We start from the raw sequence: 144,179 nt of genomic DNA, 5'->3' as shown, positions 1-144,179 counted from the left end.
AAACTCTTTTACATGGTTTTTAAATTTCTCCCGCAAATGGTCACTTGTTGATGCTCTTAAGTCAAATACTTTGATCTTTTGCCTAAGGTATGTTATTTAAGTTCTTAACATTGGATGTGTAATGCTAGTTTGTTTGTGTTGTCATGGATTGAATGTTGTATGGACTAATGTCATCAATGGTTGTTAGTTGGAGTGTAAATATGTTGTATATAATATTCAATGCTTGATTATATGACAGAATATGGACATCCGTCAAATTCGCGGTTGGATGTATAATAGAACCATACCTAGCCAAAGGGAGCATACAAGTGCATTTTTGAATGGACTAAATGAATTGGAGTGATGTGGCGTGATGTGGCTGGCATGAAAAAGGGTAGAATATATGGGTTGGGATTGGAGTCCACTGTTATCAATAAACAATATCATGGCTCATGTTCTTCATCATCTGAATGGGTAAGAAGATCAGAATTTGATCAATTGAGAAACACTATTATGGAGGAGACTCAAAGAATGGTAAAACAAATGATGGAAGAAAGGATGCAACAACCACCAATGCCAACCCCAAATCAAGAGGAGTTAGAAACTGATGAGTCAGAGAATGAGGAGGATCTTGGTGCTTTTCCATGAAAACTTTGTCAAGCTTTGTTTCTATATTTAATGTAATAGACTATGCTTAATGTAATAGTAATCTACTAGACTAGTTTAAGTAGTTCATGGTATACTTTTTGTGATGATTCAGTGATGAATTTATGTGGATATGTTAAGATTGTGTGTTTTGTGATGATTCAATGATGATTATGGTTATATTCATATTTTTAACACTAAAAAAATCTGTCACAAAACTGATTATTTTTGTTAATTTTATATTTATTACCGTCACTGAACTCATCGCTAACTTTTTTAAATCTGTCGCTAATTTCGTCGCTATATTATAGCTGAAACCGTCGCTAATTCCGTCGCTATATTCCGTCGCTAATTCCGTCGCTAATTCCGTCGCTAAATTCCGTCACTAATGCAGTCGCTAAATTCCGTCGCTAATGCAGTCGCTAAATTCTGTCGCTAATTCAGTCGCTAAATTTCGTCGCTACATCGGTTGCTACAAGTCCGTCGCTATATCGGTCGCTGAATCGGTCGCTAAATCGGTCGCAACATTTAGCGACGAGTGAAATACCAACCAGCAAAAATCAGTCGCAAAATCGGTCGCTAACGGTTTTAGCGACCGATTTAGCCCATTTAGCGACCGATTTGGTCCGTCGCTAAATGACTGTTTTCTGGTAGTGTACATGGAGAATGTTGCTGGGGAGAATTCAGACCCGTGATAATTTGCTCAAGAGACATGTCTTAGTTACTGCTGCAGATGCAACGTGTCCTCTGTGCGGTTTGGAGGAGGAGTCTGGTTCACATCTGCTCTTTTCGTGCTCTGTTTCAATGGTGATATGGTATGAATGCCTCAACTGGTTGGGAGTTTATACAGCTCAAGTCCCGGACCCAAGGATTCACTTGCTGCAATTTTCCTCAATTGGGAGGAGCAAAGCCCAAAAGCTAGGTAAAATTTCAATTTGGATGGCAGTGATATGGATAATTTGGCAGTTGCGCAACAAGGTTATTTTTAATGGTGGAGTAGTGGATAAAAATCAAGCTGTAGAACAGATTCAGGTCTCAGTTTGGCAGTGGTTGAGGACACGGCTAGATGGTTTTTCATACTCATGGTATGAGTGGAAATCCAATCCACGTAGCTGTCTGCTATCTATATAATGGATGGGTTGTCATGGGGTTAATTGGTATGTGAAATGGCTTGGTAGGTTCTGTTTGCTAAGGATTTGAGATTGGGATTAATGGTGGGGGATATAAATTCTGGTATTTTCCTATGGAATGGCAAAATGTGAATTTAGCTCTTGTTTCAATTTGAAGGTGCATTGTGTGATCAATTGGTTTTGGACAAAATCAGCTACTGACAAAACAGAGGGTGGACTTCAATATTTGTTCAAGCTGTGGATTTGGGGTTTGGGTTAATTGTAATTTCCTCCTTGGGGTTTCATTTTGATATTATGTAAGAAGAACTCTTTTCCCTTCGCCAGGTTTTCCCAAGGGGGTTTTTCCTGGCAAAATTTTAATGAGGCTTGTTATCTAATGTCTTTCCTCAAGGAGGAGGGGGGGGGGGGTTATTTTGGTGCTTGAGGAGCTGGTTTTTGTTTCTACTGCTCTTTCATGTTGTCTTTTATTTTCTCCTTCTTTATCTGTAACTTTCTGTGTTGGGTTGAAGTACCCCTTGTACTTTATTTCTATATATTCATTTGGCTTACCAAAAAAAAAACTTTATTGAAGGCTAAATCTTAAAGAAGACTTTTTACAAACACTTGGTGTGCATATTTTATATCACTTTTTTTTCAAGCAAAACACAAGCACCACAAATTCAATCTCATATAATCAGACCTATTAAGCAACAAACAAGATAATTGAACCAATAAATTCAATTTTGAACTCATGAAAATTTGAATATCCATAAAAAGTGATACATGAGAAAGTGAATAGCAAAAGGGAAAATTAAAATAGAAAAATTCTAAATGTTGTACCACTTAAGCAAAATCCCTTGTTATTTTTCTATGCTTTGTTTGAGTTGTTTCTTCAATTAAACAAATCCTATTAGACAATGAAATTTTTTTCTCTTTGACCTTTGCCTTGTATTTTTCCTTTCTCTGTGCTTCTGTTTCACGACTTATGTTTCTTTGTTTTTAATTAAATTGTAGTTTCCTCTTGTTTTTAGATTATATACTAGTGTCTTGTGGGACCCACAACATGTGTTATTAAAAGAAAAAAAAGAACAGGTGCTCTATAAACAAGGGGTGACTAAGTATAGGGAAGTGACCCCTATGCTTTATCAAGTGTTGTGTCTAGATAAGGGGTGACTAAATACTGCTTCAATTTTTTTTTTTGAAAATGTTAGGAAGCCAGGGGTGACTAAGCACAGGGAAGTCACCCGTGCTTCCGCCACAGGTTCGACCCAAAAGGTGGTGGAGAATGAAAAGAGATAAAAAAAAAATGTCACCCCTTTGTGGATGGAGATGAGGACCACAAAGAGATGCGCGAAGACAATCCTGATCACCCTGCCTTCGAGTCATGTGGTTGAATGACTTTCTAATACTCCCTCCGTCCCTAATTATAAGCTAAAGTTGTAAAAATCACACTTATTAAGAAAGCCTTAATTGATGCATTGGTTTTCAAAAAAAATGTACAACTTTCTATGTTTACCCCTATTTATGATAACACTTTTTCATCATTGTACTACTAATGGTGGTGCTCCACTACCAATAAATGCAAGGGTGAATATGGAAAGAAATATTAACTTTTGCAAGGTTAGCTTATATTTAGTGACACAAAAAAAATCTCAATGTTAGCTTATAATTAGGGACGGAGGGAGTAATATATATATATATATATATATATATATATATATATATATATATATATATATATATATATATATATATATATATATATAGGGGAATGCTAACTTACTCCCACTTGATTTTGTGAAGGAGTAAGTTAGCACTTAACACCTTTTCATTTTGGACAAAAGCTACCCTCCTCTTCTCACATTTAAAAAAACTTAAGTTCTGGGTTTTTGGTAATTTTGGTTATCCAAATTTTTTTTATTTAATTTTAAAACTTAAAATTCTCTCTCATCATTTAATACCCTTCTCTTTCTTTTTCCTTTTCCTCTCGTTCTCCTGCTTCTTTTCCTTTCTCTTTCTTGGTCCTCTTTTTCAATTAGATTCATTTTGAAGAAGGAAAATAAGCTGGATTTCTTTTTAAATGAAATGATGGAGAAGACTGAATGGAACTGCAGATATGGCTTGAAGAGAGAGAATTGGGAGGGGCTCCTAAATGACGTGAATGGCAAAGGGGCTCCTAAAACCCAAAATTGAATTGTAGAAACAAGAATGAGTAGTGGAAGGAGCCTTTTGGTTCTTGGAGGTAGCAGTTGCAGAGAAATGGGAACCGATTGAAGACAAAGAAAGGTGGAAGAAGGTGATAAATGAGGAGAGAGAAAAATTGAGATTTAAAATTAAATAAGTTTGGTAACCAAAATTACATTGGTAGCCCCACTTTATTGTCTTAAAGAAGAAAGAGAGTTGGAGTTTTTTGTCCAAAATAAAAAGGTGTTAAGTGCTAACTTACTCCTTCACAAAATCAAGTGGGAGTAAGTTAGCATTCCCCATATATATATATATATATATATATATATATATATATGAGATTGTGCATGGTTGAGTGACCTCCTATCCCACGGGCATTAATTGTTCAATTTCTAATCTTAGTCTTTTTAGATAAGCAAAACTTGTATTAAAGGAGGTACAAGGGGTAGCCAAACCCTCAATATAAAAGAACAAAGAAGAATAACAATTACAATAAACAAAACAGGGGAAAAAAGAGCTAAACCAACATAGGAAGCAAAACCAAAAACCAAGGTACGTCTTGCTATCATATCAGCTTCTATCATCCACCGGTCCCGTTCAGATGGTCGAATTCAAAATACAAAATATTATTTTAAAATTGGGACGAGATTTATTCTATAAACGTGAAAATTATAAAGAATATACTCCATAATATTGTGAATAGACAACATATAGTATTAAACCCATAAGTTACTTAGGTGATTAACTTAAACTAACATTAAGTCTTGGCTTGAATGGTAAAAAAACTATTGTTCCCATACTATTGGGTTGTCTCGGATTCATCGGATATTCGATCCACAAATCTAATACCGAACCGATAGTTGATCGGATAGAGTAAAAAAATCCGAACCAAATCGAACCGATGATCAATCCAACCCACCATAATTTTTTTTCATAAGCAAGTTTATTATTGAGAGGAGGCACAAAGGGGCCTCAAAACCTGTACAATGCAGTTCCTAGGTGGGGAAATAGACCCCTAGCATAATTAGAGAGCACTTAGTCTAATCCAACCCTCCATAATGTGTTTAATTTGGTTCGGTTTGATCAGATTTGCGGATCGGACTGTATCCGCTTACACCTCTTGTCTCGTATATGGGTCATAGTACGCCTTATAGAAAATCTCCGGTCAAGATCATCTCATATGAAAATGGTGTCATATTTCCTTATGTTGATTTTTTTTTTTCTCCCTCTTCATATATTTTTTTCATATTGCTCTCTCTTCATATTTATTGATCGATTATGTTAGACTTTGTTCCACAATCCACGTGACTAATTTATGAGGACTTTGTTCCACATGACTTTCTTATGTCACATAAGACTCGAAAATCTGTTATGTAATTCATAAAAAAGCTTTAAAAACCATTTTAGTTAATGTCGTTGGTCAAAGAATTAGGTAGTCCCGACGTCATGTAGTTAATGCGCAAAAAGAAAATAACAAATGCCCAAGAATTGAAGGATCTATTGTATAAACTATAAATAGCTATATATAGTAACACACTGGAAATTGTCCAAACAAAATCCAGAGAAATGATAATGGCGAACCTGCATCTTCATGTCTTTGTCCTCCTAATTAGCATAATCCATTTAACAGTGGAAGGAGATGCATATTGTGCAGACACTATGGGTTACTGCCCTACGACGGAGGATTGCATGCAACGTTGTAAATCGGAGCATGAAATCAATCCATATGGAGATTGTTGGAACAAGTTATGCACCTGTTATTACTATTGTGACCGTCGTACTCCTGTGAAAAAATGCCATATTAATGGCGGTCTCTGCAGCAATATTAATCAATGCAACAAACGTTGTAAGAGGGAGAGCCTGGACGCCAAAGGGGGTTGTGTTCTCTGGTATGGTAAGAGATTGTGCGTCTGTACGTTTGACTGCCCCTTTTAATTTCCTTATTGCAGGTTGTGATAAATAAGTACTAAATGCCATATTATCACTGATTGATATTTCCCCTGGCTTTGAATAAAATATATTCACTTCCTATTTCTGTTAAACTGGTAGTTGTGCTTTGTTATCTCTGTTTTTATATCTAATCATTCATCTTATCTGGACTAACACCCTTGTGCTACTTTTGAATAAAACGGTTTGACTTATCAAAAAACTGAAAAAATTAATACATCTTATTTTCAATTTCTTGATCCTTGTGTTGGGGTGGTAGTGAATGGGACGGAGGCGGGGACAACAGAGAGGTGTGGAAGTTAATCCTCACTCGGCCCGCCTTTGACCCGCGTGATCATCCTAATGATATATATTGTGAGAGATTAATCTCTTAAATATAACGTAGGAGAGGATAATATGCTAAAAAATGATTGAGGATGTGGGTATATATGATAATAATAAATATTATCTTGGCTTTTAAAAAAGAGAGGGCAGCCCACAAACATAAACTTGCGTTCGAATGTCATTCATAGAAGGTACTTGCAAAACCCCTCTTCTTGCACTTAAGCCACTTCTAAGACCGGAACTTCACAAGACACCACCTTGAGAATTTAAAAAAAAAATCTATGTGCTAAGAAGCTCCATATCCAAATGATACACCATAAGTAAATGGGTGGAGGGATGAAAACCTCACACCTTATTAAGTTAAGGGATGAATTTCAATGAAAATCTTATTCAATGTCCAATAACAATAAATCGCTATAGTTAAGAGATAAAAAAACATAATTAACCTAATTTAAAAAAAAGTGACATGATAGTTTTAAGAGGTCACGTGGTCTAAAAAATAGTGGTCACCATTTTACTCCTAATATTTTAACTACTTTAAGCAGGGTTGATAATATGTCAAACAGTCATGAGGGGCCAACGACTTGACCCGTTAAAGATTTGACCTGATTTGACCCATTTGTTTAAAAGACGGAGTCTAGGCTATCAAAATAATTTATTAATTTGGTATTGATATGTTGCCCTATTTAAATATATCATTTTTATCAATAATATAAATAAATATCACATATTATTTTTAATTATTTTTTTTTGAACTCTCAAGATTTTTGTCGAGTCTTGGACAAGAGGAAGACGAGCTTCTATTATGGGGAAGAGGCTAGAAACTAGGTGCTGTTTTTAATTGTTCAAGTGATGAAACCACTCAAGCTCCTTGGGATGTAGTTTGGTTCTCACAGAGTCTATTTAGGGGATTGATGGTTTTAATTTGGTGCTGGCCTGGTTTGAATCTTGATAGGTTTTTTCTCTTATGGGTACCAACTTTTTGATTTATGCTGTTAGATTATTGCGTGTTGATAGTTTAGGCGGTTGAGGAGTTTTTGATGTTTGTACTGATTGTTGTTACTTCTCCTTCATTATCAATATATTCCATTTTGCATTAAAAAAATATTTTTTATAAAAAGGATATACATTTTTCGTTTGTAAAAGAATCTTTTTTTAGAGCAAAGCTTTTATTATCAGATGAGAAAAAAAAAACAAAGAGGATAAGAGTCCCTCCAATAAGTATTACAAAGAGATAAGCTCATTCAAATAAAAAAAAAGTCATTCTCATGAGCAGCTCCTTTTTTTGCCAAACTGTCAACTGGGCCATTTGCTTCCCGAAAAATACGATTCACTTTTAGACAGTTCACCTTTGTTATCCACATATCAATCTGGTTCAGCGCATAGCTCAATTTCCACGGCCTATTGCATCGGTTGTTAACCCACCCAACTGCCAAGGAGGAATCGCTCTCAATAGTTAAGTTCTTGATTAACCTGTTTACACAAAATGGTATATTAGTTCGCTATCCTATTAGTCTACTGACTTGTTAGTCATTTCAGGAGGATATTTTTTGTTAAATATGCTTGTAAATAGGCTAGTTGGCCAGACCATTTAAAAGGTCAGGTCTTAAAATTTATCCTATAATCAGTGGCGGATCTAGGACCTGGGGTTAGGGGGTTCAAATTTTTCAAATGAAATTAAAAGTTTCTTTTTTTGTAAATAAAGTTGTACTATACAGGTACTAGGTATACCTCAACCCATGATAGTTACAAGGAACATGAACAAGAAAAAGAAAAGAGAGGTCCAAGGGACACAGTACAAAGACAAAGGCAACAACAAACAGGAAAATGCAAGGCTTAGGAACGCCTACTTATGAGCCTACCAGCCTTTAACTTCCTATGTCACTACAAAACCCAATAACCTTGTAATCAGAATTGATCCAACTAGCTGCTATCAAAATCACGTCCCTAGCAATCCTCTGAGGCACATAAGGCCAATATCAAGAGTAGGAGAGCCAATGTTTCATAAAGAACTTTAGCTTTTAGAGCCCCAATTAAGTCAGTAGAAGGGTCAACAAAACAGGGCATAATCAGGAGAAAAACTACCACGAAAAGTACCAAAATTCTCATCACAAACCAGCCTAGATGCTGAGTCACAAACCCATAATGTCAGTGCAGAAAAAACTAAGAATAAGTGCAGAAATGAAATTGAAAGTGAACACTAAGCATATATAATTTAACAATTTCCCATGGATAGTGAACACTAAGGACAAAACAAAAATTGCAATTTCCCTCTGATCTCAACACCAAATCAAAATCAAACATCTTGATGAAACTTCTAATTCACTAGTTAAATAAAATTTATCACTAGTTAATTCAACAGAATCAAACTAACAAAGCATACCCCCCGACCCCCACCTTCAAATTCATATTCGCTTCAAAATTGAGCACAAACAGTGTTTGAAAAAACTCTCGTGAAGCTTGATGAAACTAATTGTGCTAGAGAATCAAACAACAGATTCCAAATTTGGGAAAATTTGGGGAAATGGCAAATGGGTACTCACTAAAAATCAAGGGTGCGTGGTGGACTCAATGGACTGGTAACCTACTGGTGGTGTCGTACGTGGTGGTGGCCGGTGGTGCATTGGTGGCTGGTGCGTGTGTGTGTGCTTGACATAGCGAGAGAAAGAGGATGAGGGGTTGAGTAAGAAGTGTGTGTGTGTTTCAGTGAGAGAGAGATGGTCTTTGGTACAAATTAAAATTTTCAAAGGTTAAAAAAAAAATACAGGGGAGCAAGTGGATTTTTTTTTTTCAAGGGGTTTATCTGAACCCCTCAACCTAATGTGGGTCCGCCACTGCCTATAGTAGGCCACATGCCAAATTTGGGTCATAATTTAGCATGTAGACTAGGCTTGGCCTGCACAAAATTTGGCCTGGCTAGATATATTTCACCCTTAGCTTAGTAGATAGCTAGGTTTCATAAGTATTTAATCGATGATTCGATCTTTAGACAGTGTACATGGATAATGATTTTGTTGAGAGACTTGCTTACTGAACATGATCTCAAATAATCAAAAGTATTTGTCTCATAACCGCCGACCGGAAAAACATTTGTGTAACAAAAAAATACTGGGCATCTCCCACAAATCATTAATTTTTCATTCCATTAGCTACATTGAAGGAATTCATTACTATGTTATTTATACATTTTTATCAATAATTATAAAATTATTTAAAATATTACTTATGAATGTTTAATATTTAATATTATAAATTTTTTACTTAATCAATTTTTGGGAATCATAGTTATGTATCTAATTTTTTTTCTTAATTTAAATTATGTATTCAATATTTTTTTGAAATTGTATTTAATAATTAATAGTAATATTATTTTTTTGAAAGTAATAGTAATAGTTAATACTTTGTACTCTCATTTGAATATTTTAAATATTTTTCTCAAATTAATGTTTTTAACTAATGTGGATATGAAATAAATTTCTTCCTTAACGTTTATTTTTTTATAATTAAGTAGGATTTAAATTTAGTGAGTCAATAAAAAATTAATATAAAATATCATTAAATGTATTCACTAAAGCAATAATTCATGAATATTATAGCTAATATATTCTATTTTGAATTATTTTTAAAATACTTTATTAAGTATTATCTCCTAATTTAATTTTAAGGAAATAATCAGATAACAATATAATATTATATATGCAAAACATATTACATAATTTAAATAAATTATTGTTTCCTTTAATTTTTTTCAATTTTTCATTTTTTTAAAATAAAAAATAATCAATTAGAAATTAATGCACTAAAAGAAAACAAAAATAACTGATGCCCAATAATTGATGGATCTATAAATATATATAGCATACACTAGAAATTCAAATCAAATCAAAATCAAAAGAAATTTGATAATGGCGAACCTGCATCTTCATCATGTCCTTGTCCTCCTAATAATATTCCATTTAACAAAGGGAGGAGATGCATGTGCTGAAATTGTGGGTCACTGCGCTACGACGGAGGACTGCCAGCGGGGTTGTGAATCGCGGCATGAACGCAATCCATTTGGAGTTTGTGAGTACAACTTATGCACCTGTTATTACTACTGTGACCCTCAAACAACCCCTAAAAAAAAATGTGTTCTTAATAATGGACTCTGCACCGATCAATGCATTGAAAGTTGTAAATGGGAGGGCCAAGGCGGCATAGGGGTTTGTGCTCCCTGGTATGACAAGAAGTTGTGCCTTTGTCAGTTTGAATGCCCGGCCATACTCAGCTGATGTATAATGTATTAGGTTAAAGTACCTCTTGTACTCAATTTTAATACATATTTCATGACTTTAAAAAAATTGTATGATGTAGTGTTTCAAATACTCTTAAGGTCCTTCTCAAATGTTGTGATAAATAAATAATCACTATTAAAATTTATCATGTGTTTGTACGAGGATATCTTGATCTCAATTTCTTGACCCACGTGTAGTGGGGGTCCCGGGTGGTGGAGAATGGGAATAGAAAAAAAAAATTGCATCCCGCCGCGGGATAAGAGATGGACAATGGAGAGACGTGGAAAATCAATTCTCACCTTGTTTCTTGTTCGCGTGATTGTCATTCTAATGGTATATGTTGTGAGAGATTATATACCGCATGTGGGAGAAGATAAAATATGATTGAGGACGAAGATGATAGTTATGATAAAAAAAAATTTATTTTACTTTGGTTTCTCTTTATATTTCATGAGCGCGTTTAGAAAATAAAATGAAATTTATGTCACTTAAAACCTACATGTCAACTTATGACACATCATCAGTCAAATGGGTAGAGGGATGAAACCTCACACGTTATTAAGTTAAGGGATGAATATCACGAACCAATTAATAGCAATAATACGCTATAGTTCAAGGATAAAAACATATTTAACTCGATTTAAAATTCATTCATATGACATATAAACAAAAGTGACATAATATTTTTAAGTGGACACCAGACTAAGAAGTAGTTCTCACCATTTTACGCTTAATATGTTAACTACTCTAACTAGGGGGGAGGAAATACTTAGGTAGCTAGTCCTCGCCTCAGATTGGCCTGTTAAATTAAAGGTCTATCCTAACTTGGCATATTTATTAAAAAAGTTGGGTTTAGACTATCAAAACAGCCTGTTGGTCTGGAAGTTACATAATATTTTTATTAATAATATAAATAAATAATATATTATTTTTATTAATTTTTTAAAACAGAAAATATACTTTTTAATAGGAATTCCCCTACCTTATCATCATGTTGATCATTATTCTTTCTTGGCTTAATAGCATTTTGGTCCCTCACTTATCATGATTTGACAGTTTTAATTCCTCGAAGAATTTATTAGCCTAATTGCTCCCAGTGAGAGGGGGTTTTTTTGTTTTTGTTTTGAGCTGCTTTTCCGGTTAGTGTCTTTTCCTCTTTTGTTTCTATCTTTTCCTGTATTGGGTTGAAGTACCCCTTGTACTTCATTCAATAAATTTTGGCTTATCTAAAAAAAAACGTTTACTAACTGTTACAGTTTTGGTTTTTCGTCAACTATCATCCAATATGTAACTGTTCTTAATTAAAAAAATCAATTATAAATAAGGCTTGAAGAACAGTTTTATGTTTTATGATTAACAATTTTATTGGTTTCTAGTTTTTTTAATTAATTTTTTAATCAAAAACCAGTTAAATATTTGATGGAAATTGACGGAAAATCAGTTAATTGCCTCATTGCGCCTCCGACCGTTTCTTGCGCTAAGGGCTCAGGGGCAATGGCGGTGGAGGCTTCTCTTCTTCCTTCGAACATGACAAGCTCGCTTGGATCTTCCACTTCTGTTGCAGAGGTTTTGGGTCGTGAGGATCCAGAGACGGAGTTTCTATTGCCGTCTAGCTTTGAGGTGGGCTCTTGCTCTGATTTTGTAGGTGTTTTTGGCCTTGCTGGACCAGTTCAGGCATCAGAGCAAGAAGGTGCAGGTCAAGATAGTGAGGGGGAAGTTCCTTGGGCGGGGGATGACTGTATTGATGAGGATGTTGCTCTTGAGTTCTCCCCTCCGAGGTCCCGACCCCGTGGTTGGCCTTAGAAGAAATTAGCAGCAAAGCGCAACGTGGAAGGATCTCCTCGCAGGCCTAAAGGTCGACCAAGGAAAGATGTTCAGGTGGCAGCTGTGAGTGGCACTCTGTCAGCCGGTCCCCCTTCTCCCACTGTCAGCGGCCTCTATTTCATGCGGGCTAAGAAGATTTACTTCTTGAGTAAACATGCGGGAATGGAATTCCTCGATAGAGAAGAAGCGGCTATTTGTGGTCTGGCGGAGTTCCTTAGAGAAAACGGGCCTATGGGATCGTAGTTGTCTTGCGCCATTCAGTTGGTTGAGAGGCTTTTTGGGTTCTTGTTTTTGGGTTTGGGTTGTTTTGGCTTTTGGTTTTTTGGGGTTTGTGGCGATTGTTTCATGGTGGTGGTTTTGCAAATCCTTTCACTTTATCTTTGCTTTGAGGGGTTGCTTTTCTCTTGTAATTTTTCTTTCGAATATTAATAAATCGCTTGTTCTCTAAAAAAAAAAGAAATTGACGGAAAACCAAAACTGCAACACAATTAGTAAATGTGAGGGACGTACTAAGCTAATAAATATCATGAGGTACTAGAACTACCAAATCGTGATAAGTGGATGACCAAAAATGCGGAATTCCAATTATTCCCTCACGGAATTTCCAAACCTGACCAAGAGAATTTTGCCAAATTGATCCCTTGATTTCAGCGCCTTATCTGCCATAGTAGTTGCCCATCCTCTTTCTTCCCCTGTGGTGCTCTCTCCCCTGCGTTTCTTCCCCTGTTTCATTGTACCTGCTTTTTTTTAGGCTTAATATATCAGAAGGCCCCTGTAATTGTAAAGGGAATCAAATCCAGGGCCTAGAAATTTTTTGCATCAAATTTGGTCCCTAGAATTTTTTTTTTAATTCAATTAAGGCCAAAGTGTGCCAGCTCTCAATTTTATCCCATTCATCATTTCCCCGTGACTTTATTATTATTTTTTAATTTTTTTAAATAATCAGAAAAAAAAAATTTAAAAACTTAATAAATAACCTAATCTAATAATCTAACTAATAAACTAATCTAATAATCTAACCTAATCTAATTATAATAAATCCCTAATTGAACCCTATTCATCCCATCACAAAAGAAAGATCTGACCACCACAAACTTCACCCATCTCTCTCGGCCCTCATCAAAATCACATGTTCCAGTTTCTTCCTCTTCTCACCTTTCTTCCTCTTCTCTCGATCTGGGTTGGGTTGACTCGATCTAGATGTGGTTGGGGGTTGCAGTGGGTGTGGCTGGGTTGGGTTGTGGTGCGTGCCCAGAAATGTTTGTGAGGTGTGTTGTAAGTGCCAGAGAAGGTGTACTGTAGGGAGCAGAGGCATGGTCCATGACGGAGTAAGGGGGTGTTGATTTATAAGTATATTGGCATTTGGAACAATCAATTTTGGCTGCTTATTTTTCCTTGTTGGTATTTGAGTTCCTCGTAAGGTGGTGTCATGTCCAGCAACTGATTGTGAGGCTTGGTAGCTAAGGATTTTTTGGTCTTTTCTTTGGTGAATTGTGCAATGACTCTACTCATGTTTTTCATTTGGGAGATGAAATTTAAGTGATTTGCAGGGATCGTTGGTAGTTGGTTGCAGAGTGCCTTAGTTGGTGGCAGGAAGTAGGGTGCTCGCATGGATGATTTGGCCAGGAAATTGTAGGAACTGGAGGGATTTTTGTTTTGTGTGTCATTCGGGTTTGCTCGATCTTCTCATCTTCATCGTTTCTGGGTTTTTTTGCTCTTGTTTTTGCTGCTTTGAGTTGGGTTTTTTGAGATTGGTTGTTGTTGTTGGTGATGGAGGAGGAAGGAGAGCTTGAGTATTGTCTGGGTATTTTTGGTTTCTTGCTGGAATTTTATTTTTGGTTGTTGTTCTTGGTGATGGAGGAGGAAGGAGAGTTTGGCTTCTTGTTTAAGTTTTTAAATTTTTTTTTTCTGATTATTTAATTGAGTTGGAATTAAAAATAATTTTTAATTATTTTTTAAATTAAAAAATAATAATAAAAGCCACGTGGAAATGATGACTGGGATAAAATTGAGGGCTGGCACACTTTGGCCTTAATTGAATTAAAAAAAAATTTATAGGGACCCAATTTGATGTAAAAAATTTCTAGGCCCTGGATTTGATTCCCTTTACAATTTCAGGGGCCTTCTGATGTATTAAGCCTTTTTTTTATCATCAAAAGTATATATATATATATAATAAATATGGAGTATTATGGGTTACTCCAAACCCAATACATAACAAAACAAGTGACAGGAAAAACCAGAAACAATGGACACCATTGTACCTGTGTATCTGCTACTGCTTTATTGTTTCTTTTTCCTGCTGTATCTATACTCTTGTTATTGGGTGCCACAAGGTGCCTATTTATTTATATATTACATGGCTTATAAAAAAATGACACTTTAATACTTATGTAAAACTTCCTCCATTTTAAATTGGTTGTTATTTTAGTTTTTTCATATATTTTTTTTAAAATGATTATTGTTTTAGAAATCTAAAACTAGTTTTTCATATATTTATTTATATGCTGTATCAGACCAACAATTTTGAAATAGAGAGAGTATGTACATTTTTATTTTACTCTTTGAATTTTATAATTTTTAAATTATCAAATTATTATATGTGGAAATAATTTTTAGATAATTTTTAATTAATATTTAATAAAATTAATATATATGGAAAACGTTTTAACTAAAAAACAAATAAACAGTTTCTATTAAATTCTTTATCAAAAGTCTTTAATGATCAAAGTATAAATATATATCTTGGTCAATATTATTATATGTGGAAATAATTTTTAATTAATATTTAATAAATTTAAACGTTTTAACTAAAAAACAAATAAACAGTTTCTGTTAAATTCTTTATCAAAAGTCTTTAATGATCAAAGTATAAATATATATCTTGGTCAATATTCTAAAATATAACTGAAAAAGTAAATAAAAACTCAATCGATGCCCTACAAGAAGATGGTAGTCAATGTCCAACCATTGATTAATATATAAGTACAAGAAAATTGGCAAATAATTTTTCTCTAATGGCGAACCACCTCTCAAACTATTTTCATTTCCTTGTCCTTGTTATTATCATAGTTCAGTTACTAGTGGAAGGAGATGCTGCCCAAGGTTGTTAGACTCGCGAGTTAACTCGCTGACTCGGTAGACTCGCGAGTCTACATAGGAAAAACGAGTCGACTCGCTACCAGACTCGTTTTCTGGCCTGACTCGGTCTAACTCGGTCTGACTCGGTGACCGAGTCACCGAGTCAAGTTTTTTTTTTTTTTTTTAAGTTAAAAAATTCCAAATTTATTAAAAATCCCTAAAACTAAACCTATTTTCAACCTCTATCGCGTTCCTCTTCCTCCTTTGCGTTAAAAAATCTTGGATGCTCTTATAATTAGATTATATGTTTGTATTTATTCTTCATGTGACAGGGTTATACTTAGTAAATTTTCATTTCTGGTAGACTCGAGTCTCGTCGAGTCTACCTACCCAAAACGAGTCTGCTTAGACTCACGAGTCTGACAACCTTGATGCTGTCTGTTCAGAACTTGTGGGTAGATGCGATTCCAATAAAGATTGTAATGAAGGTTGTAAGTCCCTGCACAACGGCACCGGATTGGGAATTTGTAACTACAATCTCTGCACCTGTGTTTACAATTGTGAGCATCCTCCAACATCAGTAAAAAAATGTCTTGCTGGGAACTTTGGATTATGCGATGCTCAGTGCAATTTCACATGTGCTGGGCAATTCAATCAGGGACAGGGTAAAGGGTTTTGTAGTCTCTGGTATGGTAAGAAATTGTGTATTTGTCAGTATATTGTTGATCACATCACAGATTGTGATAAATAAGGAGTAATAAATTTTTTAGTAACATTACAAGTTTATTTCTAAACGCTTATTCCTAACGTTAATATTTTTATTTGCATTTATCTATAGCTCACTACTTCCTGATCAATTCAGTTTGCAACGTGTATTACTAAACAAATTTATTACATAACGTAAAAAATAATGTTAAAGGTATATTTATCATATTTTAACATTATAATCGATCATGCAGGTCCACCTTAGTTTCAAAATAAAATTCATGTCCACCTCTTTAATTTATGGTTTTGCATGTTTGGAGTTTTTGTTTAAATGGTTTATATATCTTGAGAGGATGAGACCACTTTGAAAGTTTTTAGATCTAATGGGAGGTTGCAAACTTAACATGTCCTTAGCCTTTATATTAATATTTTTTTTCAAGTGAAACTTATTGATAAAAGTAATTCACTATTATGTGGTTTGGTCTTCTTGTGTGGTAGGATGTTTCATGGAGGTTTGGCAAGTTAGGAATCTTCTTATCTCTTTGTATCATAATTGAAAGTTGTTTTTAGAGAGCAAAAGAGTTTATTAATAATCAAAAGAAATGTTTTCCTTATAAGCTAAAATGATATTAAGGTAGCGTTTGGAAATCAAAGAGAACAGAACGGAATAGAACATAATAGAACGGAACGGGACAATAATGTTCTGTGCACTGTGTTTGGTACATACATCACATACAAAACAGGACTGTAATGTTAATTACAAATGTACCCTTATCATGTTCAGTGTTTATTAAGCATGAAAAATAGCAAAACAATGGAACATATTACTTTTTTATGAAAATGAAACATCTGGTTAATATTTTTTTATAGCGATTGATGTTTTTTTGATGGAAGATCAGCAATTGATATTACTAGTGTACATTAGATTGAGTCGTTGAGAAATGGCATCAGACCATTGTTTTCATCCATCGTGTCATCAAACTGGAGATGAATTTGGTTTGATCGATAACGTCCATCTTCAATGTGGGTGTACATGACGATGTGATTAAGAGGAAAAAGTAGAGTGATTGAAATTTATTTTACATGGAACAGAGAGTTCGCAGATGAAGAAAATTGAGATGAATGTAACGGCTGGCAGAAAACTGAAGTGAATAATTGGGGAAGATAAGAGCATAAACCTAGGGGTAGTTTTGTCTGTGTCAATATTTTTTTTCAGTGTCTTGTTCTGTTCTCTTTGGTTCCACCCTTTTTCAGGGAACCAAAGTGTTTTGTTGAATGAGTATTTTGTCCTGTTCCGTTCCTACTTAAACATGTAACAAACATGGAACAGAACCCTCATGTCCCGTTCCGTCCCGTTCCAACATGTCTTCCAAACGCTACCTAAAAGCCAACAAGAAAGATTAATCATATCCCCTCTTTGAGTTTATTAATAATCAAAAGAAATCTTTTTCTTATAAGCTAAAATGATATTAAAAGCCAACAAAAAAGATCAATCCCCTCAAAGAGGAGACGAAGCAAAAGAACTCTCAGAATCCAGCCACAGAAAAGCAATCAACAACCCAACCACTAGAAAAGGCCAATTAATTTAAGTTGTACATATCAAATTAATTATGCTTTATCCTATTGTAGCAAAATAAAAAATAATTTATGCTTCCTAGAGGGATGTATTTATATTTTCGATTCACTAAATAAATTTATTTTTTCAAATGATACCTACCTACATCAGAATTGAAAGTTTGTTTTAGAGAGCAAAATAGTTTATTAATAATCGAAACCAATTTTTTTACAAGCCAAAAAGAAAGATACAATCCCCGAAAGAACTCGTAGAGCCCAGCCACAAAAAAAATCAAGAACCCAACCACTAGAAAAGCCCAACAAGGCTCAAAAGCCAAGACAACCCAAAACCAACAATAAGAGCCCCAAAAGTCACAAAATCAATGGAACGTCACAAGACTGCTATGAACCCACAATCCCCATTTCTCTAAGGTACTCACTGTCGAGGAATGGCTTCTTCCTCACTGTCGAGGAACTCCAAACCCGTATATTTTCCTAAAAACCAAACCCACACAAAGTTAAAACTAAATTACATATAATATAATTTAAATTTTCAAAAATATTTTTTAAATATATTTAGGAATGAACATTGTATCATTATGTATTTTATTCTTTTAATATATATTTAAAATATTTTTTATATATAAAAATATTACTTGATTTGATTTTATCAATTTAAGTTTTTTTCTAATTGACACTTAATTTTAATTATTTCAAATATATTTAATATTTTAAATTATAATTATATATATTGGAGGTTTTTCAATTAATATTTAATATAATTAGTGATACAAATAGTCATTAGTAATTAATTATAATTTTCAGTAATCTAAGGCTGAAGTAAATATTATACTTTCAAGTCAAAAAATGTATTTATTAATTAATATTGACGTAATTTTTTTTAAAAATTGTCATTAATATTTAATTATAATTTTCATTAATGCAAGAATCAAATAAAAACAGATTTTTTCATTTTCATTTTCAAAAAAAATAATAAGAACAGATTTTTATTTCCCATTCACTAAAAAATAAAAACAGATTACTATATATATGGAGAAAATATGGAACAAAATCAAGTAAATGATTTCATTTAATTTCTTTCTGAAAATAGCTTATTAATTAAAAATATGACAATTAATATTAATCAATGCACTAGGAAAAGTCAGGAATTGATTATTCCTCAACCATGGATAATATGTCAAAAAAAAAACCATGGATAAATTAATCTATAAATAACTCATAAAAAGCAAACTAGGTACCCAAATCAAAAGAAAATTGATCCTAAACAATTTCAATCAAATGGCGAAAAACCTCTCAAGCTCTGTTCGTTTTCTTGTTCTGTTAATCAGCATAGTGTGTTTAATGGCGGTAGGAGATTGCATTCGGCACAATTGTTCAAATCTTTTGGGTAAATGCGATACAATTGCAGACTGCACTAAGAGTTGTCAATCCATACACAAAGATGGACTCGGGATGTGTCACTACAACCTTTGCACCTGTTTTTACAATGGTCCACCTCCCCCACCTGCGAAGAAATGTCTTGCTGGTTATCTTGGACTCTATGATGCTAAATGCAATTCATGGTGTTCTGATTATTTAATTAATGGTAAAGGGTTTTCTAAACCGTGGAATGGTAAGGAGTTGTGCATTTGTGAGTATGATGGCTAGCTAGATGATGTACTGTTTCAGATTTTCTTAGTTTCTTTCTCACATGTTGTGATCAAAAGTAATATATTTTACGGGGCAAGCTCAATCGGTTTTAGGTTTTGCTATGTAGTATTAAGAGAATTTGCTCATATTTTTATGTGATGTTTGTACTATCGACCTTTATCTATCTAATAAAAGTTTCTGTTTTCTAATTTTTTTTGAATGTGTTGATCTGAGTAGCAGGAGTTAAAATGTCCGATTTGATTGATTTCTAGATTCGTGTGTTAGGGATAAAATACTATTGTAATGGATCTCTGCCATTATATTCTAATTAAAATATATAAAGAGATTAATTTTTATGCACCGACGGTGTAAAAAGTTTTACACTATCATTCAATCACAATTCACAACCTTCCATTTTCTATTTTTAGATATTCTTAAATTCAAAATTAATTATAAGTTAACAAAATGGAGGGATGTGATTAAATGATGGTGTAAAACTTATTTACACCGTCGGTGCATAGAAATTAATCTCAATCTAAACACTGAGCCCTGTGCTTGTTCTGGTTCCTGAGCTCTCTTTTTGCTCTTGGTTCCCTTGTTGTTTCAATAAAGTTTCTCTTTTCAAAAAAAAAAAAGTAAGAGGAAGCACTGAAAAAAAAGAGTAACTTTTTGTATTGAGAAACTGTACATCGAAAGAGGAAAATCTAATAAAGGACAAGACAATTTTTTTTAATGTTTGACTAACGTTGAAAGTCCCTCCTTAAAATGAATACCGAGAGAAAACCTTAGTAATTGTATACAATAAATTTATGGCTTGTGTAAAAAAAAAATTGGCTCCCTAATTATTTGGGATAACGGATGAGTTACCTATTCAAATGCAACTGCTTTTGTAAGAAAATAAAAACGCTTGAATGAATAAAACGTGCATATGCGTTTTGCCAATAATCATTAAATAGAGAATAAGTCACATAAACGAAATTTCCATTCATTTAATAAAAAATTATTTTCATATTCAAAAAAAAAATTATTTTCAAAAGAAAAAGTCCATCCACTAAAAAAAAACAGGTGAGTTGTGGCGGTTATTTTTGTAATTTCAGCTGTTTAAATCGCCACAATCTAATCTAATGGCGGTTTCCCCAAACCTACTAAGCTTAGCCAATAGTAAAAAAATGCGGTTTACAGTAAACCATTGTTCCATCCACCATAAATCACTTTAGTATAAAGCGGCGGGTTTAACCGTTGTAATATGCAATTTATAACTTTTATGTATTGTATAAAACAACGATTTACACACCGTAATTTACAAATTGTAATTTACAACATTGTATTAAACGGCGGCTTGAACCACCGTAATGCACTCAAGAAACAAATTCTCTTGACAAAGAACATAACACAATGCCAAAGCTAGAAAAAACATTAAAGCAAAAGTGAAACAAGACCTATGCCATTGAAACGGCAATCCTGACAAAAGAACAAAAACAACATAAAAGGAAACAATAAAATACAAAAAGCGCAAGACCACAACCAATCATGCAAAATTCATAGTCCCCTCATGCCTCAACAAAGATCTGAATCGCCTCCTTGTCAGCTCCTGTAAACACAATACCACAAATCTTCTCGGTTAACCACACAAACCTCGTTCACTCAAAACACAATCAGAACCCACACCCTCTAGCTAGGGATGTCTAAAAAACAATTGACAACTCCTTATCCTCTAACCTCCAACATAGAGTTATCTTTATAAAATATTTATACTATTTATACTAAATTTTTGTTTTAACATAAATATTTAACAATAATTAATATTATTTACTAATTTTAATTTATATTTAATAAATATATAAAACTATTTATGTGGAAAGTATTATGAAAGTAAAATAAATAAAAAGTAGGGGGGTAAGCGGGTATGGTTCGATCCGCAAATCCGATTAAAAACCGATCCAAACTGAATATATTATGGTGGGTTGGATTAGATCATCGGTTTGGTTCAGATTTTTCTTACTGCATCTGATCACCATCGGTTCGGGTATTGGATTTAGGGGTTGAAAAACTGAACAATCTGAACCAACCAATCCAAACCGAACCTGATTGATTGGTTCGGACGTTTAAACACCATAAATTCGTATCAATCCGGTCCGATTACACCCCTATTAAAAAGTATTGAAAACCATAATATTATAATCAATGCACTAAAAAAAGACAGTAATTACTGATTAAAGTCCAACCACTTGATGAATGTATTTATAGCACATAAACCCAGATTGGGAATCCCAAATCAAAATAAATACTAATTTCATTTAATTTTGTAACACCCCGATTTCGGTGGCGTCACTTTAGTAACCAAAATAAACTTAATGCGGAAAAACGTGAATATTTTTTTTTTCGATAATAACTAAGACAAGACTGAATTAAATAAAACCCAACAATAACAATAATCATAACTAATATACAATATATAAACAGCCCCCGCTGTAGTAGTAACCTCGTCACGAGTAAACCTCCAGTGACGGAAAGAAAAGTGTAACGCCCGAAGGCAAAAGGTACAATCCACAAGAAAGGTCAAGTGTCCGCAACACTATCCCTCAAAACTGAGAATAAGCTGGCCCATCGGCCTGAAGCAAGACCTCCTAAGTCCAACCAACTCTCTGTGATTCTCGTAAAGAACCACACAAAAAGCTATAGGTGGGAAACTACCCTGTCCCCAAAGAAAACAAATGATGTTCAGAGCTAAGACTCTACTCCTACACTAATCCCATCTCGAGGAGCTCACACCAGCACTAAAACCTACATGCTAGCATGATCGTCGCCCGAATCTGAATCCAGAACGACCTAGTCTATGTACTGAAGGTATGAAAAACGGTAGAAAGGGGGGGTTTGAATAACGTTTTCAGTACAAAACTTCCACCTTAAAGATTTTGGCAAATCTTTCGAGAACTCAAGTGCAAAAGATAAGAGATAAAAAAAAAACACACAAGGATTTTATCCTGGTTCACTTGATAAATCACTCAAGCTACTCCAGTCCACCCGTTAAGGTGATTTCTTCCTTCTTAGAATGAAGGCAATCCACTAATCAGGTAAGAGTTACAACTGCACTTGAAACCTACAAGTGACTAACAATTACACTGACTTAGCTCACACTAAGATTCACTCTCTTAGTCTTCTCTAGGATCCGATCAACCTTGATCTCCTAAAGGAACTACCACTAAGATTCACTCTCTTAGTCTTCTTAAGGATACTGACCTACCCGGTCCCTTAAGGAAAATCAAACAACTGTTTGAGGTTGGTGTTTACAAAGGTTTGCTTCTAAATAAGCTGAGTGTAAACTAAATAAATTACAAGATGAAAGAAAGCTTAGAATATTTTTGAATATGTCTTGCGCGTGTGTATTGCTTCTTGCTAGTTTCTTCTAGCCGCTTCTTTCAATCTTCAGCCTTTATATATACTCCAAGGATTAGGGTTGAGCGTTGCATGGAAAATGCTACCGTTGGAGGGCAGTTCTGGAAAATCCAGCTTCTGCTGTGGCTGAGAACGTTAGGTAGGTCGTCAGGAAGGTACACTTGCTTTTGTACTTGGATAGCGACTTGACCTTTTAACCTAGGAGACTTCTGATCAGAGGAATACTTCATATTGGAACTTGTGAAGCTGGTTGATCAGAGTCAGAGGGAAAGCACAGATCCTCTGACCATTGTATCTTCTGATTCTGAACTCAGAGGGAAGAACATGGCCTTCAGAGTTTCTTGCTTCTGGACTTCAGAGTTTCCACTATTCAGCTTCTGGATCTTCAGAGTCTTCTACACCATCAGAACATCTGAACCTTCAGTGTTTCTTGGTTATCAGAACTTCTGGATCTTCAGAGCTTCTAGCGACTGAGTCCACATCAGAGTTTGTATAGCTTCAGAACTTCTGAAGCTTTTCCACTGTTCATACTGAACATGGTGAATGCGAAAGCGTTGCTTGGGTCACTCTTTATACACAGTGCTTCTGATTTGTGTGAGATTGAGTTGAGGTCAGAGCCTGTAAATAGCACACTCAGAAAAACACGTTAGAGTACCACAATTGTTCATATCAAAAGGTTAACTTGTAATCATCAAAACATAGAGTTGTACTACTAGATCAAAACTTGATCTTACAATCTCCCCCTTTTTGATGATGACAAAACTAAGATTTTTGATGAACAGTTCTTAAACATTAAACTGAATTCACTCAGAGTTTAGAGATATAGAATAATACTTATCCTGATGTGAATAGTTTATCTTGCTCATTCTGAATTCAAGTCACTGCTTGATTCTGAGCTTAGCTCCCCCTGAATCTAATACTTGATGAAAACGTTAGTAAAGTCTAGATTCTGAGCTAAATGGTGTAAGAGTTCAGAGTGAAAAACTTATGACATAGATGAAAAACGAATAATCAGAGCGCATAAGTGATCAGAGTCATGGACAAGGTATCAGAGTCTTGGGTATCAGAGTCAACTTAGAATCACTTCAGAAGAAGTGAAATGTATTCCTTGTATTTGCCCAGTGACACATCTATGGTCATGAAGGTGGAACTCTTAAAATCTCCAAAAGAAAAATAAGTCACACTAACACATCTTACACATCAAAAACTGGGTTTACTCCCCCTTTTTGTCATAAGCAAAAAGCTTGGGGTGTGAAAAACTTAGCTTGAAGTACAAGGTACTCCCCCTTAGAGAAGGTCTAAGTTTAAAGAAAATGAAAACGATGTAAGAATCAGAGTTAGGCGAAAATAAATAGAAGAGTTAATGCAAGGGATGAACGTTTACCACCGGTCAAGTGAGTAAATAGAAGGGTCGGTTACCAAGAAGTTAACCTCGAGAAACTGTAATAGCATTAACTTTCAGAGAGAAAGTGAAGCCTATAAAAAGCGTTGGAGAGAAAGGTAAGCTTCACACCTCGAATAATTTTCAGTAAGAAAAAAATGGCATCATACAGAATGGCATTAGAAGAGCTCAGAAGGAAGGCTTTTGAGGAAGATATGTTCCTCAATATTAGGCATCCCGATGGTACAAAGACCATACAAGAGCTGACGAAGACACTGCTGGAAGAAGATCTTGGTCCAGAGATGGAGAAAAATCTGAAGGAGTTCCTCTGCTTCGTGGAGGAGATTCATGAGCTTTGCCAGCGGGAGCTGAATCTGCTGGAAGAGAAGGAGACTGTGGAAAAGAGACTCAAGACGACAGAAGATAGTCTAGAGAGAGATGAGCTGAGCATCAAACTCGGCAACATAGAGTATACACTGGATCGTCTGGAGAAGGAAAGAGTGGAGCAGCGCCAAGAATGCAGAAGAATGAGGAAGGATCCTCCATTCTAGATGTAGGGAATAATGTATGATGGAAAGAATTATGATGTAAACATAGAACAATTATGAATAAAACGAGTTGAGCAAACATATGTGGCATAAGTATATAGTTATGTATGCATATATAATCACAAACGAACAAAAGAGAATAAATAAATAAAAGGAAACAGAGTTTAACAAAGTTAACGAAAAAGAAGAAAAAGAAGAGATCCTAAAAACTAAGGTTTGTCAGTGCGTCTCAGAAGTTCCATCATCATTTGCTTCAACTCAAACAACATGGATTCATGAGTGTCAAGACGTTGTTCCATGATGTCGAGTCTGGAAGAGCTTGTCTGAGTAGAGCTGGAAGGAACATTCTGAGCAGCTTGAGGTTCTGGAATGGAAGCAGAAGCAGCAGGAGAAAACACAACTGGTGCAAGTCGCTCTGCCTCAGCCTCAGCTTCAAGACGCTCTGCCTCAAGTCTGACTTGTTCAGCCTGAGCTGCTGCTTGACGTGCAGCTTCTTCTTCTTGTTCTTTCTTTCTCTTGGCTTCTTCAATAGCTTCAAGAAGCTTAGTTCTCTGTTCTAGTTCGTGAAGAGCCACCCTCCTAGCAAGCCTGTGCTTTGCAGCCTCAATGCTCTGACTGCCCTCTGTATGCAGGAGCTGCATCATAATTGGAACTTGAGCCACTAGCCAAGTGCTCAGATTGGTCCACTCATCAGCCACATGGTCAGCATTCTCACTGAGATCAGTCTGACCGTGCACATTGCGGAGCCTCAAAGAGGCTTCATGATAGAAAATATTGATGCACTCAGAGAGAGATGTGGGTTGAAGGTGAGTATAGGGAATTATGGAGAGGTTGGGTTCAGGAGAGGCTGGGTGATTGCTGCTATGGGCTTCAGAGGCACCTTGTGGAGAACCAATGTGAAACATGGGAGCATTGGGTTCAGAGGTTCCAAGGTGTGGGTCTGAAGTTTCAACCAGAGGGTGAGGTGATCTAACCGAGGATAGGTTAGACACTGATTGTTCAGGTTCAGGGTCTGGTTGAATGGGCTCTTGTTGGTCAGGGACAGGATGAGCTTGTTGAACTAAGGGGTCTGCCTCTTGGATAGGATTGGCCAAGATAGGTTCATCTGGGTCAACTAGACGTTCAGGTCTAGGGCCAGGATATCTCCTAGGGTTTGGACAGGTAAGGTAATACTCTTCCAAGGCAGATACCTTTTCTTTTCTAACCTCCATGAATTTTCTAATTGATTCAGAGGTATTGGAGGGAGGAGAGTCAATGACATTGGTTGGGAAGGATACAGGTGTGAAGGCTGATGAAGAGTCTGTATCCGTGGTTCTGACAGCAGGACGTGCTGATGCTCTGGGAGCAGGGTGATCAGACGTTCTGGGTTGTGGTTCTGTTTGGTTGGGTTCGGGTTGGTCTTGGATGATGGGTTCAGAAGGTAATGGGTCGTATGGAATGGTAAGGAGAGAGGTTGGATCTTCTGACCTAGAGGTTTGGGTCTGAAGCAAATTCCAGAGAGGTGCTTCAGTAGGAGAAGGTTGAAAGAAGGAAGATCTTGGGGAATGTGGTGGAGTGGTGGTTTGTGCGGCTGGCTGGGATTCAGGAATAGGAGTGAGGGGATTTGAGGAGTGTTGAAGTAAGGCAGAAATAGGAAGTGCATCAAATAAATTCAAATCATCATCAGAAGCAAGTGCAGGCTTACTTGTATGTGCTGATGATCGAGTCACTCTGGCAGGAGGTTCAGTCCTTCTGACCACTGCAGCAGCTGGTTCCACCCGAGTAGGCTTCACCACGATTCTGACCTTCTTCTGCTTCTTCTTTGGAGGACCATCCTCACTATCATCACCATCATCATCAGCAGGCTTGCTCTTCGGCTTCTTGACTAGAGGGACATCAGATTCCTCTGAGGATTCTTCCAGAACCATCTTCCTCTTGGTTTTCTTCTTGGGAGGAGAAGGAAACTCTGGTGCTGGTGGAAGTCTGCTGACAAAATCATCAAGGTCAATCTCGAATCCTTGAGCCCTGAGGTCTTCAACATAGCATCTGATGGCGTCAGGATGGTCTGCTTGAGTCCACAGAGGGTAGTTATTCAGAGGCATTCTTCTTCCTCTGATCTCAGAAGATGTGTCTTCATGAGCAGGAGCAATCTTCTTCTGGATTAAGCCCATTTTCTTCAGAGAGTTGGCAGTGAAGACATCACTGACAATTGTGCTCAAGTCCTCTGTGCAACCAGCATTGATCAAATCTTGCACCAAGTTGCTTTCAATGAGAAAGTCTGAGAGCAGTCTCCCAAAAGGGATATATTTGATTGCAGACTTGATGGAGGCGGTGGTGCGAGACTTCCGGATGCATTCCTTCAAATAGGAGAACAGGAAGTAGGGAAGGCAGATCTTCTCCTTGTCTTGAATGAAAAACAGCATCGCCTTCTGGTTGAAGTTGATGTAATCTGGAGAACTACCCTTCGGTCTCTGATTGATGCAGTTGAGCAGGATCTTGTGCCAGATTCTCAGTTTGGGGTGAAGGTCCATCACCTTGTAACTCGTCTTGCCCGGTTTGAAGGTGGTGTACAGGGCCTTGTTGACGATGTCCTTGGTGCTGGGTTTCAGCTTGGATTCCGTCAGCTGGAACCGATACCCATAAGCAGTTTCTGCTCCTAGCAGATTCACGAATGACTTCTCAGTGATGATGATCTTCCTGCCAAGAATGTGAGATACCACCTGAGTGTCATCGCAGTCTGCGTGCTTCCAGAATTCCTTTACCAATTTCTCATACACCGGTCCTCGAAGTCGATTGAAGTAGTTTCCCCAACCTTGAGCTTGGACTTCAGGACGAAGATCAAACCCATTTGCAGCCAAGTTGTCGAGGTTGAATCTCCATTCTGCCAGGACTTGGAGTTCCTCAGGAGGAAATACACAGTGAACGGCACAGCCCCGTTCTGCAATAGGAACAACCTGCTCTTGAGCTTGAACTTGTTCTTGTGCCGGGTTCTCAGAGCCTCGTTGACCCGTTGCCAAACCGACTACCATGTGAGGGAACTGAGGTGCATCTGCAGTAGATCTTCTGGTTTGTCTCACCATTTTGAAGAGGTTGAAGGTTTGAGGTAGAAGATGAAGTTTGAAGGATGAAGAGAGATCGAGAGAGAAATCAAGAAGGAGGCGGTTTTGAAAAGCAGAGAGTGCGAGAGTGAAAACCGGAAGTGAGAGAGAACGTGTGTGTATAGTGGGTTTTATCAAATAACCGTTGTTGATTCAAAAAGCACTTTAAGATCAACGGTTGAAAATTAAAGATAGATAGTAACAGTAAAATACACAATCACACATAGGAGATAAGCATATCTACACGCAATCATAACAGACTGTCACACGGGCACAAGGAACTATGCATCAGAAATTCTGACGCACGTGTTGTTGTCTCAGCTTCAGAGTCAGTACCAGTGGGCACACACACTCTGATTGAGTTACCTTCTGGACTAGACATCTTCTGATCAAGAAGTATCATAGTCAGAGGTTCTGATCCATCTTCACTCTGGACAAAAGTCCATGTTTAGATTTTTCAGAATAAAATTAAATCTATCTTCAGCTAAGGGCTTTGTAAAGATATCTGCCCATTGATGGTCAGTATCAACAAACTTCAGAAGAAGTACGCCCTTCTGTACATAATCTCTAATAAAATGATACTTTACCTCAATGTGCTTTGCCCTTGAATGCAAGATAGGATTCTTACTCAATGAGATTGCAGCAGTGTTATCACAATAGATTGGGATATTGCTCTCAAGGATCTGATAATCCTCCAGCTGATGTTTCATCCAGAGCATCTGAGTGCTGCATATTGCTGCTGAGATATATTCTGCCTCTGCAGTTGATAGTGCAATGGTTGATTGCCTCTTGCTTGCCCATGAGACTAGATTGCTTCCCAGAAATTGACAATTTCCAGAAGTACTTTTTCTCTCTGTTCTATCTCCAGCATAATCAGCATCACAATAACCTGAAAGCTTATACTCTGATGTTTTCTTATACATCAAGCCAAGGTTAGTGGTCCCTTTCAAATACCTTAGGATCCTCTTAACAGCAGTTAAGTGGGTTTCCCTTGGATCTGATTGGAAACGAGCACATAAGTGAACACTAAATAATATGTCTGGCCTAGATGCAGTTAAGTATAGAAGTGAACCTATCATTCCACGATAGAGCTTCTGACATACTTTACCACTTTTATCTTCTTTCTCCAAAATGCATGTAGGATGCATTGGAGTCTTGGCCACTGTAGATTCCAGCATATTGAACTTCTTCAGAAGTTCTTTAGTGTACTTGCTCTAATGGATATATGTTCCTTCTGGTGTTTGATCAACTTGTATTCCCAGAAAGTACTTTAATTCTCCCATCATACTCATCTCAAATTCAGCCTGCATCATCTCAGAAAATTCTTTGCATAGAGATTGATTAGCAGAACCAAATATAATATCATCAACATAAATTTGCACAATTAAGATATCATCTTTATAAGTCTTGCAAAAAAGAGTTGTATCTACTTTACCCCTTACAAACTCATTCTCCAGAAGGAATGAGCTAAGTCTCTCATACCATGCTCTGGGAGCTTGCTTCAGACCGTAGAGTGATTTCTTCAATTTGAACACATGGTCTGGTTTCTTTTCATCTTCAAAACCTGGGGGTTGATGAACATAGACTTCCTCTGAGATATAACCATTTAGGAAGGCACTCTTTACGTCCATCTGATGTAGAACTATGTTGTGATTTACTGAGAAGGAGATCAACAGTCTAATTGCCTCCAGTCTTGCTACCGGAGCAAATGTTTCAGTGTAGTCTATTCCTTCCTGCTGGCTGTAGCCTTGAGCAACTAGCCTTGCCTTGTTTCTGACTACATCTCCTTTCTCATTTAGCTTGTTTCTGAATACCCATTTCGTTCCAATAACATGGACATTCTCAGGCTTCTTCACTAAGCTCCAAACATCGTTCTTGGAGAATTGATTCAATTCTTCTTCCATGGCCAGAATCCAATCCTTGTCCTGAAGAGCTTCATCTATGGACTTGGGTTCAATTAAGGACACCAATCCTTTCAGACTCAGCAAGGTCTCTTCAGAGGGTCTGAAGGCAGATCTGGTTCTGACTGGTTCATCTTTGTTGCCCAGAATCAATTCCTTAGGATGAGCTGCAGTGATTCTGCTCTTCTTCAGAGTTTGTGAGTTAGAGGGACCAGCTTCTTCCTCTGGTTCATCTTCCTCTGGCTCAACTTCCTCTGGAGCTTTGCCTTTGTCAGAAACATTAATGCTTAAATCTGCAAACTTTTCAACTAGCTTTGACTGGTCAGAGTCAAGCTTATCATCAAATCTAACATGAATAGATTCTTCAATAGTCTTAGCATCAGTATTATAAAATCTAAAACCTTTAGATCTATCAGAATAACCAAGTAATAGACACTTAGAAGACTTAGCATCAAATTTATGCAATCTATCCTTAGTATTGAGAACATTACAAACACAGCCAAAAGGATGAAAATAAGAAATGTTGGGTTTTATGTTCTTCCACAATTCATAAGGAGTCTTATTCAGAATTGGTCTCACAGAGATTCTGTTCTGAATGTAACATGCTGTATTTACTGCCTCTGCCCAAAAGTGCTTAGCCATGCCAGTTTCTTGGAGCATGGTTCTAGCCATCTCCTGAAGAGTTCTGTTCTTCCTCTCAACAACACCATTTTGTTGAGGAGTTATGGGACAAGAGAAATCATGTGCAATTCCATAGGAATCAAACAGACTCTCAAACTTGTCATTCTCAAACTCTCCACCATGGTCACTTCTGACACGCACAATCCTACAAGCCTTCTCGTTTTGCACTTGAGCAATGAAGGTAGAGAACACAGCATGAGACTCATCCTTGCGGGTTAGAAACTTTACCCATGTCCAGCGGCTATAGTCATCAACGATAACCATCCCATATCTCTTGCCACCTATAGACTCAGTTTTCACTGGTCCAAAAAGGTCGATATGCAGAAGTTCCAACGGCCTTGAGGTTGAGACAACATTCTTTGCCTTGAAAGGGACTTTTGTGAATTTGCCTTTCTGACATGCTTCACAAAGAGCGTCTGAAGCGAACTTCAGATTGGGTAAGCCCCTGACAAGGTTTAGCTTGCTCAGCTGAGAAATCTTTCTCATACTGGCATGCCCTAACCGTCTATGCCATACCCACTGCTCTTCATTAACAGACAGAAGGCACTTCACATTCTGAGCCTCCAACTCAGATAATCTGATCTTATAAATGTTGTTCTTCCTCTTGCTGTTAAACAGAACAGAGCCATCGATCTGACTTACAGCCCGGCAGGACTTTTGATTGAATATAACATCATAACCCTTGTCAGCTAATTGACTTATAGACAATAAGTTATGTGTTAAACCGTCTACCAATAAAACATTATCAATGCATGGACTACTATCTACACAAATAGTACTAGTACCAACAATTTTACCCTTTTCATTTCCTCCGAAGCCAACTTCGCCTCCAGGCTTAAGTTTCAGCTCTCGGAACATACGCTTTTCTCCCGTCATGTGACGCGAGCATCCACTGTCCAGATACCATGATTGATGTTTCAGTGGAGCTATCAAGGATATCTGCAACATAGATGATCTTGTCCTTAGGTACCCACTTTCTGGGTCCTCTTTTGTTAGTTACCCCAGAGGTTCTGATCACCTTGGGTGTCTCAACATAATATTTTAAAGGAATATTTGCATGATATTTAGTCATAGAGAAAGATCCCTTTTTAAGAGGATGTTTAGCAACTTTAGCAGGTACAGGATCAGGCAATATGGTACCAGAGGGAACAAAGCATTCATACAAGGATTTAGCTTTAGACACAGAAGGCTCATTTCTAATTGGTTTAGAATAGCCAATGCCATGCATTCCATTTCTGCTTACGCCATAGATCATTGAAGCCATTAAGCTTCTATCTACGCTTTTAGCCAGGAATCTTTGAAAAGATTTTTCATACTTAGATTCATGCTTACTATCAGAGGCATCGCAGGCAATAACTTCTTCTAACTTAGCAATTTGATTCTTAAGCACAGAGTTAGAATTAACTAAAGCATGGTTATCATTTTTCAAATCAGATATGATTTTCTCATGTTCAGAAGGAGTTTTAGAAACAGCAGATAAGTTCTTTTTCAGCTTCTTATGCTTAGACAACAAGGAGTTATACTTATCCATGATATCAGACAAAGCATGTTTCAGTTCAGAGGTAGAGAAGGAAGCAAATACCTCATTTTCATCGTCAGAGTCTGGATCTCCTTCTGATTCTGAGTCAGAGTCAACAACTTCCTTTGACTCTGCTCCTTTGTCTTTGACAATGGCCATGAGTCCTTGGACTTCACCATCAGAGTCAACATCCTCTGACTCTGATTCATCGAATATCACCATCAGACTCTTCTTGGTCTTGAAGTGCTTCTTTGGCTTCTTGTCTTTCTTCAACTTTGGACAATCACTTTTGTAGTGCCCAGATTCTTTGCACTCAAAGCATGTGACTTCCCTGATTGAAGACTTCTTCTGGCCTGAGGACTCATACTTGCCTTTTGCCTTTCCAGAGCCTTTGAACTTGCTCTGCCTGTGCTTCCAGATGCGGTTGAGTCTCTTGGAGATCAGAGTCAGCTCATCTTCACCAGAATCTTCTGATGCTTCTTCAGATTCTTCTTCTTCAGCTTGAAGAGCCTTTGACTTCTCAACCTTAGCCTTTTCAGATTTGGATTTCAAGGCTATGGACTTTTTCCTCAGATCTTGCATCTCTGAGCGTTTCAGCTCATGGCATTTCAAAATGCTGATGAGTTCTTCTAAACTCATATTCTCAACGTCTCTCGTGAGCTCTATTGAAGTCACCAAAGGCATCCAGCTTTCAGGAAGACACCTGATGACCCTTATGACATGATCTTTTGTTGTGTAGCTCTTGTTGAGAGGTCGTATGCCAGCTACAAGCAATTGAAATCTGGAGAACATTTCTTCAATGGACTCATTTGGCTCCATGATGAAGGATTCATACTTTTAGATCAAAGACAATGCCTTTGATTCTTTGACTTTCTTGTTTCCTTCATGAGACATCTTCAGAGAATCAAAAATGCCTTTAGCAAACTCACGATCTGTAATCTTCTGGTACTCCTCATAGGAAATAGCACTTAGAAGAATTGCTCTTGCTTTGTGATGTTGTGAGTACAGCTTCTTTTGTTCTGCAGTCATCTCTGACCTTGGGATCTTCTTGCCATCTGCATCAACTGGACGCTCATAGCCATCCACAATAATATCCCAGAGATCTGCATCGAAACCCAGAAAGAAACTTTCCAGTCTATCTTTCCAATATTCGAACCTTTGACCATCGAACATAGGAGGCTTTGCGTTGTAACCATCTCTTTGAGTTTCACTGGTGGTGGCAGCCATTGTTTTTCACACCGGCCCGGATCACTGAACACTGTTAGGTGTGGTAATCAGAACTTGCGCTCTGATACCAATTGAAGGTATGAAAAACGGTAGAAAGGGGGGGTTTGAATAACGTTTTCAGTACAAAACTTCCACCTTAAAGATTTTGGCAAATCTTTCGAGAACTCAAGTGCAAAAGATAAGAGATAAAAAAAAAACACACAAGGATTTTATCCTGGTTCACTTGATAAATCACTCAAGCTACTCCAGTCCACCCGTTAAGGTGATTTCTTCCTTCTTAGAATGAAGGCAATCCACTAATCAGGTAAGAGTTACAACTGCACTTGAAACCTACAAGTGACTAACAATTACACTGACTTAGCTCACACTAAGATTCACTCTCTTAGTCTTCTCTAGGATCCGATCAACCTTGATCTCCTAAAGGAACTACCACTAAGATTCACTCTCTTAGTCTTCTTAAGGATACTGACCTACCCGGTCCCTTAAGGAAAATCAAACAACTGTTTGAGGTTGGTGTTTACAAAGGTTTGCTTCTAAATAAGCTGAGTGTAAACTAAATAAATTACAAGATGAAAGAAAGCTTAGAATATTTTTGAATATGTCTTGCGCGTGTGTATTGCTTCTTGCTAGTTTCTTCTAGCCGCTTCTTTCAATCTTCAGCCTTTATATATACTCCAAGGATTAGGGTTGAGCGTTGCATGGGAAATGCTACCGTTGGAGGGCAGTTCTGGAAAATCCAGCTTCTGCTGTGGCTGAGAACGTTAGGTAGGTCGTCAGGAAGGTACACTTGCTTTTGTACTTGGATAGCGACTTGACCTTTTAACCTAGGAGACTTCTGATCAGAGGAATACTTCATATTGGAACTTCTGAAGCCGGTTGATCAGAGTCAGAGGGAAAGCACAGATCCTCTGACCATTGTATCTTCTGATTCTGAACTCAGAGGGAAGAACATGGCCTTCAGAGTTTCTTGCTTCTGGACTTCAGAGTTTCCACTATTCAGCTTCTGGATCTTCAGAGTCTTCTACACCATCAGAACATCTGAACCTTCAGTGTTTCTTGGTTATCAGAACTTCTGGATCTTCAGAGCTTCTAGCGACTGAGTCCACATCAGAGTTTGTATAGCTTCAGAACTTCTGAAGCTTTTCCACTGTTCATACTGAACATGGTGAATGCGAAAGCGTTGCTTGGGTCACTCTTTATACACAGTGCTTCTGATTTGTGTGAGATTGAGTTGAGGTCAGAGCCTGTAAATAGCACACTCAGAAAAACACGTTAGAGTACCACAATTGTTCATATCAAAAGGTTAACTTGTAATCATCAAAACATAGAGTTGTAATACTAGATCAAAACTTGATCTTACATGTACACCATCCGTCCTCCTCTCGCTACCGCGATACGCTCCAGTTCCCGCATCTCAACCCTAGTTCCTCCCGAAGGATGAACCATCATGAATCAGCCCGCCAAAGACATCTGACAAAGGGCGTTTGTTCGCCAAAGCACACACAGAAGACGCGAGGGTCAACTCCAAAGAATTATGTAAATAATAGCACCCATAGATATAAATAAGATAATAGCCACTTAGGCTTATAACTAGGGATAACATCCTAGGGTTGCATATTTCTCAATGAACATAAACGACAGTAAATCACAGTTAACATGCCTCAAATAGAATTAACAAGTACCAAACACACTCATCAACTATGTCAGTATGCATGTTGCATGAAATGATATGCAGGTTAACCCAGTCAACCAATATGCAATCCGGAACGGATGGACATCATCGGATCAGCCCTTCACCAGCCACGGTGGTGCCATTTCGGCCCGTGATGCCTCTTACTCCAACATCATCATGTAGTCAGATCAGCATAAAACCCGAAGGCCTGCCATTTCGTTCTGCTACTAAGAGTCGCCTAATAGCGCTCTTACGCGGAAATCCGGGTCTTATGACCATTTTGGAATCCACCGAGGTCCGGTATCACGCCGTGTATTAACCTCCAATCCACCGAGGTCCGGTATCACGCCGTGTATTAACCTCCTATGTATGCATGAGTGCAATGTGATTTGCCAAACAACGTCTCCGACCTCACTCGACACGTCGCCACGTGTTATAGGTAAATTAAAGTTTCTAAAAGCTTACCCTAAGGTAAAAGTCGATTCTGCGACAAAGTACAATAATCATAAAATGAGTGCAAACACTCACGATAACTCTTCGAGTCATCAATGCTCACACGAAGTCTCACGCTTCAGTGGAGTCTCACACATTCACAAAGTCTCACGCTTCAGTGAAGTTTTATGCTTTCACAAGGTCTCACGCCTCAGTGAATTTACACACTTGCACGAAGTCTCACGCTTCAGTGAAGTTTCATGCTCTCACAAGGTCTCACGCCTCAGTGGAGTTCCATGCTTCCCACAAGGTCTCACGCCTCAGTGGAGTATCCCGCATTCACAAGGTCTCACGCCTCAGTGAAGCTTCTCGGCTCATCCCTTGGATGGCTAACAAATTGCTCAACGAGCGAAGAAGTACCAACATACTCAGAACTTACCAAACTCCTCAACACTTGGATCCGACGACACTCCTCGCTTTTCCAAAACCATGATTTGACTTCCAATGCCTTCCTTCGAGGTTGTTATCATTACTTAAAGATTTTGAGGTTATTTAAGGTTTTATGAATTTTCTTTATAAAATAGATTCCATTTTGTCTTATCGCGAGTCTTATAAATTTGCAGGATCTCCCAATCCCATGTCGCTTCCAGAGGATGTCTCGATCCACTAAACAGAATTAAGGCCCGAACCTCGTTCGTCCTATCAAACTTTCTCAAAACTCTCAAAATAAAATCGGCATGACCTGCCCGCTATTCTCACCATTCAGAATCTCAGATTCCAGTACAGAGCATATTTAAATCATCACAATCAACAACATGTCATATATCAATAAATCGCATCATAAACACTTAGCACTTAGCATATAAAGCATGCACCACACATCCTAGATTACCCACATAGCACATAGCATGTAAGACAATCTCAAAAACATTCAGTAGATGAATCATCTACATTGTCAGCCGAAGCCTCAGAAAACATTTTCCAATCACACACAATTCCAGTGCATAAACAGTAAACAATGTCGAAACATCGACCCTAAGCATTAACTAGAGATTCAGTGAGAAGCCCTCACCTGCAGATTCTCCAGGATTATCTTCTAACTCTTCCTCACAAGCAAAGCGTTGCTCCTCAGGAAATTCCTCAAAAGTTCCTTTAAAGCAAAGTCACAGAAATACTATCAGAATCTATCGATAGAGATACTTACTAAGGTTACACGAAGTAATCTATACTCTAAGGTACGATAATCTAGCGCGAAAGACAAGTTTTCGGAAAAGGAAATTTTCCTCCTCCCCCTCTAATAGGCTCGGCCACTTTACACAATTATGGGGCTCGATTTTTCTTCGATCAAACTTGGTTCCTATGCTTTCATTAGCCGTAACTAAGGGTATTCTGAACTCGGAAAAATTATCGGATCAAAAACTGTCACAGGGGTATTTTGGTCATGATTTTTAACTTAGGATTTTCAAAACTGAAATCCCAAAAACCAAATTTTGCAGGGACGTTACTAACGACGTTTATGACAACTAATCCTACTAACACTAAGCTAAGGCGATAGTTTTTAGCCTAAAGGTTGAAGCTTTACACCAAAAACTCCAAAAATGGGTATTTTAGGTTCAAATTGATTCCGGTGGAATTCCGGCGACATAACGGAAAATCTAATCCGGCAGAAGTGATCTTGGGCACATATAGAAGAGGTTTAGAATCAGAAATGAAAGATTCAGGATAGTTTTGCAAAAACCCATAAACTATCCACTCAGAAAACTCTACAGAAAAGCTATGGAAAAAGCGATCAGAGGTAAGGATTAGCGACTATACCTCGAAACCTTGAAGCAGCAACTGATTAATCAACGATCAAGCAAGGATTGAACAAAATCTCTTCTCCTCCTCTCCTTAGCAAACTCGCGGCCTCCTTGGGAAGAAATGGGTAAGATATTTGTTTTTTTCTCATTTCTTGGCTATATATAGAAGTTGGCAAAACGCGGTAAAATGAAAGTTTCGCGAATCTGATTTTTCCGGCGTCATTCTCCGTGAATTAATAGATATGTTTTGGCGAAAGAATTCCAAAACTAAAATGAGGTCTCTTTGTATTTTTGGCAACTAAAGCATAGTCGGTATAAAACTATTTTACCCGATAAGTTGCTTTTTGCATCGGATGTCGGAATGGAAAACTTCCTTCGGAAGAAAGATTGAAATCATCAAGAGAAATGGGTGTACGCGTGTGGAATATTCATTTGAAGCTCTGAATAGAAAAAGTCTTCATTGTCGAGAAATTCTAGGGTTTTGAAATACCAGGGTCTCGGTTTCGGCAAACTTCCGATGATTGGAATCGGACGTGCGTAGATCCTAGAGTTTCGCCTCGAAACGGTTGTGATATATGGAAAAAGAGAAGTTCTAACATTTCTCTGAAGATTTTTGGAATTAACTTCCATCGTGCCTAAAAGTGAAAATTAGCTATATACTAGGGTTTCTGACCTAGGTTTAAGCGTAAAACGTTCGTGCTATAACTTTTATCGATCATAATGCAATCCTTGAACTTTTCCTGAACTTTCTCCTTCATAAATATATTTCATTTAATAAACTTTCGTTCAGGTTTCCCTTCACATTACATCAACCCTAATCGTAAATGGAAATCTCTTCCACTTATTCTAAGCTTAAAATCTTGGGTCTTACATTACTACCCTCCAAAAAGAAAGTTTCGTCCTCGAAACTTAAGGGTCAGTAATAGTTCTGGATATTATTCCTTGATCTTTTCCTCTAACTCTCACATAACACCGTCCGTGTCTTTATTCCAAATAATTTCACTAAAACACTCTGCTTTCTCTTCGATTGTTTCACTCTTCTAGTCCCAATGTTGACCAACGGCGTCTCAACAGACATATCATCTTTCAACTTGCCGAGGTTTAACTACAATCCTCAATGATACCACCACTAAAACTCTTACTCGAATATGATCTCCAGCTTCTGAAGTCAATCTTTACCCTAAGATTCTCATTCCACATAGCAAAATTCACTCGCTAATCTCTAGCTCGCATCACCAAAATCCATAACAAGTTTCATTCACTCTTAGACTTTAAGCAACTGGTCCTGATATGACCACCTCAAGTGTTCATCTTAATACTAACACTCACATTCTCATACAAGTGAATAATAGTGTCAAATTTTCAAATGTAAATTTAGCGTTGACCAGGGAGACTCATGCTAAAATACTTGCTTTGAGCACTTCAATCTCAATCACAACACTAATGCCAAATTGGATGTAGCTAGCGTCAGTTTTTACCTCTTTAGTGTTGACTTGACCGACGCTAATGAAGGGTGTTTTTATTTGTCTTGAACAAGGTATACATCCTCGTAGTTATCATACTAATCTCTTCCTATTGTGTGTGAACGTATATATTAAAAAAATCAAAGAAATAATTTTATTTAATTTCTTTATCAAAATCTTTTATTTAGAAAACGGACTAACATCATATTAGTCAATGCACTATGAAAAGACAATAATTAATTCCCAATCATTAATGAATCTATAAATAGCACATAATTAAAAAGCCAACTAGCTAGGAACCCAAATCAAAAGAAGTTTGATAGTACTAATTTCTAATGGCGAAGCACCTCTCAAGCTATGTTCATTCCCTTGTTCTCCTGATCAGCATAGTGTATTTAATGGTTGTAGGAGATTGCATTCTGCAACATAGTTGTTCAGAGATTTTGGGTAAATGCGCTACCAGTGGAGACTGCATTCGGGGCTGTCAATCCCTACACAAAGATGGTTTCGGGTTATGTTTCAACTCCCTTTGCACCTGCATTTACAATTGTCCACCTCCCTCACCTGGAGGGAAGAAGAAGAAATGCCTTGCTTACGGTGGATTCTGCAATGCTGAATGTAATCCATGGTGTGCTCAGTATGCAAATAATGGTATCGGATTGTGTACTCTCTGGTATGGCAAGGAAGTGTGTATTTGTCAGTCTGATTGTTAGTTGATGTATTGTTGCAAAGTTTCTTAATATCTTTCTCACATGCTGTGATAAATATATAATATGTGTGTTGGCGCATGGTCCAAATAGAAGGAGTTATAGTATGTTATTATTGATATTCTCAATTTCCAGATTCATGTGTAGGGATAAAATTCTATTGGAAGGGATCTCTGATATACTATCTGTTGCGAGAAATTAATCTCTGAAGTATATGGTAGAAGGATGCTCTAAAAAAAATAATCTAAAACTCACAAGGGAGAGTTCTGTTCCCTTGACCTTTATTATAAATTTTTATGAACTGTTTCTCTTTTCTTAAAAAAAGAAATTAAAAAAAAAAACTAAAAACTAGTAGATAATCCGTGCAATGCATGGGGCAGTATAATTTAAACAAGAGTTTATGGTTATGAACTGATAGAGTAAAAGTGTAAAACTGTTTACGGTGACATCCAACCATGTCATAGGCTCAAAAGGGTTTATGTAGTTTTTTTTATAATGAAATTAAAAACTTATTTTCGGATGTGGTGACCAATAATTAAATCACTGTGTAAAAAAATTGTATATTGTATACGCATTATATCCTTCAATAAAAATAGTAGTTAAAAGAAATTATACTAAAACATAAAAAATATTCAAAGATTAGATAAATTCAGAATACTTAAATTAAAATGATTTATATATTACTCTTTTTGTTAAGCATACCTTTTAAAAAGATGTTGTATATATACAGATTTACATTTTCGTGATTTTTCTTTTCGTTGTTTACTTTCATAGAATTGTTATAATCTTGACGTACGTTAATTTTGCTGTTTGGTGTTGTACTTTTTTGAGAGGACTTATTCTCAACATCTTCTTCACTCAATAAATTTTTTTATTTTCGAAAAATTACGATCATATCACTTTCTTTATTTTTTATTTTTAAATAATGTCACTTACTTTATTATCATGAAGTGACATATCATTTTCAAATTCTTACATATGTTAGAGTTTTTATATTATTTAAAAATAACCTAAGATTAAGTATCTTTTAATTCTTTCAAAGAAAAGTATAATTTCTATATTATAGTAATGTCAAAGTGATAATTTTAGTGATAAAAAATAAAAAATGCATTAAAATTAATTAATTAAATGATAATTAATTCTATTTAACCTTTAAAATATTTAAATTTGAAATTTCAATCAAACAAAATAAAATTCTGAATTTCTATTTTTAGAAGAATTTTTTTGGTCTTGAACAAGGTATCCCCACAACCGATAGTTAGCCGTGAGACTAATTCCTCGCCCCACGATCAGCGCACTAAGGAGTAGGGGGCTGATTAAGAAGTTTAAATTTCAACATTGAACCAAATGATATATTGAAAACCTTTAAGGACAATTCCATGGTTAAAAATTTTCATTATTAAAATAAATAATGAACACTTACATTTTTTATAATTATATTAGTTATAGTAATTAAAATCATATTTTGTCACAATATCAATAACGCATGCATTGCACGGATTCCTTTATATACATCAATTTTCATCAATCAATTTTAAACTTACTGAAAATATCACATAAAAATAATGTTTTTTTGTGTAAAATAGCAGGTTTAATTTTTCAATATACAATACTCGAACCCGAAACCTTACTTAAGAAGAACCAAACATGTACCACGTGAACCAACCACCGGTTGGTACATAAAAATAATGTTGATATTTTATATTTATCATTAGCTAATTTGAAAAATATTTAATGTATATTTTTATATATAATTTCTGAATTTAATAGTTAATGGCCAATAATGTACGTGGTATTACATTTAAACATTTTAATTATTTTCTCAAAATATTATTACTAATTAATGTGGTTTAGAAATAAATTAAATATTTAGAAATTTATTTACATATAAGTATATTACAGCTGTTAAATGAGTAAACCAATTTTAGTATACGTATAAAAAATATTAATAAATGTATAATTTATTCACTAAAGTAATAATAAAATTAATATTATTTATAAAAATTAAATAATGATGACCAATCAGAATTATATATATTTATATAATATTTATACTTTAATATACTTTTTTATTTATGATAAAAATTTAGTTATTTACATCATCATTTATAAATATTTTTAAATTTATAGTTAATAATTAACAAAATTAAATTATTTTTAAGGAAAATATTATAGAATTCAAATATTTAATTTCATTTAATTTTCTTATTAAAATATTTTAGTAAAAAATATTAAAAGTAAATAAATAATATTATAGTCAATGCGCTACAAAAAGTCAGTAATCAATAGCATAAATAGCACATAAAAATCACACAAGTAATCCAAATCAAAAGAAAATCAGACTCAATGGCGAACTCGTTTCATTTCCTTGTCCTTGTGATTAGCATAGTGCATTTCGTGGCTCTAGGAGATGCTGCATGTTCAGAACTTTTGTGGGATTGTGATCCCATAAAAAATGATTGTAATCAGGCTTGTAACTCCGCGCACAGTGGAGCGAATCCAGTGGGAATTTGTCAAAACAACCTTTGCACCTGTTTTTACAAATGTCCATATCCCTATCCGACAAAGAGATGCCTTGCGGGGCACCTTGGATTATGCAATCAATCATGCAATGCAAAGTGTTCTAGATTAAATCAGGGAAAGGGGTTTTGTTCTCAATGGCATGACAAGAACTTGTGCATGTGTGATTATGCATGCTGATGTAATGTTTCTGATAAATTTATATAATTACTACCTTACATGAGCTATAATTTTTTTTTGGGTTGTCTAAATGACCAATAAAAATTCCAAATAACTTATGAGTCATTTAAACAACCTTTTTTTTTTCATCTACAATACTTCTCAGACTTAGTTAAGAGAAACTTCACATATATCCAACTTTTCTTTTTTGAATTTTTTTTTGAAAGTTAAAGATAATTTTTTTTTTAGAAAGCTGAATTTATTATCAAAGAAAGAAAATTACAAACGAAGCAGTAGGCTTGAGAGTTTGAGAAACCTACTGCTAAAGATACCAAGGGCAGAAGAATAAACTAGGCTAACAGAAAAAAGAAACTAGAGCTCACATAAAAAGCAAGACAGAAAGCAGGAAAGAAAGACAGAATAAGGAGCCTTCTCCTAGCAGCAAGAAACAGGTCCAACAAGAGACTCAAGCACCAAACACTTGAGCTCGCAACCAGTTATTACAGCATCCATAGATTAAACCACTGAAGCAAGGAGAAGCTCCACGAGGGGGGAGCTGCGATCGCAGCCCTGTTTTGCTAAGGTATCAGCTAGAGAGTTAGCTTCTCTAAAAATGTGAGAGACACCAATGCAATTTACTTCAGACATGAGACGGTCAATCAAATTCAGATCATTCATAAGCTTCCAAGGGCGATTCGATTTGGTCGTTACCCACCCCACCGCAAGAGTAGAATCACTTTCGATCAAAATGTGCTTGAAGCCATGATTTTTGCAAAATAAGAGAGCATGAAGAATAGCTTTTACCTCAGCCACGTAGGCTCAAGTAGATCCAACAGCACAAGAAAACCGACCCACAATGGTACTATTTGCATCTTTTAGAACTCCACCTATGCCACTCACACCCGGATTCCCACGAGAAGAGCCATCTACGTTGAATTTTAGACAACCAGGTGGGGGAGGGCACCAATTAGCAGAGCGAACTTTAGGGGCAGCAACTTTGACCCTGATCTTCTCAAAATGTTGGGAAAAGTCTAGAACAGTGAAGGGGCATTCTTTCCACCAGGATTTTATCCACCACATCACTCTCGTTAAGTGCAGGTCCCAAAAATATTCAGCAGAAAAATCCTTCTGATTAAAGACTAAATCGTTTCTAGCTCGCCATATGGACCAGAACATTGCATAGGGTATGATTTCCCACATGATTGGATCAGATATGGCTCGAAGGGAAGACCATTCCAGTAACAACCCTTGAATGGATGGTGGGAAGCATCAATTTACCTCCTCACGAGCCAAAATTGTAGTCCATAACAGCCAAATTTTAGTGCAGCATTAGATGGTTTTCCGATTCCCCTGTCAACCCACAAATATCGCATAGACCCCCATTCTCAATTGGAATCCCTCTTCTGATTAGACTTGCTTTGACCGCAACATTGCATTCCATCAATTGCCAGGTAAAGAGGACAACTTTGGGGGGAACAATCTTACAGATTCTCTTTGGAACAAGCCAAGAATGCTCTCCAAAAATTCTCAGCTCCACAGCAGCGCAAAAGCCTTTAATTGAAAACGTGCCGGATGGATCACCTATCCAAAAGATAGAATTAGGTCCCTCACTCGGTACAATTAGATTGAGGAGGCCCATGAGTTGTCTATGACAGTCAATTTCCCAGTCAAACAATTGTCGTCGTAAGTTTAGGTTCCAGGACCAGCGGCCATTTGCATAGGATCCCACAACGCTTAGGAAAGCATTTTTGTCCAAGGATAGTGCAAATAGGCGGGGGAACCTAAGGTAAATCGATAAAGCATCAAGCCACGGGTCAAGCCAGAAGCGAATGTTGTGCCCCTCCCCCACACTGCAGAAGCAGCCTTCCTTGAAGACTTTAGCAAGAATAATGTCTTCCTTCAGCACCTTAAAAATATCATGAACATAAATAGACAAATGGGCCGCCGGAACATGCATTTCATGTAGGAACATGAGCCTTGAATTACACTTGTATTTGGCACACAGCACTTTCCTCCATAAGGCATTTCGCTCCGTTTCAAATCTCCAAAACCATTTAATTAGCATGGCCTTGTTTTTCCAACTAAGGAACCCAAGACCCAAGCCTCCAAGTTGTAGCATTTTGCATATTTGAGACCAAGCAATCCATGAGATACGGCGACCACCTTCTCTTCTACCCCATAGAAAAGCTCTCATTAATTTTTCCATTTCACCAATAATCCCCACAGGGGCAAGAAAGACAGCCATGTGATAGATCGAAACCGCGCTCTCTCAACATGGGTACAGTTGCTATTGCAAAAAAAAAAAGTATAATATAGTTGTTAGTTCCTGAATGATAGCTCTGCTCATGTGATTATAAGAGCTAATGAATAAACAATATACCAAAAAATATTACTGCTGTTAAATAAGTAAAACAATTGCTAGTATACGTATAAAAAATATTATTAAATGTATAATTAATTTATTTATACACTCAAGTAATAATAAAAATAATGTTATTTTTTAAAAGGCTTAATTGCACTTTTGCTCCCTGATCTTTCACCTTTGTGCGATTTACCTCCCTCATCTTTAAAATGAGCGAATTCCCTCCCTCTTCTATTAATATGTGTGATTTAGGCCCTTCCGTTAGTTAGCCGTCCAATTGCTAACGGTGGTTGCTATTTTCACCCCCCTTTTACTAACCACACCCCCTTATCAGAAATAAAAATAAAAAAATAAAAAATTAAATAAAAAAATTAAATTAAATTAATAGAAAATAAAAAAACTATAAATTAAAAAAAACTGAAAAAATATTTTTATAAAAATTAAAGAAAAAATAATAAAATAAATGAAATAAGTTAAATACAATTAATAGAAAATGAAAAAATATTTTTATAAAATCAAAGAAAAAACTTTTTTTTTATAAAAATCAAAGAAAAAAATGTTCTTATAAAGTCAAAGAAAATAACATATTTTTTTTAATTGAAGATAGAAATTTAAAAATAAAATAAAAGAAGAATTTGTTTCTATTTGCACCACCTACACTAAATTAAAAATAATTATTCTTTTATTTTATTTTTAAATTTCTATCTTCAATTAAAAAAAATATTTTATTTTCTTTGAATTTATAAAAACATTTTTTCTTTGATTTTTATAAAAATATTTTTTTCAGCTTTTTTTTTTATTTTATAAAAATGTTTTTTCATTTTCTATTATTTGTATTTAACTTATTTCATTTATTTTATTATTTTTTCTTTGATTTTTATAAAAATATTTTTTTTCAGTTTTTTTTTTATTTTCTATTAATTGTATTTAATTTATTTAATTTATTTAATTTATTTTTTTATTTTTTAGCTTAATTGCACTTTTGCCCCCTGATCTTTCACCTTTGTGCAATTTACCTCCTTTTTTTATTTTTATTTTTATTTTTATTTCTGATATGGGGGTGTGGTTAGTAAAAGGAAGGGTGAAAATAGCAACCGCCATTAGTAATTGGACGGCTAACTAACGGAAGGTCCTAAATCGCACATATTAATAGAAGAGGGAGGGAATTCGCTCATTTTAAAGATGAGGGAGGTAAATCGCACAAAGGTGAAAGATCAGGGAGCAAAAGTGCAATTAAGCCTTTTTAAAATCAAATAATGATGACCAATCAGAATTATCTTTACATAATAGTTATACTTTAATATGCTTTTTATTTTATAATAAAAACTTAATTATTTATATTAAAAATATTTTGAAATTTATAGTTAATAATTGAAAAATTAAATTATTTATATGGAAAATTAATATTATAAAAGTTAAATATTTAATTTACTTATCAAAAAATTTATTTAACAAATAAATAAATAATACTATAGTCAATGCACTAAAAAAAGTCGCTAATTAATGCCCCGACCATTGATGGATACATAAATAGCACATAAAAATCACACTAGTAATGCAAATCAAAAGAAAATTAGTTAATAATTCCTACCTAATGGCGAACTCGTTTCTTTTCCTTCTCCTTGTGATTAGCATAGTGCATTTTGTGGCGGTAGGAGATGCTGCATGTTCAGAACTTTTGTGGGAATGTGATCCCATCAAAGACGATTGTAACCAGGCTTGTAAATCCGCACACAGTGCAAATTCGGTGGGGGTTTGTGTAAACAACCTATGCACCTGTTTATACAAATGTCAATATCCCTTTCCAACAAAGAGATGTCTTGCTGGGCACCTTGGATTGTGCAATGAAGCATGCCATGTGAAGTGTTCAAGATTAAATCAGGGAAAGGGGTATTGTGCTCCATGGCATCATAAGAACGTGTGCATTTGTGAGTATACTTGTTGATGTACCGTTTCTGATAAATTTATATAACTACTACTCAACATGTTATGATAAATATAAATAATAAATTTCACAGTATATGATAGAAAAAAAATTCATTGATTGATACAGTTTTTTAACTTAAATCTTTATGATTCAATCGTAGTAAAATAAATACGAGTTTATCGTAGTAAATAAGTTCCATTAGATAAATATTGATTTGATCAACATATAAAAAAATGTTAGATAAATTTGTTTTGTGATTTTCAATACGAAAATAACGGTAAAAGAAAGCAGTAAAATGAGGTTTATTGAGGTAACAAAGAAGACAGTGTATTCAAAAATGTCGTCACCTAGTCTCTAATTGTTTTCAAGCCAAACTACATTTCTGTAAATGTTCATTAATTATATTTCACTTATTAGGTTGAGTGCTCTCCATCTAACTTTTTATACCCTAAGTGAATCTATCAGTTAGAATTTCTAGAGTTAATCACTTACAATCTATAATACCCCAAATGAACAATAAATCTCATATTCTCTCCCAAAATCATTCTTAATGACCAATCTATCCTAGGTTTTCAAGTCCCCAGGCCATTGTCAAACTGGAAACTCCTGTAATACTACACAAGATAGTATCACCCTATGACAACTAATTTGCTAATGAGTGGTTTTTCTTCTGAACCATACTCATGACACCGACCCCATAATCTAATGCTAGTCCATGAAAATTTAACATGAATCGATAAATACTTGAAGCGTACAAAGCAAAACTTTGAAGGATAAAATGATGAATAAAACAAGCATATATGTCGAATAAAGGCCAAAAAAGATATTCAAGTATGCAAAAAAATTACAATTTTTTTTTAAAAGATAAGGATTTATTGCATACAAACTTGAGAAGAAAAACAACTCAAGAGTACAGACACACAAGTGTACAGTTACATATAAATATACAGACATTAAATGAAATTTTTCCAAAAGGTCACAACTAAACTTGGCAAGATAATCTGCCGTTAAATTAGCTTCTCTATAGATATGAACAACCTTTATGCAATAGACAATTCCTTTTAGTCTGTCAATTGAATTTAGATTGATAAGAAGAGACTAAGGCCTATTGATTTTGCAGTTTGCCCAACCGATTACGTACGATAGAGGAATCACTTTTAATAATAATATTTGAGAAACCAAAATCTTTGCAGCAGGTTAGGGCTTGGAGAATAGGTTTAACCTCTGCTTGGTGAACCCTAAGTTCACCCGTGGCCATAGAGAAGACCGTTAGAATATCACCATCCAAATTTCTCAACACACCTCCTATCCCGTTGCCCCCCGAACTCCCCTAGCAGACCCGTCCACGTTGAATTTAGAATATTTCGAGGAGACCACACCGAATTTCTCGTAGTGATCCCCATTTAGTTTGATTTCCACAACATTATGGGTGAAATGAATGGAAGAATATGGACATTTGACTTTATTAATTAGTAACTAGTATAGAACCCGTGCAATGCCCGGATGCAAAATGAAGGGCACGAATTTGTTATGCTTTGAATCAATACACTAAAATCATTTTAATATTTCTAGATGTATATACGAAAATATAAAATTCAATATTTTCTACTTAATTTTTTTTTATAATTCTAGTTACATTCTAATTCTTTTTTTTTTTCAAATTTGTTATGCTTTGAATCAATATACAAAAACTATTTTAATCTTGGCTTAATTGCACTTTTGGTCCCCCCATTATTACCTTCTTGCGAAAATCGTCCACAAACTTCAAAATTAGCAAAAAAACGTCCTCCAACTATACATGTCGTTGCACTTTTGGTCTGCCAATTGTCTTTCGTGAGAAAACTAACGTGAGAAGCTGATGTAGCTCCCTCACGCGTGTCTCACGTGAGTTTCTTCAGAGAGCTTGATGACTAGACAAGTCACATGCTTCTCACGCGACTCTAAAAGACTCCAACGGTTATGAAATTGGAAACACTAATTAGATCTGATCACCCATTTTTAGAGTCATGTGAGAAGCATGTAACTTGTCCAATTATCAAGCTCTCTAAAGAAAGTCTAGTGAGACACGCGTGAGGGAGCCACATCAGCTTCAAACGACAGACCAAAAGTGCAACGACATGTATAGTTGGAGGACGTTTTTTGCTAATTTTTGGGACGATTTTCGTAGAGGGACAATAGTTGGGGGACCAAAAGTGCAATTAAGCCTTTAATCTTCCAGATGTATATAGAAAAAGATAAAATACAAAAAATTTGAGTTAATTTTCAAATCAATCATTTAAAATTATTTAATAACAATTTTTAATGTTATATTTGATATCATTTTGAATGTAAGATATTACATTCAATGCCTTTTTTATTTTGTAATATAAAAAATAACCATAATATTTTTTTTAGTAAAAAAAATTTAGGCATACATCTTAATGGTAGAAAAATCAAAATTTACTTTTATTAATTATAATATGTCATTAATCATTATTAAATGCAATATTAATACATTAATTATTTCAAAAAAAGTCACACTTGACTTGACTTTTTTTTTTTGATAGACAAATGTTAGTTGTTAGAAATATTAGTAAATTAATCTTCCTCCGGGTTCGAACCTGAGTCCGTTCACCCTTCACCCTGAGTCCGTTCACCCTTCACAATCATTTAATTACATCATTCCATTTTTTTATTTTAAATATTATTAAATTTATAAGTTAATTATGAGCTAATAAAATGGAGTTATGTGATTGAATGTGTGAAAAGTTTTAAGTAGAATAAAAGGGATTAAGCGACTGAATTATAAAAATTTAAATATTAAAGGACTAAATTTGCTGAAAAAAGGTCTAGAGAGACCAAAATCACAGGTCGACTATATTTGAGGAATAAAAAATTTAACTTAACCTACAATTCTTTTTTGGTACAAACTTAACCTAAAATTAATTATAATATAATTTCTAACCTTCTAAAAATATTTAATATTATAAATACTCATTTAAAACTAATTAATACTATCATTAATAATATAAAACTGAATCCAGCTAATGCCATTGACGGATCTATAAATATCACACTAAGGAATCCAAATTCAAATCAAAACAAAGTTGGCCAAGGATTTTCTAGCTATCTAATGGCTATGAATCTCTCAAGCTTTTTTCATTTTCTTGTCCTCCTAATAACCATAGTGCATTTCATGGTGGTAGGAGATGCATGTTCTCATTTACTTCCAGGTTCATGCTCTGTGAGTGAAGAATGCAATCAGCGCTGTAAATCCCTGCACCATAGGGATGCATTAATAGGGGTTTGTTCTAACAAATTATGCACCTGTTATTATAAATGTCAACCTTCACCAGTAAAAAGGACATGCAGTGCTGCGGACATTGGAGGACTTTGCGAGTCGACAGATGCTTGCAATGAAAAGTGTCGTGTTTTCCCTCAGGGTGTAGGGCTTTGTATATGGATTATTGATTTGAATCTGTGCACTTGTACGTATCCGTGCTGATGTATTAATGTTTCAGATGTTTTTAAATGAATTGTACTGTTAGAAGTGATCTTTAATTTGCTACACCAAGAGATGCATGCCTTGCTGGGCGCTTTGGATTGTGCAATGTAAAGTGTTCTAGATATATTAAATCAGGGAAAGGGGTATTGACGTATTGTTCTCAATGGCAAGATAAGAACTTGTGCATTTGCGAGTATACTTGCTGATGTACTGTTTCTGATAAATTTATATAATTACAACTCAACATGTTATGATAAATAAATAATAAATTTCTTAGTAAATGATAAGAAAAAAAATCATTGATTGATACTGTTTTTGACTTAATCTTTATGATTCAATCGTAGTAAAATAAATACGAGTTTATCGTAGTAAATAAGTTCCACTAGATAAATATTGATTTGATCAGCATATAAAAAAATGTTAGATAAATTTGTTTTGTGATTTTCAATACGAAAAAAATGGTAAAAGAAAGCATTAAAATGAGATTTATTGAGGTAACAAAGAAGACGATGCATTCAAAAATGTCGTCACCTAGTCCTCTAATTGTTTTCAAGACAAACTACGCTAGCGTTTGGTAGACAGGTGTGAAGGGAATAGAACATGACATATGTGTTTCGTTCTGTGTTTGTCATTTTTTTAAGATGGAACGAAACAGGAGAAAAGGCTCCAGGAACAGGATACTTTGGTTCCCTGGAAAATGGTTGAACGGAAAAAATGTTAGATAAATTTGTTTTGTGATTTTCAATACGAAAAAAACGGTAAAAGAAAGCATTAAAATGAGGTTTATTGAGGTAACAAAGAAGACGATGTATTCAAAAATGTCGTCACCTAGTCCTCTAATTGTTTTCAAGACAAACTACGCTAGCGTTTGGTAGACAGGTGGGAAGGGAACGGAACAGGACATATGTGTTTCGTTCTGTGTTTGTTATTTTTTTAAGATGGAACGAAACAGGAGAAAAGGCTCCAGGAACATGACACTTTGGTTCCTTGAAAAATTGTGGAACGGAAGGGAACATAACAAAACACTCTCTTAAAAGTTTTATACAGTAAAAAATACCCCAAATTTATATTTGAAATCTTTTGTATCTAAACAGTTTTAAATCACTTCGTAAAGTGAAAAACACTTGTTATATTTGTAGACAAAGTTAAATAAATTTTTCTATTTCAAAAAAATCACTTAAAATAAAATCAACTATTTTTGTCAAAAGTAAAATCACTTTTTTTAAGCAGTGAAAAATGAGCCAATTAGAGTTTGTTTGATTCAACTTATTTTAGAAAATTCATTTTTTTTCTAAAAAAAATCACATATTTTAATCAAAAATCAATTTTTTGATAATTTTTTTTGATAAAAAATCACTTATTTTAATCCAAAATTACTTTTTAAATCCAAAAAATCATATTATGTTTGTTTCATCTTTTTTTAAAAGCTGAAAAAAGTTATTTGAAAATATGCATATTATTGATAAAAATTGAACAAATATGCATCTTTTGTTCTCATAGATCCTTTTATCAATAAGATTCATCTTTTGTTTTCAAAAAAAAAAAAAACTATTATAATATACAAGAGGAGATTAAAGAAAGTGATTTTTAATTGGAGTTGTTAAACACGAATCAACTTATGCTTTTCTGAAAATCTCTAAAAATTAATCTAAACAAACGTACTTAAAATAGCTTAAAGAAATAATCAAATTTGTATTTTTTTAAAAGCACACTGAAACAACTTAAATAATATACAAGTGATTATCTTAAAGAAATAAGTGATTATTTCATGAAATAAGGAATAACGAATGTTTCTATGCATGTTCAATTTTTTTTATCCTCAATCAAATATTAAACATGCAGGGTTATATATGTAATTAAAATTATGGTTCTGTTCTAATGACTAGGAGTTACCAAACACAACACACATAACATTATTGTCCTATTCCAACATGTTCTGTCCCGCGCGTTCCGTTCTGTTCTATCTTGTTTCGTTCCGTCACCAAACGTTACCTACATTTCTGTAAATTTTCATTAATTATATTCACTTATATAGGTTGAGAGCTCTCCATCTAACTATCTATAGCCTAAGTGAATCTATCAGTTACAATTTCTAGAGGTAATCTCTTACAATCTATAATACACAAAAATGAACAATAAATCTCATATTCTCTTCCAAAATAATTCTTAATGACCAATCTATCCTAGTTTTTCAAGTCCCCATTGTCAAACTGGAAACTCCTGTAAGAACTCAAAACCTATCACGTGAAAATCTACTATTCTTACTACCCAAGATAGTATCACCCTATGAAAACTAATTTGCTAATGAGTGGGTTTTCTTCTGAACTGGACTCATCACACCGACCCCAATCTAATGCTAGTCCATAAAAATTTAACATGAATCGATCCATACTTGAAGCGTACAAAGCAAAACTTTGAAGGATAAAATGATGTATAAAACAAGCATATATGTCGAATAAAGGCCTAAAAAGATATTCAAGTATGCGTAAAAATTACAATTTTTTTTTTGAAAAGATAAGGATTTATTGGATACAAACTTGAGAAGAAAAACAACTCAAGAGTACAGACACACAAGAGTACAGTTACTTGGCAAGATAATCTGCCGCTAAATTAGTTTCTCTATAAATATGGACAAACTCAATGCAATAGAAAATTCCTTTTAGTCTGTCAATTGAATTTGGATTGATAAGAAGAGACCAAGGCCTATTGATTTTGCAGTTTGCCCAACAGACTACGATAGAGGAATCACTTTTAATAATAATAGTTGAGAATCCAAAATCTTTGCAGCAGGTTAGGGCTAGGAGAATAGGTTTAACCTCTGCTTGGTGAACCCAAAGTTCACCCGTGGCCATAGAGAAGACCCCTAGAATATCACTATCCGAATTTCTCAACTCACCTCCAATCCCGTTGCCCCCCGGAGCTCCCTAGCAGACTCGTCCACGTTGAATTTAGAACATTTGGAGGAGACCACACCGAATTTCTAGTAGTGCTCCCCCATTTAGTTTGATTTCCACAAAATTCAGGGTGAAATCAATGGAAGAATATGGACATTCGACGTTATTAGTAACTAGTATTGAACCAGTGTTATGCTGGATGCAAAATGAAGGGCACGACTGTATATATTTAAAGATAAATTAATATGTGTATATGTTCTAATTCCCTTTTTTTCTAATTTGTTATGCTTTGAATCTATATACCAAAACTATTTTAATCTTTCTAGATGTATACGAAAACATAAAATTCAAAATTTTTGACTTTTTTTTATAGACAAATGTTAGTTGTTAGAAATATTAGTAAATTAATCTTCCTCCGGGTTCGAACCTGAGTCAGTTCAACCCTTCACCCCACCAGACCCTTGTGTCCCTAACTCTTACCGCTTGAGCTAGTTAATTATTCTAATGTTATTAGTAATCATTAAATGCAATATTAATACATTAATTATTTTATGAAAAAAGTTACAATTAACTTTTAAAGTAGTTATTTTAATGTCATTAATAACCATTAAATACAATATTAATGCATTAATTATTTTTGAAAACATTAAATTATTTATGTCAACAAATATATCAATGATTGCACTCTTAAACAATGTGCATAAGCTTAAACAACAAAAGATCAGGAACGGAAAGAGTATTATCTACCTACTAATTATAGTATGAAAAAAAAAGTTTATGAAGAAATACATAGAATGAAATAGTAACATTTGTCGGAGCTGCCACTTTTTAGTTTCGAAATAGTACATAGTATAGGATGTGTTCATCTGAGTGGAAGAGGCTATAATTACTGCCAGTGAAAATCGCACAATATTAATTAATATTTGACATGGTGGCAGATTTGGTAACATTTCAACTCAAGATTAATTTCTATGCACTAACAGTGTAAAAAGTTTTACACAGTCATTTAATTACATCATTCCATTTTTTATTTTAAATATTATTAAATTTAAAAGTTAATTATGAGCTAATAAAATGGAGTTATGTGATTGAATGTGTGAAAAGTTTTAAGTAGAATAAAAGGGATTAAGCGACTGAATTATAAAAATTTAAATATTAAAGGACTAAATTTGCTGAAAAAAGGTCTAGAGAGACCAAAATCACAGGTCGACTATATTTGAGGAATAAAAAATTAAACTTAACCTACAATTCTTTTTTGGTACAAACTTAACCTACAATTAATTATAATATAATTTCTAACCTTCTAAAAATATTTAATATTATAAATACTCATTTAAAACTAATTAATACTATCATTAATAGTATAAAACTGAATCCAGCTAATGCCCAACCATTGACGGATCTATAAATATCACACTAAGGAATCCAAATTCAAATCAAAAGAAAATTGGCCAAGGATTTTCTAGCTATCTAATGGCTATGCATCTCTCAAGCTTTTTTCGTTTTCTTGTCCTCCTAATAAGCATAGTGCATTTCATGGTGGTAGGAGATGCATGTTCTCATTTAGTTCCAGGTTTATGCTCTGTGAGTGAAGATTGCAATCAGCGCTGTAAATCCCTGCACCATAGGGATGCATTAATAGGGGTTTGTTCTAACAAAATATGCACCTGTTATTATAAATGTCAACCTTCACCAGTAAAAAGGACATGCCATGCTGCGGACATTGGAGGACTTTGCGAGTCGAGAGATGCTTGCATGGCAAAGTGTCGTGTTTTCCCTCAGGGTGGTGGGGTTTGTATATGGAATCTTGATGTGAATGTGTGCCTTTGTGGGTATCCGTGCTGATGTATTTATGTTTCAGATGTTTTTAAATGAATTGTACTGTTAGAAGTGATCTTTAATTTTTAAATGAATTGTACTCTTAAAAGAAAAATATTTGATTGCATTATCAGTGTACGTAATTAAATTTTGTTTATACACACTTTCAATTGATTTCAGTCACATTAAAAAAAATGTAAACGATCCTCCTATATGACATAATATATGATTGAGTGTCCTTGTTTCATAGAGTGTCAAGTGTATTGTACAATGACGAGGCAGTAAAAATTAAACTATCTGTGAAATGTTATACACCCTTTGATCATTATTATAAGCAAAACCAACATTTTAGATTTATTGAATAAATAATGTATCTAGCTAGTCTTTATTATGGACTAGATATATATCATTTATTGAATGAAATTAAAAACTTGATTTTTGTTTATAATAGTGATCAAATGGTGTAATTTTTTTTCGGTGATAACTAAAGTATCTCTGTTGCTGATAGGTGTGAGACTTTTCTCTCATCCGATATCAGTGAATTTTTTTTATAGACAATGGTATATATATAAATATTATTGAAATGAAATTAAAGAGGTACTTAAATCCCAATATAAAAGTCACATGAGAAAAGCAAAAAATAGCAATTAAAAGACCCGCCCCACAACTGCAGAAACCCACCCACTCTTTGATGGAGAGACCTTGGAAATTTTGCCTTATTAAAACTTTACAAAGAAAACACCCCCTTGGAAAAAAACCTTGTAAAGGGAAAAGAGGTAGAAATATGACCAATGAGTTTTTTTTCATTCACAAGATTTAAAAAAACTGATTATTTTCATTCGTAAGAGTTGAGAATTGAATCCCAACCACTTGTTTAAGGGATGAAGTGAGGCGTAAATCCACTAAATTCTATTAATTGTTACCTAAAGATGACAAGAAGGAAAAAAATTATAAAAGAATATGCAAAGGATTATTTTATATCTTTGGCTAAGCTCAAAAAGACCTCTTTAAAATAAATATTCTCTCCATGTATATATTAAATTAGAGGACTCAATTTTTAATCTGAAGTCGCATTGCCATTTTTCTCATAAGCCACGTGTACTTCATATTTAAATATAAATTAATTTTAGTTATTTTCTTAAATAGATATTCAATTAATTAAAATTAGTAATATTAATTATTTCTTAATGGATATTTAATTAATAAGGCTTAAATTTATCATTAGTTAATATTAAATAAATTAACATATTTATAAATGATGATTAAGAATATCTCTTTAATTAAAAAAATTAGTCCAGTTTAACTTTTTTATCTAACAAATTGAAGTTCTACCATGTATTACCCGAAAAACTTTCTAACTGCATATAAATTAATTTGGGATAATGGATGAGTTAGGAATATCAATTACGGAATTGATTTTGTAAGAAAAAAACGCTTAAATGAGTTTATAAAGGGGCAATAAATATTTTCGATTAAAAGGGCAATAAATACTTGCGTTTTGTCAATGGGTGGAGTTTTTTTTTTTTTTGAAAAGGGTGGAGTGTTTTGTTAATTTTATTTCGTTGTTATTTCTCTTTAAGAGTTACTTTTATTCCTGAAGCTGAGTTAAAGAAATTTACTGTTAGGAAAAGACGCAAAATAATTTTGTAATTACTCCCACTTACATATAACTTTTTAAGAGCTACTTTCAAAAAAAAACTTTGTATAAGCGTTTTTTTTCTCCTAAACATAAGTCGTTTTATATAAATCTCAAGGATTAATTTAAAAAATAAACAAATAAAAAATCATAGATGTATCATGTAATGTAATGCTCGTGCATTAAAAAAAAGGATTACCATAGTTGAATGTTTTTCAAATAAAAGTAATGAATTTGATAGAGAAATTTTGAGTTTGTAATTGTAAGCAAACTAAGGAGATTGAGAAAGAAACTGATATTCTACATGGGGAAAAACACTAACACATGAGAAATATAGGACAAGTAAAAAGAGAGAGAAATTTTGACACACTTTATCAATTGAATGAAGTGTTTATATTCATTGCAGCAGGCATTTTAGCTTGATTCTAAATTTTCAAGAAGCAGAGTCACGCTCTTGTTTGAGGATCCAATTGCGCTCTTTGTGTGAGAGCTTTCAAGACAAACAAAGGGAGAGAAAAGAAAAGAAAAAAAGAATCATTAGCTGATATGTTCAAAATAAACATCAAATCATAACACATGTTATTCCTCTAGATTGATTTTTAGCAGAGAATGTAAAGATGGTTGTACTAAACAAGACCTTGTTTTCATGACCTTGTTACCTTTTGAAAGCACTTACATTTTACATTTCATTAATCATCTACCATGTCAATTATAAGAGTGAATTGTTACTCTTTCACTATACATTACTTTCATGTGTTGGAAACTGTATCTACAATACAACCTCCCTAAACTCAAATAGGGAATAACATTTCAATAAAACACAAGATCAATGGCATTTGAATATGAACTTATGCATATTCTTCTGTTGTTAGCCTTCTCAACATGCTGTTTCTCATCAATTCATACAAGTACAACCACCGCATCTTTAGGTACCTCAAAATCTAAGCCTCATAGATTGGTCTCCAAACTTATTCACCATCGCTCTGTTCTGCATCCACACTACAATCCAAAAGAAACTGCGAAAGACCGAATGAAACTTGATATCCAACACTCAGTTGCGCGTTTAGCCTACTTGCGAGCAAGGATTGATAATGGTTCATTGATCTCTAATGACTACAGGGCAAGCCTTTCTCCCTCTCTAACTAGTAGAACCATACTGGCAAATCTCTCAATAGGCCAACCCCCCACCCCACAACTAGTTATCATGGACACTGGCAGTGCCCGCTTCTGGGTCATGTGCACCCCTTGCTTAAATTGTGTCCACCATTCACTCCCAATTTTCGATCCTTCTAAGTCTTCCACCTATTTCGCACCATGCAGAACACCCTGTGGCTTCAGTGGCTGCAAATGCGACCTCTCGGATCGGTTCACATTCAATGTCAATTATGCAGACGGATCCTCCTCATCAGGAACACTCGGCCGCGACATGCTGGTCTTCGAGACAGCTGATGAAGGTACGGTTCTGGTCCCCTACATAGAATTCGGGTGTGGCCACCAAATCAGGTACAATAAAGATCCAGGGTATAATGGAATATTAGGACTCAATAGTGGACCTGTGTCTCTGGTGTCACAAATTGGCAGAAGATTCTCTTACTGCATAGGCAGCTTAACTGACAAAAACTACAATTACAATCAATTGATATTAGGTGAAGGGGCAGATCTAGAAGGTTATTCTACGCCTTTGCAAGAGCATCGTGGCTTTTACTATATAACCATGGAAGGCATTAGTGTAGGAGAAAAGAGGCTTGACTTAGCTCCAACAACTTTTGAGATGAAAGAGGATGGCACAGGTGGAGTTATCATTGACACAGGGACTACAATGACCTACCTAGTTGATGATGCTTATAAATTGTTATACAGAGAAGTTAGAAACATCCTTCGGCAGTCGCTTAAAGAAACTACATTTGAAAATATTCCATGGCAAATTTGCTACTTGGGGGATGTGAGCAGGGACCTGGTGAGGTTTCCAGTGGTTACCTTCCATTTTGATGAAGGAGCAGATTTGGCTTTGGACCCTGGAAGCCTTTTCGAACAGGTGACGGATAATGCATTTTGCATGGTTGTAGGTCCAATCAGTGAGTTTGGCCTGGGGAGTATTCCTTCAATTATTGGGTTGTCAGCTCAGCAGAGTTACAATGTGGGATATGACCTTGAGAATGGCTTTCTTTACTTCCAAAGAATTGATTGTGAACTTCTTAGTGGTTGATGATCATGAGCCTATCCACAACTGGTTTTCCCAAATGTGTTGACCAAATTCCTTTATGAGCCCTAATATTAGAGCAAGTCCACAATCAAAATTTCTACACAAACAGTTAAAACGATAGTTGTTAATTAGCAATACATATTCTACAAACAAATAATTAAAATCTCGTAGACCAAAAAAGTAATAATTAAATTCTCAATATATCATAATACAAATTAGGCTTTGATAGAACCCAGAAAATGTAGAAGTATTATTGATGAAGAACCCTAATCCCAAATTGGGAATTAGGGGAAAGATACAAGGAAGGATACCAAACCCCTTCCCTAACCCAAGAGAGAACCACTTCTCTCTCAAGAACCCAATTCCCAAATGAATAACAAGATACCCCTAACTCTCTAATGTCTGTTATTTATAGGCTACATGCCTCAATAACATTCTAACTAACTCACTAAGTATAACTAACTAACTAACTAATATGTGAGTACCTATCAATACTCCCCCCCTGAAAATTCACCTTGTCCTCAAGGTGAAGGACTGAATCCAATTGAATGCCAATGCTGAAAATGCACTACTATGCCACCAGGGTCCCATAGCAGAAAGCAAAGAGTCCAAAACATGTATGACTTGGGGAAAATCTTCACTGTCCTGCTGAAACTAATGTGGCCTAAGTACCATTGCTGAAAAAACAAGTAGCAGAAGTTCCAATTGATGCAAAGAGGTTGAAATAGTACTGTAGTAGCATCTTCAAAAGCAAACCTCGACATGAAAGAATTTGCAGGTACTGTCCCAAAACTAGCCAATAAAGGCTCAAGAAGTCCCATACTTGAACCAGCACTACAAATCAACCCTCTACTATCATGTGACTCAGGTTGTGAAAATGTCCAACTATCACAAATACGTTGATACCTCCAATTCTGTTGTTGCCTCCCAACCAAAACATTGACCTCAGCACTTTGAGAATTCAAACTTGGAAACCCAGCAACTAATTCAGCAAAAACATTTAGTTGGCATGACCAAGAACTTGAGTGACCCTGTGTTAGAAATGGTGGAACAAAATAATTTCCACCCGGATCCCACTTCTCCTGTTCATTGCTCAGAACTGTAAATAACTTCATAGTTTCAGCAAAAGCTTGTAGATTACCTGAATTGTTTCCCCACAGCTGCTGTAAAATTCTTTGAGACTTTGTAGCATGAAATCTGGCTCCCTGTTGTCCCTTGTAAATGGGTAAATTGGATTTTAACCCAAAAGCTGAAACGTTGGCCCAATATTCATCAAGGCCCAATTCCTTCCAACTGAGATTTGGGCTTGGCCCATTTGGATTGCAAGTCCAAACCTTGATCTCTGCCCTCTCCGTCCTTGCGCTGTGCCCGCGAGTGCCCATCCCCTCACAGCTTGACAGATCCAGCGGCGCCAAGTTACGGCCGCCAGCACGCCACAACTCCGGCGGTTTCGCCGGTGGTGGAAGTGGCCGCGCCACCCTCCAACAAATCCAAAGTGGACACAACTCTGCCCCTTCCAGTTTTGCAATATCCAGCGCACTACAAGGTGGATTCGGTGGTTTCGCCGGCGGACGAATCGCCTTCTCCGGCGTCGAGAGATTCAAGACTAATGTCTTGGCCTCCAGAAAAGCTCGCTCTTCCTTCAATATCGCTGGTTCAACCTCTGTTTCAAGATCGAATCTCTGAATTGCCACCGCCGCGGCATGTTCTGTCTCTGCCGCATCACAATTGGGTTTGTGTGGTGCTGCAATCTTCGATGGCCTCTGAAGCACCTTTGTTGCCGCTCTCTCTGCCTCCGACGCAGCCTCTGATTTCTGTGGCGCTTCAACCTTTGATTCCCCCTGAATCGCCCTCACCGCCATGGTTTCAAGATTCTCCGGCGACGCCTCTGCTTCAAAGGTTCGGTTCTTCTCTGCCATTGATGCAGATCCTGATTTCTTCTGCCACTCCTCCTCTGTTACTCGATTGTCCTCCACTAGTTCAAGATTGAGTTGCTTCATCTCAGAAATGAAAACCCCCTCTGTTTCAGACACTTGCTCATCCAACGTAGCGTCTCTCTCTTCTTCCGCCGTCATCTCCGTTTCACCCTCTGTTCCAAGATTGGCTTTCTGAATCCAAGAGGTTGAGTCTTCTCCTGCTTCACAAGCTTGCCCAGCCACCGCTGGGGTCTCACTTCCCTTCAACAACGCCGCTGCCGCTGTTCGCTCCACCTCGATTGCCGCCTCTGATTCTTGCCTTTCTTGTTCCATCTTCTGCCTCTTCTCTTCAAGTTCCCTCCACTGATTCTTCATTGACTCTAGTTCCCTTCTGCTCTCAGCAAACTCCTTCTGCAATTCCTTTACAAGAGCAAATATCTCCCTCCTTTCCTCACGTGAAAATGAATCCATGAATCCTCTAGCCATGGATGCTGTTGCGGTTGAATCTTCTTGGCCAGGGCACCTGAATCGGTGCTCTGATACCAATGATAGAACCCAGAAAATGTAGAAGTATTATTGATGAAGAACCCTAATCCCAAATTGGGAATTAGGGGAAAGATACAAGGAAGGATACCAAACCCCTTCCCTAACCCAAGAGAGAACCACTTCTCTCTCAAGAACCCAATTCCCAAATGAATAACAAGATACCCCTAACTCTCTAATGTCTGTTATTTATAGGCTACATGCCTCAATAACATTCTAACTAACTCACTAAGTATAACTAACTAACTAACTAATATGTGAGTACCTATCAGGCTTGAAGAATCAAGAGAAGAGCTTGCAATGGAGATTGGAGAATCAAGGGAGCTAGCCGTCTTCTACTTGAGGAACTAGTTCATACTTCATATATAGTTTCAAATAAAGATGTTTCATGTTTGTTCATTTAGACTTTTACAAAAAATATTCCTCCTTCGTTTATGGATATAAGTTCTATTTTAGCTGACAGTCTGATACATATCTGCACGTGTGGAAGTAATAACCAATATAAATCATGTATGAGTGAAAACAGAAAACCAATAGAATATGAGACAAATTACACCATCTACCTACTGTTAATAAAATCTTGACGAAAAATGATTCCTGAACCACTGAATAGTAGAAACACCCCTTTTTCCTGCGGATTTGGCCAAATAATACACTGAACTAACCACCTAAATACACATGACTAACCATAAAGCACATAACCGTGTAAAGTTGAAATTCCTAAATTAGGGATTTGGCCAAATAATACACTGAACTAACCACCTAAATACACATGACTAACCATAAAGCACAGAACCGTGTAAAGTTGAAATTCCTAAATTAGGGATTTGGCCAAATAATACACTGAACTAACCACCTAAATACACATGACTAACCATAAAGCACAGAACCGTGTAAAATTGAAATTCCTAAATTAGGGATTTGGCCAAATAATACACTGAACTAACCACCTAAATACACATGACTAACCATAAAGCACAGAACACGGTTCTGTGCTTTATGGTTAGTCATGTGTATTTAGGTGGTTAGTTCAGTGTATTATTTGGTCAAATCCGCAGGAAAAAGGGGTGTTTAGGGGTGTTTTACTGTGTAGTGGTTCATGAATCATTACTGAATCTTGACATAGTTTGGAAAACCAGAAAAAGTTAAAATAAAATAAAATCATTATAGTTTGTTGTGAGGGAGAAAACACAAATATTTAAAAGAATGAATGAAAAATGAAAAATTCAAAAATATCTTCAGGATGTGCTTTGCCAGAATCATTATTATAGCTGAAGCCCTTGGTTAACCAAAAAACCAAATTAAATGAGAGAAAGGTGTATGCATATTTACCATTTCTATATTTAACAGTTCATTTAATGGCTCAGTCCAGAGTCCAATAGATACCTTGATCCTTCACTGGTGAAAGTGAAACTGCAGACAAAAGATCACTATAGTTTAGCAATGACAGCCAGTTGTTACATATTGGAAACAAAATGCAAACTTTTATCACCTAAATTATAGTTGCCTTTTCATAGTGGATACAGCATTTGATATGATTCTGTTCTTGATGATGTAAATTTCTATCAACAAATTGAACCCTCCACCATGGAAGTCTTGATTCTCTTCAGTCGTCAAAAATAGCATTCAACTTCTAAGAGATGATTTGCATCTGTAACTCAAAACCAACAAAATATCAGGAATTAAATGGAAATATAAAATGTAAAGACAAATAAAATACCTAAAAGTCTTGATGTTTTTTTTCCCAATAGCCTGAATGATATTATGCTGTCTCATGGTTGAAATAAAATTTAATGATGAGTTAAAAGTCACAAGTCATCGTTATATAACAAATAATAGTGACATTAATCCTTCATGTGATATTTAAAATATCCATACCAATTTGACCAGTTTCATTACACAAAATTTAAGTACCTAAGGGATGGTAAATGATTAATTGATTATAGACACACACACAACACCCTTTTTCGAAACTCAATTATAAGGAAAAATACATACCTGCAAGTTTCATCCATGTGATCTGTTTGCTGGCACTACAGGGAGAAAAGTTCCCCGTGCTACAAGAATTACTTTACATTTATATCATGAATGTTCAGTTCGTATACTCTGCCAGCTCAGAAAGTGTTTCTTTTGCCAATTGATTAGCTTCCTGCAGCTCCCCTTTGTCACAAAGTGCAGCAATTCTAGAATAATAGAAGTCAAAGCTGTGCACCTGGGATCTTGTCAAATAACTACCATTATTTGTCACAAGATTCTTTACATTCCTGGCATCACAAGATCCAAAATCCAAACCACTGCTGCAAGACAAAGGAATAGAGCTTGAAGAATTTGAATCAACATCCTTCCCTTCATAAATCTCGTGCAGTTTATGGAATAATTGATTATAAGTAGACAACCTTCGAGCAGGATAAAGAAGACATGCAATTTCATTGAGAACAGTAACAGCTTTTTGAATTCTTCCTTGCTCACACAGAGAGGCAAGGATTTCACCAATTGACTCAGTATCAACCTCACTGTAGACTCTGTTAATTACCTCTGCAACATTCTTGGACTGGAGCATTTCTCTCAAGACACCCCTTGCTTCTTCCATCCTTCCCTTGGTACATAGACCTCTCATCAAATACAAGAACCCCAAAAAATCAGGTGATATATCCTTACTCTTGAACATATAAAAGAATTCAAGGGCTCCTTCCATGTCGCCCAATTGGCAATAACAATTTATTACAGCACCAACAGTCATACTGTTAGGCTCTATATATTTTGTCTCCATATCATTTAGAAGCTCAAATGCCTTCTCTAATTGACCAAACTTAGATAAACCATCAAGTAATGAGTTGTAAACTTGAACTTTTGGTTGAAAGCCCTTGAGGACCATTTTCCTGAAAACAAGCTCTGCATCTAGCAAAAATCCATCCCTACAAAGGGAATAAATTAATGTAGCATAACTTATTTCAGAGGGTACCAAATTAAGTTTCTCTAATGAATCAAATAGCCGAAATGCTTCAATAAGACGACCTTCATGGCACAATCCATTTATTATTGAATTATATATGACTATGTTCAAATGCATCCCCTTCTTTTCAATAAAGGCACAAAGATCCAATGCTTTATGGAGATATCCTCCCTTGCATAAGCCATCAATCACGATGCCATAATCAACATAGGTGACTGGTAAATTATCTCCAGCCTCCATGACAAGCTTATATGCATCTAAAGATCTACCCTTCTTTACCAGAATCTTGAGAATGGAGACAGGAAAAGTGACTGCTGAAAAGTTCATTTTTCCAACAAATCGAAGAGCACAATGGACATCTTTCAGACAGAGGTAGCATGCAAGTATCTTTTGAACCTTTGGTTCAACTATACCATATTCCTTCAGGAAGCTATTCAAGACGGGCACGATTTGCTCCTTATTCCCATCACTAAGATGCCTTTTCAAAAGTGAATAATAAGACTTGCATGTGACAGATAAGCCTTTCTTTTTCATCATCATCCACAACCTATTTGCATCCTCAAGTAATCCCATTTTACATATTAAAAAAATGGAATTATTACATACTGCATTATACATGTCTGAGTCTGACCCCAGACCTTCCATTCTGTAAACTAAGTCTAAAACCTCTTTTACACTGTTCTCTTTGAAAATTGTTTTCATCAACATCCTATATGTAACTATATCCAACATGAGACCCTTATGATTGAGTTCAAATAATGCCTCAGTGGCCATTTCTACCATACCCTTTTTGCAAAGTCCATAAATAATACTATTGTAGCATGCATGTGAAGAGATTGATGTATTTCTGAAGTCATCGAATACCTCTAGCGCCTCATCAATCCTGCCAGCCTTGCAATACCCATCAATCATTGTGCAGTAAGTAACAGAACTTGGAACAAGATTCATTTCTGGCATTCCTTTGTAAAGTGCATGAACATCTTCGAAAGCCCCCATCATAAATAGAGCTTTGATGAGTACATTACACATCACAACATCCATAGTGATTCCAGCTTCTTCTAGCCGCCTCTTTGTTTGCAAAATCCCAGGAATGTTCTCTTCTTCAGTATACCCGTGCAACAAGGTGCTGTATGTAATCACATCCGCAGCTACATTTTTTGAAAACTCATCCGCCTCGGATGTCCTCCCATACTTAGACAAACCATTTATAATAGCATTATATGTTACAACACTGGGACTAATCCCTCTCTTCTCCATTTCATCAAACAAACGAAACACATTATCAAAATCTCCTATCCTGCAAAACCCATCAATCAAAATGACAAACACAAATTCATCCAGGTCAACTCCCAAGTCTTTCATGCTCTTGAAAACAGCATACGCTTCCTCTACTCTACCCTTCTTACAATATGCAGACATTATTGCAGAATATGTGACCTTATTGGGCTTATGTCCTCCTTTTATCATCTTGGCCAAGAAGGTAAATGACTTCTCCACATCACCTAACTTGGAAAACCCATCTATGAGTATGGTATAACTAACAACATCATGGCCTATACCCTTATCCACCATTTCATTGATCTTCCTCAAAACCTCCACCAAAACCTTCTCTTCAATATACCCACAAACCCAAACACTATACAAAACAACATCCAAAGCTAACCCATCCTCCTCCATCCCACGAACCAAACCACAAACCTCATCAACCCTCCCCAGCTTACAAAGAGCACCCACGAGGGCAGTGCAAGTCACCACACCGGGACGCCACGCGCCGGAGCGTGTGGCATTCTGGAAGAACCCCAACGCCAGTTCAGGCTTTCCAACCCTGCAAAACCCGGAAATCACAGAACTACAGACAAAATCGTTAAAAGGGTACTCGATTCTATGCTCAGCCATCAACTCCAACACCTCAATAGCCTTACCCACATGACCCATATAGCTCAATTTGTGAATGAGGCAGCAGAAAACCGAGGAAGAGAGGGAAACGCCGCCACGGTCACGCAAGCAGCGCCGTAAAACAGAGAGTGCCCTGTCTGGATCTCCACGCGTGATGCAGAGACCCCGAATGAGGTGGTCCCAGGCGCGTGTGAAGGGGAACTGCGATCGGAAGTGGGTGGTGGTGGTGGTCATGAATTGCTCCGCTTCTTCGAACCTGTGAGATTTGAGGAGTGCCCATGTGAGAATGGAGTGGGTTCGGTGATTGGTGGGGAGATTGTTGAAGCTGAAGAGGTGGATGATGAGGTCGAATTTGCGAAGGTGGAAGAGGAAGAGGAAGAAGCTGTTGATGGATTTGGCAGTGGGAGTGAAACCTCGTTTCAGTGATGTTTGGATTGAGAACAACATAACAAATGTTTCCAGAATCAAATGTTTCTGCTACATGCTGCTCCTCATTCAGCTACATAGTACTTTTGTAGCATCATTTGTGTACTCTCTTTTTTCTTATAAGGCTGGTTGAGGTTAATTAAAAATTGTGATATGGAGCCAAGGGTTTTGGAGTAGGCTCTCTTCTTGGAGATTTCCTTTTAGGGTCTTAGAGATAGTATTGTTTAGGTGAATGAAGGTTGTTTTGAAGACGGCGACGACTTGGTAGAGGAGGGCTTGATTTAGTTGTATGCGATGCTTTAGCGGTGGTGGAGAGAAGCTTAGAGGACTTGGGGATTTATGTTTGGGTTTTGAGGGTAGACAGTTGTTTCTGTTTGGTTCAGCCTCTGGTACCGCGAGACCGTCTGATCTTAAGGGGTGCTTGATTATCTCATCCCTCTCCCGATGAGACTAGCTATTTGCTAGGAGAAAGGTCATATAGTGTAAATGATTATTTGGGATTAAAACTGAGTTCTTTGAGGTCTCGTGGACTTCCTAAGAAACGAAAGAGATGACGAACTTCATTATTTGTCGTGGTTTCCTCTGATGGTGGTGAGCCTTTGTCTTTCTTGGAGGGGGAATGGTTTGTATGTCGTTGCTATTTCTATAGAGGGGCTAGAGCATGCGCCCTTAGATGCGGGTTTTGTTGGCGGGTATTTTACTAGAGCTAAAAAGATGTGGCTTCTTAGGAAAGTTTTGGGTATCTAGTACCCCGAGAGTGACTTTCAAGCAATTCACATGCTAAAGAAAGAATTTAGAATGATAGATGTGAATCCCCTCCATGCATAAGTAAGTGATCCATGCTTTGACCAAACTCCCGTCTAGAAGGCAAAATTGATTCTCAAATGGTGTGAACCAAATATATCAAATCAAATGACGACTCCCTAAACGTGCGGCTGGAAGGAGGAAACCCAAAACAAAACACACCATAAAACATGTCAAACAATCAATTATCTTTAAAACTAAGTGGTTAAACCGTTGAATGAGAGTGTGAGAGTCACATGAATGATTTTATATTATTATATTCTTTTTTAACGTTTTTTTTTTCAGCAAAAGATATATATTATTGGATAGGCAAATTTCATGAGAACAACTCTCTCACAAATATGACAAATCAACAAAACTCAATAAATAAATAAAAACAACCCAAAAGACCACACCTAGTGAATGTGCTTCATTAAAACCTTCATAGGAAAAACTCATTGGAATAAAAACCCAATGAAGGAAAAAAAGTACAACATTTCCTAAAAGTGCCTTTGAAACCATCTAAGCAAAAATCAATACAATAAAACATAAAAACTTAAACCTAAGCAAATAAGTCAACGACATCATAAGCAACAACCTGAAACATTTGTGTTTTCCTTCCCCTCTTAATGACTTTCTTAGGCCGACCTCTTTTTCTCCCAACAAAAAAAAATCTGAGCCCTTAGAGGGCTCCTTCTCCACAAAAGAAAAATGGGAAAGAGGCTCAAACCTTGAGAAAATAAGGGGAATCACCGAAACCCCGACATAAAGCAAACCAAATGATACGCAAAATAATCAGGATTTTTAGCCAAACCACAAGAGAACCTTAATTACTCATATATGATCCTTAGCACCACAAACCCCATCTTCAAATGAATGACATCCCGCCTCCATTAACAAAGAGAAGACTTTCAACTTTGTTGCATCCATCCTCCCCTTCTACTTATGGCATAGCAAGGTAACCCTTCTTCATATGTCACAATAAGGTAACCAAGCATGTTATCTGTTTCTGGTTTTTTTTCCCACTAAACCTGGTTGATTTTGCAAGAAAATAAAAACACTCAATGAAATAAAAATGCAAAAATATTTGCGATTTGTCAAATACAACTAGAGTTTGTACCCAAAAAAATACTACTAGTTTCGGGTTAAATTTGTTTCATTTTATTCTCTTTAATACTTTCTTTACTTGAAACTCTCTTTAATACATTTTAATTGTGAGGAAAAGATACAAGTAAATTACTACAACACAATATATGTGCATTGCACTTTTTTCTTACAACCAAAATCACAAATTCCATGACAGTAAAAATAGGTATAAGCAGATTCTAAATACATAAAGCAATAATATAAGTATTACACAAAATTTAACCATTTCACGACCCAAAAAGAAGATCTCCCACCCCACGCTCCTATCTCCCTTATAGATAACTTAGATAACTTAAAACCCTAAAAGAGACATCACGACTAGAGAGATCTAGCGTGAAAACCCACTGAAATAGTACCATAAAACATAAAAACTTCAAATTAAGATTTAAAATAAAAATACAATTGACAAATCAAAATCTTCAATGAGCACAATATATAATATATGCGCATTGCACGAAAACAAATTTGACAACCAGAATCACAAGTTCCATCATAGCAAAACTAGGTATAAGCAGATTCTGCATACATAGAGCAATAATATAAGGATTTCACAAAATCCAACCATTTCATGACCCAAAAAGAAAATCCTTCACCCACACTCCTATCTAACTTATAGATAATATAAAACCCGAAAGTAGTCATCACAACTAGAGAGATTCAGCGTGAAAACCAACAGAAATAGTACCTTACATAAAAAATTCAAATTAGGATTCATAATAAAAATACAATCGACAAATAAGAAGCTTTAATGAGCACAATATATAATATATGTGCATTACAGGAAAAAAATTGACAACGAAAATCACAAGTTCATAAAAGCAAAAATAGTTATGAGCAAATTCTCTATACACAAAACAATAATGTAAGGATTTCAAAAAATCCAACTATTTAACGACCCAATAAGAAAAACCCTGGCCTCACACTCCTATCCTGCATATAGACAACATAAAACCCTTAAAGACCCATCACAACTAGAGAGATCCAATGTGAAAACTCATCGAAATAGTACCTTGAAACATAAAAAACTAAAATTAAGATTCAAAATAAAAATACAACCGACAACTCAAAAGCTTCAACCTGCACAATAATATTTATGCATTGCACGAGAAAAAAATTCACAAAAGAAATCCCAAGTTCCATGATAGCAAAAATAGGTAAGAGCAGATTCTGCATACAAAAACCAATAATGTAAGGATTTCACAAAATCCAACCATTTAACGACCCAAAACGAGAATCCCTCACCCCACACTGCTGTCTCGCTTATATATAACATAAAACCCAAAAAGAGTCATCACGACTAGAGAGATCCAGCGTGAAAACCCACCAAAATAGTACCTTAAGACATTAAAACTCCAAATTTATATTCAAAATAAAAATACAACCGACAAAGCAAAAGCTTCAACGGGCATTAGAAGGGCAGTCTCTCGCGAAATGCCCAGAATTACCACAAGTGTAGCAGCTTCCACCGTCGCCTCTGTACCTGCCTCCACCGCTGCCGCAATTGCGAGCCAAGTGACCACAGTTGTAACACACGCCACCACCTCCCCTTCCATCGTATCCAACGCCTCCACCATACTCGTTGCCTCCACCGTAACCACCGCCTCCTCTTCCACCGCCACCGTATCCACCGCCATACCTGCCGCCTCCACCATAACCACCGCCTCCTCTTCCACGGCCACCGTATCCACCGCCATACCTGCCGCCTCCACCATAACCACCGCCTCCTCTTCCACCGCCACCGTATCCACCATAACCACCGCCACCGTAGCCACCGCCATACCCGCTGCCTCCTCTTCCACCGCCACCGTATCCACCGCCATACCTGCCGCCGCCTCCACCATAACCACTGCCTCCTCTTCCACCGCCACCGTATCCATCGCCATACCCGCTGTCGCCTCCACCATAACCACTGCCTCCTCTTCCACCACCACCATATCCACCGCCTCCTCGACCAATGTTGCGGGTACACTTAACTAGTGCCCGATTGGGACCAGTCACATCAATGGCCTTAGCGCGACCATCAGGATTGAAATTGACGATAAACTCAACGAGTTCTCCTTCACCGAGGCTCCGAAACCCTTCGGATTTGATCTCGGACTGGTGAACGAAGATATCATCGCCTCCATCATCAGGGATGATGAACCCGAAACCCTTTTGATCATTGAACGACTTCACCTTACCACTCACCCTTAAGTCGCTCATCTTCTCAATTTTCTCTCTCACACACACACACAAACCAAAACACTAGTTTCAAAAGATGTCGCGTTGCACGGATTTTTTGTTTTATTTTATAGCAATATTTAATTTTTTTATTTTTTAATACTAAAATAATTTTAGTAAATAAAACTATAAAAAAAATTGATATAAAAATTATAATAAATTAGCATTGTAATTATTATGAAGGTCAAGTCAATTAAACTATTCACTATTATTATTATAAGTATTATTATTATCATTACTTGGCTCAAGTAGTGCTTAATAGTTAAAATTTAAATAACTATTATTATGAGAAATTGAAAATTTTACAATTAGTTACTATGAATAGTAATTTCTGTTTATTTATATTTTAATAATATGAGAATTTGATTTTTTTTACACAATTAATTATTATTATAAAATATGATCGATAAAAAATTAATATTGTTAATAATGTAAAGGTCAAGTCAATTTTAATTATTTTTTTTTAGGGAAAAATTCCACAAGTTGTGATCTTTTTTTTGAAACAAAGTTGTGATTAGTAATTAAAAATGAAATAATATTAATTTTTAGTTTTAAATTTTATAAATTGAGTAATTTTCCATTTAGTAATTAATATAATAAATAATATAGAAGGTTATTAATAACCTATAATTAATAATATTATTAATGTGAAGACCAAGTAATTTATTTTTATTTTTATTTATTATTCTTCTTAAAATCATTTTAATTTTATTTATTTTTTAATTAAAAAATAATATTTAAATTTTAAAACATTTATTTTTAATTTTCAGAAATTAAGAATATTAGAAATTAGTAATTAATATAATGAACAATAAAAAAGGCTATTAATAACTCATTATTATTTTTATTTATGTATGTATCAAGTCAAATTTATTAACTACTTTTTTGAAATATTACTTGTATTCTTAATTAACTTTAATAATTAATAATATATTTTTATATATTAAAAATAGTAAACCATTTTATTTTATAATTTTTTTTAAAATACGTCCACTTGTGATTAGTAATAAAAATAAAAATAATTTTAATTACGATTTAAATATATAATAAATTGTAATGTTTAATGCAATTAGTAGTGAATACAAAATGTTATTAATAACTAATTATTATTGTTATTAATGTGTAAAGGTCAAGCCAATTTGAATTATTTTTATTTAATTTTTTTCCTCAAGTTGCAATTTATAATTAAATTTTAAAATTCTTAGAAGTGATTTTTTATTTTAAATATGAGAGATTGAAAAAAATTATATTTAGTAATTATGATAATGAATAATATAAAAATTTATTAAAAATTAATTAATATTGTTATTAATGTGAAGGTCAAGTCAATTTTTCTTATACTATCTTTCAAAAAAAAATTCTTATACTAGTTAATATTCTTACTAACTAAGTAACAATAAAATTTCAACTCTTTTTCTGTTGTGAGTAATCATTTTGTTAGTTTTACATAACATTTTGTAAAACCAAGTTGTCATGAAGAATATGACACTACCAACACGAGTGACTGAAACTTTAAAGATCATTTAGAAAAGTATTGTTTTTCATTTTAATCTCATCACAGTCATGTTTTATTGCATTTTTACCCGTTCTTGTAAAAACTTGCAAGTTAGGTAAAAAAGAAACCTGCTAAAATATGCATGTCCAAGGGGTTGTTAAATATTAGAGGATTTACAGCTACTACGTTGTGGCGAGTGTAACTTCGGGGTTTGTCAAAACTGCTGTTAAATAACTTTCGGGTGTTGGAAACCCCCACTAATCAACACTTTTTTTGTAGTGAATATTATGTTCATTCTTTTCACTGATCACTCTTTTTAGCTTCAGGCCGGGCAGCAGCCAAATGAAGATGATGGGCAAGGGTATCTTAGAAAGGGTCTTATATGTTCTTGACAATGTTCTCATCATGATTCTTTTGTCAGCTCAATTTGTGAATGTTTTACCTAATACCCTTGGTTCATATATACTAGCATGTATCATGTATGGCATAATCGTTTAGGCCATTTGTCTTGTATATGTCTCAAGTTTCTCATTTATAAATGTCATTTCTCAATTCAGAGCTCCATTTTTTTTCTCATTCTTGTGATGTGTACATGTCCGTTGTCTAAACAAATGCGATTGCCTTTTTCTATTTTCAATAATATGTCTAACATTTTTTTATCTTATCCTTTGTGACATTTTAAAGGTCATTTCATCAATCAACGGTAAAAGATTTTCCTTACCTTGGTTGATGATCACTCACGGTTTACCTGGAAATATCTCATGCATGATGCATAGTTAGTATCAAGCACCTGTGTTCATTCAAAAGTTTTTAATTTGCTCCAATTGAGACTAAATTTCATAAGAAAATCAAGCAATTTTGGCCTGGAGCTCGATCATAATGCCAAGGAACTTGCTCAGTGGAAGGCAGCGACATAAAGGAAGCATCAACACTTATTGAATGTGGCTCGATCCCGTTATTCCCAGTCTCACTTCCCCTTATCCTTTTGGGGGTGAACAAGAAAGTTGTTCTTATAATCAACATCTTACAGCCAGATTAAGAATGCGATCTCCCTATATATCAATTTTTTTATCAAGCAGAACTTGAATATATGTCTTTGAAGGTGTTTGGTTGTTTAGCTTTTGCATCCACTCTTCCTTCTAAGAGACACAGATTCTCAGCAAGAGCTACTCCTTCAATATTTGTTGGTTATCCAAATGGCTACAATGGATACAATTATACAAACCATACAACAGGACCAGTTCTAGAGATGTATTTTTTCCATAAAAACTCTTTCCCTTTTCACTCAGTTTAATAAGAACTTAATGATCCTTTCCCAAATATTGTCTTTCCTATGCTTGCTATTGAACCTTTTTGTACTTCCCAATCAATTTTCAATTCTCCACCACAAAGGATATCATCAAGGCCAAATGGAAGACCTTCTTAGATTGCAATACTTTTCTTGATTTAATGCTTGCCCAATCAGCCAAAGGATTTATATATCTCAAAGAAAGTACATTATGATTATGACTCTTCTTAAGGTAAGGACACTGAATTTGTCAACAACAAATTAAGCAAAAATGATTGTGATGTACATGTCAGCACCTAGGACATCTCATCTTCAAGCTGCTCATTATATACTGCATTATCTTATGGGTTCAGTTGGCCAAGAATTAAGGATTCTATCTAATTAGTCTCTTAACATCAAGGCCTATTCTGATGCTGACTGAGGCAGCTTCATTTTAAAAGTTTTATCCATGCGGTTTTTTTCCATCCACATGATCTCAACACGATATCTTGCTTAAAGAAATTTGTTAGAACAGCAACACGAATACAGATGAGAGTAGAGAGAAACACACAAAAGAGTTCGGTCAAATTGCCTACCTCTGCGACTATAGAGCAACTATAGTTCCGTTTATTGATTCACTTCTGAATACAATCACTCAGCAATTGCAATTTCTCTCAATTGCACTAGTGCATCTTGTGTTTTAGGGTTACATTGTTATTCTATTTATATATAGTGGATTCTATTGAGGCTTAAAGGGTCCAAAGGCCCCTGAAATTACAAAGGGAATCAAATTCATGACCTAGAAATATTTTGCATCAAATTGGGTCCCTAGAAAAAAAAATTTAATTCAATTAAGGCCAAAGTGTGCCAGAGCCCAATTTTGTCCTAGTCAGCTTATCCACGTGGCTTTTTAATTTATTTTTTAATTAGAAAAATTAATTAAAATTAAAATTTTAATTCCAAGTCAGATATATAAGCAGAAAAAAAAAACTTAATAAAATCCTAATCTAAATATAAATCCCTAATCTAAAAAAAAGGCTTAAAGGGTTCAAAGGCCCCTGAAATTACAAAGGGAATCAAATCCAGGACCTAGAAAAATTTTGCATCAAATTGGGTCCCTAGAATTTTTTTTTTTAATTCAATTAAGGCCAAAGTGTGTCACATCTCAATTTTGTCCTAGTCACCGTTACCACGTGGCTTTTTTTATTTTTTTAATAGAAAAATTATAAAACTTTATTTTTTTATTTCCAACTCATATATTAAAGCATAAATAAAAAAAAGTAAAAAACTTAATAAAATCTCTAATCAAAATAAAAACTTAATCTAATCAATTTAGCTCCAAATCTAACCTAATCTAAAAAACATTTAACCCATATTTTTTTGAAACACCTCAACCGGATTAACATTAACAAAAGGTAAAAAAAATATTTACCATGAACATTCATCTTCTTCCAACCCAGAGAAACCAGAGATCTAGCATCTACTCACATACAACAACAACTCATACTCACATACAACAACATCACCATGAACATTCATCTTTTAGCTCTCTCTCTCTCTCTCTCTCTCTCTCTCTCTCTCTCTCTCTCTCTCTCTCTCTCTCTTTTTCTGAAACTCTGGAGAAGGTTCTCTTTATCCTTCAACAAAGCCCCCAGATCTTGCCTCCTCGTGGTAGCTCTCTTCACGGCGGCGAGAGCATACCTCCACCGTCGCGCGCCACCATCTCCATCACCATTTTCTTCATCATCTGAAACCCGAGCCTCGCTCCTGATCCAAATCACGACCGCCGCCACCTCTCCGAAGTCATGCGTCGTTGTCATCATGTTCTCTTCCTCTGAAACCCACTGCAACCACCATTCTTTACCTGATCTAAAACCTCGAACCACAAAATCGAAGCTTCCTTTTCTTCTCCCCTTCCTCTGGAACCCACAACCACCCCCTTTTCTTTACCAGATCTGTGCTTCCTTGTTATTGATAAAGTGGAATAAATAATTGGGTGATGGTGGTGTGTGGGTTGGAGGTGGCGTGAAAAGGTTGGTGATGGTCGTGGGTGGGTTGAAGGTGGGTTCTGGGTGATGGGTTCTGAGTTGGGGATGTCGTGGAGAGGTTGGTGATGGTGGTGGGTGGGTTGGAGTGGGTTCTGTGTTCTGGGTGGTGGTGGGTTTTGAATTGGTGGTGGCTTGGAGAGTGGTTGGTAATGGTGGTGGGTTCTGTGTTGGTGATGAATTTAGGGTTTTTCAATTTCATTCATATGAATCTAATAATCTGGAGTTTGTTGTTTTGCAAATATGTTCTGAGTTTGTTAGTTTAGGTTATTGTTTAGATTAGGGATTTATATTTAGATTAGGATTTTATTAAGTTTTTTTTTTTCTGCTGACTTAAGTGAGTTGGAATTAAAATTTTATTTTTAATTAATATTTCTAATTAAAAAAGCCACGTGGAAAAGCTGATTAGGACAAAATTGGGCTCTGGCACACTTTGGCCTTAATTGAATTAAAAAAAAAATTTCTAGGGACCCAATTTGATGCAAAATTTTTCTAGGTCCTGGATTTGATTCCCTTTGTAATTTCAGGGGCCTTTGTACCCTTTAAGCGTAAAAAGAATAATTAAAAACCTTATCATCATCATCATCATCATCATCATCATCATCTATTCATCTTCATCTTCTTCTTCTTCATTTGTATCATCATCTTCTTCATGTCAATCTCATCCACTCCCTTCCCTGCTCTCCCTCATCCCTCGTTCACTCTTCTTTCAATCTCCATCTCAAGAACAAAACCCAGACAAAATGGTCTTCATCTTCTTCAGCCTCTTCTTCTTCCTTTCTTAACCCCAACATCTTCTTCCCCCCACACCGCCATCCTTCACCACCACCAGAGAACCACCATAGCACCACCAACAATCACAGCCGGAAACACTTCCTCATGCCAACAAGCAAATAGAAATCAGAGGTGCACCAAACAATACAATGGATTGGAAACATGAGGTGAAGACACCTCAAATACCCAAAATTTCCAAGCCACTATCATCCAACTATGAACACGGGATTGTCAAATTGGTGTTGTTGACCTGAGAAAAGGCAAGAAAAGAAGAATAACAATAAAAAGGAATGGAAAGTTGAAGAACAGGGGATACACCAGGCTGAATTCACGATCCTAACCGTGAAGTTCGTTGCGCCACCGCCTCAATCACAACCAACACCACGAAACCCAAACCCACCCTAGACCCCAGATCCGGTCACCCACACATCAGATTAAAACTCTTACCTTGAAACCCTCTAAACTCCACTCCATTGTCGCAACCAACCTCCCATTCACCCTCCCTTGGTGTCTCTCAACCCCAATCCCGAAAATGCTCAGATTTCTCCCTCGGAGTCGGAGGCGAGGGCGGCGATCTGAACACAGTGGGGGCTGCCAGCGACCATTAACTGCTCTGTCGCCATGAGTACTTGAATTGCCGAGCACTCCAAGAGAATCACCGTCCATGGATTCTGATCTCACGACTTAGGGTTTTGTTTTGGTGAGGAAGTGAGGAACTGTAACACCCCGATTTCGGTGGCGTCACTTTAGTAACTCAAGTATAAAATAAAGCGGAAAAGCAGGTATTTTTTTTTTTGATTTGTTTAAATAAAAACACTTTTCGAAATAAAGACTCAACCCAATCGCGATTAACAGCGATTAATATACAATACAAGCACAGCCCTCGCTGCAACTAAAAACATCGTCACGAGTGTCCTCAAGTGACGGAAAGTAACATCAAGTAACTAAAGGTATTGCCCAACGGCAAACAAGTGCGACTCATAACTGGAGTCATAAGTTTTATAAATACAGTCCTTCAAAAAGTAAGTCAGCCCAAAACGGCTTCCAAAAAGACTTCTTACGTCCGACTACTCCATGCGATTCCCATCTACGGAGAACCACACCGAAAAGCAATCTGTCGGAAACTACCCTGTCCCAAAAGTACAAATGAAAATCAGAGCTATGACATTAACACCCAACCTTAGTGGGCTCTAAAACACCCCTACTCTATACTTCCATCATCAACCCTCATCTGATCATGCATTCGATCCGGGTCCTCGTCGAAACTTCAGTAATGGTCATGACGCTCCTGGTCCTCCTCGAGTGACGAATCATCACTAATCGTCTGACGGACGCCTGGCAGCATGCCGACCGCCCAAACACAAACATACAAACAAAGCCAAGGCGCGAGGGTCAACTCACAGAATATGATAGATAATACAAGCAACATGTGAAGAATAAGGGGTATATATATATGTTGTATATATACATATAAATTCTACATTGCCCACCCTAAGGTATATACATGGCATGTTATCGAATCTCAACAATTCCACAAATAACATAACGATGATCACCAATATCAAATCATCAAAATCTCAACATATGAAGTTAGGTGATAAGGTTATTCAAACAATGTATCGTCCTCCCAACGCACAAGTGTCTAACTAAACAAATGTTCCCTATCGTTTGCCCTGGGGTAAACGTCGATGAAATCTCACGCTTTAGTGAATTTTCACGCATTCACGAAGTCTCACGCTTCAGTGAATTTTCGCGCATTCACGAAGTCTCACGCTTCAGTGAATTTTCGCGCATTCACGAAGTCTCACGCTTCAGTGAATTTGCACGCATCCGCAAAGTCTCCCGCTTCAGCGAAGGTTCCCGTCTCCGCAAGGTCTCCCGCCTCAGCGAAGGTTCCCGTCTCCGCAAGGTCTCCCGCCTCAGCGAAGTTTTTGCTTTCACGAAGTCTCACGCTTCAGTGAATTTGCACCCTTTCACGAAGTCTCACGCCTCAGTGAAGATTCCCGGCTCATCCTTTGGTTGGCTAAATAAACTGCTCAAAGAGCGAAGGAGTACCAATGTACTTGGAAACTTATTGGTTTCCCCAAAACTTGGATTCGGCGACACTTCTCATTTTCCAAAACTAACATCCAAGCCCTAAGCTTTCATCTGACATTGTTATCATTATTTAAAGCGTTCAGAGGTTGTTTAGTGTATTATGAATTTTCCTTGTAAAATAGTTTCCATTTAGTTTTATCTCTAATCTTATGAGTTTAAAAGCCCATCATCCCAAGTAACTCCCAGAGAAGGTCTCGATCCACTAAAATAATAAGGGTCCGAACCTCGATTCGTCCCATCAACTTTTCCAAAATCTCATGATAAATTTGGCATAACAGCCTGTTATCCTCTCTGACGTACAACAGATATATGTGTAATTTCATAATCAAAGTAACACAATCCAACAGTCATGGCACATATATCAACACGTCCTAGATTAACCATTTAGCACATAGCATATAGGGCAGATATCACACATCCTAGATTAACCAGGTAGCATTTAGCATGTGAATCAACCTCAATAACAATCAAGCAATAAAAGATTATCAATTGTCAGCCGTAGCCTCAGAAAACGTTTTTCCCAGTCAAACACAATCAAGTGCATAACAATAAATCAAGTCGAATTCATCGACGCCTAAAATACAAATAGCTAGTAAGTAAGTTGCCCTCACCTCGAGTTGTTCCAGTCTCGCGGTGTAGATCTCGCTCACAAGCTTGTTCAGTCAATTCCAAGGTTTCCACAAACGAACCTTAGAGCAAACAAAGCAAAAATCAATCAAAATAAGTCAGTACAATCGAAACAATACTAACTAACATTAGACAAAGCTCAAGAAGCTTCAAAGTACAATATTTAGGCACGAATGGAAGGGCTTCCCCCGAATGGATGAGTTTTGACTCGATTCAAGTTTTGTACAAAAACACTTTATTCGCTAAAACGTGCATAACTCGAGCTACAGAACTCGGAATGACACGAAACCGGCGCCAAAATTTCGACAATTGAAAGAGCTACACAATGGCACAAGTCATAGAGACCCAAAAATTATTTTCGGACACGGTACCTAAGCAAATAGGTTTCGGCCACTATGGAAAATAGGGTTTTCGAACTTTTTCTTCGATCTAAATCAATTCCTAGGTATTCTTAGGCGATATCTAGGCCAGGGAAACTCTCAGAAAAATTATCGGGTCGAAAACTGTCGCAGGGGTATTTTGGTCAATATTTTTAGCTCGGAAACTCAAAATCAGAATTTCGAAAATCAAATTAGATGGGGTCGATCCTAACGACATTTATAACAACTAATCCTTCTAAAGCTAAGCTCAATCGTGAATTTTCAGCTTAAAGAACGGAACTTTACCCAAAAATGGGTTTTTCCAACAGAAATTGATCCCGGCGGCGTTTCGGCGACATTCAGCAGAAAACAACCGGATATTCACGCTCTAGAGCACGTAGGCAATAAGTTTAGACACCAAAATCAGCTTATTTGGACAGTTTTACAAAAAGCTCAAAACTTTGAGCACAGAAAGACATAGAGAAAAGCGACAGAATTGACGATCAGAAGTAGGGAAAAGCATCAGTACCTCGAGGTCTACGCGTAGCAACGAACGGAACGACAATCGGTCAAGAATTGAAAAAAAATCACTTTTCCTCCTTTCCTCCAAGAAGCTCTCGGCCGTGTGTGTGAGTTTGGGATTTTTTTGTTTTTTTTTCATTTTTCATACTATATATAGGAAATGGGAAATGCGGAAAAATGAGAATTTCGCGATTCCGATTTTTCCTACTGATTCCAACGTATTTTAGACACAATATTCTTCCCGCTGAATCTTCTAATTCCTCAAAGAAATATCAGTATGATTTTTGGTTTTCGAGGCTTGTTTTTAATGTGTACCGGCTTAAAAATGCACTTTATGGTTTTGACCTCGGATGCAGAAACTTCCTTCTGAAGAAAGATTCGGAACGTCGATTAGAGTGGGCATACGTGATTGAAATATTTATTTGAAGCTCCGAATAGAAAAAGTCTTCATCGTTCGTTGATTTTAGGGTTTCTGAACTATCAGGGTTTCGGTTTCGGCAAACTTCCGAGCATTGGAATTTGTCGTTCGTACATTCCAGGGTTTCGTATCGAAACGCTGGTTATGGAAAGGAATAAGAGAAAGTCGTATATTCTTCTAGAAGATTTTTGGAAAATTTCCTATAGTGTTCCAAGGGTGGAACATAGTTTTGTTTCCTAAGATTCTTGTCCTAGGTTTAAATGCGAATATTAGTCGTGCTATAACTTTTATCGACTTTGATACAATCCTTAGCTTTTCTTGAACTTCCTCCTTCACAAATTGATTCCATTCAATAAACCCTTGTTCAGGTTTTTCCTTCACATTACATCAAACTAATCGTGAATAAGGAATTTCACTAATTTACTTCAAGCTTAAAAACTTGGGTCTCACAAGAACGACTGAGAGAGAGAGGACCAGAGGAAGAAGAAGCAGATACAGTTAATGTTTCAATGGATCATGGTTTTTGTTGTATATCATGAAGAAGATTAGGTTTAGGTTTAGGGGAAAGAGTTAGAATAGGGGCTGAAGAAGGGTTGAGGATGAAGCTGAATTGAGGGAAAGAGTTACAATTGTGTGTATTTTTTTTAATTTCTGTGTTTTTAAAGATATTTTATGGATTAAAAGAATTAATTTTATTTTAGATATATGAAATCATAAATTTGTGCGATTTTTTTACTTAAATATGTTTCGGTCCCTAAAAGATCAGGGGTCTTTGGCTTAAGCCCCTCAAATATATATATATATATATATATATATATATATATATATATATACATTTTTGGAAAACACCCATATTTGAAAAATTAGATGAGCTTTTGGTCCCTGTGGTCACCTTCCATACATTGAGTGCTGAATCACATAACGAAAGCTGACGTGACATGATTTTAAAGGGATCTAAAACAAAAATCTATGATTTTAGAGGGATCTAAAACCAATTTTAGGCTACAGGGATATAATAGCAGAGATTGATAGTAAAGAGGTGTTGCAAGCAATAAACAACAAAGCTTCTCACACTTTTTGCCTAATTCTTGGGTAGTGGCGGCTCTCTTGTGTGGCCAATGGCAAGTGGCTCTACGATGGGTTCCTAGGGGTAGTAACACAGCAGCAAATTGTTTGGCAAAGTTGGGTGCGGATTAGGGTTATGTAGGAGTTCGTTTTTTTGAGAGACCTCCGGTGGAAGTTGAGCCTTTCATCTTGAGGGACTCATTTTTTTGTTCTTAGCGTTGTTTTCTTGTCTAGTTTTCCGATGAATAAAAAAAATGTATGTGCTAAAAATAGTCACTGTTTTTTTTTTTTTTTTTGCAATTGAAATAATTACATTGAAATTAAAACTGAGAATGTATCATTGCACATTTTCTATAAAAAAATCTTCTTCATATGACATTGCGAAAGACTTCTTTATAAACTAAATTTAAAGCACTATGAGAACTGTTGCATCACTATCACAAATGAAGATTTTTAACTCTTTACGGTGCGTGACTCTAGAGAATGCTACATATAATTGGTGATGTGAAAACACTTATTTTGAAAAATATAACCCAACCCTTTTCAATGATTGTGCTTGAAAAAAAATGTATGAGTCATGGATGCTTCATCCCATATTATGATTTTAGCTGTGATGATCAATTCTTCCAATGGACTACCCTGTTTAATGTTGCAAATAGAAACCTCATCGAGATTAATTGAAAAACAAAACATGGAGTGTGTTGTTCAACCACATGCAATGAGCAAAGTTGTAATTCTACTTGATGTAACGGTTAACACAATCTCTCCCTTGGATCTTATATATAGCTGCTGATAATGCTCTCTAAATATAAGTTTTCATGTTCCGAAGTAAATTGCTGCTAAAATGACATTTTTGGGAAATCAAAATGGAATCTTAATTTAAGAATTCCATAAATAATATTTATACAATTATAATACAAAAATTGTGTTTGTAATTATTTTCTTTTATGAACTGTTAGTCTTCTCTAAATCTTTTTTATTTGAATTTTCTCATTAAACGACGCATTTAAGAAATTGCCTCCGTTTGCATTTTTTTTATTAACATTATTGATTGCCTCCATATTTGTCTTATGATGATTAGTATTTTCTGCATTAACTGCCTCCTCGAAGGATCGATGTGCAATATAAGAGCATCTGAGATATGATCCACAAAAATAATACCACATTAATCTCTGATTTAATTCTCATAATTTTCCATTAAAAAGCCATAATTTTCGACACAAATAATTCGAGTAGCCGGTGGAGTGGACTACTATCTCTGTAGCATAACAGCACAAAGTTAATTTCATGTCTCTGTTATATCAGAGACTATTAGACATGGATCAATTTTTTTATGATAAATAAACATGGACCACTTTAAAATTAATCCTAGCTTGATTTCACATTCTCCTGTCACAAAGAGGACTGCTTGTGACCCTTCATCATCTCAGCTTGTAATTTGAATCTGAGAAATTTGGCAAGAATATGACTGTGGCAGGAAGATGAAGATGCGCTTGAGGATGAAGCTTCACTAAACACATGCAGTTGCACATTCTCTGGGTTCATGACTTGTACTGTATATGATGTTCCCATGAGTGAGCTTGATGATCCTCTTGTGTATGCTCCATCATTGACTTCTTGGCACAACCTGCATTGTGCTTGGTAACATATTGAATTCATTTGGTTCCCAGTGCTTGGGAGGCCACTTATGTTTCCCCAGTCAGAGGACCTTTGACACTACCTTATGGGTTACAGGATCAATTTTCATCTCCATTATCTTTGTCCTCAGTTTTATATTCCAGTAGTTTTAAACATCATTGTTTACAAATATACCGAACTTCAGATCAATATAACTGAATTGTAACAAATTATGTGAGTTGAATCAACATAGGAGAAAAACCCAAGAGCAAAAAACTGCAGCTTTTAATGTCAACAGTTCAGTTATAGATTGCCCATTATGTAAATTAATAAAATGTCAAAAGTACTAACCTGCTATAGAGGATGATTCAAAAGCCATAACTGATCAAATGTATAAGGCAGAAGGCATGTGAAAGTTTAAGAATGATATTATTAGTAATAAATTAAGTAAACAATTTATTTTCAAAGAAAAGGCAACGACTCAATGCACAATGGACTCTTGAAGAGTTGAACAACAATATAGTTTGAGGGATAACCTCTGTAAAAGAAAATCCACATTTTATAGTCCTTCCAGAACCTAATTCAAAAACCAATCAATGTATTATAATAGTAGATATGACATACTTGACTGACATGATTAAAACATAAGTTGTACACACAAAAAAGGTAATTAACCCAGTAGTTAACTTCAACGCTGTGGAAAAAGTGAAGGGTGCAAAAATTGTAGCGAAGCGCAAAATGTAATCAGTGGCTTTGAAAAGCCCTGTCAATAATTTTACTGAGTCATTGAAGGAATTCTAATGCAATTGATATTGCTAATGATCACCAAGCTGGAGCTTCCATCAAACATGAACTTTGAAATCAAGATAGAGATGAAACTTGCTAAGATTCCATTAAAAATCTAAAATTTCATGGCCTTTTCTAAATAGTCTCCTTTACCGAATCAAAAAGGAGTTAGGGAAAAAAATAACAAACCTTTTGTTGTTACATGCTACAAAACATCCCATAAAAAGTAAATTAAACAAACAAAGGTCACTCAACATTCAAGAACAGCAACAAAGTTGGCTAGAAAGAAATTCATAGCAAATAGAGGCAAAGAAAACAAAACACCAGTACTGATACAAAAGAGGCAAAGAAGTAATCACTAAAAGGAAAATTCATTCAGCGCACAAAACCTACATTTAGAGTCAATAGAAGGGCATGAAAGAGTGAAAGCCCAAATGAAAGGAAAAATTCATAGCAAACACTGGCAAAATCCTAATTGTTGGACAAATCCAAATGAGGCAAAGACAACTCTGAATTAAAAGAAAAATCCAAATGAGAAGAAGTAGTGGCTCCAAGGTAGAAACGCTCAGGTTAGGGATTTCAGAGAGTCTATAAGAAACGTTATATGCAGTGAAAGAGAGAACGACAGAAACGCAAGAGAAGAGATTGTAAGGCTCTGATTGAATCTTTAACAAATAATGTATTTCTTTACTAAATTACCCATGCTGAAAATCATAATGTAGTGCAATGAATGATTGAATGACTAAGTTGCCCTCCATGCTGCAAAAACTCTTCTTTTATATATAGTATAGATAGATAGATAGATAGATATTTAATGTATAATATTAATTTTTTTTAACTTTTTATAATCTTTAATTGCACAAATATATAAATATTTGTTTGAAATATATATTTTCTTGTGTTAAATTACTATCGTAATCACAAATATATAACCTATCGTAATGTATAATATTTAATGTATATTTTTTTTTGAAATATTTGACTCGGGTGTTGTGAATTTCAAAGGTCTACATATAAGTGTAACTCTTAAGAATCAAACACTCGACCTGGGGGTTAAAACAATCACTTGTTAAGAATATATATTTAAAGTAAGTTTTTATGAATTTTATATATTAATATTTCAAAAAAAATAAGGTGTTAATGTTAATTGAGAAAAATCTTTTGGATAATTATTTTACGTAAGATATTTACATTTAAATTCATGATAATAAAGGGTTGTTTGGTACGTCGTATTAGACATGATAGTATAAGCTTACACAATACATTAAGGCTATGTTTGGCACGTTTAGCTTATAAGCTAGCTGATAGCTGAAAAGCTAGCTCATAGCTGAAAGTTGATAAGTTAGCTGAAAAGCTACGTAATTGTAACAAAAGTGTTTGGTAAAACTAACTGTTGAACAAGCTGAAATTGTAAAATTACATAAAAAGACATACTTGTATAATTATTTTTATATTTAACATTACTTTATTTTCACATTAATATCTATAGGATATTAATATTAAAATTATTATAACTTTAAATATTTTAATTTGACTCAATTCATTTATCATCTTAAAAATAGGTTTTCCGAAGGAACCAAAAAAATCATCTTAAAAATATAATATTAATTTTTACTTATTTTATTTTAACACTAATACCTATATGGTGGAATTTTAATAAAATAATAAGGATAAAAATGACAATAAATGCAAAAAGCTATAAGCTACCTCAGATAGCTTATAGCTTAAAGCTTTAAGCTACTAAAATAAGCTCATTCACCAAACACTTTTATAGAGTTTTTAAGCTAGTCAAATAAGCTTTAAGCTAGTCAAATAAGCTATAAGCTAGCTGAAATGACATGTCAAACATAGCCTAAGAGTATATCCATTGCTTGGTGCTATTATTGCTCTAAATTTTAAAGTCAGGTTGGGTAGACAACCATTAATGCATTTCAAAATTTTAATTAAATAAGAAAAATTATTAGTTGGGAGAAAATTAAACCATAAACAACAACTGATGTATTTCGAATTTCTTAATTGAAACAGACAAATTATTAATTGGGCAACACAAAAGGCTTGAAAGAGGAATACTGAAGAAGCCTTGATTGGCAGACTTGAAAGAGAAATGTTGAAGAAGCCTTGATTGGAGAAGATGCCACATGGATAAGTGGATGGGAGAATGCAGCGGGAGTGAACAGTGGCATGTGGTGTTCTTACCTCTTTATGAATAAGCTTTCGTCTTTCGGTATGGACAACACTTAATTTACGTGCACAAATAAAAGAGACAACAACCAATTAGGCTTTCATTTAGTATATGCTCGCATTCAGTATAGTACAACATTAGAGAAACTCAAACAATATAATAAATCTGAATTTATTCTTATAGCTCAAAGCTATTTGATTGAAAGGGGTGAATGTTCTACTCTGTCTTTATCCCTTACACAATTATAGACACTGGTCTAATGTTTACTTATATTCACCGTTTCTTGTCTTTGATTGAAAGTGGTGGAATGCTCTACTCTGTCTTTATCCTCACTAAACCGTTTAAATACCTATGACTTCATGCACTTTGAGTAATTGATTTCCAAATCAAGATCTCAATATTTCACTTATTGCTATAAAAAATTAATCTTTAACAACTACAAAATTTCAAGCTCTATACATTATCTTTAAAACTTTGAATCACAAAGTGCTTTAACGCTAGACAAAAAGAAAGAGTGTGATCAATAAACCAAAAACAAAAATGTCACACTTTAGATTCAGATAAATGCAGGACAATGCAAAATAAAAGAAACAAAATCTTTTATCAACTATAGAACACATAGTATGAAGTGAAAAATATTTAATAAAGGAGAAGTCACAGGCACAAACCATACACCTTTCTCGCAATCATCCAATGACTTGCAACATGGACATCACAACTCACAAGTTTTGCAATGTTTGAAACATATTACTTCCATGCCACCGCCAGCGATGCATAATCTTCCTTTTATAGTCCTAAAAGTTTTCTTGCGTGTGCACGGTCATGCATGTTTTGACAAACCTTCATGGAAGATTTCAATCTCATATATAAAAGAAATGAGCCCAAATGAACAACATAAGGAATATCATCATCAATAACTGAAGAGTCTCAATATATTACATATCAAATTGAGTTGCGAACATACGTTGACATGTTTCAAAATCCAAGGTCAAACACTAAAAAAGACTCTCATAGTCCAAAGATGCACTTTCAAATGCATTGCAAACTATAATATGCAAAATTGATGAAACAGGCGCTGAAATTTTTAGAAACACTATAAAAAAGACTCTTATGGTCCAAATATGCACTCTTAAATGCATTAAGGACTATGACATGCAAAAGTATAGTGAGTGTGGTAGCAGTGAAACAATCAAGTTTCTAAACATAGAATGCACGCACTTGTCTTACATGTATAATAATAGAAATGATAAAATGCTTATAAAATTTGAGAATTCATTAGATTGCAGCTTCAGTCAATATAACAAAACAATTCTAACTGTACTGTTGCATGTGGTATAAGATAAGAGATAACAAACCTTTGAACCAAAGACATTTTTTAAGAAGATTGATGAAAAAAAAATATAGAACATTGTGCATTAAAAAAAAAAAAGGAAAAAAAATCTCAATTGTCAAGATGAAGGTATATAAGGAACAAACCTTTGGTCATTGCATGTTAATGGGGAAAAAATGAGCAACGAAGAAATTTTTTTTCTTCATGTTATGAGAGAAAAAATATATACAATCATGTATTAAATAAGATAAGAAATTAAGTAGGGTGATACAGGGTAATTTGTTGAAAAAATTTACTCAATAGAAGATAAATACCTAAATCTCTGCTCCCTCTTTTGGTATGACCCGGTTTTTTCCTTCCTCACACTGTGTATTGCACACTTCTGTGCTTGACACACTTTATACCACTCTTATAAAAAAATTGATATCGTGGTCAATCTATAAAAATTTGTCTTAAATTACTATAATTTAATTATACGTACACAATTTATAGCATCATAATAAAAAAAATTAAGAACTCATGGTCAATTTAAAATATTTAATCTTAAATTACTATGATTAAAGAGATGAGAAGTTTATTTTGATTCAAAATCATGTTCATGTATTATCTATATCTAAAAAAAATTAAGAACTCATTGTCAATTTAAAAGATTTTATCTTAAATTACTATAATTAAAGAGATGAGAAGTTTATTTTGATACAAAATCATGTTCATATTTTATATATATCTAAAAAATCATTTTTAGATAAAATATTCACAAATATTGCACTTTTTTTTATAATGATGGATTTTTGTTCAATATTTAGTTTTAAGATACAAAAATTAAATGTAGATTTAATGGTGTTTTAAAAAAGATGTATTTCAAAGTAAAGAAAAATAAAATTTGTATATTTTTTTTGGGATGATATGGGGGTTAAAAGATTTTATCTTAAATTACTATAATTAAAGAGATGAGAAGTCTATTTTGATACAAAATCATGTTCATCTATTATCTATATCTACAAAAACCTTTTTAGATAAAATATTCACAAATATTGCACTTTTTTATATTTGATGGATTTTTGTTCAATATTTGGTTTTAAGATACAAAAATTAAATGTAGATTTAATAGTATTTTAAAAAATATGTATTTCAAAGTTAATAAAAACAAAATTTCTAAATTTTATTTGGGGATGATATATGGATGAGACGTGGCAAAACCTTCCTTTAGTATATGATATAGATTAGAAATAGCTAATCCTTATATTTACACAACAAAATTCTAAATTCGGAGGATTATCGCTAAATTTAATTTGCTCTAAATATTTCCCAATGAAATTCATAACACATATTTACTCAACTAAACTTAAATTTTCTTGTGGAGAATCCTTTCAGTTTTGCCTTCCATGTTCGTGTGATTAAAAATCCGTGCACCATCAACCCTTTGTCTAATTTTAACATCCTAACATAAAATGGGTGACTGACATTAACCACACCAAAAATAGTGTTACAAATTTTAGCATGTCTCTTGTTCTAAGTGTCCTATAAATTGCAACATTACTTCAAAAGCAAATCAAGAACTGGAAACATGGCTTCAAAAACCAAAATTTGCATTATTCAAGTGGTTTTCATAGCTTTTCTCATAGCTGATGTTGTTCGATGCGATGACAATGTGCCAGTTCCTGCAGATAAGGCTCAAATTGACAAATGGTTCAGTGAAAATGTTGGACCCTTAGCTCAGAGGAAGGCTACCCTGGACCCTGCACTAGTGGCGGCGGAGGATGGTACTCCTAAGGTTGTGAAGGTTAAGCCAGATGGAAGCGGCGATTTCAAGACGATCACAGAGGCCATTAACAGCATTCCTATTGCGAACGCCAAGCGTGTGATTGTGTACATTGCAGGCGGAAATTATAATGAGAAAGTGAAAATTGATAGAGGAAAGCCATTTATTACCTTTTATGGAGAACCAGGGAACATGCCAAACTTGACATATGGGGGCACTGCAAAACAATATGGCACTCTTGACAGTGCTACATTGATCGTTGAATCGGATTACTTTGTGGCCACTAACATCATCTTCTCGGTACGTATTCAATAAAAAATCAAAACAAAAGCCAAATAACTGTGTGCATATTTAGAGATTCTTCTGCAATTGATTCTGAAGTCTAGAATCAATTCTTTCGAGAAGCTTACGTGTTTCAGAATTGAATATAAGAAAAACAATTTAAGCAGATTCATATATATATGCCTTTTATTGACTTCTGATTTTGCTTTCTTGTTTAGAACTCTGCACCAAAACCTGATGGAAAGCAGGGCCAACAAGCCGTAGCATTGAGAATTACTGGTGACAAGGCAGCATTTTATAATTGCAAGTTTTTTGGATTCCAGGACACGGTGTGTGATGATAGGAATAAGCATTTTTTCAAAGATTGCTTAATTCAAGGCACCGTGGACTTTGTTTTTGGAAGTGGGAAGTCTCTATATTTGGTAATTGATATTAACTTTTTAGTGGACTTTATAATGTTTTTAATCTTTTGAAGTGGTCGAAAGTGTTTCGATGAATTTTGCAAACTCTAAGCACTGAACCTTAAACCCTAAACTCTTACAATCCATGCAGAGGTCTGAGCTGAGCGTGCTCGGCGATGGCCAGATGTCATTTATAGCAGCACAAGCAAGAAAAAACAATGTAGACGATGAAGGCTTCACATTTGTCCATTGCGACATCACCGGAACCGGGAATGGAACCTACTTGGCAAGAGCATGGATGTCTCATTCTAGAGTGATCTATGCTTACTGCAGTATGTCTGATGTTGTGAATGATGCCGGGTGGAGTGACACCATGAGCGCGGACTATGGCGAGTATGTTTTATTCTTTGGATTGAAATCTTTTATCCGCAAATTGTGACTTAAAATTTTGACACAAAAATCATATAATAGCATAATGTGACTAATAAATATCATTGTCTACAGTACTGTGTTTTTTGGAGAGTACAAGAACTCAGGACCTGGTGCAGATGTTAAGGGGCGACCCGAGTATGTGAAGCAGCTAAGTGATGCTGATGTCAAACCTTTCATTACGCTTGCTTCGATTGAAGGTTCCAAATGGCTACTTCCTCCGCCAAAAGTCTAGTTGATCAATTACCACATCTAATTGTCTGTATGGTTTCCTCTATTTTATGAGAGGGTTTTCAATTACCATATTTAATTATCACATTCTTACTATATACTATATATATATATGGCAATAATATTGGTCATGCACCCTACATTTTGTTATAGTGGCAGTGAATTAGGAAAAGGCTCTGCTGATAAAGTTGTTGGTGCTGGTAATTTATAATTGTTTTTAGTTTCAAGTTTCAACATTGTAATAATGAGGAGGTAATATACCATGTAAATTTCAATGAGGAATGCACTATTTTATTTTCTTGTAAAGTCCAATCAATAAGTGTGTCCTAAATTAACTCTTATTTTGATACAAATGAAGCTTGTAGCATGTCCACTTATTGAATCGAGCAAAATTTACTGATATTAAACTTCTAATGCCAGAAGAATAAAATTGAAATGGCAAAAGAACCATATGTTCTATATATAAAGCACTGCAAATATAATAATAAATTTTAACTTTTTGCTTGGTTGTATACTTCTCTTAATTATAAAATAAATGGGATATATTAGCTCTAGGAGTATTGAGAAATAAATGGGATATAATAACTAATAGACTTCCAACTTCCACTTGTTTTCTAGGAGTATTTTAATAACTATCATATTGAGAAATATATAACACAACAAAATATATTTCTTAATATATTTTAGTCCCACATTCAATAATTAGGGGAATGTTAAGTACTTTATAAGTGAGATAACTCATGCACCTAATACTTTAAGATTTTTGGTGAAAAATGCGATGTCAATTCCACTTATGGTTTACTCTTGTTAGCCCAATGTGGAGAATTCCTGGAATTGTGCGGAATTCCCCAAACTGAACTAGTCTCTTTCTTGCGCATTAGCCCTAACAATTATCATAAGAAAAAAATTGGCATAATTTTGTTTGGATACATTCACCATAAAAATTTGATTAGAATTATTTTTGAGTGTGTAATGACCAACCAAAGATAACACATTATAATAAAAAAAACTTTTATAATATAATTTGAAGTCAAATATTATAATTTGTAAAATTTAATTTGTACAAGAGTCTAGTATGTCATTAGAGATTTTATTTTATTCCAAAATTCAATTTCATTCCACCCAAATATTTTCTATTTCACACTTATTTTTCTGGTGACCACTAGGGTGTACCATTTTATTTTTGGTTCACCGGTGCACCATGGGTATATTTGACTTTGCACCAAGGGTAATTGAGACTTTACCCCTTTTTCTCCTTCTTCCTCCAACTTTCCTGTCCTTACTTTCACCGCCCTTCTTCATCGGAACTTCCTTATTGCTTTCAATTTGCGCTGATCATCTCCACTGCAACATCAGTTGCTTCTTAAACCCATTGATGAAGTCATCAGCTTTTTTGTACACCTCTTAATTTTCTGCCATCCCTTTCTCTGTCAATATCAAAATCATCACCTTCTTCTCTTAAAAAATCAAAATCAAAAGTGCCCACAAATCAAAAATCAAAAGCTTGCATAGATCCATCTTCCATCTTCTCTTATGCTTCTTTTTCTTCTTCAATCTTCTTCTCTTTGTTAGCACAGATCAATGCCTACCATGTCTCTATTTTTTCTGGGTTTCAGTAAAAAGGATTCAATCTAGCTTCACTCTTATTCTTGTTTCTGAGTTTTATGTGTTTCAACTTTCTTGGTAATGCATTATCTCTATTTTTTGTGGGTTTCAATTAGAAAAGATTCAATCTTTCTTCTCTTTTTTGTTGTTTCTGGGTGGGTTTTTGAGTTTCGTTTTGTCTTTGTTTTTCAACTTAAAAGATTCAATTTTTCTTCTTTGGTTTCTATTTCTGGGTTTTGTAATAGGAAGTGTTGCAAAGAGGGTATGGAGGTGAAGGTGGGAAGGCAGAGAGTGCTGGAGAAAAAGGAAACCTGCAAAATTTACATTGTAATTTAAGCCACCAGCATTTCTGAAAAAATCAACACAAAAAAACAAAGATGATTGCAGAACCACCCACAAGTTGAAAGGCAATCCAACTAGATCAAGCTCTGATTCATCCCGAAGCCTTCTCCTCTAAGCACCAATAATTGGGGCATAGATATTAACAAAGATGCACATACCTTAATTGACTGAACACTGGCCTGGAGAGGAATGCATCCCCACCCCCACCCCCTTTTGTTCCTAACGCTGCTTAGCATAGTTTCTTCCACGAACAACATTTTTCGGATCAGGATGTGGCAAGAAACGCCGCACATGAGCTGGGAGAAGAGCCTGTAAGAGGAGGAGTTGTAGGTTGTCAAATTATCTTTTTACCCTTTTATTATTCAACTAATCCTAACCATTCAATTATAGAATATTCTAATATTCTCAGATCTAACGGTGATTAATCGTGGTCCACCGGTGGACCAAAAAAAAAGAGGTCCACCCTAGTGGGCACCTATTTTTCTTTCTTGAAATCCAAGTTTACACAAAATTTTCACTACTCACAAATTTTTCCCTCCGGCAAATTTACCCATGGTTTTGCTTTCCTACCCTACCCACAGATCAAGCAGTGATAATTTACTTTACTAATTTCAAAGACTCCAATTAACTCACATCGTCACGGTGTCACGACCCCCTCTTTCTCTCAACAATATTTTACGATGAGGTTGTGAACATGGTCATGGGCTATGGCAGCGAGGCTGTGAGCGACTGAGTCTGACGACGGGCGACGCCGGCCAAGTTCTCTTTGAGGCGACGCAATATCTTAGAGTAATTATTTGGTGTAATATTGGCTAAGGTAAGCCGGTCATTATGTGATAATAGGGAGTGGAAAAGGTATGGACCGACAAAAACTCCAGACTTAGATTTGGATCCCCTCCACGTAGAAGCAAGTAATCCACGCTTCAGCCGAACTCTCGTCTAGAAGGCAGAATCATTCACAAATGGTGTGAACCAAACATATCAAATCAACTGACGATCCATGTTTGCTTCCTAAATGTGCGACTCGAAGGAAGAAACCCTAAACAAAACACGCTCTAAAACATATCAAATAACTAATTGTCTTAAAAACCTAAGTCTTTGGGTGAAAGTCACATGAATGATTTTATATTATTATTTCTAAAACTTATACTCTTGATCTTAAGATAGTTTTTTTTACCACTAAACCTCATTGATTTTGTAAGAAAATAAAAACTCTTAAAGAATTAAAAATGCACAAATATATGCGATTTGTCAAATACTACTAGTGTTTGTACCAAAAAAATATACTACTAGTTTGTGGCTAATATTGTTTCATTTTTATTTCTTTAATATTTTTCGGGTGCCCAACTCATAAAAACTCCAAGGTTAAGCGTGCTTGCCTTGCAGCAATATTGAGATGGGTGACATCCTGGGAAGTTTTCTCATGAAGCACATGAGTGAGAACAAAATGTGTTGAAAAGACTTGTGTTGTTTCTGTGAGGCCAGTCGTCAAGTCGGAATGTTACAAATGGTATCAGAGACGACCTCTCCCAGTACGGTGTGGTCTGAGGACGAACCAAGAAGAAGCTGGTGGGATGTGACACCCGAGGCCGACGAGGGAGTGATCGCCGGTGCAATGAGTCATAGACTAGGAGCGGCTCCAAGAAGGATTTTAGGCAGAGGTACATATGACTGAACCGATAACGCACCCGAACAAGAGGTATTTCGACACTGTATATGTATGAGACTATACAACTGAGAGGGCATAAAAGACTTGATTGGTAACTACTCTGGAGAACATGATACCTCTTCTTTTCAGGAGCCCAACTCATAAAAACTTCAAGGTTAAGTGTAATTGCCTTGCAACAATATTGGGATGGGTGACCTTCTAGGTATTTTTTTTTTAGGAAGCACGTGAGTGAGGACAAAATGTGTTGAATAGACTTGTCATATTACCGTGAGACTAGTCGTCAAATCGAGATGTTACACTTTCTTTACTTGAAGCTCTCTTTAATAAATTTTAGTTGTGATGAAAAGGAACACGTAAATTACTGCAACACAATATATAATATATGTGCATTGCACGAAAAAAAATTGATAAACGAAATCACAAATTTCATGATAGCAAAATTAGGCATGAGAAGATTCTGCATACAAAAAGCAACAATATAAGGATTTCACAAAATCCAACTATTTAACGACCCAAAAAGAAAATCCCTCATCCACACTCCTATCTCGCATATAGATAACATAAAACTCTAAAAGAGTTATCACGATTAGAGAGATCCAGCGTTAAAACCCACTAAAATAGTACCTTAAAACATAAAAACTTCAAATTAAGATTCAAAATAAGAATACAACCGACAAATCAAAAGCTTCAAAGGGCACAATATATGATATATGTGCATTGCTCGAAAATAAAATTTGACAACCGAAATCATAAGTTCCATGATAGCAAAAAAAGGTAGGAGCAGATTGTGCATAAAGCAATAATATAAGGTTTTCAAAAAATCCAACCATTTAATGGCCCAAAATGAAAATCCCTCGCAACACACTCCTATCTCTCTTATAGCTAACATAAAACCCTAAAAGAGTCGTTCCGACTAGAGAGATCTAGCATAAAAACCCACAGAAATAGTACCTTAAAACTTAAAAACTTCAAATTAAAATTCAAAATAAAAATACAACTGACAAATCAAAAGCTTCAATGGGCACAATAAATGATATATTGCATTGCAAAAAAAATTTGACAACCAAAATCACAAGTTCCATCATAACAAAAATAGGTAGGAGCATATTATGCATACATAAAGCAATAATATAAGGATTTCACAAAATCCAACCGTTTAATGACCCAAAAATAAAATCCTTCACCCCACAGTCCTATTTTGTTTATAAATAACATAAAACTCTAAAAGAGTCATCACGATTATAGAGTTCTAGTGTGAAAACCCAAAACAAATAGTACCTTAAAACATACAAACTTCAAAATAAAAATACAATCGACAAATCACAAGATTCAACGGGCACAATATATGATATATATGTGCATTGCACGAAAAACATAATTGACAACCAAAATCACAATTTCCATGATAGCAAAATTAGGTAGGAGCATATTGTGCATATAGAAAGCAATAATATAAAGATTTCACCAAATGCAACCATTTAAAGTCCCATAAAGAAAATCTCATGCCCCACACTCCTATCTCGCTTATAGATAACACCAAACCATAAAAGAGTCATCACGACTAGAGAGATCCATCTTGAAAACCCACCGAAATAGTACCTTAAAACATAAAAACTTCAAATTAAGATCCAAAATAAAAATACAACTAAAAAATCAGGAGCTTCAACGGGCAAAATATATAATATTTTTGCATTGCACGAAAAAAAAATTGACAACCAAAATGACAAGTTCCATGATAGCAAAAATTGGTATGAGCAGATTCTCCATACAGAAAGCAATAATATAAGGATTCACACAATCCAGCCATTTAACGACCCAAAACAAGAATCTCTCACCCACACTCCTATCTCGCTTAAAGATAACATAAAACCCAAAAAGAGTCATCACGACTAGGGAGATCCAGTGTGAAAACCCTCTGCAATAGTACCTTAAAACATAAAATTAAGATTCAAAATAAAAATACAACGCACAAAGTAGAAGCATCAATGGGTGTTGGAAGGGCAATCTCTCGCGAAATGCCCAGAATTACCACAGGTGTAGCAGCTTCCACCGCCACCGCCGCCGCCTCCGTACTTGCCTCCACCGTTACCGCAGTCGCGAGCCAAGTGACCCTCTTCACCACAGCTGTAACACGCACCGCCGCCACCTCCACCTCTTCCGCCTCCCCTTCCACCGTATCCAAAGCCTCCACCGTACCTGTTGCCTCCACCGTAACCACCGCCTCCTCTTCCGTTGCCACCGTATCCACTGCCATACTCGCCGCCTCCACCATAACCCCCGCCTCCTCTTCCACCACCGCCATATCCACCGCCTCCTCCACCGCCGCTGCGGGTTCCCTGGACAAGTGCCTGATTGGGACCGGTCACATCAACAGCCTTAGCGCGACCATCGGAATTGGTATTGACGATGAACTCGACTAGCTCTCCTTCACCGAGGCTCCGAAACCCATCGGATTTGATCTCAGACTGGTGAACGAAGAGATCTTCGCCGCCATCGTCAGGGGTGATGAACCCGAAACCCTTATGGTCATTGAACCACTTCACCTTACCACTAACCCTTGAGCCGCTCATCTTCTCAATTTTCCTCTCACAGACACACAAACCAAAACCCTAATTTCAGAAGATGTCACGTTTCACAGATTTTTCTTTTATTTTATAGCACTACTTAACTTTTTAATTTTTATTTTTTAATCCTGAAATAATTTTAATAGTTAAAATTATAATAAATTAGCGTTGTAATTAATGTGAAGGTCAAGTCAATTTAACTTTTACTTATTATTATTATTATTGTTGTTGTTATTATTATTATTATTATTATTATTTGTCTCAAGTAGCGATTAATAATTAAAATTTACATAATAATTATTTTTATTTTTAAATATAAGAAATTGAAAATTTTATGATAAGTAATTATGAACAATAATTTATGTTTAATTTAATTTTAATATATGAGAACTTGAAATGTTTTACACAATCACTGATTATTATAAAAGGTTATTGATAGCATTTCTGCAAGTGTACGGATTGATCGAAGTAATAAAAAGATATCGAATCATGAGGATAGTTGTTCATCAATTGCTTCTTAGAGTTTAGTGTTCAGAATGTGAAAAAGAAAGCAATATAAGGTTGAGGTTTTGTTGTGTTTAACACACTTTTGATGAAAAGCAAGAATTGTAATTTCGATAAAGAAGTACCCTGAGTAAAGTTTCACTTAATCCAATTATGTTTCTTACAACCAAATCTTTATATGAACTTTAGAACCCCTTCTATGATGCTAAAGCACTTACCTTTACTTGTTAATAACTTAATCAAGTAAATCATTCAATTTCAGTTGCTTAGCCTAATGCCTTAGTACCTAGTCAATTCAATTGAAGAATGAAGCTTCTATGTTCAGGCCAACACAATAAGTTCCCAGCCTTATACCTAAGTGGTAGTAAACACATCAATCTAATCCCATGGTCCCTTAATTCTTACCAACTACCGTTGTGCAAGAAGAAAGCCAAACACTTGCATGCATTCAAGAGAATATTGAAATGGAGAAAAGATACATAGAAAGGAAACTTTATTCATATGAGAAACTCAGAAGTTCAAAACATAATCAAAGGTAAGGTTCACTTCACCCAAAGTACAAAGAAAACTAGCCAAGCATGGCTAGGGAATTCATAATGCAAACTAAAGAAACAAAAACCTGAAAGAAGAGGGCCAAGAAGCCCCCCACAAGCTCCAAGAACCTAAACCTCTAAGTTTTGTTCAAAAAGTTACAAGATACCTAAAAGAAATAACAAAAGCCCTATTTATAGAGTTTCCAGCGGTCATCCACACATATGCGTGGCCTTCTCCACGCACATGCGTGGGCAAAAACGCTCAAAACGCAAAAGTCGCAGCATCAGGTTTTGCCACTACGCACATGCGTGGGCATCAGGTTTTTCCAACAGTAGCTCCACGCATGTGCGTAGGATACATGGCGCACATGCGTGGCTCATCTGATTTTTCTTCAATTTTGTAACTCCTTCTTCATCTATCATCATGGCTCATTACTTGGCTTTCAATCATAATCATTTTCCATCAAAAACCTATCAAACCTGAAAGAATCTCAAGAAACCATCAAAACAACAATGTAACTCATGGAAACATCTCATTAATCATGTTAACTCATCAATCCATCATGTAAATACGGTTCTCGCACAAGACAGATGTCGAACGCGATGCTGGGACAACCAGTTCGACAACTGACTAACAGTAACAAAACCAGAAAAATAATAAAGTATAACACAGAAGATTGGTAACCCAGTTCGGTGAAACTTCACCTACGTCTGGAGGGTTTGCACCCAAAGAAAGGAAATCCACTATCTCAAGATTCAGGAATTACAGACACTCATGAACAACTCAGTTCATAGTTCACTTCCTAATCAACCCAGTGTATTTCTACTTAGTATCTCAACCTAAGTATGAGAGCCTCTCTCCCTTTCTCTCAATCACTGCCACAGTGATTGGTAACAAACAATCAACAATCAGAGTTTGAAGAATTAAAGAACACAGAACACAACTTTGCTTTATAGAATCAGGGAGCAAAGTTTGTTCACAAGAAACAAGGATAAAGAACAATGAACAACCCTAAAATACTTGATCTCTCTATTAGCTTCAGTGGTCTTCAAGCTTTAGGTCTTCATCCTTTTTATAGACTTCAGCAGCAGCAGGTAGGCACTAGGGTTTGCTTGGGCTGAAGTAACAGATTGCAACAATAAATCTAAACTGAATCTCCAAGATATTGTTGCAAAATTCAAACGTAAAGATAGAAACCAATCTTTTAATAAAGATTGTTTCAACAAATAACAACCCACAAATCAAAACCCTTCTGGAACAGCTACTTGATCCTCAAGTAACTATAAAAACATATCTTCATAAAATCTTCAAGGGCCCACAAAATCAAACTTAAGCAAAGGACTAATGTCCTACCTTCACGAAATCAGATGCCACGGCATCTGCTTCGACAATCAGTTGTTTTTGACAAAATGCATGACAAAATGTACCAACAATCTCCCCCTTTGTCAAATTTTGTCTAAAACAACTCACAAATTAGAGAGGATAAACATAGAGAACCAAAGCTCCCCCTTAGCAGCAGAACTCCCCCTCAAATGATGCATTCATACTAACAACTTGCATAGTTGGAATATAGAACATAGCAGCAGAATATACTAACTATCCAACAAGTGTAAACTAGTAAACCAGTAGCAACTTGAACAGTAGCAGCTTGAACATAAACCAGTTACTTGCCTTGTCTTGAAAGAGTCTTCAACTTATTACAGACCAAAGCTAACACTTGCAAATCACACATAGTCTTCACAGCAACAGAAACAACACAGATTCTTCACCAAACTACTCCCCCTTTTTAACACAAATTTGGCAAAGGTAGCACAGCATAAACAAACCATCACTTCTAAGACCAGAATGACAACAATTCATGAACACTTTCAATAACTGACTTCTTACAAACGGTAGATGGTTCAGAACCCAAGGCAGATTGATGGATTTGGAGATCAAGTTCAGATGTGTCAACAATGGGGTTTGGATTTCCAGCAGAGGGTTACATATTCACATCTGAAGTAGTCTCAACTAATGTCTCAACATGAGGTTCAACATTAGGAACAGAAATAGATTCAACTGATATCTCATGAATCACATTAGGCACAATAACATTAGGATCTGCACTTACAGATTCACCTATGCTTGCATGAACAGTTGCTGGTGCATTTGAGATTTCAAGAGAACTTGCAGCAACAAATTTCTTCCTCCATTCCTTCATAACATCTACACCAGAACTCTGAGATTTAAGAAGAGCAACATCCTTTGAATATGATCTATTCACCCTAGATGGCTGTGGAGACATCTCTTCCTCGCCGAAGAACTTGACTCTAACTCCTTCTTTAGGTTTCCACTCTTTCCTTGATGAAGCTACTTGTGGATTAGTCCTTGGTTGATCATGAGACTGAGGATATCCATATAGCTTGTAACAGTAGGGCCTTATATGACCAAGTTTGCCACAGTGATGACATCTCCAAGTAGATTTCTTGGATTTTCTGAACTGAGGGTACACATGTCGTATAGAATGATGCGACATTGGGTCTGACATTGGTTGCTTAGTTTGCTTTTCAGATGAAGCAGACTTATTTGCACTCTTGTAGCTGAAGTCTATCCCCTCCATATCTCCAACTGTTTTCCCAACTTCCAGAATCTCCTCTAACACATTAGTACTTTTATTCATCATACGAATAGACTTTTTCATACCTTCAAGCTTTGAGTTCAGTAATGTTACCTCCTCCTGCAGTTTTGCATTAGTGATATGAAGTTTCTCATTCTCCTCACGCAACTTGCTGATGGTCTTTACTTCTTCTTGCAAACTGGAGTTATTACTCTGAAGTTGCTTCTTCTCAGCAATCAAATCCTTGACTTCTTTTCTCATTTTCTCACCATACGTACATGATTCCTCCCACTTAGCCAGCAACAATTTGTAGGTTTCAACTAGTTCTTCCTCATCACCATCACTTGACTCAGCATCAGAATAGCACTTCCCAATGAGAGCCTTTACATGAATAGCCTTGGTTGTATCATTCTCATGTTTGTCTTTGAGTTGAAATTCAGTATTCTTCACATTGTCCGACACATTGTCCAGGACATTTGTATTTGACATTCTGCCCAAACTCTTCAATGCTTTGTTAAGTAATGATACAGCTTCTGCAATGTTTGCATCAGTATCCTTCTCCCTCTGATCTTCATCTTCTTCAGTGTTGGACACAAAAGTTATACTCTTCGCCTTCTTCTCAGATCTACCATTAAGAGACATCTCAAAGGTTTGCAAGGAACCAATGAGTTCATCAACCTTGATGTTACTGATGTCTTGGGCTTCTTCAATGGCAGTTACCTTCATATCAAACCTCTTGGGGAGAGACCTGAGAATCTTTCTTGCTAACTTTTCTTCAGACATGGGTTCCCCTAGGGCAAAAGAAGAGTTGGCTAGATCCCTTATACGCATGTGAAACTCATATATGGATTCATCCTCATTCATCTTCATAGTCTCAAACTGAGTTGTAAGAAGCTGAAACTTTGACATACGAACTCTTGATGTTCCTTCATGGGCAGTCTTGAGAATCTCCCATGCTTCTTTAGCCACAGTACATGTGTTGATTAACCTGAACATATTTTTGTCAACTCCATTAAAAATAGCATTCAAGGCTTTGGAGTTTCCAAGAGCTTCGTCATCTTCTTTCTTTGTCCACTTATCTTCAGGCTTCAATTCAGTTGTGGATGCTATCACAGGATGTTTCCACCCCTTGACTATTGCCTTCCATGTTATACTGTCCATAGATTTGAGAAAAACCACCATTCGAGCCTTCCAGTAGTCATAATTAGTACCATCCAAAATTGGTGGCATATAGATTGATCTTCTTCCATCCATAGTGTTGTCCTTGAAAACAGTATATATTCCCTGGAGCTCACCCAACAGAATAGGGTGCCTGCTCTGATGCCAATTGTAAATACGGTTCTCGCACAAGACAGATGTCGAACGCGATGCTGGGACAACCGGTTCGACAACTGACTAACAGTAACAAAACCAGAAAAATAATAAAGTATAACATAGAAGATTGGTAACCCAGTTCGGTGAAACTTCACCTACGTCTGGAGGGTTTGCACCCAAAGAAAGGAAATCCACTATCTCAAGATTCAGGAATTACAGACACTCATGAACAACTCAGTTCATAGTTCACTTCCTAATCAACCCAGTGTATTTCTACTTAGTATCTCAACCTAAGTATGAGAGCCTCTCTCCCTTTCTCTCAATCACTGCCACAGTGATTGGTAACAAACAATCAACAATCAGAGTTTGAAGAATTAAAGAACACAGAACACAACTTTGCTTTATAGAATAAGGGAGCAAAGTTTGTTCACAAGAAACAAGGATAAAGAACAATGAACAACCCTAAAATACTTGATCTCTCTCTATTAGCTTCAGTGGTCTTCAAGCTTTAGGTCTTCATCCTTTTTATAGACTTCAGCAGCAGCAGGTAGGCACTAGGGTTTGCTTGGGCTGAAGTAACAGATTGCAACAATAAATCTAAACTGAATCTCCAAGATATTGTTGCAAAATTCAAACGTAAAGATAGAAACCAATCTTTTAATAAAGATTGTTTCAACAAATAACAACCCACAAATCAAAACCCTTCTGGAACAGCTACTTGATCCTCAAGTAACTATAAAAACATATCTTCATAAAATCTTCAAGGGCCCACAAAATCAAACTTAAGCAAAGGACTAATGTCCTACCTTCACGAAATCAGATGCCACGGCATCTGCTTCGACAATCAGTTGTTTTTGACAAAATGCATGACAAAATGTACCAACACATCATTCAAATCATCAAATAAAACTCCAAATATGCAATCAACTCTCATATTCTCACAAGATTTCAACTCAAATCTGAACATAAGAATTAACCTCAAACTAAAACTAATAAAAAGACCAAATAAATAAATTAAAAATACTTAAACTAATACAAATGCAATTAGGAATTATAAAGGGACTCAACTTGACTCAAAACTCAATGAAGGACTCAAAAAAAAGAATAAAGAAACAAAAAGGAATCGATAAACATAGAATAAACCCCGGGTCATCAGTTATCAATAAAAAATTAATATTTTTATTAATGCGGGGCCTAACCCCTCCCTATAACAAAAGAATATTTTTATTAATGTAAAGGTTTAGTGTATTTTAATTATTATTACTACTTTTTAGGAAAAAAATCCTCAAGTTGTGATTAATTTGAAATTGAGAAATTGAAAAGATTTCCATTTATTAATTAATATAATGAATAATATAGAAGGTTATTAATAACCTATAATTAATACTTTTTTTAATGTGAAGGTCAGGTAAATTTTAGTTTTATTTTTATTATTATTATTAGTACTATTTTAATTTTTTATCTATTTGTTATTAATAATTAAAATTTAAATGATAAAAATGATTTTTTAAAGTATGATAAATTGAGAATTTTATAAATTAGTAATTAATATTATGAATAATATAAAAGTCTGTTAATAACTAATTATTATTTTTATTAATGTATAGATCAATTCAACTTTATCTATATACTTTTTTTGAATGATTACTTATATATTTAACTTTAATACTTATTATATTTTTATGTATGAAAAATAGTAATTTGATTTATTTTATAATTTTTTATAAATTTTCCTCAACTTATGATTAATAATTAAAATAAAATTAATTTGGATTTTAATATATGAGAAATTGAATTTTTTATGCACTTAGTAACTAATACAAAATATTATTAAGAACTAATTAATATTTTTATTAATGTGTAAAGGTAAAGCCAATTTAAATTATTGTAATTGTTATTTAATATTTTTTTTCTCAAGTTGTGATTTATAATTAAATCTTAAAAAATATTCATATATAAATTTAAATATGAGAGATTGAAATTTTTTCTATTTATTTAGTTACTAGTATAACGAATAGTATACAAAGTTATTAAAAATTAATTAATATTGTTACTAATATGAAGGTCAAGTCGATTTTTCTTTTACTAACTAAGTAACAATATCAATAACTAATTAATATTACTAATTAGTACGTACTGTTACTTGTTCTTTACAAAATTTCAACTCTTTTTCTAAAGTTAGTAATCCTGTCAAAATGATCTTCAGGGTTAATGGTCAAATTAGTTCCTGAGTTTGTAAGCGAGTTTGATTTTAGTTAATCTGACAATAATGACGTTTAGTGGAGGTCAAAAACCGCCAATAATAGTATAAATAACCGCCACCAAACATCATTTTTCGTCAGAATAACTAAAATCAAACTCGCTTACAAACTCAATGATTAATTTGACTATTAACCCCCAAGTTCCAATCACTCATGTTGGTAATGTCATATTCTTCATGACAACTTGTTTTTAAAAAATGTCACTCATGTTGGTAATGTCATATTCTTCATGCCAACTTGTTTTTACAAAATGTCATGTATTGTATTGTTTTTCAGTTTAATCTCAAAGTAAGATATATCTCAAAGAAAGTACATTATGACTCTTCTTAAGGTAAGGATACTGAATTTAGGAAGAATGAAGCAACTTCTCTTCATTGGATCCGCATCTCAATTTAAGCAATAATGATGGTGATGGAAAAGTACATGTCACTATGTCAGCACCTAGGACATCTCATCTTCAAGCTGCTCATTATTTACTGCATAATCTTATGGGTTCAGTTGGCCAAGAATTATTGTTTCCGTCCAATTCTTCTCTTAACATCAAGGCCTATCTTAAAAGTTTTACCCCTGCCGAGGTTTTATCCATCCACAGTATTTTAACATTATAATTTGTTTAAATGAATTAATCTTGTACTACTTTTTTTTTTCAAAGAAAACTTGTACTACTTAGACCAATAACTCGTTGATATTAAAAATTAAGGGGATGAAAGTAAAATATACTCTATATCCTCTATCTCCTCCTATTTTAGGAGATTACACTTCATTAACGTCAAATTAAAAATAGCTAATCCATATATTTACACAACAAAATTTTGCTCTCGCTAAACTTGAATTTTCTTGTGGAGAATCCTTTCAGTTTTGCCTTCCATGTTCGTGTGATTAAAAAGCCTTTGTTTAATTTTATCTTCCTAACATAAAATGGGTGAATGACATTAACCACTCCAAAAATATAGTGTTACAAATTTAAGCATCTCTCTTGTTCTAAGTGTCCTATCATTTGCAAAATCACTCAATCTTTGTTCATCATTCACCCCAGAAACAAAACTTCAATAGCAAAATCAAGAACTAAAAACATGGCTTCAAAAACCAAAATTTGCATTACTCAAGTGGCTTTCATAGCTTTTCTCATAGCTGATGTTGTTCTATGCGATGACAATGTGCCAGTTCCTGCAGATAGGGCTCAAGTTGACAAATGGTTTAGTGAAAATGTTGGGCCCTTAGCTCAGAGGAAGGCTACCCTGGACCCTGCACTAGTGGCGGCGGAGGATTACCCTCCTAAGGTTGTGAAGGTTAAGCCAGATGGAAGCGGCGATTTCAAGACCATCACGGAGGCCATTAACAGCATTCCTATAGCGAACGCCAAGCGTATGATTGTGTACATTGCAGGCGGAAATTATAATGAGAAAGTGAAAATTGATAGAGGAAAGCCATTTATTACCTTTTATGGAGAACCAGGGAACATGCCAAACTTGACATATGGGGGCACTGCAAAACAATATGGCACTCTTGACAGTGCTACATTGATCGTTGAATCGGATTACTTTGTGGCCACTAACATCATCTTCTCGGTACGTATTCAATAAAAAATCAAAACAAAAGCCAAATAACTGTGTGCATGTTTAGAGATTCTTCTGCAATTAATTCTGAAGTCAGAATCAATTCTTTCGAGAAGCTTAGGTGTTTCAGAATTGAATTTAAGAAAAACAAATTAAGCAGTTTCAAACACGCTAGGAGTTTGAGTACTATACATAATTATATATTTTATATATGCCTTTTATTGACTTCTGATTTGCTTTCTTGTTTAGAACTCTGCACCAAGACCTGATGGAAGGGAGGACGAACAAGCAGTAGCATTGAGAATTACTGGTGACAAAGCAGCATTTTATAACTGCAAGTTTTTTGGATTCCAGGACACGTTGTGTGATGATAGGAATAAGCATTTCTTCAAAGATTGCTTTTTTCAAGGCACCGTGGACTTTATTTTTGGAAGTGCGAAATCTCTATATTTGGTAATTAATAATAACTTTTTAGTGAACTGTATAATGTTTTTAGGCCTCATTTGGGAAAATAGCTTAATTAAGCGCTTATGAGCACAATCGCTTATTACATAAGTGTTTATTCATAAGTTATTTTTAAAATTTTATTGAAATAAATTGAAAATAAGGTATACATAAGCATAAATTGTTTCTCATAAGCTATTCAAGCTATCCTGAATAACTTATGAAAATAAGCTCAAAACAGCTTATAATAGGGCATAAGCTATTAGCATAAGCTCTCTCAAACACTGTCGTAAACACTTATGCTATTAGATAAGCTCAAATAAGCTCTTCTAAACAAAGCCTAATCTTTTGAGGGGGTCGAAAGTGTTACGATTAGGGGTGTTCATCGGATCGGATCGATCCGATGAAACTGACGAACCGAACCTAACAAAGTAATTGGATTGATTTTTTTGTTATTCGGTTCATAACTGATCGAAACCGATAAAAATCAGTGAAGAATGGTTCGGTTCACGGTTTGAAAAATAAAAAACTAGTAAACCGATGAACCGAACCAAAGATATATATTTATTTATAAAATATTTTAATGTATATATATATATATGTGTGTGTGTATTTAAGAAATGTTTTGAAGAAATATTATTTATGTTAGATTTTTTATGTTTGTTAAACTTATTATGTTTTTGTTTTCTATTATTAATTTGTGATGGTACCTATACTAAACATTACATTAAGCATTTCTGCAATTGGATTGATTTTTTTGTTATTCGGTTCATAACTGATCGAAACCGATAAAAATCAGTGAAGAATGGTTCGGTTCACGGTTTGAAAAATAAAAAACTAGTAAACCGATGAACCGAACCAAAGATATATATTTATTTATAAAATATTTTAATGTATATATATATATATGTGTGTGTGTATTTAAGAAATGTTTTGAAGAAATATTATTTATGTTAGATTTTTTATGTTTGTTAAACTTATTATGTTTTTGTTTTCTATTATTAATTTGTGATGGTACCTATACTAAACATTACATTAAGCATTTCTGCATTATTAAGTTCTTAATTAAGTTGTTGATTATGAATTAAGCTACGATTGATATATGGATTTCCCATTTTTATGCATTGTTAAGTTGTGAATCATATGCGATTGCTATATATCTAAAGTTGTGCCATTGATATTGAAAAAAAAAAAAAGAGGTTGCGAAACTGATGAACCGAGCCGATCCAAACTGTTCATCATCGATTTGGTTCGGTTCGATTTTGAAAACTTTTTTGCTATCAGTCGATTAAAACCGAACCAATGAATTTTGATTGGATCGGTTTTTGGTTTCACCTAAAACCGATCCAAACCGAACCACGAACACCCCTAGTTACGATGAATTTTGCAAACTCTAAGCACTAAACCTTAAATCTTAAACAATTACGATCCATGCAGAGGTCACAGCTGAACGTGCTCGGCGATGCCCAAATGACAGCAATAGCAGCACAAGGAAGGAAAAACACGGTAGATGACGAAGGCTTCACATTTGTCCATTGCGACATCACTGGAACCGGGAATGGAACCTACTTGGCAAGAGCATGGATGTCTCATTCTAGAGTGATTTATGCTTACTCCCAAATGACCGATGTTGTGAATGATGCCGGGTGGACCGACACCATGGCGGTGGACTATGGCGAGTATGTTTTGTTCTTTGGATTGAAATCTTTTGTCCTCAAACTTTGACTTAAAATCTTGACATAAAAATCATATAATAGCATAATGTGACTAATATATGTCATTGTCTACAGGACTGTGTATTTTGGAGAGTACAATAACGCAGGACCTGGTGCAGATCGTACTGGGCGACCTGAGTATGTGAAGCAACTAAGTGATGCTGAGGTCAAACCTTTCATTACGCTTGCTTCGATTGAAGGTTCCAAATGGCTACTTCCTCCATCAAAAGTCTAATTGATCGATCACCACATTCTTCTATATATATGGCAATAATATTGGTCATGCACCCCACATTTTGTTATACTGGTGGTGAATTAGGAAAAGGCTCAGCTCATAAAGTTGTTCGTGCTTGTAATTTATTTTTTGTGTTTTTTTAAAGTAAAATATGTATAATATATATGAAAAGTTGAGAAAAAACTCATCTCAATTTATTTTAGTGTTTAACATATCAACATTGTAATAATAAGAGGTAGTTGTTTTTGATAGACACTTTCGTTTTCTCTCTCAACCTTTCTCTCTCTAGTTTCACGCTCTCGCTCAATCTGCTAGGGTTATCGTCGTGCCCCTCCCATTGGCGCGGTGGCAACCTCCCTTTACTTGCTTTCTGGCTTCTCTTCTTCTCCTTGTCTGAAATAATGAGAGCTTCCTCTCTTCCTTGTCCTGTCGTTACCTCTCCTTCCAGATCGGTGCTTTTGCCTTTGCTCCGCCACCGCTTCACCTTCGTCGCCGGCGATGTGTCTGCTCGGTGGTGGCGTCGGGCCCTGCTCGGTTTGGTTATTTGGAAATCGCTTTGCCTCTCGCCGAATCTTCGCCGTGTCTACACGGTTTTCGGTCTGGATCTGTGCTTGCCTGTTGAGGCCAGATCCGGGTGAGTGGTGGCCTTGTAGTGCGGCGGCGTGTCCCTCCTTCCCCCTTGGAGTCTAGCCGATGTTGTCTTCATCAGAGGTCGCTTTCCTCTTTCTTGCTGCGATGTGGATTTGGTTCTGGTTCGTGTCTCGCCAATGGCGCTTCCGTCGCTACTGCGCCTTACAATCATGTCGTTGTTGGTGAGCCTCTTTGCTTGCCTTGATCTGTACTAGCCTGTTGAGGCCAGATCCGAGTCTGTGGTGGCTTGTTGTGCGATGGCGGCGTCCTTGTTTTTCCCTTCGCTCGGAGTTCACCCCTGTTTTTCAGAACATTGCTCGTGGCTCCTCAGATCTGTTGATTTCGGCGTCCTTTCTGAGATTTGAACCTTTCAAAGTGTTAAATGATATTTTATCCTTCACAGTTTTGCAACTTTGGTGTCGGTGGCAGTTGAGGAGCTTCTTCTAATATGCTTTTGAGGTGTTGTGCGGTGGAGTTATACTGAAAGTTCGATGCAGACGAGGTTGGTGGTCTTGGTGCAAGCCTTCAGTGGTGTTTTGGTCTCTTGGGCTTAGGTCTTAGGTCTCATGGTCGATAGTTCGTGCTTTGTTGTATTTCTAGTGCCGAGATGTGGTTCCGTTTTTGTTGGGTTGTGTGACTTTTGTCACAAATTGGGTCCCTGACGGATGTCTATCTCGTAGGTTTTTTATGTCAAATTGTTCTCATGATCATTGGGTAGCTAGCAGGTTTAATATATGCTCTATAGCATTGGATACTATTTGTACTATCGACCTTTTATATATATATATATATATATATAACTTTTGTTTTAAAAAAAACAAAGAGGTAATATACCATGTAAAGTAATGTCAATGAGGAATGTATTTTATTTTCTTGTAATGTCCAATAAAGTGTGCTATATACTCTTATTTTGATACAAGTGAAGCTTGTAGCGCATGTCCACTTATTGAATCGTGCAAAATATACTGATTTTAAACTTTTAATACCAGATGAATAAAATTGAATTGTCAAAAGAATCATATTACACTGTCAGTGCATCATCATTTTTCTCTATGTTCTTAATATAAAGGACTGCAAATATACTTAATTCTAGTATTCTACTTGTGAGAATAGAATAATAAATTTTAAGTTTTTGCTTGCTTGTATACTTCTCTTAGTTAAAAAATAAATGGGATATATTAGCTGTGGAGTACTGACTAATAGACTTCCAACTTCCATTTGTTTTCTAGGAGTATTTTAGTAACTATCATATTGAGAAATATATAACCACATAAAAAATTATATAACTTGCTCTGCCATATTTCTTGAAGAAAATTAGTTGACGTGCCATCACCTACTTCTTCTATATATGTGTGTAGTAGGTACATGTATCTATTTACATCAGTGTAGGTAAATAATCAATTAAAGTTTTATTTGACTAGATAATATAAGGCTAAAAAGCATTTTTGACCCCTGATGTTTTAAGTTTGTGCAAATTCTGTCCCTACTCTATTTTTGTCGATGGTTCTACTCCTCATGTTTTCAAACAGTGCACCGTCTACCCCTCCGTGCCAGTCTAGACGTTAAAAAACTAACGGAATGAGCTGATTTGACTTTTTTTTTAATATTTTTTGGACCTGCAACGTGGAAATTACAAATGAAATTGGAAAAAGGGGCATGAGAGATTCAAACTCAAGACCTGTAAGTAGCAAAACATGCATTTAACCAGTTCAGTTACATACATAATTGATATATACATCAAACAAATTTAATTTATATCATTTCCTTGATCATCACCAACTTCATATACTCCTCTTCATCTCTCTAATTCACTCAGGAACATCTCCTGAGAAAGCCTGACTGACGGAGGGGTAGACGGTGCACTGTTTGAAAACATGAGGGGTAGAAACGTCGACAAAAATATATTAGGGGCAGAATTTGCACAAACTTAAAACATCAGGGGCAAAAAATGTTTTTTAGCCATAATATAATTATAAAGATATATATGTATTATAATAAGGAGGAAGTTATTCAATGCTTCTATATGCATTAATTTACAAATAAGGTGTGATAATGATTAATTATGATCGGATAAATAACACATAAATGGTTTTATATTTCAAATGCACTCTTTTATATAAGAGTTTACTTGAATTTAAAGTCATATACTTTGTGCTGATTAGAAAAATTGAAATAATAAGGATCGAATTTTTGATCACTTGATCATAAAAGACTCTAATATTATATAATAACAATTATTTCAAAAAGTTAAACTATTGGATAAACCCAAAGAAGATATTGCTTTTATATTTCTAACAAAATGCAATATATTTTTCTTGACCGATTTGCGCGTTTGATAATGAATTGATAAGTAGTACAGAAATAGAATAATGGACACGCATAACTTACTCTATAGATGAATGGTTTGAAAGTGAGATTACCTACCTACCACGCTACCACCACTATGGAGTATGAACTTAGCACAAAACTAAAGGTAGTAAGCACCTAGCAGCAAGATAACTAGATAACAAAACCAAAAGGTAAGAGCAAGTGGAAAGTTTGCGTTTCATATACTTCAGTCAAGCCCTCGTGTTATATCAAAGTCCACCTTCCACTTTTTAATCTATTATCACTTCTTATTTCTTAATCAAGGGTCCTACGTACCATGAAAGTAATATTAGCACATGATAGACATTGTCTTGTCCCAACCCTCACGGCTAATTAAGGCCCTTCAACTCCATCCAAAAGCAAAATGATTGAATTTTCTCCATGTCTGATTATAATTAGCAATTTGCTTTGACTCCTTCAAACTTGAATTTCATCAGCTTAGCATAAAAAAAGGGCCATGACTTCTTGGTCACTAACCTCTTTCTTACGGTTGGGTTAGAAACTTTGGTGTTTTTGTAAAGAATTGAAAGGGACATTCTGATTTTTAGTTCAATTTTGGTCACTGCACTACTGCATAATTTTTCACTTCAATCAAGCCTATATATATATGACTTAAATGGCCATCATGAGACTCATCGATCTTGTGCTTCCAAAATTGAAGCACTTCTAAATAGCCACCCTTCTATGTCTTTCAACAATTGATTATATATATAGCTTGTTTGGAAATCTTCTACAATTGATTTTAAAATCAAATTAATTCTGACAAGAAACTCATGTGAGTAGTTTCTGAGTGTCAGAATTGACTCCGAGAAAAAACAAGTTTTGCTTAGTCAGAAAAACCAAGGTTTAGGAAACCAACAAGCATCCGTTTCATTACTAAATTTCTCCCCTCTGAGGCTTAAAAAAACAGAAACTTATCCAGCTAATGTATCAATAGTCAAATTCCAAATTGTCTATTTTATATTGTTAACATTTTGCATATATTATAACAACTATTACTCTTTCCTTCTGCATCATTTCTCAATCATTTAGAAGCAGAGATCATGGGAGGGTGTTTTTCTTGTAGATCATCCTCCAAGAACTCCAAATCAAACAGTGTTAGACTAGTTCATCTCAGTGGCTATGTAGAGGATTTTGAGCAACCAATTTCAGTGAGTCAAGTCACTGGAAACAGTGGAAACCCCACAAGTCATTTTGTTTGCACTTCTGTTCAGCTTCTTTCCTCTTGCTCAAAATCACTTAAGGGAGACACACAACTCCAACCAGGGAATGTGTACTTCATGCTTCCATACTCAATTCTTCAACCTGATGTTTCTCCTGTGGATTTGGCTTCCCTTGCAAAGAGGCTCACATCAATAGCCAAAACAAGAAGAAGATCATGTGATGAGGACAAAAAGTCCTTGAAGGCTAGTCCTTTGGCTAGTCAAATTGGGTTGAGCAATGTTTGGAGTTCACCTTCTAGGAGCCCTGGCAGAGTTGGTGTGGCTGAGGAAATTGGACTGGCTTATGGAGGAAGAAGTGTTTCTGGAGTGAGGCCATGGAAACCTATCTTGGGCACTATTAGGGAGAAGTCACTCAATAGGAGAAGTGAGTCAGATTTGCTAGAAAATCGTTGATGTTTGCAAGGCCTTGGAAGAAGACATGTAAGATGGTTTGATTTTTAATTTTCTTTTCTTACTCAAGATATCTCACAGCCGATAGGCGTGAGACTACTCACCCGCCCCATAATAGTCAGTGCACTAAGATGTAGGGGCTGGCTTGATGAATCTCTTGTGAGTGAAAGGAAAATATGAAATTTGAGGCTGTTGCTTTTGAAAATTTTCTTGTGTCTTATTCTCCTACTTTGTACTTAAGAATGTTTCTGAAAGTCCAAATGTTTAAGCACTTAAGATAATTCAGTCTGCAGATTTCATGCCCTTTGGGCCATTCAATCTTCTAGTTTTGTGTCTTGTTGTAATTAAAATCCATGGAACTGTCAAATTAAGAGAAACTTCTGCTAGTGAAATCTGTGAATTTTTGTGGTACAACTTGAAGTCTTTAGATTGTATGATTTGGATGCACAACAAAATTATAATTTTTATTAGAACTGATAAGATGTATTTAATTTTAAAGTCTGGCAACCAAATTTGTATTTTTGTTTTAATTGCTTCCTTCTGACAACCATGATCCACCAAGGTCTACTACCAAGTTGACTTTTTTTTCAAGGAAAGATTCAAATTTCATTAATGAGAAAGATCAGACGAAGCTACATTCAAGATGAAAGGCAGGACATTCCTCATCCAAATAGTACTAGGAAAACAACAAGCTAACTTTGCTATGTGATGACCAAAATTGTTCTGCTGTCTATAAACATGAGAAAGGGAAAAAAAGATTCAATCCATCAGCCAAAAAGTGGCAATGATCTACTAAAAGCTGTAACTATGAACAACAGCCATAACAATTCAGCCACAATGATCCCTAACCACAGCACCAAAACCCAGCCACCCCTTCTGCAGACTCGCATGTCGCATCAACATTCAGCTTCAAAACACCGTGTGGAGGGGGAGTCCATGCCTTACTAGTTACTATCAAGTTGACTTTAATTGCTCAGGTTAACAGATAGATTGGCCAGCTAACCATGACTTTAACAATAACTATAGTTTGTAAATTTGTACAATAAAGTAGCAGCCCCCAGTTCAATAAGAGTAACAGTTAAAAACACTCATACATCCTTTTTTTCTATACTTTTTTCTTTCACTCACATCACATCACATATTATGGTCCCGTTTGGAAAAACAGCTTAATTAAGCGCTTATGGTCATAAGCGCTTATTCATAAGCTATTTTTAAAAATTTATTGAAATAAATTAAAAATAAGCTGTATATAATCATAAGCTATTTTTCATAAGCTGTCCTGAGTAGCTTATGAAAATAAGCTGAAAATAGCTTATGGCAGGCCATAAGCTGTTTGCATAAGCTCTCCCAAACACTGGCATAAGAGCTTATGCTGCCAGATAAGCTCAAATAAGCTCTTCCAAACTGGGTCTATATCTATTAATATCCACGCTTCTCTTATCTTTAGGTATTTACACACACATAAAAAAAATGTTATTGAAATCTTTATTAATGAACAATGTCGTACCTCTCTTTTATATAACGAAAATGTTATATAAACATTCACTTTTGCAGTTATTGGACATTCAAGGATCATATGTTTTAGTGTCGGTCTTTACCCGCCACAAACATTAGCGGCAAATAACGACCACCATATGTCAATTGAATGTTTGTGAAAGAATGAACGGGCAATTACGCTTCTTTCCGTTCTTTGAGACAGTATGAAATGTTTGAGAAAACTTGATTTTTTTTAGGAACATCAATAGTGTACATTGGGCTGATAATTATTTTAATAAGCTTTGACACTCCTAGTTGACTTACTGTATACCTCTAACCAAGAGTAGGTGACAGCAAAAAAGGTAATCCAGTGTACTTTTGGGTCTAAAATCTAGTGTTAAAAATTAAAGAAGTCATGTGCCAAATGAATCCAATCAGAAAGCCCACAATGAGGAAAGATCATTCGTGATGATCTCCAACTAAGTGTGTGTTTGGTTTCAAATTTGGAGAGGTCAAACGTGGATCCAGAAATCCAAAAGCAACTATTTCTTGCTTCTGCAAACGTGGATCGGGGCCAAACGTGGATCTGCAGAAGTTTTCCAAACACACACTAAATTTTAGGTGTAAAATCTAGTAATAAAAAACAAACAAAAAGCCAATGTATAAAAGAATCCAAATAGAAAGCCCACATTAGGGGGATATCATTCACAAATGGACCCCGTCACGTAGTTCAATACTACAACTGTTCTCCCTTTGAAACATCCCCGGACAACATCCACGGACTTCTGCCATGGCTGCTGATTTCAGAGGCTATATGGAGGTTGACAGGTTGTGTTTGAGAATCCTGAAGACACTGTGCAATCAGGTCACATTGAAGGATGGTCATAGCTTCTTTGTAGTAGGGTATGTTCACATAACATTAACACCATTGTTACTTGTTACATATAATCCATTCCTTTCGTTTTTTCAGCTACTGATTATGCTTTTGCTGCAAAATTTTATACTGAATTGGAAACTTCTTTTTGCCTTTGAACTTGAAAGTTTAATCTCTTTTTGTCCATGGAATTTATGCACTTTTTTTTATTGGTTAAAATTATGAGAATCTGACCTCTATGTGTTAGAAAGAGTTTATTGTTAGAATTTCTCAAGAAAAGTTAACTGGCAAAGAATATAGACATCACTAGCTAGATATTCTTATTGAAAAATTCTTACCATAAAATTTTCTGTTATTGACTAGATAGTCACATAAAACTTGTCTTTTTCTTACTTAGATACATATCTATGAAAAATAAAGTTATCAACTTATCATACTAAATAGCTACAATCATTGTGCTATAATGGGAGCTGCTGAAACCCATTTTTGAGTAGGTACACAGTCCCACCCTGATTCTTTGCTGTAAGATACAATAAAATGCTTAGGACTCCAAGTTTCTCCTTTTGTTTCTCTTTCTGTCATGAGTTCCCTCTGTTTTTCCTCCACTGCATGCTTTGCTTCTCTTGCTTTCTCCCACTCTTTTCTCAGAATAGCTTCACTCAATTCACTCCAAACATGGGCTGATTCTGTTGGCAACACACTCTGATTCAACAAAAGAAACTCATGTCACATGCAGGAAAACATGACTAGAACATGTCACATTCATCTTTTGCAGGCCTTGCCAGAAAGATCTTGATTCATAAACAAATAAAGAAGTAACATAAGGAAGTGTAATGCGGCAGAGAATAGACTGTTACCTCTGCATCTTTAAGAATAGGAACTTGGAGCCCTGACATGACTTCCTTTGCATCATATATGACTCTAACCATCCCATTTTTTGGATCCTTCAATTTCACAGTTCTGAAAATTGATTTGGATTAGAACTGTAATATGGTTTGAAAATATAATTCTTGAAAATAATCTAGGCACTTAAATAGTGAATAATTGATCAAATGTTTAGCTTGCCATTAATCAGATTCTTCAGGATCTAATGTTTGCTTGTCTTAGCTTAACTTTAAGAAATATTCAGCTCTTCTATATTGTTATATATCACGCCCTGTTGGGAAGAGTTTATTTGAACTTTTTTTATTTAGCCTAAGTGTTTAGAAGAGTTTATATAAAAAAACTTATAAAGAAGTGTTTTACCTATGACCTATTTTCAGTTTATTTCATTGAACTTCTCAAATTAGCTTATCGCATAAGCGCTTATTGACTTAAACATTCAATAAAGCTGTTTACACAAACGCACAATTTTTATATAATTTTTGCCTTTACTAAATATATGACCCAAAGAAAGTAGAAGTTCAGAATGTGGTTGGAAGGAAAATAATACCTATCCCAATGACCATCAACTTCATATAGAACTTTCAAAGATGAAGGGTCACGGATCTTCCCTTTGATCACTTTATGATTTCCCCCAATACCTAGAAAAGAATGAGTTGATCTGTAGGATAACTCAGCTACCAGACCTGTTTCTAGGCATCTTATAGTAACTGTGCCAACCCAATCAGCCCCAGGAACTGGAAGAATTCTAAACAGAAGGTGAGGACAATTCATTTCATATGTTTCGCCATGATTTAGGAGCTTCAACCGACGTATACCATGCACTTGAGCTTCAACTGATGTGCCTGCATATTTAATTTTTGATAAAGATATTAATCTACACAACTTTTTTCAGTAAGGAGCAACATTTAGAACTTGATATCATTCTGTAAGGAGCAACATTTAGAACTTTTTTCAGTTGTAACTGGCATACTTATTCTAGATCATTTGTGAAGAATTTAAGAATCCAAGATATCATTCAAAATTGAAAATTGTGATCAAATTAAACTTAACAATAAGCAATGTATTGCATGGTTTTGGATTCAAAATCAGAAAGATATATAGGATTAGATGAACTCTGAAATTGAGAGTTCCTAATAATTTTGTGTCAAAATGCAAAATTTTCTTTTTGGAGACTAGAAATAATCAAATGCACTAATGCAGCACTTGACAATTTTATGACAGTGTTCTAGTACAGATGCTTCTCATATTTCCCTTTCAAGACATTTGATTGTAGTCAAGCAAATGCATCATATTTCCCCTGCATTGATTCTTTGTTGAAATCTGGTCACTCGATTTAACTATTGAATTACTGATTTTTGCTGTACCAATTGTTCAACAATTAGGATTTGAAGAAGGATGTTATGACAACAGTTTGATTGAATTACTTATGATCCAAGAAAAAGGTGAAGGTACCATAAAACTTTGGAACAGGTTGCTGACACCATAGCATTTCTATGTTCTCCTTCTCATCTGTTGCATGCAGGGCAGTTACTGGAGGGTGATGGGAAACCTGCAGGCATTTGCAAACCAAGAATCTAATTATCTTGGAAGTGGACATCAAGGAAACTCAACAAGCCAAAAGAATAGCGTGTTTGGATTGGCAGTGACACACAATTCAAAGCACGGTAACTCCATTAGCAATAAAGTTAGGTAAGAAGCATTAGGCAAATGCAGAATTGGGAAGCAAGTACCTGTTCAAGTAACACATTAAGATTTCCTTTGGAAACATGATGTGTCTCACCAAGAATGGGATTATAAGGAGCAGCCCCAAAAGTTGCAGGGCGTGTGGTGGATATGCACCATGCCACCACTGATATGAACCTATCCAATGGACTCTGCCCTCTGTTGCACACACTTAGCATGTCCGAAGCCGCGCAATACACTGATTCACCATAGCACTGAAGTTGTGACTTTGGTAAGTTGAACAATGGTGGCAGCTGCAAGTAAGGCCAAACATTTTCATCACTCCCTGTAAAACGGTGACCCAAATGATACTACTATGAGTACTATCATGTTTTCCATTTCCTACCTTTTTGGAAACTTGGTCGAAAACCACAATGGAATTAAAATCATGGTTGATAGAAGAAAACTCGTTTGGAAACTACGGTGAATTCAAAATCATGGTAGACAGAAGTAAAAGCTAAGGAGAGTTACTTCTATCTGCCATGATTTCAATTCACTGTGGTTTTCGACCAAGTTTTCAAATATGCACTATATTTGCGAATAGCACTAGCAAGGTTTACAACTAGATGAGTGTTTATTGTATCTGAGTTGAATTATCATAGCGTCATATGAAATTTTGCATTTATCTTTCTTCTACGAAAAACTCACTTATTTGATAGTTATGGAGAAAGATAAACACAAAATTTTAATATAAATGTGTCTAACATCACATCATCATGGTCATGCAATTCTCATTGTCACACGTATCACACATTTCATCGCAAAATAAAATCGTTATTATTAGTCACACTTGCACATAATAAGTATATAATCATATCATATTATAAGTAAGAATTTGTGAAAATTTAAGAATAATTATATTTATAAATCAAATGGTACTATTTATGAAAGAGTCAATAAGAATGTCAATTCATTTAAACGCATCCACACTTTATAGTAGTATTATTTTTTTCTCCTATTTTGAAAGTGAACCTATTTTATGTTTCAATGCTCTGTACTTTTTCTGCTGTTTTGAGTTTGGACTGCAGGGTTTGGCACTTTGGACTCATAATCTGTACAACTTGTTTGGTCTGTTTGTAATGAGTTGGGTACCCTTGTACCCTTTTTTTCAATAAATAAACAAACTCCTGGCATTTATTTGGTCAATAGGGTAGGGGAAACAATCTGTGGGACATAACTTAATAAGCAATGGTCATGTTGGTGGTGTCAGAAAGTCCATACTCCATAATGATAGAACCCAAAGTAGGCAAACGCTAGATAGGAGCAAATCTTCTAATTAATATTATTTTTCTTCAATTTTTAAATTTAAAAAAAAGGAAAAATATCAACTAATAATAGAATATGTGTCATTATTTCAATAAAAGGACAACATAATACATGAGTAGTGTAAATGAGTGTTATAAATCAGTATTACCTGTAAGCGGGTGAGATCAGACCCTGGACGAATATTCTTGAATAAACTTAAGACGCGTTGCAAAAGATTAGGGGCATTGTAAGTAGCTTCTGAATCAGATTCCTTATCAAGTGTTTGTGGTCTTGTGAGTGTAATTTGCTTTTCTTTCTTCTCTTCCTTATTTACCTACAATCGACCACACCTCTCATATTAACATTTTCTAAACCGCTAGAGCTAATGTTGTTGCCAGATTTGTAATTTTCATTTCCTAATGTTCAATTTGCACTGTGGAGTAGGAGTACATTGAAACTTTTTTGCTATTATTTTCTTGTATAAATGTAAATGTAATAAAACTAAGAGAAATATGTTCTCGTGTCTGAACTAAATACAAAAAATTTTCACAATCATAAATTAAAGAAAAGTGCATGTTCTATCATTTCTCCAAAAAGAACAGATAGTGATTAATGAAAATAAATGATTTCCCTTACTATCATTTAATATTTTTTATGTAAAGTAAAAGCAGCTAACGACTACAACAATGCTCTCCAATTGGACCTAATTTGACCATAAATTGAAGCCGGCAAAGCCAGCAAGGAATCAATAAATTAAGGTCAAAACCGCGTTCTATACATTACAGCCATAAAAAGTTAAAACCAACGGCTGATTTATTAAGGTCAATTTGTCGTCTTAGCATACATTAGAATTTGGATTTCGTGTTTTATATACATTAGTTTTGCCATTTGGAAATGGGAAACTGTTCCGGGAACCCTGACCAAGGCCGGGTAGGACACCCAGGACAGGGCTGGACCCCACGGAACGTCCCTATCAAGGGACGGATCAGAGGGTCTGGAAACGCCCTACTTACAGGCCCCACCGCCAAGGGTAAGGACAAGGTACCCGGGGCCCACTAGATAGAGGTTGACCTAGGCCAACCACCCTAGGGGTAGGTTGGCCGGTGCAGATCCGTAGGGGCCCCCAAACCATTGGATCACTGTTCCTCTACAGGTAATCCAACGGTGAGCTGTGTCCCCTTGTACGAGCCATGCATGACGTTGCATGGCTCCAACCCTAATTCAACCTCTCATATATAAAGGAAGCACCTCTCTCATTCAAAGGTAACGTATTCTCTCCAAACTCACCATTCTTACAACTTCTCTCACTGACTTTAGCATCGGAGTGTCTTGCAGGAGCCCCTCCCGGGACCTTGCCTACTTGGAGTCCTTCAACGCGTCCAGATCCCCTCTCTCCTACCCCTTATCAACGGGTAGCTTGATCTCTCCCAAATCAGAAACCACTACTAAAAGCTTAACGAAAATAAGTCCAAACAATGTCCTATACTCAACTCTTTCTTTTAGTGTGAACAAAAAACTCTTTCTTTTAGTGCTCACACTTTTTCAACTTTAAATGACTAAAAGCATGTTTGATTACAACTTCTATTTATTACTTTTATTAAAAACAGATCCTATTCATGGTTATTTTAACATTGTAAAAGATCTCGATTGAACAATTTTTTTACGAAAAAAATAAATAAATTTAGAAAACAAGAAAAGAATCCCCCAAACCCTAAATTTTACAAGGATTTTGATGAATAATAAAGAGTTTTTCACAAAATTCACAATGCAGACTTGCCAGACTCTGTTATGTGGGAAAAGTACAAATGATGTACAGAATCTGGAGATTTAATTGTTGGTTCATGAACGAAGAAGAAGAAAAGCATATAATTCTGCAAATGATGTTTGATATATCACATATATATCCTTTTCGTTGCACGTGGGGCACATTGAATTTGAAAGCAAAACAAAACAAATTCAACTAGGGTTCGCCAACTCGGCATTGAAAAATATTCTTGGACATTGTGCCCGTGAACCAAAAACATCAACCTCTTTAATCTTAATTTTCTTGTTTCGCTTTCACATACATGCTTTGATTGAAGAGAGAATCATAAAATATTTCTATAACAATTTGCTTCATTCCATATCCAGAAACAACAAACTATCTGTGATTCTTTATGTTTTTTATGAATGCGTTGGAAGACAACTCATTTTGCATTAAAGCCACTTTCTAAGATGCTAGAAAACACAGCCATACATTAGAAAACAAGAAAAAATATAGAAAGGATGATAATCTATAGTGCAAACATAGAATAAGATGATATAATCGAAGTATATGTGGCTAATGAAAATATACGTAGGATAAACGTAGAGAAAGGTGTATGTATGAGAAGTTGAAAACAAACAAACTATGAAGAGAGATCGATTAAAGCACGTACCATGTCTAGGTTAAGAAATTAAGAACACAGGTTGTGTGTGAGAGAGATAAAGAGAGAGCACAGAAGAGAGTAAGGAATTGTATGAGGTGGTTGCTCAAAGTGGAAGAAGCGGTAGATGAAGATTGAGAGAGATGTGGTGGCCTCGTCAGAGGAATTAATAGAGCAATTTGTGCACTTGCTTTATATAGATGAACTTTGCCTTTGGTGCACTGCTTAGAAGACAAATAACAGGATATTCAATATATATACTTGTTTTCCCCCTATTTTTCTAGAGTTTAATGAATATGCACTGACAGTGTAAAATAGTTTTACACAGACATCCAATTGAATTCCGCCAAATCAGAAAATATTTTATTCTTTTAATTAAAATTAAAGTCAAATGTAATTATCTTTCCTATGTGGCATGCTTTGATTGGATGACTGTGTAAAACTATTTTACACTGTCAGTGCATATCCATTAAACTCATTTTTCTATGTAATAAAATAATGTCTCTTAATATCTGTTCACCAATGTTGCTGTCTATACTTTAAAGTTTAAATACGTTCTCGATCAGTCTTTTCTTTTTTATAATAAATATATATATTAATTTAATATATGCATCCTCTTCAAGTGTAAAGTATAAGGTGCTTAAATTCTTAATAAATTAAATAGTTTATTAGTTTAAGTAACCGAAGAATATTTGGACATTTTGTTAATAAGATAGATCAATTATTTTAATATTAATACAAAATATAATTAATATTGAAGATTTATTATTTACTCCAACGATTTATTAATTATTATATTAATATTTTCTTGTAATTGCCTGGTATAAAGAGGATCGCTCTTGATCTCTTTCCTTTTGGTTTTATCCACAATGGGGCGTATATATGATTTTGTCTTTGGGGGTTTAAAATAAAATATAAAAAATATATAATATCATTGAGATGAATAATGGACTTATAAGAATAAAAAAATATATTTTTTTACAAACGGAAAGGGAAAAAAACACATAAGTTAACCCTCCTATAAATTAAATACGTTTCTACCATGAATTAAGAAAAAATTAATTCATAAGTTAAAGAATTTATCTAAAGTAAACTTTAACATATATGAGAAATATACTGTAATAATATTTATGAAATTAAATATTAGTAGACACAAGTTGGGTTAGGAGATTTCTTATTTTGCGTCAGTTTTACGTGATCGGAAGGTTCTTGTGTCGTATTTTTTAGGACTTTCTTTTAGGACAACTGGTAATCAGACAGCTGATTTTGTTGCAAAATTGGCCTATGATTATCCTGATGTGGTTTGGGTGAAGGATGCTCTCCTGAGTTTAGTTGCTTTCCTTCAGGCGGATTATTGGGTGTTTTAGTTGCTTAATATAATTTTATTTCATATAAAAAAAAATATTAGTAGACAAACATGTAAAGTTTTTTTTTTTTGAAACTAACATGTAAAGTTCAAAACATGAGATTAAAGAATTATGAATCTAACGTTTGAACTTTATAATTTCCTTAAAAATGTCAACTTCTTTAAACAAAAGAGTAAAAACAAATTCTTTCTTTGTAAAATACTTAGTGAGAGCTCCCCTAAATTTTATGAGGGGAAGAGTGGAGTTTTTTCTCACATGTGCATGATCTTATAAAACTTAGGAGGAGTTCCTACTAAGTGTTTTTCAAAAAAGAAATTTGTTTATTGATTAAAACATATATATATATATATATATATATATATATAAATTATAGGTAACCACCATAAAATTTCTCTTTCAATTCTTTTTAAGACTACATGAGTTGGGATTAAGCATTTTTAATAAAATACAATCGAGTAAAAAAATTGATAATTGAAGTAGAAGAGAAGTGCAGAGAGGGGCAAATATGACAGGTACAACATGCATTGGGACCGGAAAAAGATCAAAATGACAAAAGCTATTAGATTACGTATATGTTAATAATATTAAATGTGATGGAAACAACAATCCTTTTCTGAATATTTATAGCATCCAAAGTCAAAAGAATTTTACGAGGTGACGCGCTACCTTTCCATGAAGATCAGTTCTCAGTTCTCACATATACACTACTTTACATATATGAAAAGGATACACCTACAACTCAAGATGATTAATTATTAAAGGATTATGTCACGAAGAATAAATCACATTTTGTATTTCTATTTTTAAAATATTTATATGACTTTGATCGGATGAATCCAATCAAATCACTTGAATGAGTGTTTTGAGATGAAGAACAATGATGATACCTGGTTCTTCACAAATTGGGGCAACTCCTACGCCGTCTGGGTGTGGCAGAGGTGGCCTAAATCGTAAATAGTAGCATCGATTGTATAAACTAATTGTAATTTAACAGTTTTGTAGCGTTAGTTATGGCCGATGCTAAATTTTGTATGATTTTCTGATACATCAGCTTCATATTCATGTTCATATTGGTATTATACATACTTAAGCTCTTATTTGCTTTTCAAAGCTTATTGAACTAAGTAATTTGATTATTGAAATATATACATGCAAGTTTTAATTTCTATTGTCACTGAAGTCATACATTGTCATTGGATGTTTTAAATTTAGTCATATAGTTTTGCCACTTGATCAATGTGATTTCCCATAAAATAGGGAAATCTCAGTGATAAATTCGTAAATCTACACAATGGAATTCAAAGCATACAATGATGATGTATGATACTCCATGACAAATAGAAAAGATTTATGTATATTTCAATTTCTACTACATTCAACTCGAGACACAACTGAAAAATAAACATTAAAGATGAAATCGGATATAATTATCAATCCAAAGGACGATGGAAGAGGGGTGAGGGTGGAGGAAGAGGAGGAGGTAATGGTCGAGGACAAGGGTGAAGACGACAAAGGAGGAGGGGATCGGAGGGACCGACAATAGAGACTAAGAGTAAGGGCGATAAAGAGAGGGGGATGAGCCTATGGAAGTGGGTGAATATTGTGTATAAGGGTATGGGAAATGAGGGAGAGAAAATGCATATAAGGAAGATGGAAATGTTAGCATCAACCAAACCAAAGCTAACTCTTGGGGCCCGCAATGTACCCTAACACATCAATGTGATTGCAGTCGACGCTGATGTTAATGGCCAAACCACCACTAATTGTAGGCGAGCGGGTGCTAGCGACGATGGCCCATGATTTTAACTTCTGTCAAAATCGAGCTAAATAACAATTGCCTTTAGATATGTCTACAAAATTACAACATATTTGATATATAATATCTATAATCAGATCACATGTACATCATTCAATATTATTATATGAGATGTAGGGAGAAGTTTACCAACTTAATATAATCTTCAAATCTCAATGACATTATTCTTATAGCTGACGGCTGTGAGATATTTGGGTAATTAAAAAAAGGACTATCAATATTATATCATCAATATCTCACGACTATGTCATGAACATGTCATCAATACCTCATTAATCAACGAAGAGATTGCTGCTAGAGACTCTTTTATTACTACCGTCATTTTTATTAATTAAAATTTATGCGATTTTATGAAATTATGAGTTTAATAACTTTCTAGTGTAAAATAGTTTTATAAAAAAAATTCCATTAATTAAACTCATCAAATTTAACAAGGCTTAATTGCACATTTGCTCCCTCATCTTTTACCATTGTGCGAAGTCCCTCCCCTATGTTTAAAATGAGCAAATTCCCTCCCTCATGTTTCAATTTGTGAAAATTGGGTCCTGCTGTTAACTTTCCATCCAATTACTAACGGCGGTTGCTATTTTCACCCCTTTTTTACTATATTCACCCCTTGATCAGAAATAAAAATAAAGAAAAAATAAATGAAATAAGTTAAATACAATTAATAGAAGAAAAATAATATTCTTATAAAATCAAAGAAAAAAAAAACTAAATTGGTCAAAAAAAAAATTCATCACCTCCATCATGCCCCACTCTTCTTTTTCCACCATCAATCCCTCTCAGAACCACCACCGCCGCCACCCTTCTTCCTCTGGTTCCCAGTCCCACTATCAATGCTCAGCTTATTCAAACACCCATCAAACAAAACCCCCATCTCAATCCCTGTCTTAAAACCCTAAACCCACTCATGCTGAAGCACCAGCCATGGCGAACGAAAACGATGCCGGCGGCGAAGCTTTACGGCGTGTAACTGCGACGGAACCGCCAACATGGCTGGCACCGAACCAGGCGCCATCTGAAACTGCCCGTGCTGCATCGCAGTACCTGTTCTCCTCCCTCAGACCCTTCACTCTGAAATCGCCATTGGACCAACTCCTTGTTGATGGCTTCGACGCAGAGCAGATATGGCAGCAAATCGACCTTCAATTACAGCCTCTTTTGTCCACCCTCCGTCGCCGATTGTGTAAGATCAAGTTTTGATCGAGTAGTACAACTCTATGTTTTGATGATTACAAGTTAACATTTTAGTATGAACAATTATGGTACTCTAACGTGTTTTTCTGAGTGTGCTATTTACAGGCTCTAACCTCAATTCAATCTCACAGAAATCAGAAGCACTGTGCATAAAGAGTGACCCAAGCAACGCTTTCGCAACATCTATGTTCACTCTGAACAGTAGAAATGCTTCAGATGATCTGAAGTTATACAAGCTCTGATATGGACTCAGTCACTTGAAGTTCTGAAGATCCAGAAGCTCTGACAACCAAGAAACTCTGAAGGATCAGATGTTCTGATGGTGTAGAAGACTCTGAAGATCCAAAAGCTGAATAGTGGAAACTCTGATGTCCAAAAGCAAGATGACTCTGAAGACCATGTACTTCCCTCTGAGTTCAGAATCAGAAGATACAACGGTCAGAGGATCTGTGCTTTCCCTCTGACTCTGATCAACCGGCTTCACAAGTTCCAACATGAAGCATTCCCCTGATCAGAAGTCTCCTAGGTTTAAAGGTCAAGTCACTATCCAAGTACAAAAGCAAATGTACTATCCTGACGACCTACCTAACATTCTCAGCCACAACAGAAGCTGGAATTTCCAGAACTGCTCTCCAACGGTAGCATTTCCATGCAGCGTTCAAACCCTAATCCTTGGAGTATAAATAGAGGCTGAAAATTGAAAGATGCGGTTGGAAGAATTACACACGCGCAAGCTATATTCAAAAACCTTCTAAGCATTCTTTCATCTGAATTCATTGTGTTTACTATTAGCTTTTCAGAAGCAAATCCTTTGTAAACATTCTTTCTTAAACAGTTTGTTTAGTTACCTTTAGGAGATCAAGGTTGATCGGATCCTAGAGAAGACTAAGAGAGTGAATCTTAGTGTGAGCTAAGTTAGTGTAATTGTTAGTCACTTGTAGGTTTCAAGTGCAGTTGTAACACTTACCTGATTAGTGGATTGCCTTCATTCTAAGAAGGAAGAAATCACCTTAACGGGTGGACTGGATTAGCTTGAGGGATTTATCAAGTGAACCAGGATAAAAATCCTTGTGTGCTTTTCTATCTCTTATCTTTAGCACTTAGTTCTCGAAAGATTTGTTGAAATCTTTAAGGTGGAAGTTTTATCTTGAAAACGTTATTCAAACCCCCCCTTTCTACCGTTTTTCATACCTTCAATTGGTATCAGAGCGCAAGTTCTGATTACCACACCTAACAGTGTTCAGTGATCCGGGCCGGTGTGAAAAACAATGGCTACCACCAGTGAAACTCAAAGAGATGGTTACAATGCAAAGCCTCCCATGTTCGACGGTCAAAGGTTCGAATATTGGAAAGATAGACTTGAAAGTTTCTTTCTGGGTTTTGATGCAGATCTCTGGGATATTATTGTGGATGGCTATGAGCGTCCAACTGATGAAGAAGGCAAGAAGATCCCAAGGTCAGAGATGACTGCAGATCAAAAGAAGCTCTACTCACAACATCACAAAGCTAGAGCAATTCTTCTAAGTGCTATTTCTTATGAAGAGTACCAGAAGATTACAGATCGTGAGTATGCAAAAGGCATCTTTGAATTCCTGAAGATGTCTCATGAAGGAAACAAGAAAGTCAAAGAATCAAAGACATTGTCTTTGATCCAAAAGTATGAATTCTTCATCATGGAGCCAAACGAGTCCATTGAAGAAATGTTTTCCAGATTTCAGTTGCTTGTAGCTGGAATACGACCTCTCAACAAGAGCTACACAACAAAAGATCATGTCATAAGGGTCATCAGAAGTCTTCCGGAAAGCTGGATGCCCTTGGTGACTTCAATAGAGCTCACAAGAGATGTTGAGCGTATGAGTTTAGAAGAACTCATCAGCATACAGAAGTGTCATGAGCTGAAGCGCTCAGAGATGCAAGATCTGAGGAAGAAGTCAATAGCCTTAAAATCCAAATCTGAGAAGGCTAAAGCAGAGAAGTCAAAAGCTCTTCAAGCTGAAGCAGAAGAATCTGAAGAAGCATCAGAAGATTCTGATGAAGATGAGCTGACTCTGATCTCTAAAAGACTCAACCGTATCTGGAAGCACAGGCAGAGCAAGTACAAAGGCTCTGGAAAGGCTAAAGGAAAGTCTGAATCCTCAGGTCAGAAGAAGTCCTCAATTAAGGAAGTCACATGCTTTGAGTGCAAAGAATCAGGGCACTACAAAAGTGACTGTCCAAAATTGAAGAAGGACAAGAGGCCAAAGAAGCACTTCAAGACCAAGAAAAGTCTGATGGTGACTTTTGATGAATCAGAGTCAGAGGATGTTGACTCTGATGGTGAAGTCCAAGGACTCATGGCCATTGTCAAGGACAAAGGAGCAGAGTCAAAGGAAGCTGTTGACTCTGACTCAGAATCAGAAGGAAATCCTAACTCAGACGATGAAAATGAGGTATTCGCTTCTTTCTCAACCTCTGAACTGAAACATGCCTTGTCTGATATTATGGATAAGTATAACTCTTTATTGTCTAAGCATAAGAAGCTGAAAAAGAACTTATCTGTTGTTTCTAAAACTCCTTCTGAACATGAGAAAATCATTTCTGATTTGAAAAATGATAACCATGCTTTAGTAAATTCTAACTCTGTGCTTAAGAAACAAATTGCTAAGTTAGAAGAAGTTATTGCCTGCGATGCCTCTGATAGTAAGCATGAATCTAAGTATGAAAAATATTTTCAAAGATTCCTGGCTAAAAGCGTAGATAGAAGCTTGATGGCTTCATTGATCTATGGCGTGAGCAGAAATGGAATGCATGGCATTGGCTATTCTAAACCAATTAGAAGTGAGCCTTCTATGTCTAAAGCTAAATCTTTGTATGAATGCCTTGTTCCCTCTGGTACCATATTGCCTGATCCTTTACCTGCTGAAGTTGCTAAACCTCCTCTTAAAAAGGGATCATTCTCCATGTCTAAATATCATGCAAAAATTCCTTTACTACCATGTTGAGAAACCCAAGGTGATCAGAACCTCTGGGGTAACTAACAAGAGAGGACCCAGAAAGTGGATACCTAAGGATAAGATTATCTATGTTGCAGATATCCTTGATAGATCCACTGAAACACCAGTCATGGTATCTGGACAGTGGATGCTCGCGTCACATGACGGGAGAAAGGCGTATGTTCCAAGAGCTAAAACTTAAGCCTGAAGGTGAAGTTGGCTTTCGTGGCAACGAAAAGGGTAAAATTGTTGGTACTGATACTATTTGTGTAGATAATAGTCCATGCATTGACAATGTTTTATTGGTAGACGGCTTAACTCATAACTTATTGTCTATAAGTCAATTAGCTGACAAGGGTTATGATGTTATCTTTAATCAAAAGTCCTGCCGGGCTGTAAGTCAGATCGATGGCTCTGTTCTTTTTAACAGCAAGAGGAAGAACAACATTTATAAGATCAGATTATCTGAGTTGGAGGCTCAGAATGTGAAGTGTCTTCTGTCTGTTAATGAAGAGCAATGGGTATGGCATAGACGGTTAGGGCATGCCAGTATGAGAAAGATTTCTCAGCTGAGCAAGCTAAACCTTGTCAGGGGCTTGCCCACTCTGAAGTTCTCTTCAGACGCTCTTTGTGAAGCATGTTAGAAAGGCAAATTCACAAAAGTCCCTTTCAAGGCAAAGAATGTTGTCTCAACCTCAAGGCCGTTGGAACTTCTGCATATCGACCTGTTTGGACCAGTGAAAACTGAGTCTATAGGTGGCAAGAGATATGGGATGATCATTGTTGACGACTATAGCCGCTGGACATGGGTAAAGTTTCTAACCCGCAAGGATGAGTCTCATGTTGTGTTCTCTACCTTCATAGCCCAAGTGCAAAACGAGAAGGCTTGTAGGATTGTGCGTGTCAGAAGTGACCATGGTGGAGAGTTTGAGAATGACAAGTTTGAGAGTCTGTTTGATTCCTATGGAATTGCACATGATTACTCTTGTCCCAGAACTCCTCAACAAAATGGTGTTGTTGAGAGGAAGAACAGAACTCTTCAGGAGATGGCAAGAACCATGCTCCAAGAAACTGGCATGGCTAAGCACTTTTGGGCAGAGGCAGTAAACACAGCGTGTTACATTCATAGCAGAATCTCTGTGAGACCAATTCTGAATAAGACTCCCTATGAATTGTGGAAGAACATAAAACCCAACATTTCTTACTTTCATCCTTTTGGTTGTGTTTGTTATGTTCTTAATACTAAGGATAGATTGCATAAATTTGATGCTAAGTCTTCTAAATGTCTATTACTTGGTTACTCTGAGAGATCTAAAAGTTTCAGATTCTATAATACTGATGCTAAAACAATTGAAGAATCTATTCATGTTAGATTTGACGATAAGCTTGACTCTGACCAGTCAAAGCTAGTTGAGAAATTTGCAGATTTAAGTATAAATGTTTCTGACAAAGGCAAAGCTCCAGAGGAAGCTGAGCCAGAGGAAGATGAACCAGAAGAAGTTGGTCCCTCTGATTCACAAACTCTGAAGAAGAGCAGAATCATTGCAGCTCATCCAAAGGAATTGATTCTGGGCAACAAAGACGAACCAGTCAGAACCAGATCAGCCTTCAGACCCTCTGAAGAGACCCTGCTTAGTCTGAAAGGATTGGTGTCCTTAATTGAACCCAAGTCAATTGATGAAGCTCTTCAGGACAAGGACTGGATTCAGGCCATGGAAGAAGAATTGAATCAATTTTCCAAGAATGATGTTTGGAGCCTAGTGAAGAAGCCTCAAAGTGTTCATGTAATTGGAACAAAATGGGTGTTCATAAACAAGTTGAATGAGAAAGGAGATGTAGTCAGAAACAAGGCAAGGCTGGTTGCTCAAGGCTACAGCCAGCAGGAAGGAATAGACTACACAGAAACGTTTGCTCCAGTAGCAAGACTAGAAGCAATCAGACTATTGATCTCTTTCTCAGTGAATCACAACATAATTCTACATCAGATGGATGTTAAGAGTGTCTTCCTAAATGGATACATATCAGAGGAAGTCTACGTTCATCAACCCCCAGGTTTTGAGGATGAGAAGAACCCAGACCATGTTTTCAAGTTGAAGAAATCACTCTATGGTCTGAAGCAAGCTCCCAGAGCATGGTATGAGAGACTCAGTTCATTCCTTCTGGAGAATAAGTTTGTAAGGGGTAAAGTAGATGCAACTCTCTTTTGAAAAACTTACAAAGATGATATCTTAATTGTGCAAATTTATGTTGATGATATAATATTTGGTTCTGCTAATCAATCTCTATGCAAAGAATTTTCTGAGACTCTCTTTTGCAAAACTTACAAAGATGATATCTTAATTGTGCAAATTTATGTTGATGATATAATATTTGGTTCTGCTAATCAATCTTTATGCAAAGAATTTTCTGCGATGATGCAGGCTGAATTTGAGATGAGTATGATGGGAGAACTCAAGTATTTTCTGGGAATACAAGTTGATCAAACACCAGAAGGAACATATATCCATCAGAGCAAGTACACTAAAGAACTTCTGAAGAAGTTCAATATGCTGGAATCTACAGTGGCCAAGACTCCAATGCATCCTACATGCATTCTGGAGAAAGAAGATGCAAGTGGTAAAGTATGTCAGAAGCTCTATCGTGGTATGATATGATCACTTCTATACTTAACTGCATCTAGGCCAGATATATTGTTTAGTGTTCATTTATGTGCTCGTTTCCAATCAGATCCAAGGGAAACCCACTTAACTGCTGTTAAGAGGATCCTAAGGTATCTGAAAGGTACCACTAACCTTGGCTTGATGTATAAGAAAACATCAGAGTATAAGCTTTCAGGTTATTGTGATGCTGATTATGCTGGAGATAGAACATAGAGAAAAAGCACTTCTGGAAATTGTCAATTTCTGGGAAGCAACTTAGTCTCATGGGCAAGCAAGAGGCAATCAACCATTGCACTATCAACTCCAGAGGCAGAATATATCTCAGCAGCAATATGCAGCACTCAGATGCTCTGGATGAAACATCAGCTGGAGGATTATCAAATCCTTGAGAGCAATATCCCAATCTATTATGATAACACTGCTGCAATTTCATTGAGTAAGAATCCTATCTTACATTCAAGGGCAAAGCACATTGAGGTAAAGTATCACTTTATTAGAGATTATGTACAGAAGGGCGTACTTCTTCTGAAGTTTGTTGATACTGACCATCAATGGGCAGATATCTTTACAAAGCCCTTAGCAGAGGATAGATTTAATTTCATTCTGAAAAATCTGAATATGGACTTTTGTCCAGCATGAAGATGAATCAGAACCTCTGACTATGATGCTTCTTCATCAGAAGATGTCTAGTCCAGAAGGTAACTCTATTAGAGTTTATGTACCCATTGGTGCTGACTCTGAAGCTGAGACAGTAAACATGTGTCAGTATCTATGATACATAGTTCCTTGTGCCTGTGCTGACAGTCTGTTGTAATGAGTGTTGATGTGATTCTCTCCTGCGTGTGATAGGTGTATTTACTGTTACTATCTATCTTTAATTTTTAACCGTTGATTTTAAATTGCTTTTTGAATCAACAACGGTTATTTGTCAAAACCCACTAAACACACACGTTCCCCTACACTTACGGTTTTACTCTCTCTCTCTTCAGTTTTTCAAAACCTCTTACCCACGATCTCTCTCTCGCTCTCTATTCATCCTTCACCTTCAACCCAAAATCTTCAACCAACTCCAAGATGGTGAGACAAACCAGAACTGAAGCTGCGGATGCAACCAGGTTCCCTCACATGGTAGTAGGTCAAGCTACAGGCCAGTTGGGTCCTGAAAATCCAAATCAAGGTCAAGCGTCAGAGAAGATGATTCCAATCGCAGAACGGGGCTGTGCTGTTCACTGCGTTTATGCTCCGGAAGAACTCCAAGTGCTTGCAGAATGGAGATTTGACCTGGATAACATTGCTGCAAATGGGTATGACCTGCGTCCTGAAGTTCAAGCTCAGGGATGGGAAGAGTACTTCAACAGGCTCAGAGGACCAATTTATGATAAATTGGTAAAGGAATTCTGGAAGCACGCGGACTGTGATGATACACAAGTTGTCTCCTACATTGCTGGAAGGAGGATAATCATCACTGAGAAGTCCATCGTGAATCTGCTGGGTGCAAACACTGGAACTGGGTATCGATTTCAACTGACAGAATCAAAGCTGAAACCCAGAACCAAGGATGAAACCAACAAGGCTCTTTACACCACCTACAAACCGGGCAAGAGCGACTACAAGGTGGTGGATCTTCATCCCAAACTCAGAATCTGGCACAAGATTCTGCTTCACTGCATCAATCAGAGGCCGAAGGGTAGCTCTCCTGATTACATCAACTTCTGCCAGAAGGCAATGTTATTCTTCATTCAGGATAAGACGAAGATCTGCCTCCCTTTCTTCTTGTTCTCTTACCTGAAGGAATGCATCAGGAAGTCCAGAACAACAGCCTCCATCAAGTCTGCCATCAAGTACATCCCCTTTGGGAGACTGCTATCAGATCTCTTCATTGAGAGCAAATTCGTCGAAGATCTGATCAAGGCAGGATGCACAGAGGATCTGTCCACAATAGTCAGTGATGTCTTCATAGCCACATCTTTGAAGAAGATGGGCTTGGTCAAGAAGAAGATAGCCCCTGCTCATGAAGATACTTCTGATGAAGTAAGACAAAGAAGGGTGCCTCTGAATGACTTCCTTCTGTGGACCCAAGCAGACAACCCAGAAGCAATATTGTGCTACCTTGATGATCTGAAGCAACAAGGGTATGAGATTGATGTAGATGAGTTCTTCAGAAGATTAGCACCCGCTCCAGAATTTGACTCTCGTCCCAAGAGGAAAAGTCAGAGGAAGATGGTCTTGGAAGAATCCTCTGAGGAATCTGATGTTCCTCTGAAGAGGAAGAAGAAGGCTGACCAGCCTAAGAGAAAGCATGCTGAAACCACCAAGCCAGATGATGGTGATGATGGTGATAATGAAGATGGTCCTTCTCCTCCCAAGAAGAAGAAGAAACAAGTCAGAATAGTGGTGAAGCCTACACGTGTGGAACCTGTTGCTGCAGTCATCAGAATGGAGACTTCTGCCAGAGTGACTCGGTCTGCCGTGCATACAAGTAAGTCTGCTATCATTGAATCTGATGATGATTTAAATTATATTGATGCACTTCCCATTTCTTCCCTCCTTAAACGCACATCCACCCAACTCACTACTATCCCAGAGTCTCAACCGGCTGTCCAAACCACATCTCCACCAAATTCCCCTAGGTCTTCCTTTTTTCAACCTTCCCAACAAGAAGCCCCTCTGTGGAATATGCTTCAGACTCCAAGTCCAGATGAACAAACCTCACCCATTACCATCCAATAAGAACCCATAATTCTTGAACCCTCTGAACATGAACCAATAATTCCTGCACAACCAGAACATGAACCCAGAACGTCTGATCACTCTGTCCCCAGAGCATCAGAACGTCCGGTTGCTAGAACCACTGATACAGATTCTTCAACTGCTTATACCCCTGTATCATTCCCTATCAACGTTGCTGACTCCTCACCTTCCAACAATTCTGAGTCACATCGTAAATTCATGGAAGTCAGAAAAGGAAAAGTGTCTGCCATCCCAGAGTACTACCTTACAGTACCAAGCCCTAGGAGATACCCTGGACCTAGACCAGAACGTCTAGTTGATCCAGATGATCCTATCCATGCTGACCCTTTGCATGAGGCTGATCCTTTGGCTCAACAAGTTCAACCTGACCCTGTCCATCAAGAGTCAATTCAACCAGAACCAAAACACTCTGTGTCTAACCACTCTTCGGTTAGATCACCACATCCTCTGGTTGAAACTTCTGAACCACACCTTGGAGCCTCTGAACCAAATGTCCAAACCTTTGACATTGGCTCTCCTCAAGGTGCCTCTGAGGCCAACAGCAGCAACCACCCAACCTCTCCTGAAACCAACCTCTCCATTGTTCCCTACACTTACCTCAGACCAACCTCTCTCTCTCTCTGAGTGCATTAATGTTTTTAATCATGAAGCTTCATTGATGCTACGCAATGTGCAAGGTCACACTGACCTAAGTGAGAATGCTGACTCTGTTGCTGAAGAATGGAATAGTCTGAGTACTTGGTTAGTAGCTCAGGTTCCTATTATGATGAGGCATCTGACTGCAGAAAGGGATCAGAGGATTGAGGCTGCTAGGCAGCGGTTTACAAGAAGAGTGGTTCTGCATGAACAACAGCAAAGAAATAAGCTACTTGAAGCTGTTGAAGAGGCCAGAATAAAGAAAGAGCAAGCAGAAGAAGCTGCCCGTCAAGCAGTTGCACAAGCTGAACATGCAAGATTAGAAGCTGAGAGACTTGAAGCTGAAGCTGAAGCACTTAGATGTCAAGCTCTTGCACCAGTGGTCTTTACTCCTACTGCTTCTGATTCCATTCCAGCTCATCAATCTGCTCAGAATGTTCCTTCTAGTTCTACACAGTCAAGCTCTTCCAAACTCGATATCATGGAACAACGTCTCGATACTCATGAGAATCTGCTGATGGACATGAAGCACATTCTTCAAGAGCTTCTGCGTCGCTCTGACAAGCATTAGTCTTAGGATTTCTTCGTTTTCTTTCTTCACTTTATTTAATTTTAACTTCTTATTACTTTGTTTAATTTGCATTATTTGCTAGTTGACTTGTTAGTTTGCATTATGACTTGTTAGTTGTCATTTCTCATTGCCTATACATATATATATATATATATCTATAACTTTGTGATTGCAAAATTTTCTTTTCTTTATTCATGATAAATTGTGCTTTTACATCATACATTTCTTTTTCCCTAAATCTAGAATGGAGGATCCTTCCTCATTCTTCTGCACTCTTGGCGCTGCTCTACCCTCTCTTTCTCCAGACGATCCAATGAATATTGGATATTGTTGAGATTGATGTTTAGCTCATCCCTCTTCAGACTCTCTTCTGTCGTCTTGAGTCTCTTCTCTATGGCTTCCTTCTCCTCCAGAAGATTCAGCTCAAGCTGGCTGAGTTCTTGAATTTCCTCCACAAAGGCAAGGAATTCTTTCAGATCCTTCTCCAGCTCTGGACGAAGGTCCTCTTCAAGCAGTGTCCTCGTCAGCTCTGGTATGGTCTTTGTACCATCTGGATGCCTTATGTTAAGGAACATGTCCTCCTCGAAGGCTTTCCTTCTGAGCTCTTCCAGTGCTACCATGTATGATGCCATTTCTTTTTATGGAATTGATCGAGTTGTGAAGCTTACCCTCTTCTAAAATCGCCTTATATAAGCTTCATTCTCTCCTTGGAAGTTATTGCTCCTACAGTTTCTCGAGGTTAAGTCCTTGGTAACTGAAGTTCTCTTTACTCCCGTGGTCGGTGGTAAACGTTCTTCTCCTGCATTAACTCTCTTCCTTAATTCGCGTAACTCTCATTCTTACCGCGTTTATTTCTCCATTTTTTCACTCAGCCCTTCTCTGAGGGGGAGTACCTTGTACTTCAAGCTGAGTTTTTCACACCCCATACTTTTTGCTTATGACAAAAAGGGGGAGTACACCTAGTTTTTGATGTGTAAGTGTGATTTATTTTGGAGAACTTAAGAGTTCCACCTTTATGACCATAGATGTGTCACTGGGCAAATACAAGGAATACATTTCACTTCCTCTGAAGTGATTCTATTTGACTCTAATACCACTTAACGTTGACTCTGATTAATTATGCGCTCTGATTATCTTATTTCATCTATGTCATGCGCCTTCACTCTGAACTCTTACATTATTTAGCTCAGAATCTAGACATTTCTAACGTTTTCATTAAGTCTTAGATTCAGGGGGAGCTATGCTCAGAATCAAGCTGTGACTTGGATTCAAAATGAGCAACATAAACTATTCACATCAGGATAAGTCTTATTCTATATCTCTAAACTCTGAGTGAATTCAGTTTATTGTTTAAGAATTGTTCATCAAAATACTTAGTTTTGTCATCATCAAAAAGGGGGAGATTGTAAGATCAAGTTTTGATAGAGTAGTACAACTCTATGTTTTGATGATTACAAGTTAACATTTTAGTATGAACAATTATGGTACTCTAACGTGTTTTTCTGAGTGTGCTATTTACAGGCTCTGACCTCAATTCAATCTCACAGTAATCAGAAGCACTGTGCATAAAGAGTGACCCAAGCAACGCTTTCGCAACATCTATGTTCACTCTGAACAGTAGAAATGCTTCAGATGATCTGAAGCTATACAAGCTCTGATATGGACTCAGTCACTTGAAGTTCTGAAGATCCAGAAGCTCTGACAACCAAGAAACTCTGAAGGATCAGATGTTCTGATGGTGTAGAAGACTCTGAAGATCCAGAAGCTGAATAGTGGAAACTCTGATGTCCAAAAGCAAGATGACTCTGAAGACCATGTACTTCCCTCTGAGTTCAGAATCAGAAGATACAACGGTCAGAGGATCTGTGCTTTCCCTCTGACTCTGATCAACCGGCTTCACAAGTTCCAACATGAAGCATTCCCCTGATCAGAAGTCTCCTAGGTTTAAAGGTCAAGTCACTATCCAAGTACAAAAGCAAATGTACTATCCTGACGACCTACCTAACATTCTCAGCCACAACAGAAGCTGGAATTTCTAGAACTGCCCTCCAACGGTAGCATTTCCATGCAGCGTTCAAACCCTAATCCTTGGAGTATAAATAGAGGCTGAAAATTGAAAGATGCGGTTGGAAGAATTACACACGCGCAAGCTATATTCAAAAACCTTCTAAGCATTCTTTCATCTGAATTCATTGTGTTTACTATTAGCTTTTCAGAAGCAAATCCTTTGTAAACATTCTTTCTTAAACAGTTTGTTTAGTTACCTTTAGGAGATCAAGGTTGATCGGATCCTAGAGAAGACTAAGAGAGTGAATCTTAGTGTGAGCTAAGTCAGTGTAATTGTTAGTCACTTGTAGGTTTCAAGTGCAGTTGTAACACTTACCTGATTAGTGGATTGCCTTCATTCTAAGAAGGAAGAAATCACCTTAACGGGTGGACTGGATTAGCTTGAGGGATTTATCAAGTGAACCAGGATAAAAATCCTTGTGTGCTTTTCTATCTCTTATCTTTAGCACTTAGTTCTCGAAAGATTTGTTGAAATCTTTAAGGTGGAAGTTTTATCTTGAAAACGTTATTCAAACCCCCCCTTTCTACCGTTTTTCATACCTTCAGATTGAACCATCTGGTCCAAAACCCCGAAGAGATTTCCTAGTTGATGGTCCCTTCGGGTGGTGGGAACGAGGTGGAGACAGGGTCTAGAAGAGTGGTATGGAGAAATTGATGGCTTGGATGAGGAATTGGATGATGCTGACGAAGATGAGGATGAAGAAATGGTAGAGAATGAGGTGGGAGAAAATGGAGAAGAAGATGATGATGAAGAGGAAGACGAAGACGAAGTAGATGAAGTGAGGGAGGATAAAGACGAGGAGGGAGAAGAGAGCGTAGAGGAGAATGGTGAAGGTGGTGGGTGGTGGCATTGATGGGTGGCGGCGGTGGTTCATGGTTTGGTGGATGGGGGTGGGGTAGAGAAGAAGAAGATGAGTGGGTAGGAGAAATTTCAGGAAGAAGATGAGTTTTTTTTTTTAGATTGATGATATAAATTTATTTATTTATTTTAAATTTAGTGAGGTGGTGCATATAGTAAAAAGGGGGGTTAAAATAGCAACCGTCGTTAGTAATTGGATGGAAAGTTAACGGCATGACCTAATTTTCACAAATTGAAACATGAGGGAGGGAATCTGCTCATTTTAAACATGGGGGAGAGACTTCGCACAATAGTAAAAGATGAGGGAGCAAATGTGCAATTAAGTCTTTTAACAATAAGAAAAGAAAGAGTAGTGTGATGAAAAAAGTATAAAAATGTGCTGTTGCCTTGGAGCTTAGTCGTGCCTCTATTATTTACCAAAGACAATACAAATGTGTTATATATTGTGGCATTCCTCAACCACATTTTAGAATTAGAATATGCAATTTGAGTTTCTTATAGATTAAGCTTTAGAAACGCAAAATAAGCAGTGCTCCTAGCGTACTTTTCGGCTCTCTTTTGGACTAAAGAAAGAGAGGGAAGCACTAATAGTCTAATACTATAGTGCTTGAAATGTTCCCCAAATATATTCCAAAGAAATACAATTCTTTTTTGACGGAAAAAAATAATACAATATTCGTTTTACACGTTGAGATGTCAATAATAATATTCGAGTTATGAAATAAATCCTCAGTATATGGAGAAATAAATCATCATTAATTCTAAAATTAAATTCAATATTTTAAATAGTTATTACCTTTTGAAAATAAGTCAATTAAATCAATTTACAAATTCTTTTGTTTAAAAAAATGAAATCTTGTAAAAAAAAAGTGAAATGCAAATCATCACCAAATTAATTATCTTTTTTTGGTAAGCACCAAATTGATTATCTATAAGTTAGGTTTTTTCTTGTACATCGGAAAAATAAATTGCACTCGTCAGGGATTGACTCATCCAACCTATATGTCTCTTAGCTCTTATCATTTGAGTTATCATTAACTTTAAAAGTTTCTCATATTTTTATATTTAAATTAATTTTTACTTTAATTTTATACCTCATGAGTCATGACTCATGAGAATACGTACATATGCATTGAGAGGTACTTTCTAGTACACTCGAAATTTGAAAAAAATTGTTCACATGTGTTGAGTTAACTTTATACTCAAACCATAATTCGTATCTCTGATCTTTAGTGACTTTTGTTAAATTGAGAAAGTAGTCTTAAATTTCGTTCCATGGTGCTTCCTTTTCATTCTATCTTTTTTACAAAGATAGGTTCCATTTCTAGTTCTAGATGCCTTTATAGTTGAACATCTCAAATTTGTAGTTTATGTCCTGGGTAGTGGGTACTGGGTGGGTGGTGACAAGTGACATATATATTTGAATCTTATCTGTGTCAATTATCAGGATATGGTGGCATAGACCATAGAGTACTACAAGTAACATCACAGTGTATATGAATATTGTGTGCGTGTATTATTGGTGAATGAGAGTATTACTATTAAATAAAAAGTTGATGAACTCATGAGTGACAAATATGCATGTGAAGTGTTATTATTTTTTATCAACAGTCGATTTGGTAGTATGGCTTTGAAAACGAAAGGGAATAATTGAGGGGTTTTTTTTGTTGCTTGTGAATAATTGAGGGATGAAATCCGTGCATATATAGAAAATAAAATAGAAATTAATTTCACTATATATTACTATTTTTTATTTTTTTATTTTTTTATTATTACTCCATATTTAGTAGTGGATTTGGTTTTGGTATGTCATAACTGACATAAAAGCTCCAAACTGTTCTGTCACCGGTCCCAACCATATAATTAACCATTGTAGAAATCTCCATCTACCCTTCTTCAATTGAGTTGGAATGGTTGAGAGTAGGCCAATTGCTGATCATAGAGATTGAATCAAAGTTATAGCTACTTTTGAACTTTTCCAAAGCAAATGACTTTCTGCTACAGACATAAATGTTCACCTGAATGTAAGTTAATATCTCAGTCTTCAATGTATTTTGACTTTGTTAGACATTTTAAGAGTAGTGGGAGCGTATTCAATGTTAGTTCTTAATTTTCAATTCTTAGCACTATTCATGTAGGTCTGTACTGTCACATGTGCTCTAAGCAACTTTTGCATATTTTGATTTAACTATAAGTTCTTAATTTTGAGTTCTTAACACTAATCATATGTCTCACCACACCACATTATTTATACTTTTTATTTTCATAAAACAATAAACAAAACTCATAAAGTAACTTGGATTAGAGAAAAAAAAATTATGCTAAAAACTCATAAAACAAAGTTGTTTATATAAGAATTAGTTTTTATTTTTAAAAACTAAGAACTTCATGTGAACAATCTACAATGCTTAAGAATCTGATTCTTAGTTTTAACTTAAGAACTCACCTCTAAGAACTAGTATTGGAGATGCTCTAACGACGTCTCATTGTACATCCAATAATCATTCATTTTAGTGCAGGTTTTAACGACGACAAACATTAATATCCATTTTAACCACCACAATTGGTGACCGACTAAGATTGTATATTTTTTATAGGCAAATGTTAGTTTTCATTAATGTTAGTAAATTAGTTCATTCACCAGAGTTTAAATTCTGACCCTTCACCCTTCATTTCACTCAACTCTTATGTCCCCTAGTACTTACCACTTGAGCTAACCATCGGGGCCTAAAGACTATATGTCCACTAATCGATCATTTTCGTTTGGTAAAATTAACACATTATATATTTATCTTTTGAGTAATACAAAGTTACAATTAAGTATTACTAATTATGTATTCAATAAGCGCAACTTAGGGTGTGAATCTATAAAATCGTTAGAGAATATGTATATAACAAGATGTTGTGCACAAGTTATCACTACAAAATCCCAAAAGCTCCAAATTTATTCGGATCTGTTATGAATATTTGGATGTCCATCAGAGTTAAGTCCCTGGGTCAGGCTCACATGTATACTTGTTCAACACTCCAAACCTAATAATATAAATACAAGGGAGTCTGCACCTAGCAGAGCATCCCATCACACTATTTCAGTATATCTCTATCTCTTGTTCATCTCTTCTCCTACCTTATTCACTTGCTTACTCTTTATTCATAACACGTTATCAGCACGATAGTCTCTCCATAATTCCTAAGTGAAAGAGTAAGTACCACATACATGTGGAAGGTTATAATTTTTAATTTCTTCTTCTTCTTCCTTCTCCTTCTTCTTCGAATCATTTATCTATGAGTCCATAAGTACCATAGTAATAAATATGAATCCTGAAGATTCATAGTCTTACAGGCACTGTAATTAGAAAACATTTTACATGAATCAAGAAGATTCATAGCCTTACAGTCCAGAAGCACTGTAATTGAATTATTTTGCATGAATCAGGAAGATTCATAGCCTTACAGTCCTACAGTCCAGAAGTACTGTAATTGAATTATTTTGCATGAATCAAGAAGATTCATAGCCTTACAGTTCAGATTCACTGTAATTGAATTATTTTTGCATGAATCAGGAAGATTCATAGCTTTACGAATTATTTGATTCATAGTCTTACAATCCAGAAGCACTGTAATTGAATTATTTTGAATGAATCATGAAAATTCATAGAAAAAATATATGAATCTTGAAGATTCATAACTTACGAGTCTGGAAGTACCGTAGTAGAATTTTTAAAATATGAATAATGAAGATTCATATCCTACGAATACATAAGAATTGTATTGAGATATATTATCTTTGAGCTATGAGTCCAGAAGAATCATAACATGAATACACAAAGAAAAGTTCCTGAAGAACTAAAAAAAAAAATTATGTGAATACTTGAATGTATGAGAGAAATTAAATTACTCTATATCTCGAAACATATCATTTAGTTGATTTGATCATTTTTTATTCATTCCTTGACGAGAATGAAATATTATTTAATCTTGCCACCAGAAGTAGAAGTGGAAGAGATAAAGAAAGGTCATGATGAAATATATCATAATGGGAGGAGATCATGAAAGAGTTATGAGATATACCATATTGAGAGTACAATTTTTTTTAATCAATTAGCTTGATTTGTGATATCTTATCTTTCAATTTGAATAGATCACCTTGAACGGATTTGTTGATATGTTAGATAAATTTGTAAAAAAATCTTTTTTTTATGTCAAATATATATATATATATATTTTAAAGTCCGTAATTCTTTTTTTTTTGAAAAAAACAATTCTAGAAAAATGTAACATGAAACTAAATTTACAGATTGGACATAGTAATTCATTTTGATTCACTGGTGGAAGTGTAAATATCTCTGCCATGTACGGTTATATATATATATAATCTCATAAAAGAAAAATTGATCTGTTGATCTTTTATTTAGGATGATTTTAATGTCAATTATTTTGAATACATGTAGAAAATTTTGTATGTGGACGTACTCTATTTTAATTGGAAAGTAAAAATTTACTAAATCTTAAACGATTTTTTCTTTCTTTAATTCGTGTGAATATTCATGAGATTATAGAGAGTAACTTTTTATAAATAATTCTAGAAGTTTGTTATACAATTATTTTATTTTAGTTATTCATTATAAATAAATTTATTTACATATATTTGGACTTTCTTCTTTATCATAAAGAAAAAATTAAACAAACTTAGCTATTTAAAATAAACAAAAGAAGAAGATCCTATAACCTTTTGTCAATATTTACATTATAGTTCTTGAAGAACTATATCATTATCATTATGACCAAGTCGATCCTCAAATATATCTTGAAACATATTGGAAGAGATGTGTGTATCATGTAAGATACTGATGTAGCCATATAAATGAAGGATTGAGATATTCCATGAAGCGAATTTTTTGACAAACATGACAAAAGTTGTGATTCTTTTGTTAGAAAAAATTATTAGCGCATGGTTAAATGTCCCTGAAGGACATTCAATGGCATATATGGTATTGTTTCATAAAATGAAACTTTTGTGGTGGCTCTCTAGAAGAAGCCTATAAATTTTAAAGCAATATTTTAAAATTGATCATTGACACTCTTGAACAGATTCATAGATCAATAATATTATATTTTTGCAAGAAACAACTCAGATGCAGTTGCAATCATAGAAGTGGTATTTGAATCAATGGTTAATGTGACCATGATAATGACTCCCCATATCGAAAGTCTTCTTAACACAATGTAGTGGTCATGCGACGTGTCCTATTGACACGGTGATGAAGCGAATTGCAATGCAATTGCTAATAGCTTGTTGAGGGGGAGCATAATAATATGGTTGTGAAACATTGCTATTCCTTATTAATTTGAAAGTCTTTGAAGACTTTATTTACATCTTATTGATGTAACGATAAACTATGAGTTGAAAATATCAAAATCCTTGAAGGATTTAAAATGCCAGAAAAATTTACTTCAAACATTGAAGTACGATTTTGAATGAGAAAGTTCTTTATATGGAACAAATTGAATGTGATTGGCATGACCGGTTAGACCATCCCGAGTCTTGTGATGCGAAAGTATATGAATTCATATGAGCACTCATCGAAGAACCTGAAGATTCTTCAATATAATGAATTCTTATATCTTGTTCTCATTACCAATTAATAATTGGTAAAATATATGGGTTTGAATCCCGCATACTCTTGAGTGTATTAGATGCGATACATGTGCACATATTCACTCTTTTTATGGGTCATTTAAGTATTTTATAAATTTATCGATGCATCGACTAAATGACCTAATATATGTCATCAACTCTCAATATTTGATAGAGTGAAAATTCCAACCTTGATCAAGTTGGTAAATGACATGATTTTGAATATCTAGTTGCACATGTTCGTATTCAAATGATCTAGCTGATTTGTTTAATAAAACGCCTCATATTTATGGCTAGACAATTACATATGAGAACAAATATCCTTATTTATGGACATGTGATTTTGCAATTAGCAGCATTGACACGGATCAAGCCAACAATTTATTAGAATTATCCCCATTGCAATCGGTTCATGGTTAGGAACCTAATATCTCCCATCTAAGAATTTTCAATGTGCGTTATATATTTAGAATTGCTCCACCACAATGCACTAAGGTGGGACTACAAGGAAAACTGAGATTATGTAATCAATTTGAGCCATTATCGATAGATATTTCATATCTTACTTGTTGTTTCTCAGCATTAGGGGGAGAGGAAATTAAGCAGCTCTGAAAAATTTGTAAAGAATGCATATGTATACTCGCACTATAAACCAGAAGTTCAAAAGATGCATTCTCTGACCTAAAAGGAATTTAAATTCCTTATATGCTGCAAATATCCTTCTCTAACTTAATATCCCAGTTGGAAAATTTGTCATTATTATTAAAATAAGGCATGCCTAAAACTTGGTTCAAAAAGATATATCCTAGAGAAGGAAGATGATCTTGTTGAGGAGGCAAACTATCTTGAAAAGTGTAGAGACTACAAAATTATTTATTCCTCCTGAAGAGGTTCAGGTACCTATAATTATTTATTTAAGAGATCGCATATGATTATGTCTCTACAAGTTAAAACAATGAACCAAGAATATGAAGAATTGTCGACATGATGAAGTAGAGCTCAGTATTAGAAATATGTGCGAGAATCTTGAACCCAAAAAAAATGAATGGGTATGATTGGTCATAAATAGAAAGAAGCAATTCATTTGCTGAATTTAAGGGTCTTTGGACCTCATGTCTATACCCTAAAGGTATAAAGACAATAAGGCTTAAAGAGTCTTTGTAGTAAAATGAAATAATGTTGTCATATTTAAGACACATGTGACAATCGTGGTGGATACCTGAAGTTACAACTTATTTGTATGACTCACTTGAGATTGATATCTATATAAAACTCCTTGAAGATTGTAAGATGCCTAAAGCACACAATACATGTTCTTAACAATGAACAAATTACTAGATTGAAGCAATCTAGATGATTATTTGCTTAAGAACGGTCACAAAATGACCCAACAAATTCATGCATATTTATGATGAGATATGAGATTGTTTAT

General features: G+C 35.6%; 8 protein-coding genes and 1 long non-coding RNA gene across 13 annotated transcripts in view; 5 read left to right on the top strand and 4 right to left on the bottom strand.

Moving 5' to 3' along the window:
- The window catches only part of LOC130725860 (uncharacterized), a 3,630-nt gene extending 2,820 nt beyond the window's left edge, over nucleotides 1-810 (top strand). For both annotated transcript variants that reach the window (XR_009014628.1, XR_009014629.1), the window contains exons 4-5: nucleotides 1-87; nucleotides 239-810. The exon at nucleotides 1-87 is cut by the window's left edge and continues 33 nt beyond it. This is a non-coding gene — a long non-coding RNA (uncharacterized LOC130725860). The remainder of the gene's footprint in view (nucleotides 88-238) is intronic.
- Nucleotides 811-56,475: 55,665 nt separating this feature from the next.
- Nucleotides 56,476-66,635, bottom strand: LOC130722275 (pentatricopeptide repeat-containing protein At5g57250, mitochondrial). 3 transcript variants are annotated; one of them, XM_057572962.1, is made up of 5 exons: nucleotides 62,540-66,635; nucleotides 62,034-62,192; nucleotides 61,874-61,954; nucleotides 57,857-58,179; nucleotides 56,476-57,349 (listed from the first exon to the last, which is right to left on the bottom strand). In XM_057572962.1, exon 1 carries the CDS (start codon nucleotides 65,835-65,837, stop codon nucleotides 62,634-62,636), a length of 3,204 nt encoding a protein of 1,067 aa, XP_057428945.1. In that variant the 5' UTR covers nucleotides 65,838-66,635; the 3' UTR covers nucleotides 56,476-57,349; nucleotides 57,857-58,179; nucleotides 61,874-61,954; nucleotides 62,034-62,192; nucleotides 62,540-62,633. The 3 variants fall into 3 exon arrangements, with proteins under 3 accessions (XP_057428945.1, XP_057428943.1, XP_057428944.1); XM_057572960.1 differs by having other exon boundaries at nucleotides 56,476-58,179; XM_057572961.1 differs by having other exon boundaries at nucleotides 56,476-58,147.
- On the top strand, nucleotides 56,709-58,085 carry LOC130725589 (aspartic proteinase CDR1-like). Its single transcript, XM_057576806.1, has one exon. It carries the CDS (start codon nucleotides 56,709-56,711, stop codon nucleotides 58,083-58,085), a length of 1,377 nt encoding a protein of 458 aa, XP_057432789.1.
- Nucleotides 66,636-68,850: 2,215 nt separating the features above from the next.
- On the bottom strand, nucleotides 68,851-69,947 carry LOC130725696 (glycine-rich protein 2-like). Its single transcript, XM_057576901.1, has one exon. It carries the CDS (start codon nucleotides 69,945-69,947, stop codon nucleotides 69,144-69,146), a length of 804 nt encoding a protein of 267 aa, XP_057432884.1. The 3' UTR covers nucleotides 68,851-69,143.
- An 18,148-nt stretch (nucleotides 69,948-88,095) lies between these two features.
- LOC130726866 (pectinesterase PPME1-like) lies at nucleotides 88,096-89,960 on the top strand. Its single transcript, XM_057578185.1, has 4 exons — nucleotides 88,096-88,611; nucleotides 88,812-89,015; nucleotides 89,146-89,387; nucleotides 89,499-89,960. The coding sequence occupies exons 1-4, from the start codon at nucleotides 88,117-88,119 to the stop codon at nucleotides 89,656-89,658; spliced, it is 1,101 nt and encodes a 366-aa protein (XP_057434168.1). The 5' UTR covers nucleotides 88,096-88,116; the 3' UTR covers nucleotides 89,659-89,960.
- Nucleotides 89,961-95,175: 5,215 nt separating this feature from the next.
- On the bottom strand, nucleotides 95,176-95,912 carry LOC130725102 (glycine-rich protein 2-like). The gene has a single exon (XM_057576357.1). It carries the CDS (start codon nucleotides 95,838-95,840, stop codon nucleotides 95,253-95,255), a length of 588 nt encoding a protein of 195 aa, XP_057432340.1. The 5' UTR covers nucleotides 95,841-95,912; the 3' UTR covers nucleotides 95,176-95,252.
- An 8,117-nt stretch (nucleotides 95,913-104,029) lies between these two features.
- LOC130721947 (pectinesterase 1-like) lies at nucleotides 104,030-107,248 on the top strand. The gene is made up of 4 exons (XM_057572531.1): nucleotides 104,030-104,611; nucleotides 104,849-105,052; nucleotides 106,481-106,722; nucleotides 106,834-107,248. The coding sequence occupies exons 1-4, from the start codon at nucleotides 104,117-104,119 to the stop codon at nucleotides 106,991-106,993; spliced, it is 1,101 nt and encodes a 366-aa protein (XP_057428514.1). The 5' UTR covers nucleotides 104,030-104,116; the 3' UTR covers nucleotides 106,994-107,248.
- Nucleotides 107,249-110,629: 3,381 nt separating this feature from the next.
- Nucleotides 110,630-111,921, top strand: LOC130726452 (uncharacterized). The gene has a single exon (XM_057577711.1). It carries the CDS (start codon nucleotides 111,034-111,036, stop codon nucleotides 111,604-111,606), a length of 573 nt encoding a protein of 190 aa, XP_057433694.1. The 5' UTR covers nucleotides 110,630-111,033; the 3' UTR covers nucleotides 111,607-111,921.
- A 2,333-nt stretch (nucleotides 111,922-114,254) lies between these two features.
- On the bottom strand, nucleotides 114,255-120,446 carry LOC130726555 (oxysterol-binding protein-related protein 4C). 2 transcript variants are annotated; one of them, XM_057577838.1, is made up of 7 exons: nucleotides 120,223-120,445; nucleotides 117,975-118,139; nucleotides 116,569-116,814; nucleotides 116,291-116,387; nucleotides 115,386-115,680; nucleotides 114,811-114,913; nucleotides 114,255-114,655 (listed from the first exon to the last, which is right to left on the bottom strand). In XM_057577838.1, exons 1-7 carry the CDS (start codon nucleotides 120,223-120,225, stop codon nucleotides 114,404-114,406), a joined length of 1,161 nt encoding a protein of 386 aa, XP_057433821.1. In that variant the 5' UTR covers nucleotides 120,226-120,445; the 3' UTR covers nucleotides 114,255-114,403. The 2 variants fall into 2 exon arrangements, with proteins under 2 accessions (XP_057433821.1, XP_057433822.1); XM_057577839.1 differs by lacking the exon at nucleotides 117,975-118,139 and having other exon boundaries at nucleotides 120,223-120,446.
- Nucleotides 120,447-144,179: the final 23,733 nt, after the last annotated feature.

Source organism: Lotus japonicus, chromosome 6 (genome assembly GCF_012489685.1).
Source record: "Lotus japonicus ecotype B-129 chromosome 6, LjGifu_v1.2".
In the NCBI taxonomy this organism is placed as follows: Eukaryota; Viridiplantae; Streptophyta; class Magnoliopsida; order Fabales; family Fabaceae; genus Lotus; species Lotus japonicus.
This window is presented reverse-complemented; position numbering and strand designations above follow the sequence as displayed.

What these genes read in the sequence shown, in the direction of transcription:
- LOC130725102 (XM_057576357.1), bottom strand. Translation starts at nt 95,840, where the DNA reads ATGAGCGGCTCAAGGGTTAGTGGTAAGGTGAAGTGGTTCAATGACCAT.
- LOC130726866 (XM_057578185.1), top strand. Translation starts at nt 88,117, where the DNA reads ATGGCTTCAAAAACCAAAATTTGCATTATTCAAGTGGTTTTCATAGCT. An exon ending in CCACTAACATCATCTTCTCG is followed by an intron (nt 88,612 to 88,811) that starts GTACGTATTCAA and finishes TTTCTTGTTTAG; the next exon opens with AACTCTGCACCAAAACCTGA. An exon ending in ATGAGCGCGGACTATGGCGA is followed by an intron (nt 89,388 to 89,498) that starts GTATGTTTTATT and finishes CATTGTCTACAG; the next exon opens with TACTGTGTTTTTTGGAGAGT.
- LOC130725696 (XM_057576901.1), bottom strand. Translation starts at nt 69,947, where the DNA reads ATGAGCGACTTAAGGGTGAGTGGTAAGGTGAAGTCGTTCAATGATCAA.
- LOC130726452 (XM_057577711.1), top strand. Translation starts at nt 111,034, where the DNA reads ATGGGAGGGTGTTTTTCTTGTAGATCATCCTCCAAGAACTCCAAATCA.
- LOC130722275 (XM_057572960.1), bottom strand. Translation starts at nt 65,837, where the DNA reads ATGTTGTTCTCAATCCAAACATCACTGAAACGAGGTTTCACTCCCACT.
- LOC130726555 (XM_057577838.1), bottom strand. An exon ending in CTGATCTCACCCGCTTACAG is followed by an intron (nt 116,815 to 117,974) that starts GTAATACTGATT and finishes CCTTACTTGCAG; the next exon opens with CTGCCACCATTGTTCAACTT. An exon ending in CTATTCTTAAAGATGCAGAG is followed by an intron (nt 114,656 to 114,810) that starts GTAACAGTCTAT and finishes TTGTTGAATCAG; the next exon opens with AGTGTGTTGCCAACAGAATC.
- LOC130721947 (XM_057572531.1), top strand. Translation starts at nt 104,117, where the DNA reads ATGGCTTCAAAAACCAAAATTTGCATTACTCAAGTGGCTTTCATAGCT. An exon ending in CCACTAACATCATCTTCTCG is followed by an intron (nt 104,612 to 104,848) that starts GTACGTATTCAA and finishes TTTCTTGTTTAG; the next exon opens with AACTCTGCACCAAGACCTGA. An exon ending in GTGCGAAATCTCTATATTTG is followed by an intron (nt 105,053 to 106,480) that starts GTAATTAATAAT and finishes CGATCCATGCAG; the next exon opens with AGGTCACAGCTGAACGTGCT.
- LOC130725589 (XM_057576806.1), top strand. Translation starts at nt 56,709, where the DNA reads ATGGCATTTGAATATGAACTTATGCATATTCTTCTGTTGTTAGCCTTC.